The 121,827-nt window shown below is 49.7% G+C and overlaps 3 protein-coding genes and 1 non-coding gene across 17 annotated transcripts; 3 read left to right on the top strand and 1 right to left on the bottom strand.

The window, feature by feature from the left end:
- Positions 1-3,160: 3,160 nt before the first annotated feature.
- Positions 3,161-25,464, top strand: LOC135272006 (obscurin-like). The gene is given in 20 exon segments (XM_064370135.1): positions 3,161-3,312; positions 13,122-13,309; positions 13,526-13,792; positions 16,392-16,445; positions 17,175-17,414; positions 17,869-18,090; positions 18,710-18,723; positions 19,038-19,326; positions 19,433-19,532; positions 20,309-20,406; positions 20,660-20,926; positions 21,191-21,457; positions 21,548-21,652; positions 21,655-21,825; positions 22,388-22,536; positions 22,539-22,664; positions 23,382-23,588; positions 23,700-23,784; positions 24,068-24,340; positions 24,707-25,464. Coding segments are annotated over 20 exon segments (4,032 nt in total).
- Positions 25,465-25,650: 186 nt separating this feature from the next.
- On the top strand, positions 25,651-64,357 carry LOC135272005 (obscurin-like). Its single transcript, XM_064370134.1, is given in 47 exon segments — positions 25,651-25,760; positions 25,850-26,163; positions 26,705-26,920; positions 26,923-26,994; positions 27,132-27,413; positions 28,125-28,498; positions 30,963-31,758; positions 31,761-31,832; positions 32,939-33,217; positions 34,953-35,031; positions 35,275-35,399; positions 36,507-36,573; positions 36,575-36,702; positions 37,386-37,418; positions 37,660-37,758; positions 37,921-38,139; positions 38,639-38,699; positions 39,029-39,099; positions 39,856-39,936; positions 39,939-39,971; positions 40,092-40,228; positions 40,763-40,963; positions 41,161-41,243; positions 41,708-41,881; positions 42,669-42,825; positions 43,172-43,294; positions 43,381-43,545; positions 43,715-43,876; positions 44,030-44,207; positions 44,730-44,843; positions 48,895-49,062; positions 49,448-49,452; positions 49,454-49,551; positions 49,902-50,031; positions 52,141-52,267; positions 57,273-57,452; positions 60,495-60,591; positions 60,946-61,064; positions 61,244-61,249; positions 61,531-61,643; positions 61,845-62,013; positions 62,237-62,318; positions 62,393-62,410; positions 62,412-62,591; positions 63,253-63,313; positions 63,733-63,813; positions 64,064-64,357. Coding segments are annotated over 47 exon segments (6,933 nt in total).
- Positions 64,358-65,597: 1,240 nt separating this feature from the next.
- LOC110567215 (fibrous sheath-interacting protein 2-like) lies at positions 65,598-113,760 on the bottom strand. Of its 14 annotated transcripts, none has more exons than XM_064370169.1 (8): positions 113,322-113,760; positions 111,734-111,833; positions 102,496-102,692; positions 100,950-101,049; positions 96,041-96,098; positions 95,750-95,819; positions 92,497-92,533; positions 65,598-66,251 (listed from the first exon to the last, which is right to left on the bottom strand). In XM_064370169.1, the coding sequence occupies exons 1-8, from the start codon at positions 113,352-113,354 to the stop codon at positions 66,205-66,207; spliced, it is 642 nt and encodes a 213-aa protein (XP_064226239.1). In that variant the 5' UTR covers positions 113,355-113,760; the 3' UTR covers positions 65,598-66,204. The 14 variants fall into 14 exon arrangements, 10 of the variants coding, with proteins under 10 accessions (XP_064226239.1, XP_064226243.1, XP_064226246.1 ...); XM_064370176.1 differs by lacking the exons at positions 65,598-66,251; positions 95,750-95,819 and adding exons at positions 68,007-70,969; positions 72,195-72,229; XM_064370168.1 differs by lacking the exon at positions 65,598-66,251 and adding an exon at positions 88,119-88,690.
- On the top strand, positions 87,192-87,298 carry LOC135272052 (U6 spliceosomal RNA). Its single transcript, XR_010340158.1, has one exon. It is a non-coding gene; the product is annotated as a U6 spliceosomal RNA (small nuclear RNA).
- Positions 113,761-121,827: the final 8,067 nt, after the last annotated feature.

The following is a 121,827-nucleotide window of genomic DNA, read 5'->3' as shown; positions in this document are numbered from 1 at the left end:
CTTTGTCCTTTTGTGCCCTGTCTCTTTATTTCTCAGATCATGTGCCTCAGCACAGTGATGGGGACACCCCATGAACCAGTGGGGCTCTGGCCCTACAGTTAAACAAATGCTTTGGATATGCATTTTGGTATAAGAAATATTAATAATTAGTATTACCCGTGTGCCATGAGAGTAACTGACTAATTAGTAAACTAGACAACTCACAATACCCACCAGGAAATGCACATTGATTTCTCCTATTAAATTTTAGAGGACGTTGTTACCAGGATAGTTATTAAATTGAGATGAAAACCAAGCTGAAAATGAAACTATGTAATTGATCAGCTTACTGTTAAAGGCATATTTAGATACTCAAATAAAATAATTTATACCAGATAAACTTTTTCCATCTGCAAGGAAAGTTAGTTTAGTTTGTGGCTCCCAGGCAAAATGATCAAACTCTAAATAAAGCACCATTTGAAAGTAAGTGATAACTGTATATAATTCCATATATGCATAAAATGGCCCCTGTGATTAAAAAAAAAAGATAAATCATTGCAAGTAAGGTACCTCTTGTGGATAAAATATGAATCATGAAATCATTGGTCAATAAAGTTATTAAACCATTCTCAGAAATATTAGACAGGAATAGAAATCAAGATCCATTTGTAAAAACAAAAAGTAATAGGAAAAATTTAATAAGATGGCTAGCTAGTGCAGTGATAAAAGAATTTTTTTTTTTTAATTAGCTGAACTTGCCACTGAAATCAGCATCGTTAGATGCTCTGAAATCAGGACTGATGGTGTTTCCAGCCATTATGGCAATTTGAGCTCATAAATGAACACTTATAAACAAAACAAACTCATGTTTTATTATACAAAAAATAATCGTTTCTTGATTCAGAACCCATATACCTGATGGACTCTCTATCTTGTGTCAAGAAGCTAGGAATTCTCAACTGAGACAGTAAATAACATGTCATAGTATTACAATGCCTTACAGATTGTACATTGTATATAATGTAATTAAATATATAAAATACAATGACTTTATGGTCCCAAGCCTTATCCCTTACTAGTTGGGAGAACTTCAGCAAGTTCTCTGAATTATAGCTTATGCATCTGTAAAATGGAGCTAAGAATACCTTAGTATTGGTGGTTTTAAAATAAGTCCTCTAATCCAAGCACTTTGGAGGCCAAGGTGGGCAGATCACCTGAGGTCAGGAGTTCAAGACCAGCCTGACCAACATGGTGAAACCTCGTCTTTATATTAATTTTTAAAAAACTAATAGTAAGTCCTCAAGGCCAGGCATGGTGGCTAACGCCTGTAATCCCAGTGCTTTGGGAGGCCAAGGCAGGTGGATCACCTGAGGTCAGGGGTTCAAGACCAGCCCGACCAACATGGTGAAACCCTGTCTCTATTTAAAAAAAAAAAAAAGAAGTCTTCAAATTCTTTGACGCTCTTTCCCATCAAAAGACGGAAACTTATTCTCTTCCCTTTAAACATGGGCCAGGCTTAGTCATTCACTTGCAAGGAACTGAAGGCAAGACTGGTGCAGTGGCTCATGCCTGTAATCCCAGCACTTAGGGAGGCCGAGGAGTGCAGATCACCTGAAGTCAGGAGTTCGAGACCAGCCTGGTCAACATGGTGAAACTCCATCTCTACTAACAAAAATTAGCCGGGTATGGCAGCAGGCACCTATAATCCCAGCTACTCAGGAGGCTGAGACAGGAGAATCACTTGAACCCAGGAGGCAAAGGTTGCAGTGACCTTGGTCACACCACTGCACTCCAGCCTATGTGACAGAGTGAGACTCAATGTCAGAAAAAACAAACAAAACAAAAAAAGAAAAACATGGTCCAAAAATAAAGTGAGTTTATTTTTGGGTGTGACTATGAAACTGCTTGCTGAGACCTCAGAAAGTCTACAAGGTGTTGCTTCATAGGCCCTTTCAAGCAGACAAAAGGCCTGGCATTTTTTTTGTTTGTTTGCTTTTTCCTTCTTTATTTTTTTTCAACACACCATTGCTGGCTTGAAAGGCCTACAAATCTCAAGGGTGTCATTGGACCACAGCTTTAGGAGGAGAGAGAGAAGGGCTAGAGGAGATTTATTGGTATGGATTTTGCTTAACAGGGTTAGTTATAAATTGATTAACAAGAGGATTTTATATATATATATATATATTTAAAAGAATTAGAATTAAACTGAAAGGGACATTCAGGCCTTTGGATTCCAGACTTCTAAGAGCAGAAAGCAGTCTAAAAAGACTGTCACTCAACTGCAAACATGGGCTATTTTTTTTTTTTTTTTTTTTTTTTTTTGGAGACAGAGTTTCATTCTTATTGCCCAGGCTGGAGTGCAATGGCATCGTCTCGGCTCACCGCAACCTCCACGTCCTGGGTACAAGCAATTCTGCCTCATCCTCCCAAGTAGCTGGGATTACAGGCATGTGCCACCATGTTGGCTAATTTTGTATTTTTAGTAGAGACAAGAGTTCTCCATGTTGATAAGGCTGGTCTCGAACTCCTGACCTGAGGTGATCTGCAACATGGGTTACTTTTAATGGAAAAGGAAGAATGGCTCTCAAAGTTGGATGGAGAGCCCAGTGGTTGGAACCAAAAGCACGGTGGACAACTTCCAGATGTAGGACCGAGCCCCATCAAGAAACTGGCAACATAATCCACAGCTGGATATCAGAATCCCTGTGTGCCAGTGGTATGTGCTTCACTTTCCCGACTTTTTGAACAGAAGCATCTACAGCGATGATCCTGTGCTTGTTCCACTATTGTACAATATGTTGGATGCAGCGGGCAGAGAGGCAGCTTGTCTTGATTCACGGGTCTTCAGGTGGAGAGGAACTGTACTGCGAAGCTCTACTCCAGGAACAGCACCCAAGGAGCCCCAGCCACTCCTGTGCCTGATTTACACGTCAAGATCATGAACCTTCAGCCCAAGCCTGACACTACAAGTGATACAATGTTTAAAGGGTTTAGGGTGGAGGAGTGAGTCTATTTTGCCTGTAGGGGAAAATGCAGGTAATGTATGTCCAGTGGGTAAATTGTGATGGTTTTAAAATATGTCCACAAATTCTATGATATTCTTCTCAGCAAAAGGTAGAGGCTAATTCCCCTTCCCTTGAATCGTGGCTGGCCTCACTGACTTAATTTTAACCAATAGAATATGGCAGAAGTGATCCTGTGTGATTTCTCCAATGAGGTCACCAACGGGGACACAGCTTTTGCCTTCTTCTTCTTTCTGGAGATGTTTATCTTTGGAACCCAGCCAGCACTGCGTGAAGAGGCCAAGGAGCTCCAGGGAAAGGTCATGTGGAGGTGCTCTGGTCGTAGCCCGTGCTGAGCCCCAGCATCAACCTGCAGACCTGTAGGTAAGTGAGATTTCAGATGATGCCAGCCACCAGCCTCAAGTCACCCCTTCTCTCAGCAAGTTTTAAGTATACAATACCACATCATTAACTGGAGTTGTAGGACTTTCTCCTTAGATCAGCTGAAAGCCGAGTTCTTGTCACACCGCCATGAGCGATTAGGCTCACAGACAATCTGGAGAATGAGAAAAATGGAATTTATTAGGCAAAAAGGGAAAAAAAAAGGTAGAGGGGTGGGAGACAGGAACTCTCAGCAGAGTGAGAGTCCTGCTAGCTGGTTTTCCAGCATCGCAGATGGAATTCCAGGTTCCACCCTGGAATAGGAGAGGCCAGGCTCCTCCTCGCTGCAAACGGAGTGAACTTTAGGAGGCTCCACCCCAGTGTGCACCCTTGGGCTTTCTCAGAGCCACCATGTTGCATATCAGTACTTGTCTTATTTTAGAAAAATCAGTCATGAAAGCCCCGTAGCAAGAAGAAAAATGGTAATATATTGTAGGCTATCATTCTGTGAAATGGCTGTATATGCAAAGTTGCTCCCAAATGCTGAAGAACCAAAGAAGGTGGCCGAGAAATCCAGTGTTGGGAAAGGGTGTTTCATCAGGGAACTTACAGGCAGTAGGGTGGTCTTGGGCAGCAGCAAGACAGGTAGATCTCTGCACTGTTACTCCCCAGACCCAAGGCTGATGGGGAAGGGGTATACCTGCTCCAGCAAGACAATGAAAGGCAACTCTCCAGAACAGACAAGAAGGCTGTGTGTCATATCCGATAATTTGTGTCATATCCTTGGCTTGTGAATCTCTGCTTAACATCAAGGTTGACATGTTCTTACACTAAAGACAGCAAATAAAGTAGGAATCAGGAGACATTCATGGGCCTGGGGCTAATCAGACGTCAGGCTGACAGGTTAGCATCCGAGAGGGAGCCACGTTTGTCTCCACAGTTATAACGCCAGAATCAAATGATTACGCCTGTAAATAAGTACAGAAGAGAAACAGAGGGATTAGATGGGGGGGAGGAATGATTTTTTCTTCCATTACCCAAATTTTCTGTAATATTTTTACTTCAGTAATCCAAGGAAACGCATATATTTTAAAATTTTTATCGTACATTCCCAGTCTAAATCGAGTTACCTCTTTTCACGGACCTCCCTTCCTGCTAAGTCAGGTAAAGTGACTTGGAAGAGGAGCAGGGATAAAGCGGCATCCTATTTCTTGGAGCTTGGGGATCAACAGAGGGTTCACTCTAGAACCCAGATTGCCTACCTTCCCAGCTGATGCCCAATTCCTCGCCCTGTAACCCCCCAATACTAGTTAGTTCTCACCTATATAAACTGAGTATTAGATCCAGTGCCACATTAAATGCGCATTATTTGTGTAAGCAGAAGTCACAGCTGTCTGAGCTTAGAGGTGATATCATCCAGTAGTTGGAGGAGTTGGTCAAAATACATGGGTTGGATACCTACCTCCACCGAGTATTGGCTGAGGACTTGGCAGATGTAATTAAGGACCTCAAGATGAGATCATTCTGGATCAGGTGGGCCCTAAATCCAACAAGTGTCCTTTTAAGAGAGGAAGACATGACAGAGAGCAGGAGGTCATGTGAAGACAGAAGCAGAGATTCACAAGCCAAGGAATGCCCGGGGCCACCGGAAGCTGGAAGAAGCAATGAACACATTCTCCCTTAGAGCCCCAGAGGGAGCCCAGCCCCACCCACCCCTTGATTTGAGTTCTGGCCTCTAGAACTCTGAGAGAATAAATTTTGTTGGATCAAGTCACCCAGTTTGAGGTTGTTTGCAACAATTCTGGGAAACTAATATGATGGATGGGTCTCACAATCCTAACTGGATGAAAAAAATCCAAGTTAGAGAAAACAAGGACACCATCTCAACAGCGTTTCAGAAACATGAAACCCATAGGTTGTACTGTTTAGGAATACATGTGTATTGACAAAAGCGTAACAAAACAAATGGGAATGATGAACACCAAATTTAGAGAAGTGGAAACTGTAAAGAATCCAAAGAAATGCATACATTTTAAAGTTTTTATTGTGCATTCCCAGTCCCAACCAAGTTACATCTTTTCACTGACCTCCCTTCCTGTTAAATCAGGTAAAGTGGCTTGGAAAAGGAGCAGGGATGAAGTGGCATCCTATTTCTTGGAGCTTGGGGATCAACAGAGGGTTCACTCTAGAACCCAGATTGCCTACATTGTACTACCTATACGTTGTACTGTTTAGGAATACATGGATCGCCGGGTGCAGTGGCTCACGCCTGTAATCCCAGCACTTTGGGAGGCTGAGGTGGGTGGATCACGAGGTCAAGAGATCGAGACCATCCTGGTCAACATGGTGAAACCCCGTCTCTACTAAAAATACAAAAAATTAGCTGGGCATGGTGGCATGTGCCTGTAATCCCAGCTACTCAGGAGGCTGGGGCAGGAGAATTGCCTGAACCCAGGAGGCGGAGGTTGCTGTGAGCCGAGATCGCGCCATTGCACTCCAGCCTGGGTAACATGAGTGAAACTCCGTCTCAAAAAAAAAAAAAAAAAAAAAAAGGAATACATGAGTACTGACAAAAGCATAATGAAACCAAAGTGATGAACACCAAATTTAGAGAAGTGGAAACTGTAAAGGGAAGGAAGGGACTGCAGTGTGGGGAGTGGGAGGTCACAAAGCAAAGGCTTCACCTGTGTGGATAGTAATGCATTTCCCAAGCTGGGTGGTAGAGTGAAGGAGGATGGGTATCATAGGTTTACACCTTAGTGTATGTCTTAACTATTTCATTATAATACAATTTAAAAGGGAAGAAATGAAAAAGGACAAAAAGGAAGGTTGACAGCACCTTGAAGGTGGGGGAGCTTCTTTCTTGGATAAACATATGACCTTTCAAGGTCAGAACAGGATGATTTGGTGCATATCTAGCTCCTGATACTAAGCAGGTGAAACTCACTTTGTTAATATTTAGTGTTCTGCTGCTGCTCATAAATAATTCCAACAGTAACCTTTCATTGGAAAAACACCTGTACAGTGCCAACTCTGATTACCCCCTGTGGATACTGCTTAGCTAAAAATTAATATATCGTACTTTCTAGAATGACAGAATGTGGGCTGGAATAAGAGAAAACAGTAATTTATAAGATGGAGTTTCTTTTTTCTTTATTCTCAAGTCAACAAAATTATCGAGTCCACATTTGCAGAGTCTTTTATTGGCCTTAATCTTAGGTTGTCTATCAAAAACAATACTGCTGTGGATTAATAAACATCACAAACCCATAATAAACTGCACGGGCCCCTAGTCCTCCTAGGTAATACACGAGCTAAGCTGAAGACCATAAACGTGGGCTGTCGCGCGCTTGCTACCTCGGCGTGGCTGAGGATGCCTGCCGGCTGCACTACCTGTAATATCCACGAGGTGGCATCAACACCACGGCTGCCAGCCCGGGACCTCCACGGGCGACTGAGGCTGCACAGTTGACGTCCTCATCACCAACTGGGCGGTCCTGGTTTCAAAACCAGATCTGGTTGTTTTCTTTGAGAGCTAGGAGTTAGACAAACACTGTGATTATTTTCAATGAAAAATTATTCATGCCAATCATACAACCATAATTCGATCTCTGGTATAAGCAACCTTCTCTTTCCTTTTTAAAAATTTTTTTGAATATTAGATGGTGAAATCCTGCATTACTTTAAAAACATGCCCGGGCCAAACGACGGAGACTCTAAAAAGATCAGCGGTTGCCAGGGGTTGGGGAGGAGGGAGATGAATTGGTGGAGCATGAAGGATTTTTAAGGCAGTGAAAATACTCTGTATTATAGCATAATGAGTTCTATGTTGTTATACATTTGTCCAAACACATAGAATGTACACCACAAAGAGTGAACACCTATAATCCCAGCACTTGGGACTAAGGTAAACTGTGGACTTTGGGTAATGAGGTAACAAATGTACCCTCTGGGGGATGTTGATAATGAGGGAGGCAGTGCACACGCAGGACAGGGGTGGGGATATGGGAAATCTCTGTACCTTCTACTCAATTTTGCTGTAAACATAAAACTGCCTTAAAAAGATAAAATCTTTTAAAAATGCCTTTTCCAAAAGTGTGCTAGGTATGTCAACATTTTTAAAATAATGACAATTATGTAGCAAAAGTATGCTGAAAATCTATGTCTACAATATTCAAAGAGAAACAGTCTTCCAAATAATTAGCATTTTATAAATGATAGAACCATTTACAGCAGGAAAATCACAACTGGATCCCGCCATCTCTTCTTGTTGGGCATTATTGCTAAAATTCAGAATCAGCTGAGAAATGGCACATCAAGGCTGTGTCTTACTGCGCCAGATTTGGAAGCTCTGAACCTTGACAGCCTGACTTCCAAAGGATGATTATATGGTGGCCTTCAGAAATTTTCTCAGCAGATGCTGCCTAATTTTCTGTCTCATTTTGTGGAATCTAGGATGTCTCTTCTGTATAACGAACTTAATAATACCACTCCTACTGACCTATGGGTTACTGTGAGACTCAAATGGAATCTAGATTCTCAATAAATATTTGTTCAATAAATGATGAGAAGACTTTAAAAATTGTACTTTTATAGACTACCAAAAACACATAATCCCCCTAGGATTTTGTAACTGTGATAAAATGAGAAATATGTATTTGTTCTATCTCCAGTTACTGGCACAGAGCTTCTAAAACCCTTGGAATTTTCCAAGTGATAGGGTGAGAGGAGTGTCTTTTGTTCTTCATGATAAGCATTTCAGCCACACCTGAGTCCACCCTAATGGTAGCCCTCAGGTCCACCACACCTGAGTCCACCTTAGAGGATGGGGCTGGTTGCCAGAGGAACCCACCATGTGATTAGAGGGTTGGAACTTTCAGTCCCACTCCCAGACCTCTGGGGAGGGAAGAGGAGGGGATGGTATTGAGTTCAGTCACAAATGGCCAATGATTTAATCAATCATGACTATGTAGCAAAGTCTCCATAACCATTCTGGATGATGGGGTTCAGAGAGCTTCCGGGTTGAATATATCCATGTGCTAGGAGGGTGGTGCACCCCAGACTCTATAGGAATAGAGGTTTCTGCATTCAGGATCCTTCATGACCTCCCCCAGGTACCTCTTCATCTGGCTGTTCATTTGTTCTTCACTATATCCTTTGTAATACACTGGCAATAGTAGAGTGTTTCCCTAAATTTTGTGTGCTGGCGAGGTATTGGGAAGTGGTTGACTCCTGGGTTGGTAAGAAGACTTTACCGACAACTGTATAGGTTTGAAAAAAGAAAGAAAGTTAAAAAGAATGAACACTGCAGAAGAGTGCAGCGGGGCATCTCAGCAAGAGGACTGAGCACACCCCACAGTGGATTTTTTTTCTTAGGAGTATTTATGGACTTCAAGACGAGAGCTGAAGGGTAATTTGGGCCATATTAGCCTTGTAGATCATGATAAATGATGACATTTGTAGACATTTTGGTGCCTTCAGGTCAGCAAGTGTTGCACAGTGAGTTTCGGCATGGCATTCTGGAGATGTATAGAAATTCTAGTTACTTATAAATTTTAAGTTGAAAAAAGGACTGGAATCAGAAGCTGACTTTAGATACTAGGAAGTTTAATTACTTCGAAATTCCCCCAGATGTGGAGTTTTGCCTGTTTGATGGTCACCAGGTGGTCTTTGCTCCCTTCTAAGTTCCTCAGATAAGGAGTTTTTGTCTTCCGGGCTTGTTCAATGATCACCAGCTGAGTTTCACTCTCCTCACTGTGAGCTGCTAGGCGAATTATCAAACCTAAGCGGGACACGGAAGCCTGATTTGTAGCCAAGTCAGACAGAAGCATGAGTCACCCGGGGACCCACGACTTGCAATTGGCATCTGAAGTTGTAAGTGGGCAGTTTTGTGGGACTGGGTACTTAACCTGTGGGGTTTGTGTGAACTCCTGGCAGTTAGTGTCAGAACTGAATTAAATCATAAGATACAAAGTTGGTGTCAGAGAGTTGGAAAATTTGTTAGCTTGGAAAAAAAATGCATTTGGTGTCAGAAGTCTCATCAGAAATATTTTTTTCCTTTAGTAATTACAAATACTGTAGGAAGATTTTCAAAAATGAACGAACTGTGAATCTCCTTCCAACCATTTTGGAACGCAGTTCTCAACTCTGGGAAGGCTTTTTTTTTTTTTTAGACATAAGGTTTCTTTTTTTTTTTTTTTTTTTTTAGTTTCATTCTGTTGCTCTGGAGTGCAATGGCATGATCTCAGCTCACTGCAACCTCCGTCTCTTGAGTTCAAGCAATTCTCGTGCCTCAGCCTCTTAAGTAGTTGGAATTACAGGCACCCACCACCACACCAGCTAATTTTTGTATTTTTAGTAGAGACAGAATTTCACCATGTTGGCCAGGATGGTCTCAATCTCCTGACCTTCTGATGCACCTGCCTCAGCCTCCCAAAGTGCTGGGATTACAGGCATGAGCCACCACACTCAGCCATAGGAAGGTTTTTTTGTTTTTTTTTTTGAGATGGAGTCTAGCTCTATTGCCAAGCTGGAGGGCAGTGGCACGATCTCGGTTTACTGCAACCTCCACCTCCTAGGTTCAAGTGGTTCTCCTGCCTCGGCCTCCCAAGTAGCTGGGATTACAGAAGCTGCCACAATGCCTAGCTAATTTTTATATTTTTAGTAGTGACAGGGTTTCACCATACTGGCCAGGATGGTCTCGATTTCTTGACCTCATGATCTGCCCACCTCGGTCTCCCAGAGTGCTGGGATTACAGGTGTGAGCCACTGTGCCTGGCCAGTTTTTAAATGTCCCAGTTTTCAGGTTTTTTTTTTTTTTTTTTTTTTTTTGCCAGCCAGCAGGGGAGAAGCACCCATTGTTTTGTTGGTGTTTGGTTGGTGGTTGAAGCTCCCCTAGCGATGGTAACATGCAGCCAGGATTGACAGGGAAGTTACCATCATTGAATATTGGTTGTCATTTGGTCAGTTAGTAGAAATGCGTTACTAGTTGGAAAAAAAAAAAACTGTGTGGCTAGAAATACAGGCTGTGTCTTGATCACTTTTCTTTTTTATGACTGACTTCATACAAAACAAATACACGCTTAATGCAGGCAGAAGTGTGAAAAGCACAATCAAAGCAAATGTTACCGGAAAGGGGTCCCAATCCAGACCTCAGGAGAGGGTTGCTGGACCTCGTGCAAGAAAGAATTTGGGGTGAGTCCATAGAGTAAAGTGAAAGCAAGTTTATTAAGAAAGAAACAAAAGGGCTGGGCAGAGTGGCTCACACCTGTAATCCCAGCATGTTGGGAGGCCGAGGCAGGCCCCAATCTCTAAACATAAAGAAAAAGAAACAAAGAAAAAAATGGCTACCCCACAGGCAGAGCAGTGGCGTGGGCTGCTCAGCTGAGTATACTTACATTAATAGTTATTTCTTGATTGTATGCTAAACAAGGGGTGGATTTTATTCATGAGTTTTCCAGGAAAGGGATGGGCAATTCACTGAAGTGAGGGTTCCTCCCACTTTTAGACCATATGGGGTAACTTCCTGACATTGCCATGCATTTGTAAACTGTCAGGGCGCTGGTGGGAGTGTCTCTCAGCATGCTAATGCATCATAATTAGCATATAATGAGCAGTGAGGATGACCAGAGGTCACTTTCAATCACCCTCTTGGTTTTAGGGGTGTTTGGCCACCTTCTTTGCCACAACCTGTTTATCAGCAGGGTCTTTGTGACCTGAATCTTGTGGTGACCTTCTGTCTCATCCTGTGACTAAGAATGCCTTAACCTCCTAGGAATGCAGCCCAGTAGGTCTCAGGCTTATTTTACTCAGCCCCTATTCAAGATGGAGTCACTCTGGTTCAAACATCTCTGACAAAAGCACTCCAAATCTGTAACAGCTGTTAACACATAGGTATGTGTCCTTGCAGGGATTTTTTTCTTGTGCATAAGAATGTATTTCTAAAATAAAAATGGAATCCTGCATGTCTTCTAGCCAGCTTTGTTCACTCAGGAACACAATGTGGATGGACATTTCCCCATGCCAATATTTTTTTTTCTATGACACCGTTTTTAAATTAATTAATTAATTTAGAGACAACTCCGTTGCCCGAGCTGGAGTGCATTGGGGCTATCTCAGCTCATTGCAACTTTCACCTCCCCGGCTCAAGCAATTCTCTTGCCTCAGTCTGGGATTACAGGATTACAGCTGGAATTACAGGAGCCCACCATCGTGCCTGGCTAATTTTTGTATTTTCAATAGAGACAGGGTTTCACCATGTTGGCCAGGCTGGTCTCAAACTCCTGACAAGTGATCTGCCTGCCTTGGCCTCCCAAAGTACTAGAATTACAGGAGTGAGCCACCATGCATGCTGACCTTATCACACAGTTTTTAATAGATATTTTGCAGCTATTGGATGCATAGTTTCTTTACTCTCTTATTTAATATTAAGCTGTTTTCAATTATTCTATGATTAAAACATTATTAATTCCTTCTGTGCACTTTTTTTTTGCATACAGTTCTGATAATTATTTTTTCTTTATTCTTTTCTTTTCTTTCTTTCTTTTTTTTTTTTTTTTGAGACAAGGTCTCCCTCTCATAGCCAAGGCTGGAATGCAGTGGCATAATCTTAGCTCACCGCAGCCTCACCTTTCCAAGCTCAGTTGATGCTCCCACCTCAGCCTCCCAATTATTCAGGACTACGGGCCTGTGAAACCATGCTGAGCTTTTTTTTTTTTTTTTTCCTTTTAGTAGAGACAGGGTTTTGCCATGTTGCCCAGGCTATTCTGAACTCCTGGGCTCAAGTGATGCTCCTGCCTCGAGCACCAAAAGTGCTAGGATTACAGGCATGAGCCACCACACCCAGCCATTACCCCTTTTTAAATATTTACTCCTGACCAGTTTGGACAGGATTCTAGATGAGTCAGCGACAGGAAACTGAGCTTCTTGAAGGTGCTCATCAACGAACTACCTCCTCATTTCAGCAGTGCCTCCAGAAAAGCTGGCATTCCTAGCCAATACTATCGGGTAGGGTGGTTCAAAATTAGCCAGATATTCACTAAACAAGGATTCTCAAGTTTTGATGTGCATACAAATCACCAGGGAATCTGGTCAAAAATGCAGATTCAGTCCCAGCGTCTCTGGAGTGGGGCGTGAGATTCTACACTGTTTAACCAGTTTGCAGGGCATGCTGGGACTCTGGTCAGTGGACCACACCTGAGGAGCACAGACCACGGCTCTATCACATGAGGCTGAGTACACCTGTGTTTCATCTTTGAGCTTCCCAACTGTATAAAAAAAATGACTTCCAAAAATAAAGGGTCAGGGTCCAATGGAATATCTACTTTGATAGGTGTTTATCAAGCCAGTTCATTTGATCCTTGCTTTTGAAAGAAGAAAAGTTTTGCCCTTTTAGTCCTCTCTAATTTCCAGGTGACCACAGGCAGCTTTCCTTTTAACCGGGCATGGTGTGTGCTGTGGGCACGGTGGAGCTCCTGGAAGGGGGCATGCTGGGCATGGGTGTGGGGCCAGCCAATAGCTGGGTGGCTCACGTCATTCTCTGAGATTGAGGGGCTGCTCTGCTGAGCTGGAGAGGCCAGGGGGACCTCCTAGGGGAACCATGGCTTGGCGTGGTCCTGTGAGGTCCGGGTGCAGGCAGGTGGATCCGGGGGTGATGGGTCCTGGAGTCAAGGTTGGAGGCTATGCTCTCCCTGCCCAGTGTGCTCCAAGGGGCACAGCCAGGGATGTTGCCATGAACCAGGGGCTGTGTCTGCTCTGAAGCCACCAGGCCAGTGTGGGGGCACCAATGGGGATGACCAGGCAGAAGCTGAGATGCCAGGCAGGGGCTGATGTGGTCTGTGAGGGCATGATGGCCACACTGGTTGTCCGTGGAGCCTTGCTCAAGGACGTGGGCGAGTATGCATGTGAGGTGGAGGCTTCCAAGAGCACAGCCAGACTCCGAGTGGAAGGTAAATGCCACAGGAGCCCCATGCACGGCCCTGGAGTGGCCTCGCTCCCCTGGCAGGGCAGGGGGCCACCCCTGGAGCCCAGGCTACTCTGTCCCAGCTGGAAGGGCTCACCCAGGTCCCAGAGCTTCTGTAGCCAGGCCTGGATGATAACGGGGCCAGTATGGGGTCTGCGCGGGCCTCACACCCCATGTATTCTGCTTCCATCTCCCTGTCCAGAAAAAGCAAACAGCTTCACAGAGGAGCTGGCCGACCTGCAGGTGGAGGAGAAAGGCACAGCTGTGTTCACGTGGAAGATGGAGCACCCCACAGCCACCGTGACCTGGCACAATGGCCCCGCGGAGCTTCGGGCCTCAGGGAAGCACCAGCTCAGCCAGGAGGGCCTGACCCTGTGGCTCACCATCCGCACCCTGGAGAAGGCAGACAGCGACACCTACACCTGCGACATCAGCCATGCCCAGACCCAGGCCCAGCTCCTGGTGCAAGGTGAGGCAGCCGAGTGTGCATGGCCCAGGCTTTGAATGGCACTGGAGACTTGGCAGTGGACAGGCCCAGCTTCAGTTTCCTATCACGAGGGTAGTGGGGTGCTCCCTGGCTGGCCACCGAGGCTCCAGCATGGCTGTGAACGAGCTGCCAGCTCTCACTTCCATGTGTGTTTATTCAGTCACTTTGTGTTTCTCCCTGGGTGGCCGCTGAGGCTCCAGCATGGCTGTGAATGAGCTGCCAGCCCTCACTTCCACGTGTGTTTATTCGGTCACCGTGTGTTTCTCTCATGCGCACAGGTGCCTGGCCCATGTGTGAGCTCTGCATGTATCTGCACATACAGCCTGTCACCCTTGTCCCAGAGGGACAGCCTGACTCAGCCATGCCAGGCAACCTCAGGTGCCCCCAGGGAAGAACTGACGGTCATAAGTGTTGTCATTGAGAGTTACACTGGCATCTTAGTCTTTCTCTTGTTGCTTATAACAGAATACCTGAACTGGGTCATTTATAAAGGAAAGTAATTTACTTCTTACATCTCTGGAGACTGGGAAGTCCAAGGTCAAGGGCCACATCTGGTGAGGGTCCTCTTGCTTCAGGGACTCTCTGCAGAGTCCCCAGGAGGTGGCACATGGCATCCCATGGGGAGGGGGCTGAGGGTGCCAGCTCGGGCCTCTCTCTATCTTCTTGTAAAGCCACCACTCCCGTGACAGTGCTTTAACCCGTTAAGCCATTGATCCATGGATGGATTAATCCATTCCTGAGGGCAGAGCCCGCTCACCCAATCCCTTCTTAAAAGCCCCACTCTTTATGTTGCCACATTGGGATTAAGTTTCAACATGAGTGTCCAGGGGGACACTGAGATCCTAGCAGGTGGCTTTTTGATCTTACTGTTTGCCTCTGTGGTTGAGTGGCAGGCAGAGTGAGAACTGTCCTTCTCTCCATGCTGTAGATAAGAAAACTGAAGTTTTAGTGGGTCCATGGCCAGGGCAAGGTCATGGGGCACATTGGCATCAGGGCAGGCGAGGCCCAGCCCCCACACCACAGCCTCCACTTGGCTCTGGAGTCCTGGGCTGGTGTCCAGACCTGAGTTTGCAGGAGGTCCCTACTGAGGTCTGAGCACAGAGCATTCACAGGGTCCTGTATGTGAAAGGCCCCAGCCTTGATCATCAGAAGTAACACAAACCAGGAATCGTCACTGATTTTTCCTGTGCAGTGGATTTGGTGACCCTGGTGAAAGCATTCTGTTACCACAGTAGAGCACCATGATCTCAACTTGGTACCCATAGTTAATGTTTTAAAAAGCTATCAAAAGTGGCTGGGCGCAGTGGCTCATGTCTGTAATCCCAGCACTTTGGGAGGCCGAGGTGGGGAGATCATGAGGTTAGGAGTTTGAGACCATCTGGCCAACATAGTGAACCCCGTCTCTACTAAAAATACAAAAAATTAGCTGAGTGTGTTGGTATGCCCCTCTAATCCCAGCTACTCGGGAGGCTGAGGCAGGAGAATTGTGTGAACCCAGGAGGCGGCGGTTGCAGTGAGCAGAGATTGCACCACTGCACTCCAGCCTGAGCAACAGAGTGAGACTCCATCTTAAAAAAAAAAAAAAAAAGGGTTTAACATATGAGGATGTGGGCTGGCCTGGGGAGGCCAAGCCGCTTCCATGTGTGCCATCCACTGATGAGAGCTTTTGTCCATGCGCGTCACCCAGGCAGGGTCGGCTTCTGTGGAGTCATGCCTGGGGGGCACGGTGTACACAGAAGGAATCTGAATGCAGGGCCCGTCTCAATATTCATAAACGGTTGTCTCTTACCATTCCTAATTCAACAGGCAAAAAGCCTCATTTCTAGGAATTCACATTTTCCATCTTCCAATCATTTGATTTAAATTTCAACACAACTGCAGCTTTATTTTTTTGTGTGACAGTCTTCCTCTGTCACCCAGGCTGGAGTGCAATGGCGAGCCTTCTGCTCACTGCAACCTCAGCCTCCTGGGTTCAAGTGATTCTCCTGTCTCAGCCTCCTGAGTAGCTAGGATTGTAGGCACATGCCATCATGCCTGGCTAAGTTTTTTGTATTTTTAGTAGAGACGGGGTTTCACCATGTTGGCCAGGATGGTCTCAAACTCCTGACCTCATGATCCGCCTGCCTCAGCCTCCAAAGTGCTGGGATTATAGGCGTGAGCCACCGCACCTGGCATATTTTTTTTCACACTCCTGTTTCATCTGTTACTAGAAGAGTTAATTTCATGGCACAATTGTAATGACACACACAGCGGGCATTAGCAGGTTTGGGAGCCAGCTGCTTCTGGGAGCACAGCTTGGAAAGAGGGCAGGACTGCACTGGCGTGGTTCTCAGCAGGCTGTGGACTCGCCCAGAAAGCCTTGCAGAAGGACTCCCGAGGTGCAGAGAGGTAGGCTCGGGGCTCCGAGTGGCCCTCAAACAACTATCTTTGGACCGTTCAGCTCTGACCCACTTACTATTTTTGGAGTTCCATCCCTGCAAACTTGTTAAAACACAGCCACCTTGCTCTGTCATGGGGAGCATCTGCCCTGGGGAGCCCCATTGGCCGAGCCTGCCCTGGACAGTGTGGGGCCCCTGAGCAGTCTGTGCCTTTGCAGGCCAGTGGGTGCATGTCATCGAGGACCGGGAGGACGTGTGTTGTGGTCCGTGAGATCGGCACGTTTGCCGGGGGTCTCTTGACCAGCAAGAGGGTCCCAATACCTGGAAGAGAGAGTGCGCAGAAGAAAAGAATGACAGGAAAGTTTAGGGGTCTGGAGGGCTGACGAGGATTGCCCAAGTCAACGATTTATTTTGTGCACAGGGTCTCATTATATACCCTTTAGCCTGCAGTGGCTGACATCAGGTTACTTAGTGAGGTAACTACAACAAAGGAGAAGAGAAAATCACAACATTACAAGCTTAGGGTTCAAGTTAAAACTAGCAAAAGGAGAAGCATACAATCAACTGTCATAAAGATTGATCAAGAAGTCATAAAACAAACAGGTGACCTTTTCTACTTATCCGATAATCAGAAACACAGAAACAAGATCAATTTTACAACGGTCAAACCAAGGTATAAATCTTAGAGGTAACAATTTCAAATGTCATATGAATAGTCACAGGCTTCAGTGAGTACCTGGTAACGGAGTCATAAAACAAGCCCAGAGCAGAAACTTCAAGAAATAGCATGTGCAGTGAAACCACACAGCCTTCACCCAGCCAAACTGTTAGATCAGTGAACCAGAAAACTTCTGCAAAATCAAACTTCTTGCACTTCCTTCTTTCCCTTAGCTCGACTGCGTCCAGGAGGGGAGAAATGTGTCTGGGCTCAAACTCCATTATGGCGGAGACACTTAGGGGTCTCTACGCTGGAGCGATCCCCACAGACGTGGATGTGCAGGAGGGCTCCTCGGCCACCTTCCATAGCCAGATCTCCCCTGCCAACTACGAGCCTATGCACTGGTTCCTGGACAAGACACCCCTGCATATGAATGAACTCAATGAGATTGAGGCCCAGCCCAGGGGCTACCATGTGCTGATGCTGTGGCAGCCGGCACTTAAGGACTCCAGCTCCATCTACTTTGAGGCGGGTGACCAGCAGGCCTCAGCTGCCCTCAGGGTCACTGGTGGGTTGCATGCCCACATTGCCCATGTCACTCAGGGCTGCAGCCAGGTGGAGAGGCGGACATAGCTCAGCCAGTGCCTGTTGTCCCTGGGCTCACAGAGAAGGCCCCATTGGCTTTCTGTGGGGCAGGGGAGTTTGGAAGGCTGAATTGGGCTCCTTCAGAATGAATTCATCTGCGTGGTTTGCAGAACTGTGCTTGGTGTGGCTTGGGCCAGGCTGCATTCCCCCGCAGGGCAGGAGCCCCCTCACTGTGGTGAGGAGATGATGGGGTGATTGTGCGGAGCCTGCCCTGCTCTCTGCACAGCCTGTTGCATGGCCCCAGTGTGAGGGTGACTGGTGGGTGCCAAGCCAGGGTGTTGTCTGGTCTGCAGCGAGAGCCAGGGTTTCCCCATCGGCCCCTGCAGCGGCAGTGTGACAGCATCCCACATGCTCCTGCTTCTCTCTCTGCCCCCCAGAGAAGCCAAGCATCTTCTCCCAGGAGCTCACAGATGCCACGGTCACAGAGGGTGAGGACTTGACCCTGCCATGTGAGACCAGCACCCGTGACATCCCCGTGCACTGGATGAAGGACGGGAAGACCCTGCGGCCATCCACCCAGTGCCAGCTGAGCCACGAGGGCCACCGGGCCCAGCTGCTCATCACCGGGGCAACCCTGCAGGACAGTGGATGCATGCAGGGTGCATGGTGAGCCCCAGCTGCCCGAAGCCCAGCCACGGGCCAGGCACCTGCAGCTCTCTTGTCAGACAGCACCAGCTTCAGGGCAGGGTGTGTGCACCCACAAGGAGCCCAAGGCGGGAGGACCCAGACTCCCGTGCATCCCATGTGGGGTGCCCCCGGTCCCCATGTGCTTTCTGGCATTTCCTGGCACCTGGTCCACCCTGCTTGGCTCCTGCCCTAGCCTCTGCCACCCGCAGGAGCCGCCCTGCAGAACCTCTGCATTCCTGAAGGGCCATCCCTCTGCACATCTGTGTGCCCACCTCCCTTTTTATTTTTGAGTCGGAGTTTCGCTCTTGTTGCCCAGGCTGGAGTGCAATGGCATGATCTCGGTTCACTGCTACCTCTGCCTCCCAGGTTTAAGTGATTCTCCTGCCTCAGCCTCCTGAGTAGCTGGGATTACAGGCATGTGCCACCAGGCTCGGCTAATATTGTTTGTATTTTTAGTAGAGACAGGGTTTCTCCATGTTGGGCAGGCTGGTCTCAAACTCCTGTCCTCAGGTGATCCGCCCACCTCAGCCTTCCAAAGTGCTGGGATTACAAGCATGAACCATCGCACACAGCCCTAATCTCCCTTTTTAGGAGGTGCAGCCACAGTGGCTTAGGGCCCACCGTGACCTCATTTGACCTTATTTCCCTTGCCACAGCCACAGTCGGAGGTTTGGGCTAGGGCTTCCACCTGTGAATTTGGGGGCACAGGTCCCTGACACCTGCCTGTCTGTTTTCCCACTTGATTCACCCTTTCTACCCCTCACCTTCAGAGCTGACCCTTTCCAGAAGTCCTGAGGTCCCTGCCACATGCCCCACAGGAGAAGGGGGAGGTGGGCCTGCCAGCACCCTGCAGCCAATGTCCCCAGCTCTCCACCCCCTACTGGGGACCCCTCGTGGACTTCAGGGCAGGGAGGGTGAGCTGAGCCCATGCCTGTCCGCAGCCCAGCCGGTGCGGTTCCGGGAGGCCCTGAAGGACCTGGAGGTGCTGGAGGGTGGTGCTGCCACACTGTGCTGCATGCTGTCATCTGTGGCCGCACCCGTGGAGTCATGCTGTGGGGACAGCATCCTGATGCCAGGTGACAAATACAGACTAAGCCAGGAGGGTGCTGTGCTGCAGCTGGTGGTCCGGGACCTGTGGCTGCAGGACAGCGGGCCATACTCATGCTCCTTCGGGGACCAGACGACTTCTGCCACCCTCACAGTGACAGGTCAGTGTCTCTGTCCACCCTGCCCATGTGGCCCAGTGATGCCGCCTCCTCCAACACAGGGGAGCAAAGACGGTGTGCTCTCTGTGTCTGTCTGACCCTCCTGCAGCTCTGCCTGCTCAGTTTATTGGGAAACTGAGGAACAAGGAGGCCACGGAAGGGGCCACGGCCATGCTGCGGTGTGAGCTGAGCGAGGCGGCCCCCGTGGAGTAGAGGAAGGGGTCTGAGACCCTCAAAGATGGGGACAGATACAGCCTGAGGTGGGACGGGACCAAGTGTGAGCTGCAGATTCGTGGCCTGTCTGTGGCAGACACTGGGGAGTACTCGTGTGTGTGCGGGCAGACAGGACATCAGCCATGCTCACTGCCAAGGGTAATGACCTCACGTGGCTGCGTGGACTGATGTGGGTATGTGGCCTCCTCCGTGTGCAGTTGCAGGCACCACACACCTCCTTGCGGGTGCTTGTTTCCTCTGCCTCCTGCGGTTTCCTCTGTCCCCTCTGCTCATGGGTCCCAATGTTATCCTGTGCCCTGGTGTCTGTACTGAGCTCCAGCCACATGACCTTGGGTACCAGCCATCGTGGTAGGGAAGGAATTCCTGCCTCATTGCCTTCCCCCTGCCTCTCATCACCCCCTAATCAATCAACTTTCTGCCAGCCTTCATTTGAGCCCTGCAGTCTCAGCCACAGGGTCTCATGTCCTTGGAGGGAGGCCTCTGGTGCCTAGCAAGGGGAGGCTGGACCTAGAGCCCTGGGCCCTGCATGCTGGCCCTGGTTCTGTGTAGCCTTGTGGGGCAAACAGTCCCCACGGCACCTGAGGGCCTAAGGTGACCTGGTCCCTACCCTGGAGTCTGGGGGCCACGGCCCCACTCTGCGATCTGAATATATATCTGTGCCCGGGGAGGGAAGACGGAACCTATAGCCCCAGGCCCTGGCATCAGCCTGGGATCTGGGGGACTCAGCTCTGCCCTCAGGTCTGGGGCACAGGGCCTCACCCAGCAGCTCTCCAGCCAGCTCCCACCTGTGTACCAGGGAGGAGTACACACCCCTGCCCTGGGCCCTGGGGGCTGTGGCCCCGCAGGGTTGTGGGTGGGGTCCGGGGTGAGAGGCCAGCCTCCTAAGCCCTGGGCAGATCTCGCCACTCCCTGCTTTCCCACTGCTCTGCCTCCTCACTCCCGAATCGCAGACCAGTGGTCCCCACTGCCATCTGAGGCAGCACCGCCTGTGAAGCCAGGCCAGGGAGCTGGGGGGAGCCCAGGCCCTCATCTGCTGGCCTGGAGAGCGATGCCTGGTGCAGATCTGGAGCTGACCCTGCCCCCTGCCTCCTGCCTGCTGCAGCCCCACACCCCATGTTCCAGGAACCGCTGCAGAGTCTGCAGGTGGAGGAGGGCTCCAGAGCCAGCCTGCAGTGTGAGCTATCTGCGCCCACTGCTACAGTTGTCTGGAGCAAGGGTGGCCTGGAGCTGCGGGCCGACGGGCACTGGGAGCCACGGCTTCAGGGCTGCATGGTGGAGGTGGTGTTACAGGACCTGCTTTGTGAAGACACTGGCAAGTACACCTGCACCTGCAGCTCCCAGAGCACCAGCGCCACCCTCACCGTCACAGGTGGGCTTCCAGGCTGGCCTGGCCCAGGATCTAGTGCAGTTCCAGTGTTCCAGGCTGACCCTTGGGGCTGCCTTTCCACCTGGGGGTCCCAATTGAGGAGATGGCTCCACAAGGTGGGGGTCGGACCCAGCCCAAGGCCCTGCTCCTTCCCAATAGCCGCTCTCTGCAGTTCCCTTCCCCACCCTGCCCTGTATCATGCTCGCTGTGCGTTCCCCCTTATAGCCCTTCAGGGACCTGCCCTCACGCCCTGTTCCTCCCCCGCAGCGGCACCTGTGTGGTTCCTGCGAGAGCTGCAGCCCCAGGAGGTGGACGAGGGAGACATGGCACACCTGCATTGCAAGCTGAACCGGGCGGGTGCCAGTGTGGAGTGGCGCAAGGGCTCCCTGCAGCTCTTCCCTTGTGCCAAGTACTGGATGGTGCAGGACGGGGCCACTGCAGAGTTGCTGGTATGTGGTGCGGAGCAGGAGGACACGGGTGACTACACGTGCGACACGGGCCACACGCAGAGCACAGCCAGCCTCTCTGTCCATGGTGAGCTGCTCGCCAGCCCTGCCTCCCACAGCCCTTCACCCTTGGTCAGTGGCCAGGGGCGCTAAGTGTGCCTTCCTGCATTTCCCCGAGTCCCCAGGCCCAAGTTCAAGACCTGGCTGCAGAGCCTGGAGCAGCAGACGGGTGCCGTAGCCCGGCTGTGCTGTCAGCTGAGCGAAGCAGAGCGGCGGGGTGGGGCACAGTGCAATGGCTCAAGGAGGGCGTGGAGCTGCAGGTGGGTCCCAAGTATGAGATGAGGAGCCAGGGGGCCACTCGGGAGCTGTTGATCCACCAACTGGAGTCTAAGGACACGGGCGAGTATGCCTGTGTGACAGGTGGCCAGAAAACCGCTGCCTCCCTCAGGGTCACAGGTGAGCCTTGGGGCCTCCTGGAGGAGAGGGTGAGCCACTCCCTGCCATCCACCCCTCATGGTGACCTTCTGGGTGCACCTGAGCCCTTCTCTCATGCTGTCTTCCTCCTCACTCCCACACCTCCCAGCGTCCCTGTCGGGGCTCTCTGAGAGAAGCTGGGCTGCAGGGAAACAGGCTGTAGCCCCGCAAGTCCACCCGCGGCTGGTGTGTGGGTGTCCTGCTGACCGCTCCTGTTTCTCCCGCAAGCCTTGCCTCCCTGCTGTGCTAGCCAGAGTGGGGCTGCGGTATGCGAATGGACAGCCCACAACCCCTTCCCAAGGATTCCTCAGATACAACTGCCTCTTGGCCTACACCCCCGGCCCAGGTTCTGTCCCCAAAGAGCTGTCATGGCGGGATCTGTGCTTGTGAGCACATCGGGGGATGGAAACCATGTGGGACAGATGTGCTGTGGCACAGGAGTGTGAGGGTGCCCAGGAAGGCTTCCTGGAGGAGGGGGCATGGGAGCTTGTCCTGGGCTCTTTTACTTGGCTGGTAAAGGGGACCCTCTTGCCTCACCCCTCAGAGCCTGAGGTGACCATTGAGAGGGGGCTGGTTGATGCAGAGGTGCCAGCCAACGAGGATGTCCAGTTCAGCTGCGAGGTGTCCTGGGCTGGAGCCACAGACGTGCAGTGGTGCCTGCAGGGTCTGCCACTGCAAAGCCCCACACCTCTGTCACAGAGGTGACAGAGATGGCCGTGTGGGATGGCCACATCCAAACCCCGTGGCTGAAGGGCGTGACACCTGAGGACACCAGCACTGTCTCCTTCCACATGGGTGGCCCCGCTTCCTCCGCCCAGCTCATTATCAGAGGTAGCCGCAGGCAGGCCCCTCCAGTGACTGCACTGGGGATGGAGACAGACAGCAAAGGTCCCTGCCTTTGAAGCCTGGGGGCCTGGCAGGGAGGTAGACCTGTGAGCTGGCACTTCAGGGTGGCCCCAGGATGTCAGAGGAGAGTGGGCTGAGCCAGGCTGGTGGGGTAGGTGGGCGTGGGCTTCCCATACGTTGACAGTGTTGGAGTTTGGGTCTTGGCCCTCGTGGGGGCCACTGCAAACCGGGGTCACTGTAAACCGGGGCTGCAGCAAACTGGGGCCACTGCAAACCGTAGCCCACTCTCAGCCATCAGTCATCTGCACCATCTCCTCTAGTTCTCACCCGGGTCCCATTTACCCACCTGTCATCCATCCTTTCATCCATCCATTTATCCATTCACCCATCCATCCACCCATTTACTGTCCATCTTTCATGCCTCCAATCCATCAATCCATCCACAATCCTTCTATTTATCCATTGATCAGCCATCCATCCATCCACCTATTATCCATCCATTCATTCCTCCATTGATCCATTCACCCATCCACCGTCCATCAGAGCAGACTCTGCCTGCAGCTGGAGTGGGGAGCTGAGAACAGGCCCCCATGTGCTTATCTTTGTGCATTTGGGGAAGATACCCAGGGATGGATCCCCTAGGATGATGAGACTCTGCTGATTGAAGGGGTACCTCAGATGCTGAGGCTGACACCCATGCCTCCCCTGTGTCCAGCATCCTGGAGCCCCTGCAGGACATGCAGCTCAGCGAAGGCCAGGATGCCAGCTTCCAGTGCCAGCTGTCCAGAGCCTCAGGCCAGGAAGCCCGCTGGGCTTTAGGAGGTGTGCCCCTGCAGGCCAACGAGATGAACGACATCGCTGTGGAGCAGGGCACACTCCACCTGCTCACCCTGCACAAGGCGGGGCCCCCGGGACCTGCTCGTACCAGGATGGGGATGCTTCCCACTCCATTTGGGAAGGTCTTCCACCAGGCCGGTGTGTTGGGGAGGTGATGAGCCCCTGTCATTGAGGTCTGGCAAGATGGCTGGGCTCCTCCTGGAACTGTCAGCTTCCACGTGGGCATGTGTAGCTCCGAGGCCCAGCTGAAAGTCACAGGTGGGCAGTGCCCATCCACACCGGTCACTCTGCCTGTGGATGCCCAGCTTCCTGGGCACCAGAATATCCTACCCATTGGCGCTGTCCGCGGGTCGGGGGCAGAAATCTAAGACTTCCAAAAGTGATGTTGTCTTGGGGCTGGCAATTTTCCAAGTGAGTGCCCCCCGCCACGTAGCCTCTGCGGAGGGGCATTTTGTTTGGCTTTTTGTAGTTTTCAGGGCTCTCCCCGGGGACGTGGGGACCCTGGAAGTGCAGACTGGTCTGAGACTCCCTCTCCCCGCAGCCAAGAACACGGTGGTGTAGGGGCTGGAAAACATGGAGGTGCTGGAGGGCAGTGAGGCGCTGTTTGAGTGCCGACTGTTCCAGCCCGAGGTGGCCACCCACACCTGGCTGCTGGATGACGAACCTGTGCGCACCTCAGAGAATGCCGAGGTGGTCTACTTCGAGAATGGCCTGTGCCACCTGCTGCTTCTCAAAAACTTGCGGCCCCAGGACAGCTGCCGGATGACCTTCCGGGCCGGGGACATGTTGACCTCTGCGTTCCTCATGGTCCGAGGTGACTGCGCTGTGCCGGTGCGGGGCGGGCCGGATGCCTCCCACTAGAGGCTGCGGTGGGCGGGCAGGGCTGCAGAGGGCTGGGGCTGGGGGCTGCGGCTGCAGAGGGGTGTCAGGGGTGGAGGCCCTGGGGCTGTGGGGAGGGACACGAGGGGCAGGGTTCACCAGGGGTTGGCCCCTTCCACCTGAGGCCCGGAACCACCCGCTCCGCCGTGGGTAGTATAAGGCTTGTTGCCTCGCTGGGAGCACGGACGCACACCACCCCCTCCCTCGCCGGGAGTTCGGACACACCCCCTGCCCTCGCGGGGAGCTCAGACACCCCCCCCTTCCCTCGCCGGGAGCTCAGACACCCCCCCTTCCCTCGCAGGGAGCTCGGACACACCCCAGTCCCTCTCCCGGAGCTCGGACACACCCCCGTCCCTCTCCGGGAGCTCGGACACACCCCCTTCCATCGCCGGGAACTCGGACACACCCCTTTTCTCACCGGGAACTCGGACACAACCCCCTTCCCTCGCCGGGAGCTCAGACACAACCCCCACCCTCGCCGGGAACTCGGACACAACCCCCTTCCCTCGCCAGGAGCTCGGACACCCCCCCTTCCCTCGCAGGGAACTCGGACACAACCCCCTCTCCCGCAGGCAACTCAGACACACCCCGTCGCTCTCCCGGAGCTCGGACACACCCCCCTCCGTCGCTGGGAACTTGGACACACCCCCTCCCTCAGCGGGAGCTCTGACACAACCTCCTCCCTCTTCGGGAAATCGGACACAACCCCTTTCCCTCCCCGGGAGCTCGGACACCCCCCCTTCCCTCTCCGGGAGCTCGGACACAACCCCCACCCTCGCCGGGAGCTCGGACACAACCCCTCTCACTGGGAGCCCAGAAAAAAGCCCCACCAGGACCTACCGAAGACCATTTTGTCCCCTCCAGGCCCCACTCCCCGCCTCCCATTTTGTCCCCTCCGGGCTCCACTCCCCGCCTCCCATTTTGTCCCATTCGGGCCCCACTCACCTTGGGCACAACCAATCAAACGCCTCCACTCCCTATAAAACCCCACGGCTGAGAGGAGTCGGTGCGACTTCTCTGGCCTCGGCGCAGGACGCAGAACCTCACCCGGGAGCCTGAATAAAGCCTTCGCATTGGATCTTTTTGTGCTGGCCTAAATTTCTTGATTTTAAACTCGGCAAGAACAAACCTTACAGGTAGGAGCCCCGGGCCCAGGGCCCAGGAGGGGTGGCATGGTGCGTGCGTCCTGCGTCGAGATCAGAGGCACCCTGGAGTTTGGAGGGGACGTGTTGGTCTCTGGGACCCATGGGAGGCTGGGTTGAAGGCAGGAAGGATGTGGCAGGGCTGAGGGCCAAGCAGGGGTGTCCCCACGGAAGGCTGGGCTGCCCTCGCCAGAGGGTGTCGTGGGACCGCCGGTAGGGAGCTTCGGTCTCCTGGACCCCTCCCACCCACGCAGGTGTGAGGAGGCGAGGCTCTGAAGCCCAGGCACCGGCCCCCTGCTCAGGTCCTCGCCCTCACACCCCTTCCCCTGCCCAGCTGTAGGCTGGTGCCTGGAGATTCTGGAGCCGCCGAAGGGCGCGGCGGTCCCGGCCGGCAAGCAGGCCTGCTTCACCTGCATGCTCAGCGAGGCGGTGCCGGTGGGAGAGGTGTCCTGGTACATCAGTGGTGTGGTGGTGCAGCCAGACGATGCCGACTGGACGGTCACCGTCGACGGCAGTCACCGCGCCCTGCTGCTGCACGACGCCCACCCCCACCATGCCGGGGAGGTCACCTTTGCTTGCTGCAACGCCGTGACCTCTGCGTGGCTCACTGTGCGGGGTGGGTGGTGGGCGAGTTCCCTGCTCCCTCCCTTGCAGGTCAGTCTGGGGGAGTCCCAGGCTGGGTTCTGCAGCATCTGCCCACTCCACACCCTCTGGTTGGCTGCCTGCAGATAGGGGCCTGACCGTGGGAGTTTGGGAGGCTGTGCTTGGCCAGGCATAAGCATGCATGAGCCCACCACCCTGTGGGTTCCTGAGGCCAAGGTTCCCTCATCCTGCCCCATCTCCTCACTGTCCCCCACCCTCAATGCACATCTGAGCCCAGCTCTGGGCAGACCGGAGGTAGGAGGTGCTCTGGCCCCAGAGACTGCTGGGGGCTCTCCACTCTGGATGTCTCCAGGCATAGTCTCCATGTGATATGCAGGTGTGCCGCCACGGGGCCTGGGCAGCAGCCTGCACTCCCTGAGACAGGTCGGCCACTGGCACAGCAGCACGGAGCCTCAGGGTGCAACCACCTGCAGGTACTACAGAGCTCAATGGCCTCCAGAGGGGCTGTTCATGCCAACAGGGAGCCGCCCCCTGACCGTCCCCCTTTCCCGCAGGCCTCCCTGAGCCCCCAGAGGATGCTGAGGTGGTGGCTCGCAGTGGCCACGCTGTGACACTGTCTTGGGCGGCTCCCACGAGCGATGGAGGCGGTGGTCTCTGTGGCAACCGCATGGAGTTGAAGGAGGGGGCCACAGGCCAGTGGCGGCGGCTCTGCCAAGATCTGGTACCTGGACCCGAGTGTGTGGTGGATGGCCTTGCCCCCGGGGAGACCTACGCTTCTGTGTGGCAGCCATGGGCCCTGGGGGCGCCGGGGAGCCAATGCACCTGCGCCAGACTGTGCTGCTTGGTGAGTTGCTGCGCTGGGACCTGGGAGTTCACAGCCTCCACAAGCTGGAGGAGGGAGGGGGGCCTCGGGGTGGGGCCTGCGCTCTGGGTGCATCTTTGCTGATGGGGCCTGTCCTCCTCCATGGACGCTGTTCCCAGCAGAGCCACCAAAGCCTGTGCCTCCCCAGCCCTCAACTCTCAAGAGCCAGCAGGTGGCAGCTGGTGAGGATGTCTGTCTGGAGCTTGAGGTGGCCGCTGAAGCTGGCGAGGTCTTCTGGCACAAAGGGACGGAGCGCATCCAACCCAGCGGGCGCTTCAAAGTCGTCTCCCAGGGTCGGCGACAGATGCTGGTGATCAAGGGCTTCACGGCAGAAGACGAGGGTGAGCACCACTGTGGTCTGGCCCAGGGCTCTACCTGCCCCGAGGCTGCCACCTTCCAGGGTGCGTTGGCCCTGTCCTCCCAGTTCCAGGGTGGGGAGCTCTGGGTGGGGGTGCAGCTTTGCCCGCCTTCTCACAGGCTCTCTCAGGGAAGGGCTGAGGGTCCTTTTGAGGACCCCGCCACATGGGAGAGGCTGAGGCTCAGTAGGGAGATGCGGCAAACCCCACGTGCAGAGCCTTGACTGCCGAGGACAGCCTGCCTGTCCCTGAGCAGATCCTGGCTGGTGCAACGCTTGGTTCTCCTATTCTGGTCCCTTTAAGCTTCTGGGCCCTGTACACAAACATCCCCTGTATTCTGAACTCCCTGCAACTCCCGGTGCTCCAAGCCACCCCACACTCTGAGGGCCATCCCCTGCACTCTGAGCCTGGGCCCCGCTGCCTGGCAGCCAGCACTCCCATGAGTCTAGGCGCTCTATCCCAGAAGCAGGATCAGAAGGGCTCAAGTCAGCCCAATTTGCCTTTGCAGAGTCCTTTTCTGTTCCGGGCATCACATGTCCTGTACAGGGAGGTAGACTGAGGCCCCACTCCAGGTGGGAGAGCTGAGGCTCAGGGGCTCTGAGACTTGCAAAGATTGTGCCATCTGAAGTAGCCAGTGCCAGGTGGGGAGAGAGGCCTAGCAAGGCCACAGCCCAGCCACATACTGATTAGCAGCTGAGGTGGGTCTGGGGTGTTAGCTGTGTCCTAGCCCACTGACCCGTCTCCTGCCTTCCTCAGTGGTGCTGAGCCCAGCTTCTGTGGATGAGGCCCACCCGCAGCCCAGCCTGCCTCCCGAGGCAGCTCAGGAGGGCGACCTGCACCTGCTGTGGGAGGCCCTGGCTTGAAAGCGTCACATGAGCCGTGAGCCCACGCTGGACTCCATCAGCGAGCTGCCTGAGGAGGATGGTCACTCGCAGCGCCTGCCACAGGAGGCAGAGGAGGTGGCACCTGACTTCTCCAAAGGCTACTCCATGGCCGATGAGCTGGCACGCACCGGAGAAGCTGACCTCTCACACACCAGCTCTGATGATGAGTCCCGGGCAGGCACCCCTTCCCTGGTCACCTACCTCAGGAAGGCTGGGAGGCCAGGCACATCACCACTGGTCAGCAAGGTGAGCACCCCAACTTGGCCTGCAAGGAGAGGTCTGAGACCTTCACCATCCTTCCATCCCTCCATCCATCCATCCATGCATGCGCTATTCATCCATCCACAATTCATCCACCCATATATGCATCTGTTCATCTATCATTTTTTCTTCTATTCATCCACTCATCTACCATTCATCCATCTATCCATGCACCTATTTATCCATCTTTCCTTCCTTCTTTCCATGTACCCATCCATGCATCTGTCCATCCACCATCCATCCACGTGTCAATCCATTCATTCATCCATCCATTCATCCTTCCATTCATCCATCTGCCATCCATCCATTCATGCATCCATCTACCATTCATCCATCTATCCATGTACCCATTTATCCACCTTTCCTTCCTTCCTTCCATGTACCCATCCATGTATCTGTCCATCCACCATCCATCCATGTATCAATCCATTCATCCATCCATCCATCTTTCCTTTCATCCATCTGCCATTCATCCATTCATCCATCTGCCATCCATCCATTCATGCATCCATCTACCATTCATCTATCTATCCATGCACCCATTTATCCATCTTTCCTTCCTTCCTTCCATGTACCCATCCATGCATCTGTCCATCCACCATCCATCCGTTCGTGCATCCATCTACCATTCATTCACCTATCTGTGCATTCATCCATTCTTCCTTCCACCCACCATCTACCATTCATCCATCTATGCATCCTTCCATTCATCCGTCTGCCATCCATCCGTTCATGCATCCATCTTTCCATCCTTTCCTCCTTCTACCATCCATCCATTCATACATCTGTTCTTCTTTCCTTTCATCTGTTTATTCATCGTCCGTCTACCATCATCCATCCATTCATCCATCCTTCCATCCACCCGTCCACCACCGATCCATTCATGCTTCTGTCTTTGCTTCCTTTCATCTATTCGTCATCCATCCATCCACCTACCATTCATCCACTTATTTCTGCATCCATCCATCCTTCCATCCACCCATCCATATTCATTCTGTGCATCCATCCATCTGCCATCCATCCATTCATGCATTCATCTGCCCATCCTTCCATCCTTCTACCATCCATCCAATCATACATTTGTCTTTCTTTCCTTTCATCTGTTTATTCATTATCCATCTACCATCCATCCATCCATTCATCCATCCATCTGCCACCAATCCATTCATGCTTCTGTCTTTTCTTCCTTTCATCTGTTAATCATCCATCCATCCTTCCATCCACCCATACGTGAGCCATCCATCAATGCATGCATTTATTCTCTTCTGTCCATCCACCATCCATCCTTCAATCCATGCATCTATTTTTCCTTTCATTTATCCATTTATGTTTCCATTCTTCCTTTTATTCATTCATCCATTCATGCATTCATTCTTTTTTCCTTTCATCCACCCATCTATTTATGTGTCCATCTCCCTTTACTTTCATCTATTCATTCACCTGCCATCTGTTCATCCATATGTTCATCTTTCCTTTCTTCCATCTATCCATTCACCATCTATCCGTCCATGCACACATTCTTCCTTCCATCTAGTCATTCATCCACCCATCTGCCATCTATGTACTCATCCATCCATCATGTATTCATCGTCCTACTGTCTGTCCATTCATCATCTGTCCATCATCCTTCCATGTGTTCATCCATGCATGTATCCATTCATCATCCATCTACCGTCCTTCCACTTGTCCATCCTTGTATGCATCCATCCTTCCTTCTTTTCATCTATTCATGCATCGTTCTCTCTGACTTGCATCTGTCTACCCACTATCCATTCATGTATCCACCCAGCATACTTCCATTCATCCATCCATCTGCTATCCATGTGCCACTCCTGTGCCTGTTGACCTGTTTATTGATTTATCTGTCAGCCTGTTTACCCACCCATACAACCATGCAACTCCATTCATCTGCTGTTTATTATCCATCCGCCATTCGTCCATGATCTATTCCTGTACTTGTTCACCTGCTTGTCTGTTTATCTGCCAGCCTGTTTACCCACCCATCCACCCATACCACCGTCTGTCTAACCATTCACTCATCTGCCAGCCACCTACCCACCCATCCATGCACACACCTGTTCTCCCATTCAACCCTCCGTTCATCGGTGTATCTCTCCATCCACCCAGCACCCACCCAGCCATATACCCACCTGACTGTTAAAATTTTTGTCTGAAGAGTTGGAACTGGCCTCTTCATGGTGATCTTCACAACCCTGTTCATCCCCGTCTGGGTGACCGTGTAAAGCGATTTCCAGGAAGTGGGTTTGCCTTTTGGGTGGTGCTGTCGGACATCTAGGTCAGTCGAAGCTAGTGTGGGTCCAGTTGGTAGGAGGAAAAAGGGCATACTGGAGCGAGACCTGGAGCTGTCCCCGCCATGTGTCCCGTGCTAGTCCTGCCCTGTTTCTGGCCTCAGTTTCCCTATCCATGACATCAGGCTCTGTGCCCACAGGTCGGGGCCCCAGCAGCGCCCTCTGCGAAGCTACAGGAGCAGCAGGAACCACTGGCTGCTGTGCGCCCACCACTGGGAGACCTGAGCACCAAAGACCTGGGTGATCCCTCAGTGGACAAGGCAGCTGTGAAGATCCAGGCCACCTTTAAGGGCTACAAGGTTTGGCAAGAGATGAAGCAGCAGGAAGGGCCCGTGTTCTCCCACACATCTGGGGACACTGAGGCACAGGTGGGGGATGCCCTGCGGCTGGAGTGTGTCATGTCCAGCAAGGCAGATGTGCGAGCCCGCTGGCTGAAGCACGGTGTGGAGCTGTTCGATGGGCAGCACCATCACATCGACCAGCTTGGGGATGGTACCTGCTCTCTGCTGATTACTGGCCTAGGCCGTGCTGATGCTGGCCACTACACCTGCCAGGTGAGCAACAAGTTTGGCCAGGTAGCCCACAGTGCCTGAGTGGTGGTCAGTGGGACAGAGAGTGAGGCCGAGAGCTCCTCTGGGGGTGAGCTGGACAATACCTTCTGCCGGGCTGCCCGGCGGCTGCACCGGCTCTTCCGCACCAAGAGCTCGGCCGAGGTTTCAGGTGAGGAGCTCTTCCTGAGTGCAGATGAGGGCCCTGCAGAGCCAGAGGAGCCTGCAGACCGGCAGACATACCACAAAGACGAGCATTTCATCCGCATCCGTTTTTAGGTACTTACCGAGGCCTGCCAGGTGGTAACGTGCTTCCAGGAGATGTTTGCCATGCTAGGCATCAGAGTGGAGATCAACCTTGTAGAGCAGAGGCCCCGGAGGGTGGAGATGACATCAGCAAGGAGGCCCCTGCACCTGGGGTGCCTCCAGAGCCATCGCCCAGCCTGCTGACTTCTGATGCTGGTGAGTCTGCATGAGCTTCAGTCTGGGGTCCAGAGCCAGGGTGAGGAGGCAGGGGGAGGCAGGGGAGAAGGAATAAGGCAAGTTGTGTCCAGAGTCTGCTGCAAGCTCAAGGGGTTACCTGTGCCCACCGTTGGGCTCTTTGCAGGTGCAGCCCTCTGGGGTGTGAACAGCTCTGACTTTGAGGTTAAATAGAGGTTAAAATCTATTTGAACTCCAACCCCGTCTCTTATTAGCTGTGTGCTTTGGGAGAAGCTGTTTAGCATCTCTGTGCCTCAGCTTTCACATGTGTGAAATGACAGTTGTTCCTTGGTATACACAGAGGATGGATTTCAGAACCCTCATGGGTACCGAAATCCACACATATTCGAGTCCCCAGATGAGCCCTGCAGAACCTGTATACATGAAAATCAGCCCTCCCTATACAGGGTTTTGCATCCCACAAGTGCTGTATATTTTAATCCACATTTGGTTGAAAAAAATCCATATATAAGTGGACCCAAGCAGTTCAAGGGCCTGTTGTTCAAAGGTCATGTGTACTCACTCTAGAATTTTATTTTTTAAATGAGACTGAAATGTAACCTGTATAAAATGCTGCATTCCTCATGGTCCAGTCTGCATACCATTTCCCATTCAAGCATCTAGGAGTAATTGAAAAGCCATTTCCCTATTTACTTGTATCTCTCTAGGAATGTTAAAGAGGGTATGATGAATATCCCACAGTGTTATTTCTTGAAACTTCTCTCCAATTTTGAGCCTCCCCCTTGCTTTGAATCCCTCACCTGCTCCTCCTGGACTTACAGACCACACAGTCTTTATCTTTGCTTTACCTCCCTTTTCCTCCCTGTTTCCAGCCCCTTCTCCCTTTTGCCTCAAAGTAACTTGGGAAGCAAGCTGGCAAACAGAATTCTTAGAGAACAAGGAAGAGAGAGAGGCTTAGCAGGCAAAGACACCATTCTGTTTAGCTGTCAGGGTCTTCAAATGCTCCCGTGTGAATGATTGCTCTGTACGCCCTGTGTGTCAAACCTTTCCTCTGGTGGTGACTCGCTTGTATGTGGCAGCTGGACATGATCACTGTTCCCTGGGGCTAACTCACCCATCTTTCCCAGCCCCGGTGTTCCTGACCGAGTTGCAGAACCAAGAAGTGCAGGATGGGTATCCTGTGAGCTTTGACTGCATGGTGACAGGTCAACCCATGCCCAGTGTGCACTGGTTCAAGGATGGGAAGTTGTTGGAGGAGAATGACCACTACATGATTAATGAAGACCAGCAGGGTGGCCCTCAGCTCATCATCACAGCCGTGGTGCCAGCAGACATGGGCCTCTACCACTGCCTGGCTGAGAACAGCATGGGGGTCTCCTCCACCAAGGCCGAGCTCTGTGTGGACTGTGAGTGCTACTGTCTGATTTGGTGTCTCCAGGTTGGTGGTGTAGGGGCTCCTGAGTTCGGCTTGAGGATGGTTGAGAGAGCATTCATCTCAGGCCAGGCAGGATTTGGGGCCTCAGTGTCTTGTGGCTGTTGGAAAGCTCTCTGGGAGCTCAGGCATCATTATGCCTTTACCTCCTCATAGCTGAGCTCCCACATATGAATGACAATATGCGATGTTGGTTTTTCCATTCCTGGGTTACCTCACTTGGAATAATAGTTGTCAGTCTCATCCAGGTCACTGCAAATGCTGTTCATTCCTTCCTTGGTATGGTTATGTGGTATTCCATCGTGTGGATACACACCACAGTTTCTTTATCCACTCGTTGCTTGATGGACATTTGGGCTGGTTCCACAATTTTGCAGTTGTGAACTGTGCTGCTATAAACATTCGTGTGCAGGGATCTTTTTTGAGTAATGACTGGTGTTCCTCTGGGTAGATTCTCAGTAGTGGGATTGCTGGAACAAATCGTAGTTCTACCTTTAGTTCTTTAAGGAATCTCCACACCGTTCCATAGCGGCTGCACCGGTTTACATTCCCACCAGCAGTGCAGACGTGTTCCCTGATCACTGATCCATACCAACATCACTGGTTTTTGATGATGGCCATCCTTGCAGGAGTGAGGTGGTATCACATTGTGGTTTTGCTTTGCATTTCCCTGATGATTAGTGATGTTGAGACATAGAATATATTTTAAAAACCCAAGTAGAACTTGGTTTTTCTCTATCTAGAGATGGTAGAACTTCCAATGGATAGGATTCATAGCAGGTTAGAGAAGAAGAGTAGAAATTTATTATAGAAGAAAAACTATATCATGCAAGGGCATGAGGGAAGGCAGGAGCAGGCCCTCTCTGGGGTCCCTTCTATAAGAGCGGTAATCCCACTGATGGGCGCCCCACCCCTATCCACCTCCCAAGGGCCCACCTCTTCATCCATGGGGGGCTGATATTTCAGCATATGGTCTTTGGGGGCTACCCAAACATTTATTCCATAAGTGAGGGTAAGTCCAGCCCCAGTCACTCCATCTTGACTAGAAACACAAGTCCCAGCTGCTGATTTTGAGGACTGTGTCTCTTTTATTATAAGTTCTGGGGTACACGTGCAGAACATGCAGGTTTGTTACATAGGTATACACGTGCCATGGTGGTTTACTGCACCCATCGCCCCATCACCTACATTAGGTATTTCTCCTAATGCTCTCTCCCCTCTAGCCCCCACCCCCGACAGGTCCCGGTGTGTGATGTTCCCCTCCCTGTGTCCATGTGTTCTCATTGTTCAGCTCCCACTTATGAGTGAGGACATGTGGTGTTTGGTTTTCCATTCCTGTGTTAGTTTGCTGAGAATGGTTTGAGGCCTGTATCTCTTCATCCCCTTGTTCCCTAGTAGGATGGAACTGGAAGGTTCTACCACTATCACTGTTTCTTCTGAGGCCTCTGGATCATCCAGTATTTAGTTTGCTGTGTCAAAGAGGCTTGTAGTTGGTTAGAGGCCTTGAGGAATGTGGCTGGTAACAGCCCGGGGTGGAGAGGCAGCAATGCCGCTGTTCCCCCCGTGACGTCCCAGCTCCAAAGTCTAAGTGGCTCCCAGGCAGGGCTGTGTAGTCAGGACATCTGAGGGCTGATGCTGTCCTGGTGCCAGAGCTTGTGCTGGGGCAGGTGGGGTGGCAGGCGCTGCTCTAGCTCCCTTTCCTCCCCCAGTGACAAGCACAGACTACGAAACTGCAGTAGATGCCACGGAGACCTCGTCCTACTTCAGTGCCCAGGGCTACCTGTCCAGGTAGGGGCTGCAGAGGTGGGCTGTGCCCCAGACTGACCTTGCAGGGCCTCTCAGGGAGTGACGGTGCTGGGTGAGGGCCGGGCTTGGGCTGACAGGATGCACAACTGGAGGCTTTCTCCACGCCCCGGTGGTCTCTGTCCACTGAGTGAGCAAACAGGGGCTTCCAATGTCATCCATGCCGGATCCCCTCCGCTCCCCTCCTGCCCTGCTTCACGGCTACCACCTTTTCTGTCCTCATGCCAGCCGGGAGCAGGAGGGGACAGAGTCCACCAGTGATGAAGGCCAGCTGCCCCAGGTGCTAGAGGAGCTGAGAGACCTCCAGGCGGCCTCTGGCACATGCCTGGCCAAGTTCCAGCTCAAGGTGAAAGGTGAGAGGAAAAGGCAGTGGGGACACGGCCATGGCGGGATGGAGGTCAAGGAGCTGTCCCCCGTCAGCCACAAGTGAAAGGAGACCCGGGCAGTGGGGTCAGGTGGTCACTCATCCCTGCTGTATAGGGTCCAGCCCTGGAGGGTTCTGTGAGCCCCTCCCTGTTGGTGCAGAGACACGAAACTGTGGAAATAAAAGACACAGACACAGAGATAAAGGCAGTTTGGGCCCAGGGTCCACTGCCAACCAAAGCACGGAGACCTGCAGTGGCCCCGAGTGCCTGGGTGCTCTTTTATTGAGTACAAAGCAGGGGGCAGGTAGGCAGCGTGAGGTAATGGCGGTCGGTGTTGGGGTCAGGTAAATCATGTGTCTTGGAGATAGGGGGCCCAGGACTTTCACGTAGCCGAGGCGAGAAAACCTCATGCATCCTTGTCTTCTGAGAAAAAGAGAAACCAGGTGCAGAAGCGGGGTGTGAGAGTGGACAGGGAACGTGACTGCTGAAGCACAGCCTCACATAGAGACAGTTGAGCCCCTGGAGGTCTGTGGGCTCCTGACAGTCACCAGCCCTTGCCACAAGAGCGTGGAGGAGCGGAGTTTTCTCCTAACTTCCCCAGGAAGGAGACGTCTCGGCCATTTGGACATCTCCTCCCCTAGCTGGCTAAGCAGCGGACGCTTTCCCAGTGCTGGCGCTGCCGCACAGCTGAGGCACCCTCCAGCAGCCCTTATGCGGGTGTGACAGACGGCTTAGAGCACCTTGCCTAAGGGTCACTTTGTTCACAATGTCACCTCAGTTCCATGCCTCGTAACCCGATAGTCATTAGTAAAATTAAAGGTTATATTGAGTATATATCTTTATAAGTAACTATAAAATTATATATGGTTATGTAAAGGAATAACTGTGTGCCTACATTTCTAAATTAATATTTATTTGGGAACAGGCTGCGGCTTCAGACCTTTACGATGGTACTTGCAGGGTCCCCTCCACCACATGCTGCCTGGGTGCGGGAGGCCAATGCTGCGTCACTGGTGTTGGGTCTGTCTCCCATCTGGAGGGCACAGTGCCCATGGGTGGTAGCCCAGGCTGACCACTCCCCCTCCAGTGGCCCAGGCTACCCAGCTCCCAGGTTACACTGGTTGAAAGACGGCCAGCCCCTGACCGCATCCGACCACATCCACGACTGACAAGAAGACTCTGCACACCCTGGAGGTCATCTCGGTCACCTGGAAGGATACTGGCCAGTACGCAGCCTACATCGGCAATGCCACGGGTGCCGCCTACTCGTCTGCACGGCTGCTGGTCCAAGGTGGGTGCTCCTGGGTCCCGGGCAGAGCCTTGGGCACTGGCCAGCATCCTGGCCAGGGCTGACACCCTGCAACCCTGCCACCTCAGGCCCTCAGTGGGGGTCAGTGGCCATCACCCCTTCGTACAGAGTGGCACGGGTGGCCACAAGTCGGCCCTGCAGGGAGCGGGTGTGCAGCCCTCTGTCCTGACCGATGGGCAGGCTGGAGGTTGAAACTGACCCAGAAAAGTGAGTCAGCCCTGTGGCTCTAGGTAGACCCGCACACAGCCAGAGCCAGTGGTAGCATGGGACTAGAGATCCCTACTTCCTTATCGTTCAAAAAGTTGTAAGCACTGAGTGATCATTCCAAGGTTCACCCAAACCCATCCTGCCACTGCTGTGGCTTTCCCCTGCGGCCCCGGGTGGGAGTCCCCTGCTGCTCTGAGCAGTGGCATTCTGTGGCATCTATGGCAGGGTGAGGGTGGGTGGTGGTCCACACGGCCTGTTGCCTCTGTCACCTGAACGTGGGGTTCCAGAGCTCCATGGCCTGGCATTCAGGCGGGGGTTAGGACGTTTGCCTGGGGGCAGTGCTGCCCTCACATTCCCTCACCACGGTGAGTGGAACTGCTGGGTATCCGCACAGTGCTGGGTAGGAGCCACGGTGGGGCCCCTGGGTGCCGGCTGTCTGACTCCAGTGTCTCTTTCAGGCCCCGATGAACCTGAAGAGAAGCCTGCATCAGGTAAGGCAGCCCCAGGCGGGCAGGGAGCATCCAGGTGGCTGTGGGCGCTGAGGGCCTGAGCCCAGTGCTGGCTGAAGTGGAGATGTGAGTGGCCACGGGCTGGCTCAGGGAGAGAGCAGCATGGTGCTGTCCAGGTGCTGTCTGTGGAGAGCCACCTGGGGGCCTGCAGGCACTGTCGGGGGCCAGGAGGCAGGCGGTGGGGGCCGTGCCAAGTCTCCAGCAGCTGCCCTGTGCCCTCCAGATGTGTGTGAGCAGCTGGTGCCTCCCCAAATCCTGGAGAGGTTCACCCCCAAGAAAGTGAAGAAAGGCTCCAGCATCACCTTCTCTGTGAAGGTAGAAGGTAGGGCACTTCCCACCCTCGGCCGTGGGAAGATCACCCCTGGGATGGGACAGAAGTGCCCCCTTCCACTCACATCTCCCCCAGGGGGCCACAGGAAGGGCTCCACCTCCAGAGGCCCCGCTCCTGATGGGGTACACCTCCCACCCTTTCACCCGCCCTCAGGATGCCCGGCACCCACCGTGCACTGGGTCAGGGAGGCAGCTGAGAGGGGCGTGCTGTGGATTGTTCCCAACACTCTGGGCTACACCGTGGCCAGCTCAGCACAGCAGCACAGCCTGGTCCTGCTGGACATGGGCCGGGAGCACCAGGGCACCTACACGTGCATCGCCAGCAATGCTGCCGGCCAGGCCGTCTGCTCCACCAGCCTGCACATCTCTGGTCATGAGTGGGGAGTGGGGGGCGGAGGGCTGGGGCATGGGAGGAAGGCCCTGGGTGGCTTTGGGGTCTCCTCAGGGCACATGGCTCATCACCACCATCTGGGCCAGGACCCTGTGGGACCCCCTTTTTCCTCTTCTCATTCTCCTACAGCACCACAGAGACCCTAAGACGGGTCAAGCCCTGGTGGTGCTGGTGGGTTTCAGCCTCAGAGTCCTCTCTGGGCCCAGGCCCTTGTGGGTTCCGCACCACCAGGTTCAGGGACTTTTCCTGAAGCCCCCGTGTCCTATTCCTTGCTCAGCCCCTCGGAGGACAGGAGAACGCATTCCCCTCCCATCACTGTTGGGGTGACCTCAGGCCAAGAGTGGGTTGGGGAGGTGGGTTGGGGAGGTGGGCTCGGGCACAGCCCCTGCTCAGGGCTTTGGAGGGACCCAGTCCAAACCCAGAATCAGATGTGCTGGGGTCAGAAGCCCCATCCCGATGGCTCACCCGGTCCTCCTGACAGTGTGTAAGGCAGAGGAGCAGGAGAAAGTGAAGGAAGCGCTGATTTCCACTTTCCTGCAGGGGTGAGTGAGGGCTGTCCCTGGAGGCTAGTCCAGTCTGGGTCAGGGAGGGCACTGTAGGAGTGGGGGACAGGACAGTGCTGCCCCTGGGGAGGCCACCTGTCCCCAAGCATGTCCTGGCTCTGCCCCATGCAGGCCATGTGGCTTGGCTAGTTCTCTTCCTTCTCTGTGCCTCAGTTTCTCCCTTGCAAAATGAGGGCTTCCCTGGGGCCTCTCTGGCATGGAGCCCCTTTCCCTGCAGCCTCCAGACCCTCTTTTTGTCAGGAGCTCAAAGGACGGAGGGTGGTGGGGTCCAGCTCAGGCCCCTCAGGACACTCCTTTCACCCATTTAGGACCACACAAGCCGTCTCAGCACAGGGGTTGGAACCTGCGGGTTTGGCTGACCTTGCGGGGCAGAGGAAAGGTATGATCAGGGTGGGTGCGTGCCTGCGAGGGGCCAGGGTGGCTGAGCCCCTGATGGTAGGGACAGGGAGGAGGCTGCCCAGGGGTGGCTGAGCCCCTGATGCTGAGGGGCAGGGAGGAGGCTGCATGGGGGTGGCTCCAGGCCTCAGAGGCCCCTCCTGGGCAGTGTAGCTCCAGGACACCTGCTCATTTAGCCAGGACCAACCCATGTTCTTGTGGCCTAGACTTGAGGCATGGTTAGTGTTGGAGCCACGTCTGATCCCTGTGGATCCGGGAGCCTGTGGGGTCCCTGGGCCAGCCCTGGACACGAGCTCACATCCAGAGGGCTGTATAGACACCTGGGTGCCAGGCACTGAGAACAGTGCAGCACAGCCCCGCTTTGGCCCCACAGCTCCTCCTGCAGCCTCATGCGCCGGTCTAGCCTCTGCCAGCTCTGTCCCCAGCACCCCTCATCTACTGTCCCCTGGTGTTTCCTGCTGTGCCCTGTCTCTGGACATTGTCAGCCCCTTGGTCATGCCTTGGCTTGATGCTCATGAGCCAGAGTGACTCCTCATCCTGGTGGGTTCCCACCGGCCCCTGCCCTGCCAGCCACAGTCTCATCATCTCCCTGCTAGACATCAGCACCATGCCAGGGAGACCTCGGCCCTTTGTTCACCATTGGCTCCCAGGGCCCAGAACCGGCCTGCAGCATGGGGTGCCTTGTTGCACATCTGAGGGGCATGCAGTTGCCTGAGCAGAGCATTTTTACCCCCAAGAGAGCCTCTGGCTGCCAAGGAGGCCCTGGGCCACCTATCCCTCACCAAGGTGGGCACAGAGGAGTTCCTGCAGAAACTGATCTCCCCACCAAGATGGTATCGGCCAAGATCACACAGGGTGAGGGGCAGCGGCCCGCGTGCCAGGTCTCTGGGGTGTGTCCATGGTGGGTGTTTGGCCTGCCCCTGAGCCCTGGAGACCCAGAAGCAGGCCAGGATGACATAATCCTTGCACCCCCAGCCAAGCTACAGGTGCCCGGAGGCGACAGCGACGAGTCCAAGACGCCATCTGCGTTCCCCCGGCACGGCCGATCGTGGCCGTCCTCAGGCGTCCGGGGGTCTTCCTCGGAGTCAGAGGACGGGGATGCCCGAGGCGAGGTAGGTGGCTGGAACCCTCTGGGAGCAGGGCAGGGAGAGGCTCTGACCCTCCTGAAGAGAGGTGCAGGGTGGAGGGTGCTCAGGAGGCAGGACTCCCATCAGACTCCAGGGAGGGGGACCCACAGGGTGCACAGGAGGCAGGAACTGGTAAGAACAGGGCCTTCTCTGCACGGGCCCCAGCAGAGACTTGCCTTCTGGGAGGGGCGTTTGTTTGGTTCATTCATTCTCTCCTTCATTCCTTCAGCGGAGAATGTGTGTCAGGCCTCCAGTGTCCCAGGCACTCTGTTAGGGCTAGGGATGGACTGAGAGTGGGGAGATGGTGAACAGGTAATGGAATGTAGGCAGCCCAGGCCTGGAGCCCCCGGGGCTGTGGTGACCTGTGGGGTCGGGGTCGGGCAGGGGAGGCCTCCCACACCCCTGCTGTTCTGCTTGTGCACACTGACTCTGGGGAGCCTGGCCCTGGGGCTGGGGATCTTGGCAGGCCTGGCTGGCACTTCCGGGGTCCCACCACCTCAGCACCCCCACCCCTCTCAGATCTTTGATATCTACATGGTCACTGATGACTACCTGCCCCTGGGGGCCGAGCAGGATGCCACTGTGCTGCGGGAAGGCCAGTATGTGGAGGTCCTGGATGCCACCCACCCGCTGCGCTGGCTGGTCTGTACCAAGCCCACCAAGTCCAGCCCCTTGCGGCAGGGCTGGGTGTCACCAGCCTACCTGGACAAGAGGCTCAAGGTACTGGATGCCCAGGCAGGAGGGTCCTCAGGGGGTCTCGGGGGTCCTGGGAGGGTCATCCAAATGCCCAGGCAGGAGGGTCCTCGGGGGTCCCGGAGGCCCCGGGAGGGTCATCCCAATTTGAGAGGCAAGAGCCAGTCCCCACAAGGCAAGGCCAGAGCTCAGCACCCCAACCACAAACTCCTCTCCCTTACCAGCTGTTGCCTGAGTAGGGGGCCGCCGAGGCCCCCGAGTTCCCTGGGGAGGCGGTGTCTGAAGGCGAGTACAAGACGAGGCTGAGGTGAGCGGCTGCCGGGCCCTAGGCGGCGGCGCTGGCGTCCCACCAGCTGGACCATCTCCCAAAGCAGCTCTGGGTCCAGGCCCCAGCACTGGAGGTCTTGGGGTCATGGTCACGCTGATTCCTCTGCAGGGGCCTCTGAAACACTGCTCCTGTGTGAGCCTGTTGGGGATGGGTGGGGGCTGAGGACTGTGGAGCAGGCCCAGAGCTGCCTGGGTTCCCACAGCTGCCCTCCCGGCCTCTCGCTGGTGGCACCCAGCTGAGTGGCTTCCTGGTGTTGGGGCCTGCCTTGTTAGAGAGGGAGCCTCTCTGCACCTGCTCTCCCACTTCCTGCAAGCAGGCGACAGACTGCAGGTGGCAGGAGGCGCTCCAATCTAGCAGCTGAGGGAGCCCGGCCTCATGGCCCGCAGTCCCTGTGCAGGAGGCAGGAGCTCCAGGGTCCCTCACAGTGGCCCCCTCCCGCCCAGCTCTGTGATCCAGGAGCTGCTGAGCTCCGAACAGGCCTTTGTGGAGGAGCTGCAGTTCCTGCAGAGTCACCACCTGTAGCACCTGGAGTGCCACCCCCATGTGCCCACGGCTGTGGCCAGCCAGAAAGCAGTCATCTTCTGCAACGTACAGGACATCAGCCACTTCCACAGCAGGTGGGTGGGGGCACACACACACACAGACACACACACACACACACAGCGTCCATGCGCAGATGCTCTGTGGGGCCAGGCCTCCTGCAGGTGGGTTGGAGCCAAAGAGGGAGAAAACCTGTGCTGACTTGATTTACCCCTTGGCGCACCTTCCCTCGAAATCCAGACGTGTGTACCTGGCTTACTCATGGGAAGGCCTGTGGCTTACCCACTGCTGATATGTGCATGCATACCCTCACACATGTACACACATGAACACATACATGTGTACATGTACCGTCTTTAACAGCACACACCCATGTGCATGACACGTGCACATCTGTAGATGCACACACATGAACACACCCACATACACGTGCACATCACCTATGTGCACACACGGGCATGCCTGTGTACATTATACACATGGACTCGTGTACATCTCCATGCTTTATGCACACCTATGCACATGCACTTTTGCACACTCTTTCATCTGCACACTTGTGTATACATGCACAAAGCACACAGTGTCTCCTTCCCCCACCACCTGCCTGTGTGTGCAGCCACATGCATGTTCATACACATGTGCATGCCTCCACAGATGTGTGCATACGATATTCATGTGTGCTTTTGTACATGGCACACAAGCACTTCCTTGCATGCCCACACCTGTCTGCACACACACTCTCAGGTCCCAGGAGCCACAGGGCCGCAGCCCTTGTGCAGGGGCCAGCTTCCTCCCAGAGGTGAGGGCTCAGGGCCGGGCCATGGGGCACGGGCTGAGTCCTGATGCCATTCCCCTCCATGGCAGCTTCCTGCAGGAGCTGCGGCAGTGTGACACGGACGACGACGTGGCCATGTGCTTCATTAAGAACCAGGCGGCCTTTGAGCAGTACCTGGAGTTCCTGGTAGGGCGCGTGCAGGCTGAGTCAGTGGTCGTCAGCACAGCCATCCCGGAGTTCTACAAGGTGCCCTGCCTGAGCTCATGGGCTCCCTCTGAAGGCTCAGTAAGCCCAGCCATCCTCCAAGGCTCATCCTGGCCTGCGTGCATCAGAGCCTCTGCCCACAGCCTCCCTGTGGCCCCCTTGGGCCTCCGTTCTGAAATGGGGGCAGAGCTGCATCTGCAGCCCTGTGCTCCTGGGCAGGCCGCTTCAGCAGCGGCGTCCTGTGCTTGTCGCCTGTCAAGAGGTGATGACAGCTGTCACTCAGGGTGCAGGGCTATGACCCACCCTCCAGCTCTCAGGGACTCAGCCATCAGGGGGCCTCCCATTCCTGCCCTAAAATCCCATTCCTGGTTCCCACAGAAATATGCAGAGGAGACCCTGTCGGGAGGAGACCCTGTCGGCAGGAGACCCCTCTCGGCCCCCGCCGCCGCCCCTGCAGCACTACCTGGAGCAGCTGGTGGAACTCGTGCAGCGCTACCAGGCCTTGCTGAAGGTGGGCCCTGCCTCCCCTGCCCAGGCTGGGTCTCTTGAGGTCCAGCTATGGGGCAGCCTGAGCCCCGACCTCCGTCCCAGCCCCAGGAGCTGATCCGAAGCAAGGCGTGGAACAGACAGAACCGTGTGCTGCTGGAGCAGGCCTACGCCGTGGTGTCCGCCTTGCCGCAGCGCGCCAAGCACAAGCTGCACGTGTCCCTCATGGAGAACTACCCCGGCACCCTGGAGGCCCCAGGCGAGCCCGTCTGCCAGGTCGGGGAGTGGCCGGGGCGCAGGCGATGTTGGTGGGTGTGGGGTGCTGCCAGGAGGTGGGGGCGCGTGCATGAGTCGGGCAGGGCACTGGGCCCTTGGGTGGCTCTGGGGTCTGCACGCTGGGTGTCCTGGCTGGCCACAGGCTGACCGCAGCCCACACCCTCCCCAGGGCCACTTCATTGTGTGGGAGGGTGCGCCGGGGCGGGGGCGCATGCCCTGGAAGGGCCACAACTGCCACGTGTTCCTCTTCCGCAACCACCTGGTGATCTGCAAGCCCCGGCAGGACTCCCGCACCGACACCTTCAGCTATGTGTTCTGGAACATGATGAAGGTCTGCAGGTGCCGGGTGGGGTCCCCGTCCCTCGGCTCTGCGGTGACGCCGCTGGTCCGGGGTGGCCTGAGTGTTTCCTTGCCAGGGCCCACATCTGTCAGGGACTGTCCAGCCACGTCCCCTCCCTGTGCTGACGCCCTCCCCAACCCGCAGCTGAGCAGCATCCACCTGAACGACCAGTTGGAGGGGGACGACTGTGCCTTCGAGGTGTGGCAGGAGCGGGAGGACTCGGTGCCCAAGTACCTGCTGCAGGCCCGGACGGCCATTATCAAGAACTCGTGAGTGAAGGAGATCTGTGGCATCCAGCAGCGTCTGGCCCTGCCTGTGCGGTGTGAGCGTCCACCTCCCCGCGGGGGCGGGGGACTTAGCCGGGATGAGGCACCCGAGCCTGTTCCTGCAGCCACACAGGTCCTTGCCCAGGTGGGTGTGAGGGGTGGGCTCGGTCCCAGGACAGACAGCTCAGCCAGCTTGTGGCGTGTAACAGCTACAGCCTCACGGGGAGCCCTGGGGCTGGGTGTTGAGTCGGCCCTGACCCGAGGTGGGGGACACTGTGGGAGCCCCAAGCACAGGACACCCACCCAGATTGTGTCAGGGGCCGTGAAGGGTCTGGCAGCCAGGGTGTGAACAGAATTTTTCCCCAGGCCCGCCCTAGTCTCTGTTAAACACACACCTGCCTCATGCACCTGACTCCAGATGGGGACCTTGGATGAGGGATGACAAGGGACAGTCCCCAAGTGGCCACACTGTTGGATGTGGGGCTTGTGGCACAGGGCAGGTGACCTGCCAGGTGCACCTGGGGGTGCAACAGCCCTACATCCCCCCGCAGAGCACTGAGGGCTGTGTGTGCCCTCAGGGCCCCCAGACTTTGAAGAGGAGCTGGCCGACTGCACCGCCGAGCTGGGCGAGATGGTCAAGCTGGCCTGCAGCGTCACAGGCACACCCAAGCCCATCGTCAGCTGGTACAAAGGTAAACCCAGAGCCGGGGGCCACAGCCTTCCTGTCCCAGATGCTGGCCCTGCCAGCCGAAAGAAATGGGCTGTGAGGGCTAGGGGCCCAGTGTGGGGTTTGGCCAGGTGTCTGGGGCATGAAGGACGGGCCTCATACATCCACTTGCCACCCACTTTCCAGCATGGCAGGGACCCAGAGATGCAGAGGCATGGAGAGGTGGGAGTCGGGGGATCTCGAGGAGGACTCGGCTCTGCAAAGCTGTTAGTCGCACGGTCAGGTCTGACTGTGGCCAGAGGGCCCAGTTAAAATAGCGGCTGGGAGAGCCGCCTAGGGAAAGATCCGGGAGGCACTACACACGGGCTTCGGGGTGTCCCTTCCAGGGGCGTCATCTCTCTCAGCGACAGCACATGACACACATGGGGTGGAGCCAACCAGTGGTTTCCCCAGCCCTGGTGTCCAGGGTTTTGCAGACTCAGCCATGGAATCGTGGCTCCCTGCTCTGTTGCGAGCCTTGGGCTCCAGCCCTTTGGGAGGCCAAGCTAGTGCTGCATGGGCCAGGGACCCCGGGAATCTCAGAAATCCATGGTCAGCATAGATGGTCCCATGTGGGAACAGCCGTTCTTACCAGCCAGGACATCCCAAGAGCCCGAGGTTACCTCCCAGGAGTGGGGGCCTCTCTCTGGGCAGCATCCATCCTCCCCTGGGCTGGAGCTGTGTCGGGTTTGAGCAGCGGAGGGACACAGTTTGGCTCTGTCATCTATCACCTTGGCTGTAATGTCAGGAACCTGCTGGGGAGGGCCGAGAGGGGACCTGGGATACCAGCCTGGGAGCCACCCTGGGAGCTGGGGGACTGGGCTCGGGTGGCTGTGGACTCCAGGGGTGTGTTGAAGGCCGAGCTGGCCCATTTGTCGATGGGGTGACTGGCCATGTGGAGAGAGCTTGATGTCCAGATGTGCGCACCTTGGGTCTGGACATCTGCCGGTGTGGGGGTTCCATTGACAAAGGGTGGCATGCAGATGGGCTGGGTGGGAGGAGGAAGCGCCAGGTCTGGGAGGACCCTGCAGAGTCAATGCCTGTGGGGATGCAGGCGGAGGGGCCGAAGGGCAGTTGGAGAAGTGCAAGTAGGCTCAGGAGAGGGTGTGGCCAGAGAGGGTGTGGCCAGAGACCACAAATGGTCAGACTCGCAGATCATCTGACCTGCCAGCTGATGCAGAGTGCGTGTGGAGGGGTGAGGCCCTAGCACCCAGGCTTGAGAGCTCCCACTTGAGTCTGCAGACGCGAGAAGAGGCGAGCCCAGGGATAGGAGCGGCCAGGGAGGTGGGGGCCCAGGAAGCCAGCCAGGGGTAGGGGTGCCCAGGGCTGCTGGGGTCGCCAGAACTGTGGAATCTCCCATTCTACCCCTCATGCATGTGCAGGTTGGCCTGTCACGATTTACACACGTACACATTACACACACTTGTGCACACACTTAGAGACACACGGTACATCTCATGCATATGTGCATACATGCCACACATACACATTACACATGCATGTATATTAACACTATACATGTACTATACATAGATACACATCACACAGATACTACACATACGTGCATGGTATACAATACATATATGCAAATGCCACACACATGAATATGTATGCAGGTACACACATGTACATGCCATGTACACATGCATCATGTATGGTGCACACTACCTGCGCCTATGCAACAACAGATATATACATAGATACATGCAAACATCACTGTGCACATACATGGCTACAGGCACACTACACACAAGTACATTACATATGTACACACTTCACACACAGCTACACATGTACACACACTGCACACATATATAAGTATACATATTAGAGACCACATCTGTGCACACATGGATACTGCACACATATACATATGTACACAGCCACACACCATAACACACATGCATGTTCATAAACACTATACACTTGGCCCACCCCAAAATAGTCACCAGCCCTTGCAGGGTCAGGTGTGTGGTTTCCACCAAAGTCCTGTGGCATGCTGAGGGCTGATTTTCAAAAATGGTGTGTCTGGTGGCCATGTTGGGGACAGAACAAGTCCAAAACCCCAAGGGGTGCCTCCCATTGCCAGAGACCCCAGTGGGCAGAATGATGACTCTCAGAAACCCAGAGTGCATGGGAGTCGTGGTGTGGAGCCCGAAGGCAGAGCGTGTGCTGCAGCCTGTCTGCTCTCAGCCCACTCAAACCTGGCTGGCTGGGGGGACCAAGACTTGTTACCAGCACTGCCTTAGGGTCTCACATCATTACCCACACCCCGGTTTCCGTGAGGAGGTGTTGGAGCCGGGTGTTAGCCACATGCAGGGGGTGCCCCATGGGAGAGAAACCCTGACTGTTAGGAGGCACAGAGCACTTTTGATGGGGCTGCTGGTACATCAGCCCATGCTGTGCTCTGGAGACAGCAGAAGACTTCCTACCTGGGATGCAGAAATGACGTCTCCTGGGAAAGGAGTGGAAGGCTTTCCCTCTGTTGCCCTGTGCCCTGCGAGGCAGCCAGCGAGCCAGGCATCTCCAGCTCCACGCTCCTTCCTCTTTCCCCTCCACTGTTGGCGTTGTGCTCCGTTCTAAACCTGGCTGTGCGTTTGCTCAGAGGTTGAATGTGCAATCTGAATTCCAGGCAGAAGTGTTTTCTCGAAGCAAGATGAGGACAGAGCTGCCAGTGGAGCCCATGGGATGGGCTTGGCCCGTGGGATGGGCTCAGCGGGGATGGGACGAGATGCGCTGAGGGCGTCAGCACAGCTGCTTCCTGGAGTTGCCGTCAAGAGGTGCGGAGATCTGAGGTGGTGGCTACAGGGTTTTTGAAAAAAATTAAAGTTATTTCTGAGCCAGGCAGGGTGGCTCATGCCTGTAGTCCCAGCTATGTAGGAGGCTGAGGTGGGAGGACCACTTAGCCCAGTTTAAGACCAGCATGGGCAACATAGTGAGACCCTGTCTCTAAAAAAAATTAAAAACTTAGCCGGGCGTGGCAGTGCACCTGAGGCTGCAGTGAGCCATGATTGCCCCACTGCACTCCAACCTGGACAACAGAGCAAGACCCCGTCTCTAAGAACATATATGTTAAAGTTCTATACAAATCAGAAGTCAGTGCTGGTCATGCCCTGTGTGACTTAAGCAATCTGTGGCACACACCCGGCCCTGTTGGAATGTGAATTGATGCCGTTTTATCTATTTGGACATTACACGTGGGAAGGAGTTCTCCGCACTGAGAGGCCTTGCCTTCCCGTCCCTCGCCCGGGAAGGAAGCATGCGTTGGCCGGAGAGGTGTGGTCAGTGCGTGTTCACAGCAGGGTGATTTACCTCACATTCTTCAGATATTTGTATTAGAAGGCCATGCACTTGGAGGCACGAGGATGGGGCTAGTGGAGTGGGCGTGAGGCTTAGGCCCCTGCTGCCCTGGGGAGACTGTGGGCCACTGTGTTCCCTGCAGGGGCAGGTGCAGGGAGAGGAAGCGTGGAGGGGATGTGGGCAGTTATTCTGAGAAGGGGCTGAAGCCCCTAGGCTGGGCAGGAAGGGGTGAAGAGGGGTCAAGTGCATGAGCTGGGGTGACCAAGGGCTCAGCTGCCCCTAGGGGATGGCCTCTGTGGTGCTCAGGTCCCTCAGCCTGGCCCCTGCCTTGAGCTAGTGGCCAAGGTGGACAGAAAGAGAGAGTAAGAGACAGAGACAGAAAGGCAAAATGCACAGACAGAAAGAGAGAAAGGGAGACAGAACAAGGAGACAGACAGAAAGTAGAAATAGACAGAGACAGAGGCAAAGAGAGGTTGAGCCTGAGATGGAGACACAAAGAAAAATTGAGACAGAAACGCAGTGCTAAGGGGAGCTCGAGTCAGCCTCTGCATCCAGGGTTGCAGGTCAGCCTGGAGGCTGGACCCGACCGGGAACCTGGCCCTGAGCCACAGCTGTGGGCCCACCATCCCCTCCCCACCCATGATTGCAGCCCCCAGGCCAGGCCCAGCGTCTCGGCCCTGATGGGGTGAGCCCTCGGGGTCCCCACCTGGGTGATGGCTCCTGCTCATCCTTTCCAGATGGGAAGCCAGTGGAGGTGGACCCCCACCACATCCTCATCGAGGACCCCGACGGCTCATGTGCCCTCATCCTGGACAGCTTGACTGGTGTGGACTCCAGCCGGTTCATGTGCTTTGCGGCCAGTGCTGCTGGCACCGGCAGTAGCCTGGGCAAGATCCTGGTACAGGGTGAGCCCGGAGGCCTGCCCAGGGGAGGAGCCACCCTGACAGCCCACCACCGCAGGCCCGGCTGCAGCGGGGATTGCTGGGAGCTCATAGAGGATATTGGCAGGCGGGGACCTGCAGCCCTTTGCTGGCATCACCCTCAGCGTCATCAGGGCAGCTCTCTGTGTGTGACTGTGTCTGTATCTCCCTGTCTGTGTGTCTCTGTCCTTTGATCTCTGTGTCTGTACGTCATTTTCTGTTTCTCCATCTCTGTCTTTATCTGTCTCTATCTCTGTATTTCTCTGTCTCTCCATCTCTGTATCTTTATCTCTGCGTCTGTTTCTCCACCTCTGTCTCTGTCTCTCTGTATGTCTTTCTGTCTCTGTCTCTCCCCTCCACAACCCCACAGTCCCACCCACGCTTCATGAACAAGGTCCAGGCCTCGCCCTTTGTGGAGAGAGAGGATGCTCAGTTCACCTGCACCATTGAAGGTGTGCTGCACCCGCAGATCAGGTGGGGCCCAGGCCTGCCTGGGGATGGGTGTGGGGGCTGGCTTCTGCCTGGGGCATGGGGCATGGACAGCGTGTTCCCAGGTCAGGGGTGGGCTGGACATGGCCACCAGTCTTCAGCTGAGAATGGTCTTTGGGGACTCTGGATCATTCTGGATGTGGGCCCCTCAGCCAGGAGGACACGGCCAGGCTGGGTCTTGGCTTCTGGAAGGGTGGGCTAAGGACCCTGGGGGTCTGGGGGGCAGCACAGTGTGGTCCTGAGCACAGGGAGCACAGCCGGGGGTGGCCCTCAGACAGTACATAGGCAGAGGGTGACCGGAGCCCTGCCTCATGTGCCCTCTGGGTGGATTCCAGGTGGTACAAGGACGGGGCCCGGCTGACCCCTGGCAGCAAGATCCAGATGCTCAGTGATCCCCGCAGCAGCCTGCTGGTGCTGGTGATCCGGGCAGCCAGCGAGGAGGACCTGGGGCTCTATGAGTGTGAGGTGAGCGGTGCAGGAAGGGGCCCTGCCCTGGGGCCCAGGCTCTCCTTTCCGGCCATCCTCTGGGATCTCATCGTGGAGGGGCTGAAGAACCCAGGAACTGTCCTTAAGGTGAGGGCCTCTCAGCAGAGGCCAGGGAACACCATATCCACTGCTACACACTGATGATAGGCCAGAGGCCACCAGGCCACCACTGTCATCCCCTTATCACAGGTGGGGGGCCATCAGGCCACTGTCACCCACCATCACAGGTGGGAGGCCATGAGGCCACTTGTCACCACCATCACAGGCTGCTGGCCACCAGGCCACTGTCATCCCCCAGTCATAGGCCAGAGACCACCAGACCACTGTCACTCCACATCACAGGCCAGAGGCCACCAGGCCACTATCAACCCCCATCAGAGGCCAGAGGCCACCAGGCCACTGTCACCCATCACAGGTAGAAAGCCACCAGGCCACTGTCACCCCATCACAAGCAGAGGCTACTAGGCCACTGTCACCCCCATCACAAGCAGAGGGCAACCAGGCCACTGTCGCCCCCCATCACAGGCCAGAGACCACCAGGCCACTGTCACCTTCCATCATGGGCCAGAGACCACCAGGCCACTGTCACCCCCCATTACAGGCCAGAGGCCACCAGGCCAGTCACCCCCCATTACAGGCCAGAGACCACCAGGCCACTGTCACTCCCTATCACAGACCAGAGGCCATCAGGCCACTGTCACCCTCCATCACAGACCAGAAGCCACCAGGCCACTGTCACTCCCCATCACAGACCAGAGTCCACCAGGCCACTGTCACCTCCCATCTCAGGCCAGAGGCCACCAGGCCACTGTCGCCCCCCATCAAAGGCCAGAGGCCACCAGGCCACTGTCACTCCCCATCACAGACCAGAGGCCACCAGGCCACTGTCACCCCCCATCACAAGCAGGTGGCTATCGGGCCACTGTCACCCATCACAGGCCAGAGGTCACCAGGCCACTGTCACCCCATCACAGTCTGGGGGCCACCAGGCCACTGTCACTGTCATCCCTGGCCACACCACTGCTCCATGCCCTGGCCTTATTCTTCCTCTGCCCTGAAGCCTCTCCTCTGCTCCCATGTCAATCTGGATGCCTTGTTCCCTGCTTCCCTGGCCATTTCAAGGATGCCACTTGGTTTTTGCCTTTAGGGGGCCTGGTGTGTCCTCATGAATTTTGTCGTTCATGTCAAATGGAGTGTCAGTAATCCCATGCAGCCTGGCCCTGCTCAGGTGTCTTTTCCCTGTGGAGACGTCCAGCCTGTGGGTGGACAGAGCTGCCTTCTGCTCCAGCCCCTGTTTCTGCAGGGCCCAGTCCTCCAGTCCGTCAAGGCCTGTGGTGGTCAGGGTGGCTGTGTACCAACTGCGGGTGCCCCGGGCTCCAGACTCTTCCCGGGGCACTTGTCTGGCCACCACCCTCCCGTGTGGTGCTCTCGCTCTTGAAGCAGAGACCTGGCTCTTGACTTGCACTGCCTAGTACCATCACTACTGGCCATACATGGGGATTTACATTTAAATTTAAATCAGCTCAAGTTAAATCCAAAGCTGGGTGCTGTGGCTCACGCCAGCAATCCCAACAATTTGGGCGGCCAAGGCAGGAGAATCACTTGAGTCCAGGAGTTTGAGACCAGCCTGGGCAACATATTGAAACCCTGTCTCTTAAAAAAATAAAAATAAAATAAACCATTAAAAAATGAGCCAAGCACAGTGGTGCACACCTGTGGTCCCAGCTACTCGGAAGTTGAGGTGGGAAGATCCCTTGAGCCCAGGAGATGAAGGCTACAGGGAGCTGACATCATGCCACTGCACTCCAGTCTGGGCCACAGAACGAGACCCATCTCTAAAAACTACATAGAATTAAGTTAGAGAGTCTGTGCCCCAGTCTGCATCCCAGGGCAGACGGAGAGCATCCTCATCACTGCAGAGGCCCTGGGGACGTGTGAGTCCCCCAGGGATGCTGTGGCTGGCCAGGGCCCTTCCCCTTGGGGGAGACACACCAGGGTGGGGGCTGCCCATGCTCCCAGCATGGCCCCAGGGAGAGGGCCCTGCCCATGGGGAGCCCTGGGCTCTGAGCCAGCCCTCTGTCCTTGCAGCTGGTAAACCAGCTGGTCTCTGCAAGGGCCAGGGCGGAGCTGTGCATTCAGAGCCCTGCACTGCAGGCCCGGGAGCAGCACCACAGGGAGCAGCACCACCGGGAGCAGCTCGTGGCTGCCGTGGAAGGTAAGTCCCACCCCTGCCTTCACCACCACGGCTCAGACCCAGGCAGGACCCTCACGGGCCTGGCCGTGTCCTGGGGCATGAGATTCTCACCCTTCCCAGTCAGGATCTGCTACCTGGAGGACTCTGGAGGAGGAGCTGGGCTGGCATCTTGGGGTAGGGAGAGCCACAGATGGGAGATGAGGAGGCTGCTGTGGGCCAGGTGCAGGTCCCAGGTCCCAGCCTCTGGCTGGAGGCAGCACCTGTGTGGGCTGGTGGAGGGCGGGCCCTGAGCGCAGAGCCCTGGTGGAGGTAGACAGGCCAATCTGGGTGGACGTCATTCCCAAAGCCCTGCTGCCATCCTGGGGAGGGGAAGCGTGTGCATGGAGTCCAGGCCTACACCCAGGGCAGCTCACCAGCAGTGGGCAGATTGCAGCAGGAACAGTAGGAAGGACGTCTCTGTGGAGGCCGGGCAGCTGGGCCCCAGCTTGGCTCCCAGGAGAAGGGGCAGGTATCAGGGACCTGACCCCTCCAGCTCAGGGTAGGGCTGGCTGTGGAGGCACCTGGCCTGGTCTGGGGCTGCTCCAGGGTCCTGGGAGGGCCTTGGGCTGCAGAATGACCTCACCAGGGATGGAAGATGAGGGATGGAGGGTGTGGGGGATCAGCAGGGATGGAGTGGGGGGGAGAGGTGGGGCACATCACTTCACTCCTCCCGGATGCTTTGTTCAGGGCAGGGGCAGCCAGGGTGGGAAGGGGGTCATTGGGCATCTGTCATGGGCTCCCAGTTGGAGCTGCCCCTCTAGACAGGTGATGAGCCTCCCATCCCTGGGGAAATGCAAGCGGGGGGACACCTGGCAGAGCCGCAGCTCCCACTGTGGATGGGTTGGAACGCATGTCCTCCAAGTCGTAAGCACTGGCTACTCCATCCCAGCTCAACTGTCTCTCGGGGCACAGTGTCTGAAAGCCAGGTGCCCATCTGGGTCCCACAGAGTTTGGCCATCTTTGACACCTTCCGTGAACCTCAGGGAGACCCTCCCTTGCCGGGCAGGGGTCCTTGTTCCTCAGCCCCCACTGCGAGTGCCCCACGTCTGACATGTCTCTGGGGCCCCGTGACCTCCATCAGCCCCACAACCTGGTGGCCACAGCACCTCACAGAACCGCTTCTGCAGCCACCGCACTCCAGCCTCTCACAAGTCCCATGTCTTGCGGCCACGGAAGTGCCAGCAGGGACACGTGGGGCTGCCTCTTGCTGGTGGCAGGAGTGTCCTTTGCAGTCGTAACAAGTCTCTCTCTGGGTCTGGAGGAGGGGTGGCAGGGAGAGAGGCCACCCGTGCTGGACAGGGCGGCGGCACCTCAGCGCGAAGAACCTAGAGCTGGTGCCAATGCCTCCCTGCTTCTAACCCCTGCCTGCTGCTTCCTTTTTAACCTGGCAGCTCTGCAGCCTGAACGGGCCCTGCCAGGCCTGTGGGGCGGGCACTGCCCCCTCGCTCATGAACCACGCTGCGCACAGCTGCACCCCTCCCATAGTTGCAAATACCCAGGTCCACAGCCGATCAGGTGGCAGTTTAGGTCCACGAGTGGTGGTGCCCGGAGTGTATGGGCCCAGAGCGCCAGGCTTCAGCCCCAAGTGCAGGGAGGATGATGGGGGAGGCCCTGGGTTTTCCATCACTCTGTGAAGTTCCCATCACTGGCCAGCAGGTGGCGGACACACCAGCTTTCTCTGGGGTCAGGTTAGTCCAGGCACACAGAGCCTTGGCTGAGCACAGGGGCTCACGCCTGTAATCCCAGCACTTTGGGAGGCCAGGGCGAGCAGATCACAAGGTCGGGAGTTTGATACCAGCCTGACGACATGGTGAAACCCCGTCTCTACTAAAAATACAAAAATTAGCCAGGTGTGGCGGTGCATGCCTGTAATCCCACCTACTCAGGAGGCTGAGGCAGGAGAATCTCTTGAACTCGGGAGGCGGAGGTTACAGTGAGCCGAGATCATATCATTACACTCCAGCCTGGGGGACAAGAGTGAGACTCCGTCTCAAAAAAAACCACACGCAGCGTTTTGGTTGGATCGCATTCTCTCCTCCCATGAGCGCTTTCTCTTCCTGTGAAATACACACCTACACATATGGATACACGTGCACGCACACACAGAAATGCACAGCACCTGTGGCTCCCACCAGATGTGGGTAGTCCCTGGCGTACATGTGCCCCTCCTCTGAGATGGGCATAAAGCCTTTCTCCACATGGCAGTCTAGCAAAGCACACAGTGCCCCACCCTGCCCCAGAGCTGTGAGGCTGTGTGCTCCAGGCCACGTCACTTGACTCTTCTGGGCCTCCTGCTAGGGGTGGTGAGGAGGGTCACGGAGATGCAAGGCTGGTGGTGGCCCGTGGCCTGCCCACTAGCCAGCTGGCCAGGGCTGGGAGGCACCATCTTTGTGCCCAGATGATTCTGCCCGGGAGCTGCAGGGGAAGAGTTCTTGAGGTGACTGGGAGGAGGAGCTGCCTGATCCCAGATGTGTCCCATCCCATCACCGGAACCGCAGGCCCCATCCTGCTGGCTCTGGGGAGGGAAGCAGCCAGGAAAAGCAGGAGAGACTGGGGTGTGTGGACCAAGGTTTCTCCTGTAGGGAGATTGGGCTGCCCGCCCACTTGGAGCTCAGGACTCTGTGCAGCATTCCTGGGGCTGTTCTTGGCAGGACTTGTGTGGCCTCGTGCCACAGAGCTCAGATGTGCCACTTTCAGGACTCCAGAGTCCCTCCCCCTGAGGATTTTTTGTAACAGAGGCCCTGAATGTCTCAGCCTCAGTGTGGCTGCTGGCTCCCTGTGCAGCCACAGGCCATTGCTTTCCCTTCCAGGACTCGGCTTCTATGTCTGAGAAGTGGGATTGTAGGTCTGACAATTTCACAGGGCTACCTCTGGACATGGGTCGAAGGAGAAGCTGGGATTTCTGTGCAGGGAGCATAGGTAGGGCCCTCATTCTCCCCACAGCCCCTGCAAAACCCTCGTGAGGGACAGAGAGTCCCGCCTTCATGAGGGGAGGCACTGTCCTCAGTCCTCATTCTGCAGCCACTCAGAGCAGGCATTGTCACCTCCACATCAGAGACCAGGGAACTGGGGCTCTGAGCAGACAGCCTGGCCAGGGACAGCTTAGCTGGTGACTCCACTGTTGTGCCACTCAGGTAGCTCAGCCCCCAGCCCTGGCTGGTCTGTAACCCTCACCATTCTGACTGCTTTCTTTGTAGTCACTGAGCAAGAGACTAAAGTCCCCAAGAAAACCGTCATCATGTAAGTGCAGGCATGTTTCTAGCCTTCCTCTGACTGCTATGCCTCCTGCATGCCACTGACCTGCCTGCCTCATGCCCGTGTGGCCCAGCCACCTGCTTGCCGCCCGCTTGCTCACATAACATTCATCCTCTGACTGCCAGCACCGTGCAGGTACCCACAGTCACTCCACACATCACCGCCCTGTCCCCAGGCCCTCAGCACCCTATGCCAGCACTGTTCATGTACCCACAGACACTCCACACTTCACCACCTTTCCCAGGCCCTTAGCGCTCTCCATGGTCCCACCTCTCCTGCAGTCTTGGCCACTGAGACCCTTGGGTGGGTGCCTTCCAGCTCTGTGGGCCTCCTGGCCTTCTCTGCAGGGTGGACACGGGGTCTTGTGTGTGGGCAGAAGCCTTTGTCTCTCGGCAATAATAAAGTGGCTTCCTGCATACCTCTCTGACTCTCCTTGCCTCTCCACTGCACGGTCCTGGGTCTCCTCCACTTGCAGCCCTAGAGGGAGCCCCTACCCTCACCAGCCCTCTACTGTAAGGTCCCTGGCTGGCCACTGCCTTTGGGGTCCCCGCCCATTCTAGGGTCCCCAAGCGGACCTGCAGCAGCTGCTTCCCATCAGGGGCCATGCAGCCACCCACAGGGACATGAGGCATGGTCAGAACAGCTAATCACAGTCCTTCCTGGCACGCTGGGCACCAGGCAGGCCTTCCCCAGGCCTGGGCAGCCAGGGCAGTTGTCATGGCAGACGCAGGGATGCGGTGACCCCATGGGATTTGGGCTCTCAGCATCAGGGGTCAACTTCGTTGTCTCTGGCTGGACAATTCCAGCACGAATAGAGGACGACCCCAAGCCCTCCAGCCCTGGGGCCGGCCAAGGGTTCCTGCCGACCGCCTTGAAGTGGGGAGGGTGGGGAGGAGGGTGCCCTGGTCCTGTAGAAAGCAGCCCACATCTCCTCTCCAGGCTGTTGACTGGGGGTGCAGCAGGGGCTTCAGTACACAAATGAGGAGGGAGGGTTAGGGCAGGTGACCTACTGGACCCACGTGCGAGGTGCCTGGGGGCTGGTGGCCAGGTCAGGTCGGGGGAGGCTGCTGAGGGGGAGCTGCCAGTGGGGCCATGCCCAGCAGGGCTCTGGAGGACTCTCTGACTGCCAGCAAGGGGCCAGGTTGGGTGGCCGAGGCAGGGTGGTAGGCAGAGAGGAGCGCAGATTTGGGTGACAGGTGGAGGACAGAAAGCTGTCTGACAGGTGAGTGCTGGCAGAGGCTGCCCTGGGAGGGAGGGACCATCCCCAGAGAGAGGGCTGTGCCATGCTGCCGGGACACCCACCAAACCCAAGCTTCCTCTAGTCTCGGCTTGGCATCAGACTGTGCCCAGGTTCAAGGAGAGGCCAGCTCTGGTCGGGGAGTTGTGATCAGTGGCAGAGCCAGGGCCAGGGGCAGGTATCCAGGCCTGGCGGCTTCCCGGAGGTGGTGACACTCGCCCGAAGGCACCTGGGGAGGACGGGCCTGAGCTTGCAGGGGCTCTAGGAAGAGGAAGCGCCTGCTGCAGCGTGGGTCTGCAGTTCCTTCCCCTCTCTGTCCCAGGCCTCCACCTCCAGGAGCCTCCTGAGGGGTGTGGGTCGGGGGTGGAGTCCAGTGTCGGTCCAGCTGGGCAGTCTCGAGGTTGGGGACGAGGCTCCTGGAGCCCCCTCTGCAGGCTACAGCCATCCCGGACCCCTGGGCCTCAGCCCCTCTGCACTCATCTGCCACTTCTACAGACACCACCCTGGAGAATGTGGACCAGGAGGTCACATCCATCCTGGAGAGACCGCTGGGCTCCAAGGTGCCAGGGCCTTCCACAGAGGACCTCACTGGCCCCAGCCCCTGCCCCGGGATGGCACCTGCACTCCAGGAAGCTGGCTTCCAGCCCCCAGTCACCGGAACTTCAGAGGCACCCGGCGAGGCCCAGACAGATGCCGACCGCAAAGACCCCCAAGGGCTGACCCCCACCCTGACTACACCACGAGGGCTGCCCATCCCATGGGCATGAGATGCCAGGCCCCAGTGACCCTGACTTGGAACCCCAGTGGCTCCATGCACTGGGGGTTCCTGGGCAAAGCCTACTTCTTGCTTGGCCTCAGTTTACCCATCTGAATCAATGCACAGAATCGGTTCTGGAAGGTTCCTCCTGCTCTTAGTCTGTTCCAGAAACCAGAGGCTTCCCATGGTTGGCCTGTGGTAGCCAATTCAGGTGCCCCGGGCTCCTCAGTGGACAGGATGAGGGGGAGGGGTGTGAGAAAGGAGAGGAGGAGAGAGGGGAGAAGTAAGAGGGAGAGGAGGGGGGAACAGAGGGTCAAAGGAGCAGATGGAGGAAGGGGGTCAGAAGCAGCCAGTGCCCCAGACAGACCAGACCAGACTGGCTGCTAGAGAGCCTGCTCTGTGTGTCACCTAAGCCGTTTCCCAAGGTGTCTGGAGCCTGTTATCACCCTCGCCCCTTCCCTCAGGTGTCTGGGGTCTCTGTTATCACCCACGCCCCTTCCCCCAGGTGTCTGGGGTCTCTGTTATCACCCACGCCCCTTCCCCCAGGTGTCCGGGGTCTCTGTTATCACCCATGCCCCTTCCCCCGGTGTCCGGGGTCTCTGTTATCAGCCACGCCCCTTCCCCCAGGTGTCTGGGGTCTCTGTTATCACCCACGCCCCTTCCCTCTGGTGTCTGGAGTCTCTGTTATCACCCAAGCCACCTCCCCCAGGTGTCGGGGGTCTCCTGTTATGATCACCCCGGCCCCTTCCCCCAGGTGTCGCGGGTCTCTGTTATGGAGCACTTTAATGGCTGCTGCTTTTTTTTGTCTTTGGGACGGAGTCTCGTTCTGTCACCCAGGCTGGAGTGCAGTGTGCAGGGTTGCGACCACAGCTCACTGCAGCCTCAACCTCCTGGGTTTAAGTGATTCTGTCACCTCAGCCTCCCAAGTAGCTGGGACTACAGGTGTGTGCCCCCATGCCTGGCTAGTTTTTTTATTTTGGGGTAGAGATGGGGTCTTGCTGTGTTGCCCAGGCTGCTCTCAAACTCCTGGGCTCAAGCCATTCTCCTGCCTCAGCTTCCCAAAGTACTGGGATTACAGGTGTGAGCCTGGCCCAGCCCTGGCCTCGCTCCAGCCTGGTCCTCAGGTCCCCGATCAAGGACCTTTTCTTAAAGGGACAGATGGTGCATCTGGGGAAACTGAGGCCTGGGTTGTGGGAGCTCATCCCAGGCCCTGCTGCTCACTGCAAGTGGAGCCAGGTGTTCCAACCCTGCCTACAGGAGCACCCAGTTCTCCCAGCTGGAGGTCTGCGCCAGCGTGGGCGCAGCCAGGCAGGGAGCCATGAGGCCGGAGGCAGGATGGTGGCTAGGCTCCTCCCTGACCCCACCCCATCCAGCGTCTCTGCATCCTGCCTGTGTGTGCTTCTCGGTCCATGCCCTTCTCCTCCCCATCTGGTCCAGCCCCTGCCTTGGTCACCTTCACACAAAGGACCATCCCAGCCCTGTGTACCGTGTCCCACCCGCTCTGGTCACCCCACCCATCTTGCAGGGCCTTACCTCATGCACCCTCCCCGGCCACCCCTACCTGGTCCCATCACCTTGGAGAAAGGCCATCTGGCTAGAGCCAAGCAGGGTGACACCTCCAGGGTGCAGTGCCCTCCCCCAGGACTGCACGGGGCAGCCCCTGCCATGGTCTCATGCTTCATGCCCTGAGCACACTCCACTCAGCGCTTCCAACAGTCTCACAGTCCACACGCTGCCACTGTGACCTCCCCAGGGCCAGGGGGCACAGGGTTTGGCGCAAGCAGGCCACCCTCCCCCAGTGAGATGAGAGGGCCGGCCCCTTGGGTCTACTTCCCCCCAGCAGGCACGGAAGCCCCCAGGCCTTCAGCAGGCACAGGCTCCTCCCTCCAGCTGCCTGGGCACTGCGGGGTGTCCTGCTAGGTCCCACCTTGGTGAACATTTGCTCAGTGTGCCCATGTTGGGGCTGGATGGACACAGGGCCTGGCCAGATGCAAGGGCTGGCCCAGGAGAAGGGGCATGGCATCCCTCTCACCCTGGGAAGTGGTCACTTCTCGTTCTCCTGGCCTGTCATCCTTCCCCCCACAAAGATTGAGGACTGGTGTCTGCAGGGGAGGGACAGGCAGGCCAAGGCTGGGGAGGGGGTCTGGGAGGACCGGCTGTGGTCCTCACTCTCCCTCTGCCGCTTGGGTGCCAGGGGCACAGGGTCTGAGCAGACAACCCCACCCGGGTGCTGCTTGGACTGTTCCAGCAGATCGCAGGCTCCCTCCCAGGCCTGACGCTCGTTCACTCTGCCCGATGCCACTGAAGAGTCGGCACGAGTTGGCCTGCTCTGCCCACAACCCCACCTGCCCTGCTCATGGCAGGCACCCTTCCCACTTGCCGGCCTGCCCAAAGCTCACGTGTACCCAACTCCTATAGCCTCCTGCTCTGCCTGCGCCACCACCCGGGGCTATCCCCAGCCCCAGTCCTCTACCCAGTCTGCCCTGGGGGCCTCCTGACCTCTCCCTGGTGGCTGGGTGGAGCGGCATTGAGGGCCCTCCCTGTGGCCTCTGGGCAGCCCCATGGGGCGATGCCCTGACCCTCTGGGTCCTGCCCACCATCTCTTGTTCACTAGGAACTGTTAAATGCCCCTGCACCCATGGTGCTGAGAGACAGCCGCCTTCCCTGCCTGGCTGTCAGGGAGTGTTCTGGAAGACAGAGACCACGGCATCCGGCTGTCAGCCCAGCGGGTGGGCAGGGGCCTTGGGGCTGGTGGTGCCAGCCCAGAAGTGGAGGGTGCCTGGCACGTGGGCTCTGCAGGGTGGCAACTGCACATGCTTGAGCTGTGGGCTGGGGACTGGGGTTGGGGCTCAGGGCTCCTGGAGCCCAACCCTCTGCCTGGGCTCACCGAGCCTGGGATCGTGAGGAGCTGCTACAGGCACCACCCGGGCTCCCTCTCATGAGGCCTTGTCTCCCAGCAGCTGAGCCCCTGAGGATGTCTCAGCTCCTCCTCCATGAAGTCCCAGAGCAGGAGCCGGAGGCCCGAGCCAGAGCCCAGGAGCAGACTGTGCCCATCCAGTAACCTCCCCAGACTGCTGGGTCCTGCAGCAGGGGCCAACCCCCAGGGGACATCCCGGGGCAGGCAGGGAGGGCACGTGAGCTGAGGTACCGGAGTGGCCTCCCGGCCCTCACCACACTCCCTACCAGCAGCCACCTCACGCCAGGCAGGGTAGGAAGGAGAGGCCATGCTGGGAACAAGAGGTGAGAGGTGTGGGGGCTGGGCCCCCGTCTGTACGTCTCATCCCAGAGAGGCTCTGCTGCAGCCCTTCCGAGTGTTGGTGGTTAGCAGGGAAACCCCCATCCCATCGGAAGGCCTGGCTGCTCAGAACAGGTGAGAGCCTGGCAGAGCCTCACTCCATTTCCTAACCCCAGGATGGAGGGTGCAGCCTGGCCCGGGGCAGGCACCGGGGAGCTGCTCTGGGACGTCCACAGCCATGTGGTCACAAAGCTCACGCAGAGGACCTACACGTACTGGGCCATGGACATGCACTGCACGTATGGGGTCGGGCCCAGAGGGTTATGAGTGTGATTCCTGTGACTCTGCCCAGTGCTGGGGGCATTTGCACATCTAGGGAGGCCACCCAGCATGTCCTGGCCTGCCCCAGCCTGGGAGCCCCACATTCCACCTCACTGTGTTCCCTCAGAGGGGCCGGGACCCTCTGCCGCGGAGAGGCAAGTGGCGGTGAACTTGGTGTCCTTAGGCCCCTGTCGCTGAGCACGCAGCAGAGTCAGTGAGATCTGCCGGCCCTGCCAGCTCCTCCTGATCACCTGGCTCACCGAGGCCAGAGTGGGAGAGGCAGTGGTTCCATGGAAGCAGCACCCCTGACTGTCAGAAGCCTGGGCGGTCAGAATGGGGTGCTGCCGCCCACAGTGTATCTCAGGGCCACTGACCACCCAGGCATGGTGAGCTGTGGCTGGCACCCAGGGGTCTCCACAGTTCCCTCCCTGCCCTTCCAGGGCCCCCATCCATGCAGGTGACCATCGAGGATGTGCAGGTGCAGATAGGCAGCATGGCCCAATTCCAGGCTGTCATTGAGGGCGACCCACAGCCCACAGTGATCTGGTACAAGGTAAGAGCATCTCCGGGTGGGTGAGATTTGGGGATGGTCCTGGGAGCTGGAGAGCCCGTGGGAGGGATTGCAGTCCACACTATGCACTTCCCTGACATCCCGTCCAGAGTGGACATGCATCGGAAGCACTCTCAGTGAAGAGTGGGGGGCAGTGTCCCCCAGGGTGGGCCGATGGCAGCCCTGCCAGTCCTGTGCCTCCAGGACAGTGTCCAGCTGGTGGACAGCACCTGGCTTAGCCAGCAACAGGAAGGCACCACATACTCCCTGGTGCTGAGGGATGTGGCCTCGAAGGACGCTGGCATCTACACGTGCCTGGCCCAAAACACCAGCGGCCAGGTGCTCTGCAAGGCAGAGCTGTTGGTGCTCAGGGGTGAGTTGGCCGACCCCTCCCGCACCCCAGGCTTTGTAGCTGGGCTGGCCGGGTACAGGACTCTGCTCCACAGGGCAACCTCCCTTCCCATGGGTGGTTCCTGGGTGGGGGTGGTCCCACAGTCTTGGGCCCAGGGAGCCCCTCCCATCAACACCACAGTACTGGGCTCCATGGGGATCCGGGTGGTCATCTTTGCCCATCCCAGCCACTTCTCACTCCTTAGGGGACAGTGAGCCGGACTGAGAGAAGCAAAGCCTGTGGAGGAGGCTGCACTCCTTCTATGAGGTCAAGGAGGAGGTCAGAAGGTAGTGCCCGGCCCCCTTTCCCCTGGACTGCTGATGGCCTGGGCCGCCAGGTTCCCTCACTCCCTCCTTCCTAGGGGCGTGTTTGGCTTCATGAAGAGTGCAGCACAAAGGAAACAAGGTCTCCTGTGCTGCCAAGTTCATCCCCCTGCGGAGCGGAACTCAGGCCCAGGTGTACAGGGAGCGAGACATCCTGGCCACGCTGAGCCACCCGCTGGTCACAGGGCTGCTGGACCAGTTTGAGACGCGCAAGACCCTCATCCTCGTTCTGGAGCTGTATCCTGCCCTCAGCCCCTGGGAGGGCTTGAGCAGGGCAGGCCGGGGCTCGGAGGAGCCATGTGCACGGCATCCCCTGCCTGGCTGGGAATTTGGGGGGAGTCTTCTGTTCCATGGGGCAGTGACTGGAGTCCCCTGGGGGTGCCGGTGGCAGCTGGCCCTGATAACCTGACACCCCCAGCAGGGATGGCGGGGGCTCTCTCCCACTCTGCAGATGGCCTCTTACAGAGAAAGGAGCCACCTGTCTAGGCCACTCTGGGGTTCACCCTGCCACCCATGGAGCCTGGTCTTGGGGTCACCTCTGGTGCTCTTGACAGGCTGTCAGCTAGACACATCCCCCCTGCCCCGAGTTGGCATCCTCTTCAAGGGGAGAGGGTGCTGATGGGCTCTGTGCAGAATGGACAGGATGTCCCCTCCCACCGTGCCACTGCAGTGAGTGGCCTCTGTCCCCAGGGTCAGCCTGCAGCCCCCCCTCCTCAGGACTGGGTGTCATCTGGTGCTCAGAGGGGTCCTGCCCCACCCTCCTCAACCCTGAGTATCACCACACTGCCCCCAGAGATCAGACGTGCCCGCAGTCCTGGCCTCCTCATTGTGAGTGTGGGTGTCCAGGGGCAGGCAGGTTTCAGCCCCACAAGTGTGGTTTTCCTTGACGGGATCCCAGGTGCTCGTCCGAGGAGCTGCTGGACCGCCTGTTCAGGAAGGGCGTGGTGACAGAGGCCGAGGTGACTGGGCAGCCACCCACCACTGCCCCAGCCACACACCTTGCCCCAGCCCCTGCTCAGACAGCAGTCCTTGTAGACACAGCCCCAGCCATAGCCTTCCCCGGCTTAGAGGCTTCTGGGGCTCCCTAGGGCCTCTGGGGCTCTTGACCCCTCGGTTGGACTCAACGGGCCCCAGGACCCCACCTCACCTGGCCAGCTGACCAGCCCGGCCCTCCCCTCCCCTGCTGAGGGTCATGAGTCCACCGTATCCTCCCTGCCTTTGAGGGATCCCCTGGCTTAGGGGCACACAGGGCCCAGGAGGGCTTTGCACATCAGCCGCCGAAGCCAGGAGGCAGCTGGGCGTGAAGTGGAAAGGGAGGCTGGGGCGGGGCTCCTGCCTGAACAGCAGCCCCACATGAAGACTTTAAAATCTGTCACAGGTCAAGATCTACATCCAGCAGCTGGCAGAGGGGCTCCACTACCTGCACAGCCATGGCATCCTCCACCTGGACATAAGGCTCGTGTGTCCCCACCCCTGCACTCCCGGCCTCACTGAGGGCTTGCTTGTCTCCACAGATGGGGAGCTCACCACCTCCTGGCAGCCCTTTCAAGTGGGGCGTGGCTCTTGTGGAGCAGAGGCTGTCCTCAAATGGCTGCGCTGGGTGCACCCCACCCTGCCTCCCAGGCCTCCGAGTGTCCCCACCAGGCCCAGCAGCCCCAGGAGTCACCCCCTTAGGGCACAGCCCTCACCCATGCCCAACTCTCCCACAGACCCCCAACATCCTGATGCTGCATTCTGCCCGGGAAGACATTAAAATCTGCGACTTCGGCTTCACACAGAGCATCACCCCAGCAGAGCCACAGTTCAGCCAGTATGGCTCCCCTGAGTTCGTCTCCCCCAAGATCATCCAGCAGACCCCTGTGAGCGAGGCCTCCAACATCTGGTGAGTTGGGAGCGTGGCTGCAGCTTCTCTGGGAAGTCAGTTCCCATGGCCAGCTGGGCCCTCCCCTCCACCCCGGGGAGGCAGCAGGCAGTCTACTGGTCAGCCAGGGGGTCCTCCCTGAACCCATCTCCTCCTCCAGCCCTGGGCTCTCCCCTTCCCTGTGTGTGTGGCTGCGGGCCTGGGGTGACAGTGTGTGGTTCTGTCTTGCAGGGCCAACTGCTAATGGGGACAGGGCTTCCTTTTGGGGTGATGGAAGTGTTTTGAAATTAAATGGAAGTGGTGGCTGCACAACACTGAATGTACTAAATGCCACTGAATTGTGCACTTTAAATGGGAGAATTGTAGGGTTTGTGAATTTCTTTTTTTGTTTTTTGAGATGGAGCCTTGCTCTATTGCCCAGGCTGGAGTTCAATGGCAAGATCTCGGCTCACCGCAACCTCCGCTTCCCAGGTTCAAGCGATTCTCCTGCCTCGGCCTCCTGAATGGCTGGGATTATTGGCATGCGCCGCTATGCCTGGCTAATTTAATTTTTGTGTTGTTAGTAGAGATAGGGTTTCGCCATGTTGGCCAGGCTGGTCTCAAACTCCTGACATCATGATCTACTTCCTTGGCCTCCCAAAGTACTGGGATTACTGGTGTGAGCCACCGTGCCTGGCCATGTGAATTTCACATATATATGTGTGTGTGTGTGTGTGTGTGTGCGTGTATATATATATACACACTTGTGGGTTTTTGCTTGATTTTTTTTCAATGGAGTCTCACTCTGTCATCCAGGTTAGAGTACAGTGGCACAATCTCAGCTAACTGCAACCCTCACCTCCCAGGTTCAAGTGATTGTCCTGCCTCAGCCTCCCCAGTAGCTGGGATTACAGGCTCCTGCTACCACACCCGGCTAATTCTTGTATTTTTTGTAGAGACAGGGTTTCACCATGTTGACCAGGCTTGTCTCAAACTCCTGACCTCAAGTGATCCACCCCCCTCAGCCTCTCAAAGTGCTGGGATTACAGGCATGAGCCACCGTACCCGGCCTGTTTCTCTTTTTAAGTACAGTATCTCGCTCTGTTACCCAGGCTGGAGTACAATGGTGCAGTCAGAGCTCACTGCAGCTTCCACCTCCTGGGATCAAGCAATCCTTTTGCCTCAGTCTTCCACATAGCTGGGACCACAGGCACAGACCACCATGCCCAGCTAAATTTAAAACCATTTTTTTTATATATAAAGAAAACTCCTGGGCTCCAGTGATCCTCCTGCCTTGGCCTCCCAAAGTGTTGAGATTATAGGTGTGAGCCACAGATTCAGCTTTTTTTTTTTTTTTTTCAGTGTAATTCAGGCTGAATCCAGTGGCTCACACCTGTAATCCCAATACTTTGGAAGGCCGAGGCAGAAGGATCACTTGAGCCTGAGTTCAAGATCAGCCTGGGCAGCATGGTGAAACTCTGTCTCTACACAAAAATGTTTTAAAGAATTGGCCAGCCATGTTGGTACACATCTGTAGTTCCAGCTACTTGGGAGCTTGAGGCAGGAGGATCGCCTGAGCCCAGGGAGGTCAAGGCTCTGCAGCAAGCCATGATCGGGGCCACCAACCTGAGGGCAGAATGAAACTCCATCTCAAAAAACAAAACAAACAAAACCCAGAGGCAGTGCAGGCAGCAACATAGCAAGACCCCTCCTCTAAAGAAAAAAAAAAAAGGAAGGAGTTTGAGGCCTCAGTAACCTGTGATCCTACCAGAGCAACATCAGGTCTCATAAAAAAGGGTGGGGCATGAGGGTGGGGAGAGGGGGTGTGGATGCATTCCTGATGTTACCTTTGCCTCCAGCTCCAACATGATTGGTCCCGGCTCAGTACTGACAGATGTTATGTATCTTGGCGTTCCGCTCACCTCCCCCAGACCTGGCCCTGGACATGGTCAGGGCCCCCCATCGAGGCCCCCAGGGTTGGGGTGTAGCAGTGGCACTGCAGGGTGTCCTTTATGTCAACGCTTTGCGCTCTGTGGATGTGTGAGCAGAGGAGGCCCCTAGAACGCAAGGCCACCACATTATAAGGAAGTGATTTTTTTTCTTTTTCTTATTTTACAATGACTCTATTGCTTCTTATTTTTTAAATGACACATGAAAAGGAAAAACTTGATACTTAGGAGTTACACATACATTCAGAAGGAAGAGAAAAGTACAGTGAAGGGCCGAGTGTGCACACCTGGAATCCCAGCACTTCGGGAGGCCGAGGTGGGAGGATTGCTGGAGCCCAGGAGTTCGAAACCAGCCTGGGCAACAGAGCGAGACCCAATCTCTACATAAGTTTTCTTTTCTTTTGTTTTTCTTTTTATTTATTTATTACTTTTTTTTCCTGAGATGGAGTCTTGCTCTTGCTGCCCAGTCTGGAGTGCAATGGCACAATCTCAGCTCACTGCAACCTCCACCTCCCAGGTTCCAGTGATTCTCTTGCCTCAGCCTCCCAAGTACCTGGGATTACAGGTGCACTTCACCACACCTGGCTGATTGTTGTATTTTTATAGAGATCGGGTTTCACCATGTTGGCCAGGCTGGTTTTGAACTCCTGACTTCTGGGGATCCACCCACCTCTGCCTCCCAAAGTGCTGGGATTACAGGTGTGAGCCACCACACCTGGCCTTTTTTTTTTTTTTTTCAAGACAGAGTCTTACTCTGTTGGCCAGACTGGAGTGCAGTGGTGCAATCTTGGCTCACTGCAACCTCCACCTCCCGGGTTCAAATGATTGTTGTGCTTCAGCCTCCCCAGGCTGGAATTACAGGTACACACCACCACACCCAGCTAATTCTTTTGTATTTTTAGTAGAGATGGGGTTTTTCCATGTTGCCTAGGCTGGTCTCAAATTTCTGTCCTCAAGCAGTCCTGCCTCAGCCTCCCAAAGCACTGGGATTACAGCGGGAGCCACCACAGCCATCCTGTTTCCACTTCTGGAGGTAGTGAATCGTGCTGTTGTGAATGTGTCTGTCCAAGGGTTTGCTTAAACACTTGTTTTCATTTCTCTGAATCTGTCTAGGAGTGAGAATGCTGGGTCATTAGTAACTCTATGTTGATTTTTTGGGGAACACTCATCTACTATTTATCTCAAATTGTGGCCAGTGTTGAGAACTAGAGAGTTTTACATATGAGGTCACGTTTCTGACTTCTCTTAGAAATATTCGAAGCTGGCATGGTTGCTCACCAGTGATCCCAGCACTCTAGATCTGAGTGCTGAGGTAGGAGGACACTTGAGGCCAGGAGTTTCAGACCAGCCTGTGCAACATAGGGAGACACCATCTCTACAAAAAATTTTAAAAATTAGCCAGGCATGGTGATGCATGCCTGTAATCCTAGCTCCTCAGGAGGCTGAGGCCTGAGGATCACTTGAGCCCAGGAGGTGAAGACTGTAGTGAGCTGCAATTGTGCCACTGCATTCCAGTCCAGGCAACAGAGCAAGACCTTGTCTCCAAAAAAAAAAGGAAAAAGCCTGTAATCCCAGCACTTTGAGAGGCTGAGGCGGGTGGATCATGAGGTCAAGAGATCGAGACCATCCTGGCCAACATGTTGAAACCCTGTTTCTACTAAAAATACAAAAATTAGCTAGGCGTGGTGGTGTGCACCTGTAGTCTCAGCTACTCAGGTGGCTGAGGCAGGAGAATTGCTTGATCCCGGGAGGTGGAGGTTGCAGTGAGCTGAGATCGTGCCACTGCACTCCAGCCTGGCGCCTGACGACAGAGTGAGACTCTGTCTCAAAAAAAAAAAAAAAAAAAAAAAGAAGTCTCACTCTGTCGCCCAGGCTGGAGTGCAGTGGCGTGATCTCGGCTCACTGTGCCTACTGAATTTAAGCGATTCTCATACCTCAGCCTTCTGAGTAGCTGGGAGGGACTACAGGTGTGCGCCATCACACTCAGCTACTTTTTGTATTTTACAAAACTACTGTACTATATTGGCCAGTCTGGTCACTATATTAGTTTCACTATATTGGCCAGGTCTTGAACTCCTGACCTCAGGTAATCTGCCTGCCCCAGCCTCCCAAAGTGCTAGGATTACAGGTGTGAGCCACCACATCCAGAACGCAGGGTTAGGACCGCCCCCCTTTGTGAAACCAGCTGCATAGCAGCTGCTTTGTGTCTCTTCGGACTAATTCAATAAGCCCATACTCTGGCCCAGAGTTTGGAGGAATGAAGAATTTAGAGGCGACTTCGACACAGCCTATCGAGGGCTCCCAGCTTAATGGAAGACAGATGCACATTCAGTAATCTCAACTTTTGGTGGCCAAGCTCAGAACAACACTAGCTGGAGACGGTCTGGGGAAATCCAGAGACAGCCTGGATTGAGTTCCACTGCGTTTGGAAGAGAGGTTCCACAGCCCACATACTTTGCACCTTAGCTAAGGTCCACCCCTCCACCCGTGTGGTAGATCCCATCGCCTCTTGTTTGCTTAAGGACATAGATTTAGTAATCCCCCCTTCATCTCTTTCCCCTCTGATGACCGCATTATCCCATCATCATCTGTACTGCTATTTCTCCCATCTCAAAGGCAAACAAAAACCGACCCTCTCTAGATCCCTCACTGTTTCCCTGCTCCCCTTTACAGCAAAAGTGCTGCCTTCTCACAGTCTCCAACTCCCCTCTCCTCCCATTCTCTCTTGAACTCACTGCAGTTAGGTTTTTACCTCTCAGACAATCCTTTGAAATAACTTTCTTTGTTTAGTTTATTATTTTTTTCTGTCAGAGTCTCGCTCTGTTGCCTGGCCTGAAGTGCAATGGTGTAATCTCAGCTCACTGCAACCTCTGCCTCCCAGATTCAAGTGATTCTCATGCCTCAGCCTCCTGAGTAGCTGGGATTATAGGCGCGCACTACCACGCTGGACTAATTTTTGTATTTTTAGTAGAGATGGGGTTTTGCCATGTTGGTGAGGCTGGTCTCGAACTCCTGACTTCAGGTGATCCTCCCGTCTCACCCTCCCAAAATGCTGGGATTACAGGCAGGAGCCACCGCGCCCACCCAGAAATAACTTTAAGGTCACCAAGAGGAATGGCCAATTTTCAATTCTTGTTTTACATCTGCATCTTATTTGACACAGTTGACCATTTCCTCTTCCTTCAAACACTTTCTTTATATATATAATATATATTTCATATAAATATTTAAATATATATATTGAGACAGAGTTTCACTCCTGTTGCCCAGGTTGGAGTGCAGTGGCTCACTCTCGGCTCACTGCAACCTTTGCCTCCTGGGTTCAAGCAATTCTCCTGCCTCAGCCTCCTGAGTAGCTGGGATTACAGGCTCCCACTACCATACTCAGCTATTTTTTTTCTTTTATTTTTATTTTTAGTAGAGACAGGGTTTCACCATGTTGGTCAGGTTGGTCAGGCTGGTCTTGAATTCCTGGCCTCAGGTGATTTTGAGGAAAGTCACCTCAGAGTAAATGGTCAACTGTATCAAATAAGATGCAGATGTAAAACAAGAATTGAAAATTGGCCACTGCGCCTGGCCCCTTCAAACACTTTCTTCATTTGGCTTCCAGGACATCAGCCCACCTGACTTTCTTCCCCGATCATTGGCATCTCCTCAGTGTTCTTTGCTGTTTTCTCACCACCTTCTTGTTGCCGGAATGGGACATTCCCTGGGAGAGGGTTCAGCCCTTGGTGTTCTCCTTTTTGATGTATTTTATTTCATTTTATCTTATTTTATTTTACTTTTTTGGGATGGAGTCTTACTCTGTTGCTCAGGCTGGAGTGCAGTGGTATGATCTGGGCTTACTGCAACCTCTGCCTCCTGGGTTCAAGTGATTCTCCTGCCTCAGCCTCCTGAGTATCTGGGATTACAGGCACCCACCACCATACTTGGCTAATTTTGTATTTTTAGTAGAGATGAGGTTTCACCAGGTTGGCTACGTTGGTCTTGAACTCCTGGCCTCAGGTGATCCACCTGCCTCAGCCTCCTAAAGTGCCGGATTACAGGCTCAAGCCACCATGCCCAGATGATTTTATTTTTAAGACAGGCTCTTACTCTGTCATCATATTGTGCTAACCTACCCTGTGTTAGGCTGACAGACTCCATCTTGTTGAGAGCCAGACAGACTCCATCTTAACCTCCAACTGACCGCTCACACCATTTCTCCCTTGAGTGCATACCTGAGTCACGCTGTGCTTAGAACTATAGACATATAACCATTGTAACCATATCCTGTTTGGCAAGCCCACTTGCTATTGTGAATACCCCCTTGATTGATTGTATGCAAGTACTGAAAAGCCCCCTTGGTAACCAGCAATCATGGGAACCTCCTGCCTCCTAGTTACCAGCCTCTTTATCTAACTTGCTTGTTCTGCTTCTGTAAGTTCTGCTTCAGCTATGCTCCCCCTCCCCTTTCTTAAGCAAGGAATAAAAAGGAATCAAGCCTCTTCCTCGGGGCCAAGAGATTTTGAGCAGGAGCTGACTCTCAGTCCAGGGCAATAAAGGACCCTCAGTTGGAACTCAGAGTGTGTCTCTTTCCTTGCAACTCACTCAGTTGTAACAATATTAGTCTGTTTTCACACTGCTGATAAAGACATACCTGAGACTTGGCAATTTACAAAAGCAAGAGTTTTACTGGATTCACAGTTCCATGTGTTCAGGGAGGCCTCACAATCACGAAGGAAGGCGAAAGGCATGTCTCACATGGCGGCAGACAAGAGAAGAGAGCTTGTGCAGGGTAACTCCCGTTTTTAAAACCATCAGATCTGGTGAGACCCGTTCGCTATCTTGAGAACAGCATGGGAAATACCTGTCCCCCATGATTCAATCATCTCCCACCAGGTCCCTCCCATAACATGTGGGAATTAATGGGAGCTACAAGATGAGATTTGGGTGAGGACACAGAGCCAAACCATATCAGTTGCCCAGGCTGAAGGGCAGGGGCATGACCATGGCTCACTGCACAGGCTGAAGGGCAGTGGCACAATCATGGCTCACTGCACGGGCTGAAGGGCAGTGGCACGATCATGGCTCACTGCAGCCTGGACCTCCTGGACTCAAGTGATCCTCCTGCTTCAATCTCCTGAGTATCTGGGACTACAGTCATGCACCAACAAGCCCAGCTATTATTGTTATTTTCTTAAATAGAGATGAGGTCTCTCTGTGTTGCTTTACTTTTAATTTTTCCATAGCAATGCCTCACTATGTTGCCCAGGCTGGTCTCGGACTCCTGGCCTCTAGTGATCCACCCACCTTGGCCTCCCAAAGTGCTGAGATTACAGGCATGAGCTATCTTACAAATATCATAATTTTATTTTTTTAAATTAAGATGAGGTTTCACCATGTTTTTCAGGCTGGTCTTGAACTCCTGACCTCAGGTGATCTGCCCGTCTTGGCCTCCAAAGTGCTTGGATTACAGGTGTGAGCCACCACGCCTGGCCCAAATCTCATAATTTTAAATGCCATTTATATATTCTGATGGCTTTCAAATTTTCTCTCCAACCCACACATTTTCCCTGAACATGAGGCTCATTTTGTCTGTTTGGATGTTTAATAGGTATATTAAACTTAACATGTCCCAAAACAAACTCCTAATTTATCCACCTCAACTTCTGCAAATTTTCCCACATTCGTAAATGGAAACCTCATTATTTCAGTTGCTCAAGCCAAAAACCTAGGAGTCATCCTTGCTTTCTCACTTTCCTTCATACTCCCAAACTAATCCCATCAGCAAATCCATTTGGCTCTGCCTTTCAAACAAAACTAGAATCTAGTGACTTCTCCCCACTTCCACTGCTATTATGTAGATACAAGCTACCATAATCAATCTCATGGTTAATTGTAAGAGCCTCTTAACAAATATTTCTGCATCCACTCTTGCCTTCCTTAAGTCTAGTCTTCATTTGTCCTAAAAATAACCTTTTAAAAGACACAAGTCACTGGGAATGCAAAATGGTGCAGCTGGTATGGAATACAGTATGGCATTTCCTCAAAAAAATTAAGCAGAATTACCATATGATCCAGCACTTCCACTTCTGAGTATATACCTGAAAGAATAGAAAGCAAGTACTCAAACAGATATTTGGTGTTTTGTTTGTTTGTTTTGAGATAGAGTTTTGTTCTTGTCGCCTATGCTGGGGTGCAGTGGCAAAATCCTGGTTCACTGCAACCTCCGCCTGCCAGGTTTAAGCAATTCTCCTGCCTCAGCCTCCTAAGTAGCTGGGATTACAGGTGCCCACCACCACACCCAGCTAATATTCGTATTTTTATTAGAGATGGGGTTTCACCATGTTAGCCAGACTGGTCTTGAACTCCTGACCTCAAGCAATCCACCCATCTCAGCCTCCCAAAGTGCTGGGATTATAGGTGTGAGCCACCATGCCTGGCCCCAGCTAATTTTTTTGTATTTTTAGTAGAAATGGAGTTTCACCATTTTGGCCAGGCTAGTCTCAAACTCCTGACCCCAGATGATCCGCCCGCCTTGGAACTCCCAAAGTTCTGGGATTACAGATTTGAGCCACCTCACCCAGCCAATTTTTTGTATTTTTAGTGGAGATGGGGTTTCACTGTTTGGGCCAGGCTGGTCTCAAACTCCTGACCTCTCAGATTATCCACCCACCTCAGAACTCCCAAAGTCCTGGGATTACAGGCGTGAGCCACCATGGTGTCCTCAAATAGATATTTGTACACCCATGTTCATAGCAGCGTCATTCACAATAGCCAAAAGATGAGAGTATCCCAAGTGTTCGTCAAGAGAAGAATGACTTTGGGAGGCCGAGGTGGGTGGATCATGAGGTCAAGAGATCGAGACCATACTGGTCAACATGGTGAAACCCTGTCTCTACTAAAAATACAAAAAAAATTAGCTGGATGTGTGGCGCATGCCTGTAGTCCCAGCTACTTGGGAGGTGAGGCAGGAGAATTGCTTGAACACGGGAGGTGGAGGTTGCGGTGAGCCGAGATCACGCCATTGCACTCCAGCCTGGGTAACAAGAGCGAAACTCCATCTCAAAAAAAGGAAAAAAAAAAAAAGAGAAGAATGAATAAACAAAATGTGATATATACTTACAATGGAATATTATTCAGCCTTATAAAGGAAGAAAATTCTGACATATGCTACAATGTGGATGAACCTTGAAAATATGCTAAGCAAAATAAGCCAGTCACAAAAGAAAAAAAATGTTGTACAATTCCATTTATATGAGACATCTAGAATTGTTAAATTCATAGAGACAGGCCCATCGTGGTGGCTCACACTTGTAATCTCAGCACTTTGGGAGGCCGAGGTGGGTGGATCACCTGAGGTCAGGAGCTCAAGACCAGCCTGGCTAACATGGTAAAACCCTGTCTTTATTAAAAAATAATAATAAATTAAATTAAAAAAAATTCACAGAGACAGAGGTAGAATGGTAGTTTGTAGGGGGACAGGGAAGGGGGGATGGGGGCTGTTGTTTAATGGGTATAGTTTTGGTTGAGAATATGAACAGGTTCTGGAGATAGATGATGATGGTTACACAACAATGTGAATATACTTAATGCTATTGAAACGTGCACTTAAAAATTGTTAAAATGGTAAATTTTACCACAATAAAAAAATATATACGTCAGGCTGGGCTAGTGGCTCACACCTGTAACCCTAGCACTTTGGGATGCTAAGGAGGGAGGATTGCTTCAGGCCAGGAATTCAAGAACAGTTTGGGCAACCTAAGGAGACCCCATCTCTACAAAAAAAGAAAAATTAACTGGGCATGGTGGCATGTGCCTGTGGTTCCAGCTACTTGGGAGGCTGAGGTGGGGGGATCACTTGAGCCTGAGAGGTTGAGGCTGCAGTAAGCCGTGATCATGCCATTACACTACTGCCTGTGCAATGGAGTGAAACTTCGTCTTTAAAACAAAGAAAATGTAAAAGCGAGGTGACTCACACCTGTAATCCCAGCACTTTGGGAGGTCGAGGCGGACGGATCACGAGGTCGGGAGTTCAAGACCAGCCTGGCCAACATGGTGAAAACTTGTCCCTACTAAAAATGCAAAAATTAGCTGGGCGTGGGGGTGGGCACCTGTCATCTGAGTGCAAAGGTTGCAGTGAGCCAAGATCATGCCACTGCACTCCAGCCTGGGCAACAGAGTGAGACTCCATCTCAAAAACAAACAAAAAAGGAAAATATACATACACATATATACATATATATGTATATGTGTGTGTACGTGTGTATATTTATATATGGCAGATTGCAGCCTTCCTCTGCCCAGAGTTCTGTAATGGCCTCTTATTTCACTCAGAGAAGAAGCCAGTAAGTCCTCATAGTCTCCTTTAAGGCCTCACATTACTAGCCCCCTTAGTCACTCTGCTCTAGACACATTGGTTACGTTGATATTCCCTGAAAATTCCTGGTACTCTCCTGACGTGGAGCCTTTCTTTTTTTGCTGTTGTTTTGAGATGGAGTCTCACTCTGTTGCCCAGGCTGGAGTGCAGTGACGTGATCCTGGCTCACTGCAACCTCCACCTCCCAGGTTCAAGCAAATCTCTGCCTCAGCCTCCCAAGTAGCTATGATTACAGGCGCCTGCAACTATGCCTAGCTAATTTTTGCATTTTTAGTAAAGATGGGGTTTCACCATCTTGGCCAGGCTGGTCTTGAACTCCTGACCTCATGATCCACCCGCTTCAGCCTCCCAAAGTGCTGGGATTGAAGGCATGAGCCGCCGCACACAGTGGACTTGGGGCCTTTCAACTTGCTGTTTCTTTTGTTTAGATGGCACTTACCTCCAGATATTTATGTGCTTCTGACTTTCATCCCATTCAGATCTTTACTCAGATATAATCTTCTTACTCATCCTGACCACATTATTTAAAATCAGAAGTTGCATAACCAGCATCCCCACTTCTCTTCTCTGATATATTATATTTTGTTTAAAAATCGTTTGCCTCCTTCCGACTAGAAGTGCAACCTTCATGAAGGCAGGATTTTTGTCTGTCTTGTTCACCTGTCTACGGCTAGCATCTACGACAGTGTTTGGTACATAGGAGACACTCAATATTTGTTCAATGAATGAAAGAATAAATGTAAGTAGAGGGAGGATAAAGACAGGACTAATTTGGAGCAATGTGGAGTAGCTAAAAAGAAAAAGGAAAAGCGAGGATGGAGGTGAGGTTGTAAAGGTCATCAACATCTCGATTCTTGAGAGCCTTGAATGCAAGACTTAAAATTCATGGATAGAGGAGAGTCACCAGAGGTTTTGAATCAGGCAATGACTTGTGTTGTGAAGATGATGTGATCAAATGATTGAATGCTACTGTTAACAGGTCTAACAGTGCCATTGGTTAAATAGGTGAGCACTTCAGACAGTGTACTTTCCCAAAAGCTCAATGAGGTAGAAACTATTTTTAATCTACACTTTTATATTTTTTTTGAGACGGAGTCTCACTCTGTTGCCCAGGATGGAGTGTAGTGGTGCGATCTCAGCTCACTGCAACCTCCAGCTCCTGGGATCAAGCGATTCTCCCTGGCTCAGCCTCCCAAGTAGCTGTGATTACAGGTGCCTGCCACCACGCCCAGCTAATTTTTTGTATTTTCTTTTCTTTTTTTTTTTTTTCTTGAGACAGAGTTTTGCTTGTGTTGCACAGGCTGGAGTGCAATGGCACAGCTCACCGCAGCTGCCACCTCCTGGGTTCAAGCGATTCTCCTGCCCTGGCCTCCCGAGTAGCTGGAATTACAGATGCGTGCCACCACGTCCAGCTAATTTTGTATTTTTAGTAGAGACGGGGTTTCTTCATGTTTGTCAGGCTGGTCTCGAACTCTCGACCTCAGGTGATCTGCCTGCCTCAGCCTCCCAAAGTGCTGGGATTACAGGCATGAGCCACTGTGCCCAGCCTGCAACCTCCACCTCCTGGGTTCAGGCAATTCTCCTGCCTCAGCCTCCTGAGTAGCTGGGATTATAGGCACGCGCCACCATGCCCAAGTAATTTTTTGTATTTTTAGTAGAGACGGGCTTTCACCATGTTGACGAGGATGCTCTCGATCTCTTCACCTCATGATCCACCCGCCTTAGCCTCAAAAATTGCTGGGATTGCAGGCGTCAGCCACCGAAGCCCGGAAATTTTTCTTTTTTTTTTTAGACGGAGTTTCGCTCTTGTTACCCAGGCTGCAGTGCAATGACGCGATCTCGGCTCACGGCAACCTCCGCCTACTGGGTTCAGGCAATTCTCCTGCCTCAGCCTCCCGAGTCGCTGGAAGTACAGGCTTGAGCCACTACCCGGATGATTTTTTTTGAGACGGAGTTTTGCTCGTTTTACCCAGGCTGGAGTGCAGTGGCACGATTTCAGCTCACCGCAACCTCCGCCTCCTGGGTTCAGGCAATTTTCCTGCCTCAGTCTCCTTAGTAGCTGGAATTACAGGCTTGAGCCACCGTACCCGGATGACTTTTTTTTTTTTTTTTTTTTTGAGACGGAGTTTTGCTCGTGTTAACCAGGCTGCAGTGCAATGGTGTGATCTCGCCTCAACGCAACCTCCCCTTCCTGGGTTCAAACAATTCTCCTGCCTCAGCCTTCCGAGTAGGTGGAATTACAAGCGTGAGCCACTGTACCGAGGAGATTTTTTTTTTCTTTTTTTGAGAATGAGTTTCGCTCTTGTTACCCAGTCTGGAGTGCAATGGTGTGATCTCGCCTCAACGCAAACTCCGCCTCCTGGGTTCAAGCAATCCTCCTGCCTCAGCCTCTCAAGTAGCTGGACTTACAGGCGCGAGCCACCGCGCTAGGAAGATTTTTTTTTTTTTTTTTTTTTTTTTTTTTTTTTTTTGAGACGGAGTTTCGCTCTTGTTACCCAGGCCGCAGTGCAATGGCGTGATCTCGGCTCACCGGAACCTCCGCCTCCTGGGTTGAGGCAATTCTCCTGCCTCAGCCTCCCGAGTAGCTGGAATTTCAGGCGTGAGCCATGGCACCCGGAAGTTTTTTTTTTTTTTTTCCTTTTTTGAGACGGAGTTTCGGTCTTGTTATGCAGGCTGCAGTGCAATGGCGCGATCTCGGCTCACCAGAAACTCTGCCTCCTGCGTTCAAGCAATTCTCCTGCCTCACCCTCCCGTGTAGCTGGAATTACAGGCGTGAGCCTCCGCGCCAGGAAGATTTTTTATTTATTTATTTATTTTTGAGAAGCAGTTTCGCTCTTGGTACCCAGGCTGGAGTGCAATGGCGCGATCTCGCCTCAACGCAAACTCCGCTATCTGGGTTCAAGTAATTCTCCTGCCTCAGCCTCCCGAGTAGCTGGAATTACAGGCACGAGCCACCGCGCCAGGAAGTTTTTTTTTTGTTTTTTTTTGAGACGGAGTTTTGCTCTTGTTGCCCAGGCTGGAGTGCAATGGTACGATCTCGGCTCACCGCAACCTCCGCCTCCTGGGTTCAAGCAATTTTCCTGCCTCAGCCTCCTGAGTAGCTGGGATTATAGGCACGCGCCACCATGCCCAGCTAATTTTTTGTATTTTTAGTAGAGACGGGCTTTCACCATGTTTGCCATTATCGTCTCGATCTCTTGACCTCGTAATCCACCCGCCTTAACCTCCAAAAATGCTGGAATTACCGGCGTTAGCCACCGCGCCAGGAAGATTTTTCTTCTTCTTCTTCTTTTTTTTTTTTGATACGCAGTTTCACTCTTGTTACCCAGGCTGCAGTGCAATGGCGCGATCTCGGCTCACCGCAACCTCCAACTCCTGAGTTCAAACAATTCTCCTACCTCAGCCCCCCGAGTAACTGGAATTACAGGCGTCAGCCACCGCGCCCAGAAGATTTTTTTTTTCTTTTTTGAGAAGGAGTTTCGCTCTTGTTAACCAGGCTGGAGTGCAATGGCACCATCTCGGGTCACCGCAACCTCCGCCTCATGGGTTCAGGGAATTCTCCTGCCTCAGCCTCCTAAGTAGCTGGGGTTATAGGCACGCGCCACCATGCCCAGCTAATTTTTTGTATTTTTAGTAGAGACGGGCTTTCACCATGTTTACCAGGATGGTCTTGATCTCTTGACCTCGTAATCCACCCGCCTTAGCCTCAAAAAGTGCTGGGATTGCAGTCGTGAGCCACCGCGCCGGGAAGATATGTTTTTCTTTTTTTTGTGAGACGGAGTTTCGCTCTTCTAACCCAGGCTGAAGTGCAATGGCGCGATCTCCTCTCACTGTAACGTCCGCCTCCTGGGTTCAAACAATTCTCCTGACTCAGCGTACCCAGTAGCTGGAATTACAGGCGTGACCCACCGCGCCAGGAAGATTTTTTTTTTTTTTTTTTTTGAGACGCAGTTTCGCTCCTGTTACCCAGGCTGGAGTGCAATGGCAAGGATCTCGCCTCAACGCAATCTCTGCCTCTTGGGTTCAAGGAATTCTCCTGCCACAGCCTCCCGAGTAGCTGGAATTACAGGCCTGAGACACGGCGCCAGAATGATTTTTTTTTTTTTTTTTTTTTGAGAGGGAGTTTCGCTCTTGTTACCCAGGCTGCAGTGCAATGGCGCGATCTCGGCTCACCGCAGCCTCCGCCTCCTGAGTTAAAGCAATTCTCCTGCCTCAGCCTCCCGTGTAGCTGGAATTACAGGCGTGAGCCAGGGTGACAGGAAGATTTCTTTTCTTTTTTTTTTTTTTTGAGACGCAGTTTCGCTCTTGGTACCCAGGCTGGAGTGTAATGGCATGATCTCGCCTCAAGGCAAACTCCGCCTTCTAGATTCAGGGAATTCACCTGCCTCAGCGTCTTCCCAAGGAGCTCGAATTACAGGCGTGAGCCACCCCGCCTGGATGACTTTTTTTTTTTTTTTTTTGAGAAGGCGTTTCCTTCTTGTAACCCAGGCTGGAGTGCAATGGCAGGATCTCAGCTCACCGCAACCACCGCCTCCTGAGTTCAGGCAATTCTCCTGCCTCAGCCTCCTGAGTAGCTGGGATTATAGGCACGTGCCACCATGCCCAGCTAATTTTTTGTATTTTTAGTAGAGACGGGCTTTCACCATGTTCAACAGGATGGTCTCGATCTCGTGACCTCGTAATCCACACGACTTAGCCTCCAAAAGTGCTGGGATTGCAGTCGTGAGCCATCGCGCCAGGAAGATATGTTTTTCTTTTTTTTTTTTTTTTTTTGAGACGGAGTTTCTCTCTTTTTACCCAGGCTGGAGTGCAGTGGCGCCATCTCGGCTCACCGCAACCTACGCCTCCTGGGTTCAAGATATTCTCCTTCCTCACCCTCTCGTGTAGCCAGAATTACAGGCGTGAGCCACTGCGCCAGGAAGACTTTTTTTCTTTTCTTTTTTTTTTTTTTTTTGAGACCCAGTTTTACTCTTGTTACCCAGGCTGGAGTGCAACCGCGGGATATCGCCTCAACGCAAACTCCTCTCTCCTGGATTTAAGCAATTCTCCTTCCTCAGCCTCCCGAGTAGCTGGAATTACAGGCGTGAGCTGTAATTTACCCAGGCTGCACCAGGAAGATTTTTTTGTGTGTTTCTTTTTTTTTTTTGAGAGGCAGTTTCGCTCTTGTTACACAGGCTGGAGTGCAATTCCAGGATCTCCCCTCAACCCAAACTCCGCCTCCTGGGTTCAAGCAATTCTCCTGTCTCAGCATCCCGAGTATGTGGAATTACAGGCGTGAGCCACTGCGCCCGGATGATTTTCTTTTTTTTAATATGGGGTTTCACCATGATGACCAGGCTGATATTTAACTATTGACCTCAGGTGATCCACCCAGTTTGGCCTCCCAAAGTGCTGGGATCGTTGGCGTGAGTCACCGCGCCCGGAAGTTTTTTTTTTTTTTTTGAGACGGAGTTTAGCTCTTTTCACCCAGGCTGCTGTGCAATGGCACGATCTCCGCTCACGGCAAACTCCGCCTCCTGGGTTCAAATAATTCTCTGGCCTCAGCCTTCTAAGTAGCTGGAATTACAAGCCTGAGCCACCGCGCCCCAAAGATTTTTTTTTCTTCTTTTTGTCAAGGAATTTCGCGCTTGTTACCCACGCTGCAGTGCAATGGCACAATCTCGGCTCACTGCAACCTCCGCCTCCTGGGTTCAGGCAATTCTCCTGCCTCAGCCTCTTTAGTAGATGGGATTACAGGCATGCGCCACCGTACCCAGCTACTTTTTTGTATTCTTAGTAGAGACGGGGTTTCACCTTACACTTCGCCGGAAAGATTTTTTTTTTTTTTTTGAGATGGAGTTTCGCTCTTGTTACCCAGGCTGCAGTGCAATGGCGCGATCTCGGCTCACCGCAACCTACGCCTCCTGGGTTCAAGCAATTCTCCTGCCTCAGCCTCCCGAGTACCTGGAATTACAGGGGTGAGCCACCGAGCCAGGAAGATTTTTTTTTTTTTTTTTTTTGAGACGCAGTTTCTCCCTGTTACACAGGCTGGAGTGCAATGGCAGGATCTCGCCTCAACCCAAACTCCGCCTCCTTGGTTGAAGAAATTCTCCTGCCTCAGCCTCCCGAGTTGATGGAATTGCTGGCGTGAGCCATTGCGCCCGGATGGTTTTTTTTGTTGTTTTTTTTTTTTGTTGTTGTTGTTTGTTTATTTCTTGTTTTTTTTTTTTGTTTTTTGAGACGGAGTTTCCCTCTTCTTACCCAGGCTGCAGTGCAATGGCGCGATCTCGGCTCACCGCAACCTCCGTCTCCTGGATTCAGGCAATTCTCCTGCCTCAGCCTGCTGAGTAGCTGGGATTCTAGGCATGCGCCACCATGTCCAGCTAATTTTATGTATTTTTAGTAGATATGGGCTTTCACCATGTTGACCAGGATGGTCTCGATATCTTGACCCCGTGATCCACCCGCCTTAGCCTCCAAAATTGCTGGGATTGCAGGCGTGAGCCAGGGTGCCAGGAAGATTTTTTTTTTTTTTGAGACGGAGTTTCGCTCTTATTACCCAGGCTGCAGTGCAATGGCGGGATCTTGGCTAACCGCAACCTCCGCCTCCTGGGTTCAAACATTTCTACTGCCTCATCCTTCAGAGTAGCTGGAATTACAGGCCTGAGCCACTGTATCCAGAAGATTTTTTTTTTCTTTTTTTTGAGAAGGAGTTTCGCTCTTGATACCCAAGCTAGAGTGCAGTGGCACCTTCTCGGATCACCGCAACCTCCGCCTCCTGGGTTCAGGCAATTCTCCTGCCTCAGCTTCCTGAGTAGATGGGATTACAGACACGCGCCACCATGCCCAGCTAATTTTTTGTATTTTTAGTAGAGACGGGGTTTCACCATGTTGACCAGGATGTTCTCGATCTCTTGACGTCGTGATCCACCCGCCTTAGACTCAAACAGTGCTGGGATTACAGGCGTCAGCCACCGCGCCAGGGAGACTTTTTTTTTTTTTTTTTCCCCCGAGACGGAGTTTCGCTCTTGTTATCCAGGCTGAAGTGCAATGGCGCGATCTCGGCTCACCGCAACCTCCGACTCCTGGGTTCAGGAAATTCTCCTGCCTCAGCCTCCGGAGTAGCTGGAATTACAGGCGGGAGCCCCTGTGCCTGGATGATTTTTTCTTTTTTCTTTTTTTTTTTTTGAGACGGAATTTCGCTCTTATTACCCAGGCTGGAGTGCAATGGCACCATCTCGGCTCACCACAACCTCTGCCTCCTGGGTTCAGGCAATTCTCCTGCCTCAGCCTCCTGAGTAGCTGGGATTATAGTCACGCACCACCATGCCCAGCTATTTTTTTCTATTTTTAGTAGACACGGGCTTTCAGCATGTTTACCAGGATGGTCTCGATCTCTTGATCTTGTGATCCTCCCGCCTCAGCCTCCCAAAGTGCTGGGATTACATGCGTGAGCCACAGCACGCGGCAGATTTTCTTTTTTTTTTTTTTTAATAAGATGGGGTTTCACCATGACGACCAGGCTGATATTTAACTATTGACCTCAGGTGATCCAACCACTTTGGCCTTCCAAAGTGTTGGGATTGCAGGCGTGAGCCACAGCGCCCGGAAGACTTTTTTTTTTTTTTTTTTTTTTTTTTGAGACGCAGTTTAGCTCTTGTTACACAGGCTGGAGTGTAATGCCACGATTTCACCTCAGCGCAAACTCCGCCTCCTGGGTTCAAGCAATTCTCCTGCCTCAGCCTCTGGAGTAGCTGGAATTACAGGGGTGAGCCACCGCGCCAGGAAGATTTTTTTTTTTTTTTGAGACGGAGTTTCGCTCTTGTTACCCAGGCTGGAGTGCAGTGGCATGATCTCGGCTCACCGCAACCCCTGCCTCAAGGGTTCAGGCAATTCTCCTGCTTCAGCCTCCTGAGTAGATGGAATTACAGGCACGCGCCTCGATGCCCAGCTAAGTTTTTGTATTCTTAGTAGAGACGGGGTTTCACTATGTTGACCAGGATGTTCTCCATCTCTTGACGTCCTGATCCACCCACCTTAGCCTAGTAAAGTGCTAGGATTTCAGGCGTCAGCCACCGCGCCCTGAAGATTTTATTTTTATTTATTTATTTATTTGATACGCAGTTTCACTCTTCTTACCCAGGCTGGAGTGCAATGGCAGGATTTCTATTCCTCAACGCAAACTCCGACTCCTGGGTTCAAGCAATTCTCCTGCCTCAGCCTGCCCCGTAGGTGGAATTACAGGCCTGAGCCACTGCGCCGGGATGATTTTTTTTTTTTTTTTTTTGAGACAGAGTTTCGCTCTTGTTACCCAGGCTGGAGTGCAATGGAACGATCTCCGTTCAACCCAACCTCCGCCTCCTGGGTTTAGGCAATTCTCCTGCCTCAGCCTCCTGAGTAGCTGGGATTATAGGCACGCGCCACCATGCCCAGCTAATTTTTTGTAATTTTAGTAAAGACGTGCTTTCACCATGTTAACCAGAATTGTCTCGATCTCTTGACCTCTTGATCCGCCCGCCTTATCCTCCAAAAGTGCTGGGATTTGCAGGCGTGAGCCAACACACCGGAAGTTTTTTTTTTTTTTTTTCCGAGACGGAGTGTCGCTCTTGTTACCCAGACTGGAGTGCAATGGCGCGATCTCGGCTCACCGCAACCTCCGCCTCCTGGGTCCAAGCAATTCTCCTGCCTCAGCCTCCTGAGCAGCTATAATTACAGGCGTGAGCCACCACGCCCGGATGATTTTTTTTTTTTTTTTTGAGACGGAGTTTCGCTCTTCTTACCCAGGCTGGAGGGCAATGACACGATCTCGGCTCACCGGAACCTCTGCCTCCTGGGTTCAGGCAATTCTCCTGCCTCAGCCTCCTGAGTAGCTGGGATTATAGGCACGCGCCAACATGCCCAGCTAATGTTTTCTATTTTTAGTAGTGACGGGCTTTCATCATGTTGACCAGGATGTTCTCGATCTCTTGACGTCGAGATCCACACGCCTTAGTCTAAAAAAGTGTTGGGATTACAGGCGTCAGCCACCACGCACGGAAGATTTTTTTTTTTTTTTTTGACACCGAGTTTTGCTCGTTACCCAGGCTGCAGTGCAATGGCGCGATCTCAGCTCACCGCAACCTCAGCCTCCTGGGTTCAAGCAATTCTGCTAACTCAGCCTCCCCTGTAGCTGGAATTACAGGCGTGAGCCACCGCGCCTGGAAGATTTTTTTTTTTTCTTTTTTTGAGAAGGAGTTTTGCTCTTGTTACCGAGGCTGGAGTGCAATGGAACGATCTCGGCTCAACCCAACTTCCGCCTCCTGGGTTAAGGCAATTCTCCTGCCTCAGCCTCCTGAGTAGCTGGGATTACAGGCACGCGCCACCATGCCCAGCAAATTTTTTGTATTTTTAGTAGAGACGGGCTTTCACCATGTTGACCAGGATGTTCTCAATCTCTTGAAGTCGTGATCCACCCGCCTCAGCCTCCCAAAGTGCTGGGATTACAGGCGTGAGCCACCGCGCCCAGAAGATATTTTTTTGTTTGTTTTTTTGAGACGGAGTTTCGCTCTTGTTACCCAGGCTGGAATGCAATGGCGCGATCTCCGCTCACCACAACGTCCGCCTCCTGGGTTCCACCAATTCTTTTGCCTCAGCCTACCGAGTAGCTGGAATTACAGGCGTGAGCCACCGAGACAGGAAGATTTTTTTTTTTTTTTTTTTGAGACGCAGTTTCGCTGTTGTTCCCAGGCTGGAGTGCAATGGCACGATCTCGACTCACCGCAACCTCCGCCTCCTGGGTCCAAGCAATTCTCCTGCCTCAGCCTCCCGGGTAGCTAGAATTACAGGCGAGAGACACGGCGCCGGGATGATTTTTTTTTTTTTTTTTTTGAGACCCAGTTTCCCTCTTGTTAACCAGGCTGGAGTGCAATGGCGTGATCTCGCCTCACCGCAACCTCCGCCTCCTGGGTCCAAGCAATTCTCCTGCCTCAGCCTCCCGTGTAGCTGGAATTACAGGTGTGAGCCACCGCGCCAGGAAGAATTTTTTTCTTTTTTTTTGAAACGCAGTTTCGCTCTTGTTACCCAGGCTGGAGTGCAATGGCAGGGTCTCGCCTCAACGGAAACGCCGCCTCCTGCGTTCAAGGAATTCTCCTGCCTCAGCCTCCCGTGTAGCTGGAATTACAGGCGAGAGACACCGCGCGGGGATGAATTTTTTTTTTTTTTTGGAGACCGAGTTTCGCTCTTGTTACCCAGGCTGCAGTGCAATGTCGCGATGTCGGCTCACCGCAAAATCTGCCTCCTGGGTTCAAACAATTCTCCTGCCTCAGCCTCCTGTGTAGTTGGAATTACAGGTCAGAGACACCGCGCCGGGATGATTTTTTTTTTTTTTTTGAGACCGAGTTTTGCTCTTGTTTCCCAGGCTGCAGTGCAATGGCGCAAACTCGGCCCACCGCAACCTCAGCCTCCTGGGTTCAAGCAATATTCCTGCTTCAGCGCCCCGGGTAGCTGGAATTACAGGCGTGAACCACCGTGCCAGGAAGATTCTTTTTTTTTTTTAGATGCTGTTTCGCTCTTGTTACCCAGGCTGGAGTGCAATGGCGCGATATAGCCTCAAGGCAAACTCCGCTTCCTGGGTTCAAGCAATTCTCCTGCCTCAGCCTCCCGAGTATCTGGAATTACAGGAGTGAGCCACCGTGCCCAGATAATTTTTTTTCTTTTGAGACGGAGTTTCGCTCTTGTTACCCAGGCTGGAGTACAATGGCACGATCTCGGCTCACAGCAACCTCCTCCTCCTGGGTTCAGGCAATTCTCCTGCCCCAGCCTCCTGAGTAGCTGGGATTACAGGCAAGCGCCACCATGTCCAGCTAATTTTTTGTATTTTTAGTAGAGACGGGCTTTCACCATGTTGACCAGGATGGTCTTGATCTCTTGACCTCGTGATCCACCCACCTCAGCCTCCCAAAGTGTTGGGAATACAGGCGTGAGCCAGCGCACCCGGCAGAATTTCTCTTTTTTAATAAGATGGGGTTTCACCAGGACGGCCAGACTTATCTTTAACTATTGCCCTCAGGTGATCTGACCACTTCGGCCACCCAAAGTGCTAGGATTACTGGCTTGAGCCCCGGCATCCAGTCGAATATCTCTGATTTTTAAAAATAAAGTTGGCCGGGCATGGTGACTCATGCCGTTTATCCAAGCACTTTGGAGACCAAGGTGGGCGGAACACCTGAGGTTGTGGGATCAAGACCAGCCTGACCAACACGGTGAAACCCCGTCTTTAAAGAATAATAATAAATAAATTAAAAAATAAATAAAGTTAAGGCTGGGTGTGACGGCTCACGCCCATTATACATGGACTTTGGAAGACTGAGGTGAGTGGAACACCTGAGGTCCGCAGTTCGAAAGTAGCCTGGCCAACATGATGAAACCCATCTCTTCTAAAAATACAAAAAAGTTTGTTGAGCATGGTGGCGAGGACCTGTAATCTCAGCTCCTCAGGAGGCTGAGGGAAGAGAATCATTTGAACTGGGGAGGCAGAGTTTGCAGTGAGCCAAGATCCTGAAACCGTACTGCAGCCTAGGCAACAAGAACAAAACTCTGTCTCCAAAGTAAATAAAAAAAGAAATAATTAAATAATAAAGTTTACACTGGGCACAGTGGCTCACCCCTGAAATCCCAGCATTTTGGGAGACCGAGAAAGGAACATCGTTTGAGGCTAGGAATTTGAAACCAGCCAGGTGACAGAACAAGATCCCATCTCAAGGAAATTTTAGCTGGGTGTGGTGCTGTGCACCTGTAGTCCTAGCTACTCAGGAAGCTGAGGTGGGAAGATTGCTTAAGACCTAGAAGTGGGAGGCTGCAGTAAGCTACCATTGCACCACTGCACTCCAGTCTGAGGGACAGAGCAAGATCATTTCCGTAAAAAAAAAAATAAACAAATATAATCTTCCTTTTTTTGAGACAGACTCTTGCTCTGTCACCCAGGCTGGAGTGCAGTGGCATGATCTCGGCTCACTGCAAACTCCGCCGTCCGGGTTCAAGCGATCCTCCTGCCTCACCCTCCTGAGTAGCTGGGATTACAGACGCACACCATCATATCTGGCTAATTTTTGTATTTTAGGAGAGACAGGCTTTCACCATGTTGGTCAGGCTGGCCTTGAACGGCTGACCTCGTGATCCACCTGTCTCTGCCTCCCAAAGTGTTGGGATTACAGGCATGACACACTGCGCCGGGCCAGAATCTGACTTTTTGAGAAGGTTTGTAGATTAGAAGATTTACAGGGCTGGGCATGGAGGCTCTTGCCTATAATCCCAGCACTTTGTGAGGCACAGGCGGGTGGATCACCTGATGTCAGGGGTTCAAACCGGCCGGACAACGTGGTGAAAACTGGTCTCTAATAAAAATAAAAAATTGGCCAGGCCTAGTGACTCAGGCCTGTAATCCAAACTCTTTGGAGGTCAAGGCAGGCGAATCACCTGAGGTCGGGAGTTCAAGACCAGCCTGACCAACATGGTGAAACCTCGTCTTTAAAAAAAAAAAAAAAAAACACACAAAAATTTAGTTGGTCACGGTGGCCCACACGTGTAATCCTGGCACTTTGGAATACTGTGGTGGAAGGATCATGAGGCCAGAGGTTCAAGACTAGCCTTAACAACATAGTGAAACCCATTCTTTGTAAAATAATAATAATAATAATAAAATAAAATAAATTAAAAAATTACCTGGGTATGTGCTGGCTTCTGCAGCACATACACTAAGGTTGGAATGATACAGAGAAGATTAGCATGGCCCCTGCGCAAGGATGACATGCAAATTCATGAAGCGTTCCATATTTTCTTTGTTGTTCTTAAAAATCAAATAAAAATAAATTTAAATTTTAAGTTAAAAAAAAAGAAAATTAGCTGGACACGGTGGTGGACACCTGTAAACCCAGCTACTTGGGAGCCTGAGACAGGAGAATTGCTTCAACCAAGGCGGCAGAGTTGCAATGAGCCAAGATCAGAGCATTGCGCTCCGGCCTGGGTGAAAAGAGGGAAACTGTATCTCATGAAAAGGCCGGTCAGGGGAGATTTATCCAGAACTTCGTTTTGACAATTGTAGACAATGATCTCTCTAATTTATTATTATTATTTTTTTTTCAGAAGGTGCTTTACTCTTATTACCCAGGCTGGAGTGGAGTGGCGCGATCTCGGCACACCGTACCCTCCACCTCCTGGGTTCAAGCAACTCTCCTGCCTCAGCCTCCAGAGTAGCTGGAATTACAGGCGTGACTCACCGCGCCCGGAAGATTTTTTTTTTTTTTTTTTGAGAAGGGTTTCGCTCTTGTTACCCAGGCTGCAGTGCAATGGCGCGATCTCGGCTCTCCGCAACCACCGCCTCCTGGGTTCAAATAATTCTCCTGCCTCAGCCTTTTGAGTATATGGAATTATAGGCGTGAACCATCGCGCCCGGATGATTTCTTTCTTTTTCTTTTTTTTTTTTTGAGACGAAGTTTCCCTCTTGTTACCAATGCTGGAGTGCAATGGCACGATCTCCCCTAAATGGAAACTCCGCCTCCTGGGTTCAAGCAATTCTCCTGCCTCAGCCTCCGGAGTAGCTGGAAATACAGGCATGAGACACCGCGCCCGGAAGATTTTTTTTTTCTTTTTCTGAGAAGGAGTTTCGCTCTTGTTACCCAGGCTGGAGTGCAATAGCGTGATCTCGGCTCACCACAACCTCTGCCTCCTGGGTTCAGGCAATTCTACTGCCTCAGTCTCCTGAGTAGCTGGGATTATAGGCACGCACCACCATGGCCAGCTAATTTTTTCTATTTTTAATACAGACAGGCTTTCAGCATGTTGACCAGGATGGTCTCGATCTCTTGACCTCGTGATCCACCCGCCTCGGCCTCCCAAAGTGCTGGGATTACAGGCTTGAGCCACCGCGCCCGGCCCAGAACCTCACTTTTACAAGAATAAGGAGAAATCACAGGACATCACAGACATTCCCCCTTTCAGCTACAGCAGGCGGCGAAGAGGGTCAAAGCCTCAAAGCAAGGGGCGGACAAGCCAAGCTTGCAACAGCAAAAGTGAGATGCAGAGACCACAACAGATGAAGTCCACGCCCAGAAGCCACGAGCTGGAAAGGCCATGCCAAGGGACCAAGACATATTACCTTTTAGGAATGTGGTTTCCGCTCTTCTTCTGCACCGAGGAGTGTCCAGGAGAGCCGCGTCCCAGGCCCCAGCCACTGCGGGGATGGTGCCATTGGCTCATGTGGGTCCCGAAAGCCACGTACCCAATGCCAAGCCGGCCAAAAGCGCAAGTCCGCCACCCTCAGTGCTATTAACAGGATAAGACCCGAGACCGAAAGAGACTCGGAAGCCAGCCACGCAGAGCTCCGGCATCTCGCTATTAGGCATATCGGTTGTGAGGGCCTAGCCGCGCAGGCTTACTGAGAGGCTTGATTTATACACAAGACTTTGGTGGCTACAGCGCCCTCTTTAGCCAGAGGCCGGTAGCACAGGTCAATGAGGGTGTGTATGTACCCTTCAGAATTCAAACAGTGTGGCACAGGGAAGTCCCTCTGTCCCTGCCCCGTACCTCCTCTCAGCACCCCTCCCTGTCCTTGTGTACTCTTCTAGATATTTACAAGTGCTTACACTCACATTTCGCAGACTGTGTATAAATATTTACTTTCACACATACGTATATCCTTTTTGTTTTTAGTTTCTCAAAATGTTATTTCGCTATGGGTTTTGCAAAGCGTGCTCTATTTTTATACAAAAGGAGAAACTAAACATATTCTACAATTTATTTCGAACACTGATTTTCCCAAAACAGAGATATAGACCAAGGGAACAGAACAGAGGCCTCGGAGGCGACGCCACACATCTACAACCATCTGATCTTTGACAAACCTCACAAAAACAAGCAATGGGGAAAGGAGTCCCTGTTTAATAAATGGTCTTGGGAAAACTGGCTAGCCATGTGCAGAAAGCAGAAAGCAGAAACTGGACCCCTCCCTGACACCTTACACTAAGATTAACTCCAGATGGATTAAAGACTTAAACATAAGGCCTAACACCATAAAAACCCAAGAAGAAAACCTAGGCAAAACCATTCAGGACATAAGCATAGGCAAGGACTTCATGACCAACACACCAAAAGCATTGGCAACAAAAGCCAAAATAGACAAATGGGACCTAATCAAACTTCACAGCTTCTGCACAGCAAGAGAAATAGTCATTAGAGTGAATCGGCAACCAACAGAATGGGAAACAATTTTTGCAATCTACCCATCTGACAGAGGGCTGATATCCAGAATCTACAAAGAACTAAAACAGATTTACAAGACAAAAACAAACAAGCCCATTCAAAAGTGGGCGAAATCTCTACGAAATCGTTCTACTATAAGGACACATGCACAGAAATGGCAAAATCTCACTGAAGTTTCAAATGTCGAATGCTTCAAATAAACAACACTGCACCAAAGAAGTACATTTGAAAATGAAGGCTCCCCAAATAGTCTCATCTGGGGATGCTCCCCAAATAGTCTCATCTATCGACATGCAGAAGCTTCTAAAATTTTTCAATATTTTTATTAAAAGACACTTTATAAAAGGCAAATAAAAAGCTTAAGCAACTAATTGATAAGAAAAACTAAATGTGCTAATTTTTGTCTTAGTTACTATCCTGATCCAAAGGTGAAAAGAAAGTTATCCTGAATTATAATATTTGGTTCTTCACAAGTTGCCTAGAAATGAAGTAAGCAGGGATGAAAACAAAGTCATGTAACAATTTACTCTATGTTTTGAAGACAGCAGGTAACATCGAATTTTTATATCAAGCAATGTATAGGTGGAATACCAATATGGTTTATGGAAGAAAATAGTTAAAAAAAAAAAAAAAAAAAAAAAAAGATTAGAAATTTAGAATTTCAGATGAATTTCTAGTTTGTTTATTCTGCACTACACTGAAGTATTTTTTTGTGAGTGTTTAAGATTTATTTTATTCACAGTCTCTCAGAAGTTTCTTTTTCTCTTGGCATTTATTATCAGGATAAATGATTTTTTGTTTAAAAAAATTACCAAATTGTTGTATAGGCACATAGCGTGCAAATATTTTGGAAAGAAAATGTATAATCTTTATGATCCAGCTGATTTTTAAGATCATTAAATATTTGTAATAAAATATTTCTCAAAACAGATGCAGCCAAAATATTTGGTTGCTTTCAGAAGCATCTGTCTAACTGAGATATGGGGAAGGAGCACAAATCATTCTCTCTTCCAGTCCCTGCTGAAAGGGTGAGCCTGTAGTCTATATATATATAGCAATGACTAAAGTTAATTATTAAGAATTATTTGATAGGTAAAAATAAAAGCTCATGCTTTATATAGATTGATGAACTTTTTACCTAACAAACAAGTGTAAATACAAATTGCCTTAGATAGGAAAGCTGAGAACAGATAATAAAGTAAGGTAACATATTAATTTAGATAGAACATAAAAGCCAAGCTAGATTTGGGAATCAAAGAGTAGGGAGGGCTGAGCCAGATTAAGAAAGTTAGACTATTACTGAGCTGGAACTAAGAACCAGGTTTGAATAACCATTTCCTTAGTGACCAATGGTGCTGTCATAGATTTGTACTGGACCATGGGTAGAAACAAATGCATCTGTAGAGTTCTATAAACCTCTACTTACCAACTGCAAATGTATTTTGTGCTTACAAAACTCTTACTTATAATAAAGTAGTACTCTGTTTTCAAATTGTTAAAACTCTTAAAGCATACAGGCTGTAAACACAAGTAATTGGCAGCAAAGCTTAGAAGGCTGACATGTAAATCTTTGTGTAAATAAGATTCCTGTAACTAGGCTGCTCACACCCAAAATATTGTCTAAATTACTCTGAAGTGATTCATATTTCAGAGAAATATTCAAAGAAAAGTTAACATGTATATGCCACACTCCCTCACGGCCCATTTCAAAGCATTTGAGGAGCATCTGAGGAAAGGCCATTTTATTCAGCTGTAATCCCCAAATATACCCCCAATATTTTTAACTTATTGTATAAGCAATGGGTTAGTGGTTATGACACATATTTTAAGATGACAGTCTGTTATAAAATACTTGTCTTAAATAAATACACTCTAAATCAAATATTTAAGAATAAAACCTAAATATTTACAGAGAAGATAATTATTCTAAATCAACTACAACACATATAAATTATAAACTAAGACATTCAATATATGTCATTTTTCTTATTACAAGAGATGATAAACAATAACCTACATTATTACTCTTAGGCTAGTTGTGGCAAAGCGATTCCAACCTTAATATATAAAAGAGGCATCTATTTCTAAAGTTTTCTTTGTAGTGAAATATGACAGATGAAATCCCAGTTTTCACTTTCTTTCTGTTACAACATTAAACTGAAAAATATTCCCTTGGGTCAAAGCTTTCGTATTTGCTGCATATTCTATGAATTGAGCAAGTGGCCATGTTAAATAGTGTGCCAGAATATGTATTGTTCCACAAGTGCTTTCTCTTTCCTGTGTGTTCAGTCTAGATCCAAATTAGGTCTCATAAAAATATACTACCTTATCTTTGCCTGTTCCAAGTCTCAGCTGATAGGTGATGAGGTCCCTTTTCACAAAACTGCTAAAGACAGATCCAAGCATCTCAACTCATCTACTACTGAGTTCACCAACAAGATCTGGAAGGGCATATCGATATAGCTTCCCATGATAGAATAGGCTTGTGCTATTTCATTCTCTTCCTGTGATGGCTAGATCCCTTAATATTTTACCATTCTATACCCATGAGACCTCATCTTGAAGGCCTAATATTATTTTTGATAACAACTTTGGACCACAGAAAAGTATAAGAATTAACTGAAAAGGAACTTCAAAGAAGAAAAAAGAACGAAGAAGAAGACCAACAAATATCAATGGATGACTCCTAGTTTTCTAGTTAACACAATATATTCTATTATGATGTATCAGAAGGTAAGACTAATATGTTGTTTTGTCAGTGGATTTTATGATACATACTTTTTCTTGAAAGGAATTCTGCAGCGAGTTCTTTTTCCTGTAGAGAAAGGTTGATCATTTGTTTATTATAGAGTCAAGAATTTATAAAACTTTTTTCTAAAATTTCTGATCATTGAATCATTTTGTTGTATCTAAGAGTTTTTCTATAGAAATTCAAAATGAAGAATATACCATTTTTTCCAATCCTTCTATTTTACTTTTTCCCTAGATTGGCCTCTAGTTTTAGAAATGTACTTTATTACTCATGGGAACAGACTTATAGCTACAGCATAAACAATGTACCTCTCTGATCTTTGTTCTTTTAACACACCTTAGCCATGCCCACTTTGGTTTCTCTGAAAAAGGATATAGGATTTGCAGGGAGGGGGCAGTTGAGTTTCTTCTGACTGTTAAAAGGTCTGATAGAGCAGCAAGGCATCTGACCAGAACTTTCTGATTGTCATTTATTTACTCTTTGAAATGCTATAGTTCTACCATTCCCTCCCCATATTCCATGGCAGGAAGAAAATAGTGAATGATTATTCAATAACTATGGGTTAAAATCATGGATATCTAGCTATATTTAATACCAGTTTAGATGCATTCCTTTTCTGTTTATGACAATATTCTATTATGTGTTATTACATTTACCATCACACACTAATGAAATAAAAATATTCTGAATTCCAAAAAAAAGTATAGCTCAATCATAAACATAATAGAAAATAAAATAAATATTTATTAAAACAAGTTCTAAAACTGAAGTCTGATTTATTTTCTTACACTTTTGCTGATTTGAACTGTTTCTTTTTTCTTTCTACTTTCTTAAGTACACTCCTTTTAGGCCTGTACTCCACATGATTAAATTTACATTTTCCCCAAAGTTTATAATTCAATTTTAAGAAATAGGCAGACTGAAAACTACGTCCTATATTTTGGCAGGAAAAAAAAACTTCACTGGGTCCAGTTCATAAAATGGGTTTTGTGACAACAGTCTATCCTTAGACTAGTACCTTTTTGCAGTATGCAACTAGGAGCATGGAAGCTGATGTCAGTGATATGTTCTCTATCATTTGCCCTCATTTGTTTTTCTAGGATCTGGTTTCTTAGGTCAACCCAACTTTCCACAGGTTTTTCTCTTAGATATTCTGCAACCTAATGCATTCAGATTCATTTTTCTGTTTTCTTCATGTTATATCGTTGGCATAAAACATAACTCAAGGAGTTCTATGTATTCATTGATACCAGTTCCCAATAGACTTTCTGCTCCAAAAGCATGCAACACAGAACCAAAGTACAAAGGCCTACATGTAAATTTAATCTGAAAACTGAAAAAGCTTTATTAATGACTATTAGAAAACAATTTTATTAACCGGATAAAGCATGGCATCAGCAGAAATGGCAGAGTAAGTATCTCAGATATTCATTCCTCCAAAAAAAATAATGAGTAAATGACAAAAGAAAAATGACCAGAATTATAGTTTCTGGAACTCTAGAGAATTAATCAAAGACTTGCAGCGTTCCAGAGAGCACTTATTTAGGAAAAACAGTGAGCCTAGGTAATAGCAATAGGTTTTGGTGTTTTAATTTGTCTTATTTTTATCCCCTCGCTTCAGCTTCATAATATCCTTCAAAGATAATACCCTGAAATCATAGAAACATGGTTTTATCTTGGTACCTGCCTAAGATCTAGCATTATAGTTTGGTATATAGAACCACATAGTAGGTTCTCAATAAATGTTTGATAAATAAATCCCCACCTAAAGTCTTTTGGATTGTGCCTACTTCTCTCTAATGGCAAATGAAGCCTTTGTGCATGCCACTAATGGACTTTGATAACTGATTCTGAGTTTCTTTCTTTCAATCTTTCCTATATAACATTGTCAAACTTACTCATTATGTATGCTAATTTGACCATTATACTTGCACTAAAAACCATCAGACTGTTAGCCAATAAATAAACTACAAGTTTTAACCACAGTCTTCAGGATAATAGATTTATTGCTGTCTTCACTCTGTTACTCCTTATACCTTCCCTGTAATACACGCTTACTCATCACCTAAGTGCAATGCTGAATTATTGCAACTTTACTCCCACCGCTGTTATATTTTCTTTATTTTCATTCCTTTGGTACTGAATTTTCATCTCTATTTTATAAATCTTTTGTAACATTAAACAACTGAACAGAAACAAGAAAACTAAGCAATAAGTGAGAGAAGAGAAAGAAATGATGGAATAGATGTGAGACTTCCACAGCAAACTCCTATAAAACTCGGAGTTAAACCTGAACAAGAGGAGTGTGACATATGTGTCTTTACTCTTTATTTGGATCTCTGTGTATGCTTTTGGAGAAGAGGTAAGAAGCTCCAGGTAAGATAAAGAGTTTTTTATTTTTCACCAAGCTAAGATTTATAAGGAAAGAATATCCAAAACGCTTGCTATGGAATATTCAAGTGATTTTTGTAGTTCTACATTCCTGTGTTGAAGAAGATAAAAATGCACTTTTTACAACTATATTATGAGCCTCTTATAACCTTTTCTGTAAAGAGGTATGTATTTATATTTCCAGTAAATAAAAATGTATGCATCCAATAAATAAAATAAGCAATGTTATTTTACATGTAGTCTACATACGGTCATCAAGTTTTATTGCTTTGAACTAGACAAGTCAGTGTCCTTCCTTCTGCATCTCTTACTGTGTTATGTATCATATGAATACTCAATAAGTCAAACAAACTGGTATTTATCTGTCTTAAGGTAAAAATTATTATTTCAAGAAGGCTGGTCTGAACATGTCAAGGTCATTTGCCATCACTCACAACTTAATTTACTCAATCATCTTCATGGGAATTTGGGGTTTGTAAAGTCTTTCCTAGACTTCATTTGTCTTGCTGATTTTTTAAAAATATTGTGGCATGGGTGTAAAATAACTCATTGCTATTACTTAGATTCATGTTTTCCTCTCTCTCTTTTCTTGAGTTGAGAAAAACAGATATAAACATCAACAAAATAGGTGGTCACTAAGGTTTGAGGAGTGAAAAGTCCCTGGGCTTAACAAATATCTCTTCTACTATTCTACTATTAGAGATTATTATTTTGTATTAATCTGCAAAATACCCTTTAGGGTGGGGGATAACTGATTAAGTCATTAATACTATAGAGTAAACTATATTACCAGTATTAGAAAGCCAATAGTCTCAAAAAGCATAAGGAATGGTAGCTATTTCAAAGAAAAGAAAGGCAAAGAAATAAATACAGATTATGAGAAATTACCTGAAGAAAGCTATGATGAAGATACACTTCAAAGTGGCATGGAGACCCTGACAATAGGTGGATTATAGAACTACAGAGGAGATATGGAGATAAAGAAAGGGAAGGACAAAGATTCAGTTTGTCTACAACTTAAGCTAGTGCTGAAAGTCTGCAAAAGACTATAAATTTCACTAAATCCAAGTAGAACTACAAAAATTGAGGATTCCATGTAATCATTTGCTTATGAGCAGCACTCTTATGTAATCATTAAAATTTTTATTTATGATTACACATAATTCCTTAGATACTTACATATTGGTGATAAGAGGAGAAGAAACTATTCCCAGGTCTGTAGCCTGAGCCTGAGGTCCTATTTATCAGAAAAAGAAAATTATATAGTTTGTATCCGTCCTCAGCAACTTGCTAATGTTAATCCTCTAGTAGGTATTTATTTTCTGTTGTTACTACCTTGTTTATAAGCTTTCAGAGACTCTCCACAGTGAAGTCCAAAATTCTTAGCAAGAACCTGTACTATAAGATCTGATGTCCTTTTCTACCTCTCTAGTGTCTTCTCTGACTAGTCTTTCATATATATGCTATGGTCCAGAGACAGAATATATCGCCGTTCCCTAAATATATCATGTTTCTCATGCCTCTCTGGCCAATGGTTTTGCAATTTCTTTTAGCTCTCATTCAGCTTATGTCAACTCTTGAAAGTCTTCCTTGAAAACTACCTGAATAAATACCTTTCCCAGTGCTCTCAAAGCACTCTAAACATGTTTATATTATAAAACTCATCATGCTATGGATTAGTTATGTTAATTCTTGTGTACACCTGATTATTATATAAAATAAAATAATTGATGTGTGATCAATTTTATTTTATTTTATTTTTTAAATGTTTTCATTATACTTTTAAGTTCTGGGGTACATGTGCAGACTGTGCAGGTTTGTTACATAGCTATACACATGCCATGTTGGTGGTTTGCTACATCCATTGCCCCATCATCTACATTAGGTATTTCTCCTAATGCTATACCTCCCCAATTCTCCAACCCCCTGCTATTCCTCCCCTAGCCCCCCACTCCCAAGACCCTGGTCTGTGATGTTCCTCTTCCTGTGCCTATGTGTTCTCATTGTTCAACACCCACTTATGTGTGAGAACATGCAGTGTTTGGTTTTCTGTTCTTGTGTCAGTTTGCTGAGAATGATGGTTTCTGGTTTCATCCATGTCCCTACAAAGGACATGAACTCAGCAATTTTAGAGAGAAATGGACTGAGATTAAGAGTGTACATATCTGAAAGTTAAATGTGAAGATAAAACTATTTTTAATACAAAAAAACTCTTCTGTGGTTTCCAGCAATATGCTAAACAAGTGTCTTTCATTTTGCCTAGAATTCAGTATAGAGCATTAAAGTCATACTGCTAAAAAATAGCTAAACTTTCAAAGAGATAGTAGAACTTTCTGAAGGTAAAACAATTGTGAGAACACAAATCTATAGTGATAAACAAATGCTGAAGCTGATACCTGCTCTAGGGACATTGGCCACATCTGGAAATGTATTGTCTGGTCAGAGCATTTAAAACAAGACTTTGGGCCCCCAAAAGATGGGGAATTAAAACTAACAGCTCCTAAAAACATGCAGATGCTTCTTGACTTAAAATGGGGTTGACATCACAATAAACGTTAACATCATAAGTTAAAAATATGTTAAGCTGGAAATGCATTGAATACACCTAATCTGCTGAACATAACAGCTTAGGTTAGCCTACTTTAAATTTGTTCTGAACACTTACATTAGCTTACAGTTGGACAAAATCAGCTAACACAAAGCCTACATTATAATAAAGTGTTGAGTATCTTATGTAATTTATTGAATGCTATACTGAAAGGGGAAAAACAGAATGGTTGTATGGGTACTTAAAATACAGTGTCTATTGCATGTTTATTGCTTTCACACATCCTAACATTGAAAAATCATAAGTCTAACCACTGTAAGTCAGGGACCATCTGTATAGGATTCCAAAGAGCTACATTGTCAATTAGTCATCTACAAGAAAAAAAAAAAAAATCATACCAGAGAGGAAGCAGACAAATTATGCCTTCGCTTGTGGCCATGGATGGAGAAGGAGGAGGAGAAGATAAAAGCATTTCCTAAGAACTCATAATCACAGATACTGTTTTCTATACCCTCGAGTTTCAAATCCACAGAAACTATTGCCCTTCAAACTGCATATGAGAATTTAAGAGCCCTGTAGCAAAGAAATTAAGGAGGAAGTTTAAACTTTTCCACAAAAAAGCTCCAGACTCAAGAGACTTCTCCTCTGAATTGTGCTAAATATTTAAGCAAGAAATTATGCTAATTCTACACAACCCTTCCAAAAAATTAAAGAAGAGTGAACATTTTCTATCTCATACATTTACATCAGAATCACTTGATACAAAATATCATTACAGATATTATAATAAATTACAAATTTTTCCAATTCCCCCATGAACAAATATGCAAGAATCATAAAACAAATTATAAATATCATGTATAATATGTAATATAATATTATCCTGACCATTACATTAATAATATAGTAATCATCATATAATTAAAAATAATATAATAAATACAATATGGTATTCTAATGAATATGTATCACATTTCCTTATGTTTTGGAACAATATTAAGAGGTACACAATCACCAATGCTGTTCAACATTGTACTGAAGGTCCTAGACAGAGAGAAATAAATGAAAAGTGAATCCCAACTAAATAGCAGCAAGCTATTTTGTAGAAATTGACAAGTTTTTAAAATTTGTATAGAAAGCAAAGGCTCTAGAATAATGAAGTCAACTTGGCATAACAACAAACATTGGATAACTCAAACCACTGAATTTTAAAACTTATTTTAAAGCCACAATAATAAAGAAAATGAAGTATTTGCATAAATACAGATAAATGCATCAATCTGTGATCACTTTATATTTTCAAAGTTGCCAAAGCACCTAGATTCATACAAGATAAGTTAGAATCCTCCTGTTTTCCCAGGTAGCAAGAAGAGCTATCAAACACCACTAGAATCATGCCAGAAATACCACTAGAGCTATAATTAAGGAGCTTTCATTGGCCAGAGGTGTTACAACATGAAGACAATGAGAAGACCTTAATGATGATCCACTTTTACTTAACAAACAGTAAATACATTTTCTCTTCCTTATGACTTTCTCAATTTAACAATATTTTTTCTCTAGTTTACTTTATTGTAAGATTATAGTATATAATATATATAACACACACAACATATGTTACTCCACAGTTTATCTTATCAGTAAGGTCAGAGATGAGCTGTTAGTAAGTTTCTGGGCAGCCAAAAATTAAATGTAAGTTTTTTACTGTGCAGGAGGTCAGTGCTCCAACTCTCAGCCCTTAATGTTCAAATGACAACTGTACTTCTGGTTGTTCTATACATAATCACCAAAACATGGAAACAACACCAAATTTCAAATTTCTTTCAGTTCAAGGATGAATAAACAAACTCTGAGGGATCCATGCAACGGAAAGGAACAAACTATTGACACATGCAATAACTTGGATGAATTTCAGGGGTATTATGCTGAGTAAAAGAAGCCATTTTCATGAAGTCAAATGATGTAAAATTCTATTTACATAACATTCTCCAACAGAAAAATATATCCATGAGAACACAGCACTATTTGATAATAATCCCAGAGGTAACATAACTAATAATCCCAGAGGTAATTTGGGATTATTAGTTGGGAGAAGGAGGGTGTGACTGCAAATAAACAGGGTGAGGGAGATTTTTGGAATATTGGACTGTTCTATATGTGATTGTGATCGAGGTTACACAAATCTATACATGTGATTGTACACGTAATTGCACAAAATATTCCATTTTGCTTTAGGATGATTTAAAAAAACAAAATAAATGCCTTGAGATATTTTCTGAGAATGAAAAAATACAGAGACAAGATAAGGAGCTGCAGCAGGAAATTCACTTTGAACTCTGCCTGGAGAATCACCAGCTGCAAAAGTGTGTGGGGCAAATTTCTCGTAAGAGTATAGAGGATGTGACACTGTTCTGAGTTCACACTCATGACGCTATGATGAAATGGAAACCAGAAAGACCTGATTATGGTGCATGGGAAATAGGGGCACCTCTAAAAATGTATGACGTGTGATGTCACTATTGTGTATTTCTGAAATTCGCAAGAAGACTACAATGACACATATACCCTTCACTGAGACTGGAGAGTAGCTATACATAACCGCTCACACCCAAGGCTGATATGAATCACATTACTTTACATTTCATCTTTCAATAAAGTTAAAAGTTAGGTAAGTACTGAACTTTAGATGCTGATAAATGCTTGCTGAAACAGTCAGAGCTTCATTCAATAGGTAATAGTTTTAACGGTGGAGGAAGAAACCATCAGAACAGAGTTTTAAGCATAACAAGCAACAGTACAAAATGGATCTGAGGCAGGTAAAAAAAAGTCAACAAAGGCTAGTTGCTAATCTACTGCAGTGACACAGGAAAGCTCTGACCTCGAAATGGGTTTCATGGGATACTATGATGAAGCTGCATGGAAAATAATCAGCTTCTTTCCTGATCATACACAATCAAAGATAGTTAAATCAAGTCTACAGTTCTGCATTCTGGCCATGAAATTGTAGCTAATATCAGAAGAGAAAAAACCATTGTAATTTCATAATGTTATAAATAAAGGAAACTGGTAGAGACTGGGCATAGCAAAGCCATTTCTCCTTGTAAACTTACTTCATTTTTTCTCTCTTCATTTATTTGTTCCTTCTTTTTTTCCCTAATTCTCTACCTTCACCCTTTCTTACTGGTTGGCAGTATAATAGAACACAATGTTGCTATATAAGAGCAGTTATCTTAGGTACAAGTTTGTATCATTTCAGTAGTTATTTTAAATATAGGGAGGTTGGTTGGAACTACAGTACAGGCAAGCCTGTCCCCTGAGCCAACTGATGAGATTGTTATAATTTGTTATAATTGTTACATATGTGCCTACTTTTCAACTTGAACTGTAATACAGAAATGCCTAGAACAGTGTCTGGCACAAAAGGAGTAACAAGTGTAAATACACAGAGGATTACAAAAGGATATTTAGGTAGATAAGCATTTCCTACTTAGCTACATCATCTTTTAATGTTCTCACATTCACCATGTGTTCCATCTTTACCTTCATGCTTCAACGTCTTTTTCCCCGTTTTGTTTCTTTCGACACCGGTAGCTTGTATTTTTTGTAAATCAGCCCCTTTTTTTTTAAGAACGTGTTGTTTCTGCAATATTAAAGAAAATGTATTGGTTAATATTAACTTGTCATTAGAAATGTAAAACAATTTATTTAAAATGTCACAATATATTAAAAATGGATTATCAGTCCTGTCTTGACTTGTAATGTTACAAAAATAAGAGAATAACAAAGGGTAAATTTCCCTTGTGATCAAACACAAAGAATACATTTAATACACAAGCAATTTGCCTTTCTACACATCGTCAGAGGACTAATCCAGTTTCTGATCAGATAGAGTATCATATCCATGGCTGCCCTGGTGAGCTAAAGTAATTTCTCAATCATCTTCAATTGGAAGATTCCTGAGGGCTTACCCAAATATCATTCAGGTCTACCAGACATAAACATAATATAGAACATTAAATGTGATTACCCTTTGTGAATATCTTGGCTACTGTTGAATGTACTAGAAAGAAGATAAATGCATATAGAAAAAAAAAAAAAAAAAACCCAGAGCCGGGCACGGTGGCTCACGCCTGTAATCCCAGCACTTTGGGAGGCCGAGGCGGGTGGATCATGAGGTCAAGAGATCGAGACCATCCTGGTCAACATGGGGAAACCCTGTCTCTACTAAAAATAAAAAAAATTAGCTGGGCATGGTGGTGCATGTCTGTAATCCCAGCTACTCAGGAGGCTGAGGCAGGAGAATTGCCTGAACCCAGGAGGCAGAGGATGCGGTGAGCCGAGATCACGCCATTGCACTCCAGCCTGGGTAACAAGAGCAAAACTTTTAGCAAGAAATAGATTAGCACATGTAAAACAACTACCCAAGACTACAGTAAAGACCTTCCTAAAGGACTGGGGAAAACAGTCACTGGAACCTACCTAGGTGTAAAAAATATGCCTATTTCCACTAGAAATATTTCACTGTAAAGCTACACTGGAAAAATTTCATAAGTCATAAGGCTTTGAGTAGAGAACTAAGATGGGTTTTAACTCAGTAGCAGGGAACAACTAGCCCCAGATTAAACATGGCTCTGGCCCCACCAGCAAATCATAAAAGGCAAGACCTGTATAATCAAATTGTTTCCAAATAAATTATCTACATCCAAAAATTCTAAATAATATTTATAAGGACTTAAAAATATTCAGTATACAAAGTAAAAGTTATGTCTGGCATCCAATAAAAGAACACTAGGTATAAAGAAGCAGGGGAGTATGACTTATAAAATAAGTAGATCAATACTTCCACTCCAACCAAAGACACAGAAGAATTACACAGTCAGGCAGGGTTCAGGGCCTCCTGAAGTCCTCCCACTTCCCGGGTCACCAGTTCCCCTGGCGTCCCACACCTTCCAGTTGTGGCTGGTACAGTCTGAGTCATTGCCACCAGCCCCAGGCGTGACAAGAGGGCGGCCTCCTGAAGTGGGACAGTTGGGATCCTTGAGACCCTTGCTAGAGTGTTGATCCCTGCCCCCACTCCCCACCATACCTGCAGCCCCCGGAGGAAGATGCCACCTGGCTTGCAGTGAGTCCCGTGTTGGCACTGTTGTGCATCTGCCCTCAGGAGGATGGCATCTGCCTTGGTGATGGTGACATGGGCAGGCTTGAAGCAGGTGCGGAGGTACGGCTCCAGGGTCGGCAAGGGCCCCATCGCTCTCCTTCTCTTGCCTGTGGTTGCCCCTCTGTCTAGAACCGACCAGATCAGGATATTATGAGAAAAGCAAATTATAACCCAACCTCTCTCAAGAACCTAGATGTTAAAATCCTGAATAAATTGTTAGTAAATTTAATCTACACATGTATAAGAAGAAAAACACATGATAGATAAAATTGATTTAATCAAGGGTGTGTGGTTGTTTTAACAATAAAATATCATAGTCTTAACAGACACATAAAACATATTTTTAAATGTCCACTTTCACCACTAATAAGAAAGTTTTACATGTTAGAAATAGAAAGATGCTTTCTTAACCTGACATTATTATCTACCAAAAGATCACAGTGCCTATCATATGAAATGAGAAATTACTTAAACACATTTTTCATTAAGAAAGAAGAAAGGCCAGGCACAGTGGCTAGTGCCTGTAATCCCTGCACTTTGGGAGGCTGAGGTGGGGAGATCACCAGAGGTCAGGAGTTCGAGACCAGCCTGAGCAACATGGCGAAAACCTGTCTCTACTAAAAATACAGAAATTAGCCAGGCATACTGGAGGGTGCCTGTAATCCCAATTGCTCAGGAGGCTGAGGCAGGAGAATTGCTTCAACCTGGAAGGCAGATGTTGCAATGAGCTGAGGAGAATTGCTTCAACCTGGAAGGCAGAGGTTGCAATGAGCTGAGGACCATGCCATTGCACTCCAGCCTGTGTGCCAGAGTGAGGCTGTGTCTCAAAAAATAAAAAAAACTTGCATCCCTCAGACAGAAATCAGACTTTTTTTTTTTTTTTTTGCATATCCATGAAACACTTAAAAATGTCCTATATCATATCACATACTTAGCTATAAAGAAAATTTAACAACATAAATGAAAAGAGATTTAAAGCCGAGGCTTTTTGATACTAATTCAAATAAATTAAAAATATATAATATAAATGTTACCAAAATCAACAATGTCAATGACTAGAGATTTAATTTTCTGGTACTAATTCAAATAAATTAAAAATAAAACTGTTATCAAAGTTAGAAATGCAAGAAACATGCACCAATGTAACTATTACATTGAAAGGGATTCTTTTTTAATTATACTTTAAATTCCGGGGTACATGTGCAGACCTTGCAGGATTGTTACATAGGTATACATATGCCATGGTGGTTTGCTGCATTCATCCCCTGTCACCTACATTAGGTATTTCTCCTAATGTTATCCCTCCCCAATTCCCCCACCACCTGCTATCCCTCCCCCTAGTACCCCCCAGCCCCACAATAGGCCTCACTGTGTGATGTTCCCCTCCCTGTGTCCCTGTGTCCATGTGTTCTCATTGTTCAACACCCACTTATGAGTGAGAACATGCAGTGTTTGGTTTTCTGTTTCTGTATCAGTTTGCTGAGAATGATGGTTTCCAGCTTCATCCATGTCCCTGCAAAGGACATGAACTTATCCTTTTTTATGGCTGCATAGTATTCCATGGTGTCTATGTGCCACATTTTCTTTATCCAGTCTATCACTGACGGGCATTTGGGTTGGTTCCAAGTCTTCACTATTGTAAAGAGTGCTGCAATGAACATACGTGTGCGTGTGTCTTTATAATAGATTGATTTATAATCTTTTGGCTATATACCCAGTAATGGGATTGCTGGGTCAAATATTTCTAGTTCTAGATCCTTGAGGAATTGCCACACTGTCTTCCACAATAGTTGAACTAATTTACACTCCCACCAACAGTGTAAAAGTGTTCCTATATCTCCACATTCTAGCATCTGTTGTCTCCAGATTTTTTAATGATGGCCATTCTAACTGGCATGAGGTGGTATCTCAATGTGATTTTGATTTGCATTTCTCTAATGACCAGAGATGATGAGTATTTTTTTTATATGTTTGTTGGTTACATAAATGTCTTCTTTTGAGAAGTGTCTGTTCATGTCCTTCACCCACTTTTTGATGGGGTTATTTTTTCTCGTAAATTTGTTTAAGTTCTCTGTAGATTCTGGATATTGGGTCTTTGTCATATGGGTAGATTGCAAAAATTTTTTCCCATTGTGTTGGTGGCCGGTTCACTCTAAGGATTATTTCTTTTGCTGTGCTCTGCACAGCAAAAGTTTAATTAGATCCCATTTGTCTATTTTGGCTTTTGTTGCCATTGCTTTTAGTGTTTCAGTCATGAAGTCCTTGCCCATGCCTAAATCCAGGATGGATTTAAACATAAGACCTAACACTGTAAAAACCGTGGAAGAAAACATTGACAGGGATTCTAAGAGGGAAAGTAAAAAATACACAGAAACCAATGAAAAGCAGGACAACTAACATCAAAATGTTCAGTGTTGAATTGTACATTCAGAGTAAAATATAGAGCAGGAAGGCTGTTATTATTTTAAAATAATTTTTTATATTTTCTTATTTAATATTTGAGGGGGAGTCTTACTCTGTTGCCCAGGCTGGAGTGCCCTGGCCATGATCATGGTTCACTGCAACCTCTGCCTCCCAAGTTCAAGTGATTTTCCCATCTCAGCCTTTCAAGCAGCTAGGACCAGAGATGTGTGCCACCATGCCTGGTTAAGTTTTTGTATTTTTGGTAGAGACAGGGTTTTATCATTTTGCCCAGGTTGGTTTCAAACTGCTGAGCACAAGCAACGCACCTGTGTTGGCCTCCCAATGTTCTAGGTTTACAGGCATGAACCACTGGAGCTGGCACAACAGAATTTTTAAATATAACCATAACCCAGCAAGGTTACGTGGCCCACACCTGTAATCCCAGGACTTTGGGTGGCTGACGCAGGCGGATCACCTGAGGTCAGGAGTTCAAGACCAACCTGGCCAACAGCAAAACTCTATCTCTACTAAAAATACAAAAATTAGCTGGGTGTGGTGGCACACACCTATAATCCCAGCTCCTCAGGAGGCTGAGGCAGGAGAATCCCTTGAGCCCAGGAGGTTGCAGTGAGCTGAGATCTTGTCACTGTACTCTAGCCTGGGAGACAGAATGAGACTTTCATCTCAAACAAACTAACTAACTAACTTACTAAAAACCCACAGAAACAAAACACAAAAATTCCACAATTTTGGAAAATATAGTTTACAGATGGTGTGGGTAAAGCAGTATTTCTGGTTCTAGATCCTTGAGGAATCACCACACTGTCTTCCACAATGCTTTAAATGTTTTGATAGAATTTACTCGTGAAGTCTTCTGGTCCTTGGCAATTTTTGTTGTTGTTGTTGTTGTTGTTGTTGTTGTTGTTGTTGAAAACGTTTTGATTACAGATTCAGTCTCCTTTTTCATTATTGAACTGTTCAGAGGGTCTGAACAGTTTTGGTAGGTTTTATGATTCCAGTAATCCATTCAATTCTTTTAGTTCATCCAATTTGTTAGTATATAACTGTTTATAAGAGTTCCTTATTATCCTTCTTATTTTTGAAAGATATATTAATATGTACCTTTTTGTTTGTGATTCATCTTTTCTTCTTAGTCTAGCCAAGGGTTTGCCCATTTTATTTTTTTCAATCAATTCTTAGTTTTGTTATTTTTCTTATTGCTTTCTAAGTTTTCTATTTTATTTATTTATGACAATATTTATTTCTTTTCTTCTTATGACTTCAGACTTACTTTCTTCTTTTTCTAGCTACTTGAGGTGTAAAGTTAGATGAATTGAGATCTTCTTATTTAATGCTATGTGTTTATTGCTATAAACTACTCTTATAGATCTGTCTTTGTTGCATTCCACAGATTGGGGTATGTTGTGGGTTTTGTTTGTTTTGCCTGGAGACAATTTTAAAATTCCCTTTTGGTTTCCTCTTTGACCTAATGGTTTCTAACGAATGTGTTGTTTAGTTTTAATTTATTGGTGATTTTAAGTTTTCTGCTTTTCTTCTGTTATTGATTTTAAGTTTAGTTCCATTGTGGTTGGAAAATATAAATGTAATTATTTTGATCTTAAATTTTTTTTTTTTCTTTTTTTTTTCTGAGACGGAGTTTTGCTCTTGTTACCCAGGCTGGAGTGCAATGGTGCGATCTTGGCTCACTGCAACCTCTGCCTCCTGGGTTCAGGAATTCTCCTGCCTCAGCCTCCCGAGTAGCTGGGATTACAGGCACGTGCCACCAGGCCCAGCTAATTTTTTGTATTTTTAGTAGACACGGGGTTTCACCATGTTGACCAGGATGGTCTCGATCTCTTGACCGCGTGATCCACCTGCCTCAGCCTCCCAAAGTGCTGGGATTACAGGCGTGAGCCACCGCGCCCGGCCTGATCTTAAATTTTTTGGGATTTTTTTTGTAACCCAGCGTATGATCTCTTCCACAGAGTGTTTCATGTATGTTTGAGCAGAATGCGTGGCATTCTTCAGTTAAGTGCTAATTTCTGTGCATGTCTGTTAGATCAATTTGGTGTACAGAAGTAAAATTATTTCTATTTGCAGATGACATAATCACATACATAGAAAACCTTAAGACTCACTTAAAAAAAATGTTAGAATGAATGAGTTCAGTAAAGTGGCAGGATACAAAATCACCACTAAAAAATCAATTGATTTTCAGTGACCAAACTACCCAAAGACAAAACTAAGAAAGAAATACCAGCCCACTTACAAAAACAATAAAATACTTAGAAATAAACTTAATTAAAGGGATACAAGACTTGTACAGCAAAAATTAGAACCCATTGGTGACTGAAGTTTTAAAAGACAGATAAATGGAAAAACATCTCAGGCTCATGAATTAGAAAAATTACATTGTTAAAATTTTTGTACTACACAAAGTGACCTACAAATTCATTGCAATCCTAATAATATTCTTGATAACATTCTTTACAAAAATATTTTTTAAATCCTAAATTCATACAGAACCACAAAAGATCCTGAAAAGGCAAAACAATCTTGAGCAAGAACAAAGGTATGCAATTAGGCATAACATTTTCTGATTCAAAATAGTGTATGCTACAAAACCACAATGACTAAAACAGTATGATACTGACATGAAAACAGACCTATAGTCCAACAAAATAGAATATAAAACCCAGAAATAAATTTACATATCTGTGGTTAACAGATCTTTGAAAAGGATGCCAAAGAAACCCAATGGGTATTTTAAACTAAATCGTTTCAAATGTTCTCACCACAAAAAAATAAATAAATATTTGAGGTGAGATACAGATATAGATACATAGATGCTAATTAGCCTTATTTGATCATTCCACAATATACACATGCAATGAAACATTCCATTATGCCATATAAACATAGAAAGTAACCATTTCTTTCTTTTTTTCCTTTTTTTTGAGATCGAGTCTTGCTCTGTCACCCAAGCTGGAGTGCAGTGGTGTGATCTTGTCTCACTGTAACCTCCTGAGTTCAAGCAATTCTCCTGCCTTAGCCTCTTGAGTAGCTGGGCTTACAAGTGTACACCACCATGCCTGGCTGATTTTTGTATTTTTAGTAAAGATGGGGTTTTACCATGTTGGCCAGGCTGGTCTCAAACTCTTGATTTCAAGTGATCTGCCCATATTAGCCTCCCAAGTGCTAGGATTACAGGCAGGAGCCACTATCCATCCAGAAAATAACTATTTTTAGCAAACCAAATCCAGCAGCATATCAAAAAACTAATCCACCACAATCAAGTAGGTGTTATTTCTGTGATGCAAGATTGGTTTAGCATATACAAATCAATCAATGTTATTCATCACATAAACAGAACTAAAGACAAAAAAACACATAATCATCTCAATAGACACAGAAAAGACTTTTGGTAAAATTCAACATCCCTTCATATTAAAAACTCCCAAGAAACTAGGTATCAAAGGAATATACATCAAAATAATGAGCCATTTATAATAAACCACAGCCATTATCATACTGAATAGGCAAAAGCTAGAAGCATTCTTCTTGAAAACTGGCACAGTTAAGGTTGGGCCTCTCTTACCACTCGTCTTTAACATCGTATTTGAATTCCTGGCCAGAGCAATCAAGCAATCAAAAATAAATAAATAAATAAATAAATAAATGAATAAAGAAATGGCATCCAAATAGGAAAAGAGGAAGCCAAACTATTCCTGTTTGCAGATGACATGATTCCATATCTAGAAAATCCCACAGTCTCAGCTCAAATCTACTTATACTATTAAACAACTTCAGAAAATTTTAGGATACAAAATCAATGTACAAAAATTACTAGCATTCTTAACACCGAAAACAGTCAAGCTGGGAGCCAAATCAGGAATGCAGTGTCATTCACAACAGTCACAAAATGAATGAAATACTTAAGAAAAGCCACTAAACAGGGAGATGCAAGATCTGTGCACTGAGAATTACAAAACGCTGCTTAAAGAAATCAGAGATGACATAAACACATAGAAAAAGATTGTATGATCATAGATAGGACAAATCAATATTGTTAAAATGACTATGCTGCCCAAAGCAATTTACAGATAAAATGCCATTCCTATCAAACCACCAATAGCATTCTTCACAGAACAAGGTAACATTGTTTTAAATTTTATATGGAACCAAAAAAAGAACCTGAATAGCCAAGGCAATCCTAAACAAAAAGAACAAAGCAAGAGGCATCAAGCTACCTGACTTCAAACTATACTATAGGTCTGAGGTAACCAAAATAGCATGGTACTAGCATAAAAATAGACACACAGGCCTACAATCATCTGATCTTTGACAAAGCTGACAAAAACAAGCAATGGGGAAAGGATAACCTATTCAATAAATAGTTCTAGAATAACTGGCTAGCCATATGCAGAAGATTGAAACTGGATCCCTCCTTATACCATATATAAAAATCAACACAAGATGGATTAAAAACTTAAATGTAAAACCCAAACTATAGAAACCTTGGAAGACAACATACGTAATACCATTCTGGACATAGGAACTGGCAAAGGTTTCGTGATGAAGATGCCAAAAGCAATTGCAACAAGGGCGAAAATTAACAAATGAGATCTAATTAAAGAGCTTCTGCACAGCAAATGAAACTAGTAACAGAGTAAACAGACAACCTACAAAATAGGGAAAATATTTGCAAACTATGCATCTGACAAGAGTTTAATAGCCAGCATCTGTAAGTAACCTAAACAAACTTACAAGAAAAAAACCACAAACAACCCCATTAAAAAGAAGGCAAAGGATATGAACAGACACTTTTCAAAAGAAGATAAACATCCAGTTAGCAGCATATTTTTCAAAAGCCCAATATTACTGATTATTAGATACATTCAAATCAAAACCACAGTGAAGATACCATCTTGTACCTGTCAGGATGGTTAGTATTAAAATGAAAAAATAATAGATGCTGACAAGTTATCAGAGAAAAGGTAGCACTTATACATTGTTGGTGGGAGTGTAAATCAGTTCAACCACTGTGGAATGTAGTGTGATGATTCCTCAAAGAGCTGAAAACAGAACCACCATTTAACCCAGCAATCCCATTACTGACTATATAACCAAAGGAACATACGTAATTCTATCATAAAGACACATGCATGTGTATGTTCACTGCAGCACATTACTGACAAGAGCAAAGACATGGAATCAACCTAAATAGCCATAAATGGTAGACTAGGTTTTTAAAAATAGGGTGCATATTTTAAAACACCATGGAATACTATGCAGCCGTGGAAAAGAATTAGATCATGTCCTTTGCATGAACATGGATGGAGCTGGAGGCCATTGTCCTTAGCAAACTAACACAGGAACAGAAATCCCAATCCTCATCTTCTCACTTATAAGTGGGAGCTGAATGATGAGAACACCATGGACACAAAGAGGGGAACAACAACACTGAGGCTTACCTGGGGGTAGAGGGTGGGAGGAGGGAGAGGATCAGAAAAAATGATGATTGGGTACTAGTACTAGGCTTAGTACCAGGGTGATGAAATACAAACCCTCAAGACATAAGTTTATCTGTTAAACAAACCTGCACATGTGTCACTGAACCTAAAATAAAATAAAAATTTCTTAATAAAGAAAATAACTATTTGCCAATTAAAAATAAAAGAAAACAATATAAATATAGAAAATAACTATTTTCCAATTAATAATAACACAAAAAAGAAACAATAGGGAAAGATAATTTTTTCCATAAATGTTGTTGGGAAAACCGTATGTCCACAGCCAGAAGAATTAAATCGGATCCTTACTTCACATCATATATAAAAAAAAGCAACAAAAAATGAATTAAAGATATAAATGTAAGGCCTTAAGGCATAAAACTGTAAGAGAAAACATACAAAGCTTCTTGATGTTGATCTAGGCAATATGTTTGGATATGGCACTAAAAGCACAGGCAATAAAAGCAAAAATAGAAAAATGAGATTGTGTTAAAAAGTTTTGCATTGCTGTAAAACAATCCACAGAGTGAGAAAGCAACCCTCAGAATTGTGTAAAATATTTATAAACCATATGTCTAATGAGGTGTTGCTATCCAAAGTAAGAAACTGAAACAACTCAACGGTGAAAAAACAACAACAGGGCTGGGCGCGGTGGCTCACGCCTGTAATCCCAGCACTTTGGGAGGCCTAGGTGGGTGGATCACGAGGTCAAGAGATCGAGACCATCCTTGTCAACATGGTGAAACCACGTCTCTACCAAAAGTACAAAAAATTAGCTGGGCATGGTGGCGCGTGCCTGTAATCCCAGCTACTCAGGTGGCTGAGGCAGGAGAATTGCCTGAACCCAGGAGGCGGAGGTTACGGTGAGCCGAGATCACGCCATTGCACTCCAGCCTGGGCAACAAGAGCAAAACTCCATCTCAAAAAAAAAAACAAAAACAAACAAACAAACAAAAAAACCAAAAAAACAAACGATATTACAAATAATGAGCAAAATACATGAACAAACCTAAACAAATTTATCAAACAAAGGCATGCAAATAACAAAAAAGTATATGAAAGAATGCTCAACATGACTAATCTCAGGGAAATACAATCAAAACCACAATAAAATACCACTTCACACCTCTTAGAATGCCTGAGTGTAAATACACAGAGGATTACAAAAGGATATTTAGGTAGATAAGCATTTCCTACTTAGCTACATCATCTTTTAATGTTCTCACATTCACCATGTGTTCCATCTTTACCTTCATGCTTCAACGTCTTTTTCCCCGTTTTGTTTCTTTCGACACCGGTAGCTTGTATTTTTTGTAAATCAGCCCCTTTTTTTTTAAGAACGTGTTGTTTCTGCAATATTAAAGAAAATGTATTGGTTAATATTAACTTGTCATTAGAAATGTAAAACAATTTATTTAAAATGTCACAATATATTAAAAATGGATTATCAGTCCTGTCTTGACTTGTAATGTTACAAAAATAAGAGAATAACAAAGGGTAAATTTCCCTTGTGATCAAACACAAAGAATACATTTAATACACAAGCAATTTGCCTTTCTACACATCGTCAGAGTACTAATCCAGTTTCTGATCAGATAGAGTATCATAACCATGGCTGCCCTGGTGAGCTAAAGTAATTTCTCAATCATCTTCAATTGGAAGATTCCTGAGGGCTTACCCAAATATCATTCAGGTCTACCAGACATAAACATAATATAGTACATTAAATGTGATTACCCTTTGTGAATATCTTGGCTACTGTTGAATGTACTAGAAAGAAGATAAATGCATATAGAAAAAAAAAAAAAAACCCAGAGCCGGGCACGGTGGCTCACGCCTGTAATCCCAGCACTTTGGGAGGCCGAGGCGGGTGGATCATGAGGTCAAGAGATCGAGACCATCCTGGTCAACATGGGGAAACCCTGTCTCTACTAAAAATAAAAAAAATTAGCTGGGCATGGTGGTGCATGTCTGTAATCCCAGCTACTCAGGAGGCTGAGGCAGGAGAATTGCCTGAACCCAGGAGGCAGAGGATGCGGTGAGCCGAGATCACGCCATTGCACTCCAGCCTGGGTAACAAGAGCAAAACTTTTAGCAAGAAATAGATTAGCACATGTAAAACAACTACCCAAGACTACAGTAAAGACCTTCCTAAAGGACTGGGGAAAACAGTCACTGGAACCTACCTAGGTGTAAAGAATATGCCTATTCCCACTAGAAATATTTCACTGTAAAGCTACACTGGAAAAACTTCATAAGTCATAAGGCTTTGAGTAGAGAACTAAGATGGGTTTTAACTCAGTAGCAGGGAACAACTAGCCCCAGATTAAACATGGCTCTGGCCCCACCAGCAAATCATAAAAGGCAAGACCTGTATAATCAAATTGTTTCCAAATAAATTATCTACATCCAAAAATTCTAAATAATATTTATAAGGACATAAAAATATTCAGTATACAAAGTAAAATTTATATCTGGCATCCAATAAAAGAACACTAGGTATAAAGAAACAGGGGAGTATGACTTATAAAATAAGTAGATCAATACTTCCACTCCAACGAAAGACACAGAAGAATCACACAGTCAGGCAGGGTTCAGGGCCTCCTGAAGTCCTCCCACTTCCCGGGCCACCAGTTCCCCTGGCGTCCCGCACCTGCCAGTTGCGGCCGGTACAGTCTGAGTCACCGCCACTGCCCCCGGGTGCCACAACAGGGCAGCCTCCTGAAGCGGGACAGTTGGGAGCATCGCGACCCTCGCTTGAGTGGCAATCCCTGCCCCCGTTCCCCACCATGCCTGTGGCCACCAGAGAAAAATGCCGCCTGGCTTGCGGCCACTCACGTCTTTGCACTCGCACTGCTGTTTGTGCTCCATGGTCGGCACAAGCCCCTCCACTCTCCTCCTCTCGCACGCGATTGCCCCTCTGTCTGGACCCAACCAGGAACAGCCAGGGCCTCAGGATGCACTGCAGCCTCCAACCCCCCCTCTATCTGGACCCAACCAGGTACAGCCAGGGCCTCACGACTGACTGCAGCCTCTACCCCCTGCAGTCCACAAAGGCAGCGGCCTCACAAAAGCAGCGGCCTCACAAAGGCAGTGGCCTCCTGAGGGGAGGGGCGTGGCCGCCTGAGGGGGAGGGGCGTGGCTCACGCTGGGCTGTGTCTAGACTCCTAAGATGCAAAAACTGTGAGATCCTAAATGTTTGTGGTTTGGGTGGCTAGGTTTTAGAACGCCATGGCGGTCGCTTCCACGCCCACGCCAGCCACCGCCGACTTCGCAGCCGCCCGGCCCACCGCTCCGCCCCAGTAGCCTCGGCCTTTGCCCTGGTCGGCGGCCAGCTGCGCTGAGGAGACCGGGCAGGGGGCGATGCCGCCTCCAGGGCCGCCGCCGCCAACCGCTGCCAACCGCCGCCGCCGCCCCGCCCAGCCCTTCGCCGCCACCGCCCCCACCGCCGCCCAGCCTTTCGCCCCCGCCGCCCCCGCCCCCGCCCCCGCCGCCCCCGCCCCCGCCGCCGCGCCGCGTCGCCCCGCGCCGCCCCGCCCTTCGCCGCCGCCGCCCTTCGCCGCCGCCGCCCCGCCCGCCGTTCCGCCCTCCTCCACCGCCCCACCCAGCCCTTCGCTGCCTCCGCCCCCGCCACCGCCCACCCTCCGCCGCTGCGGCCCTGGGCCGCCCTCCGCCGCCGCCGCCCCGCCCTCCGCCGCCCCGCCCCGCCCCGCCCTCCGCCGCCCCGCCCCGCCCTCCGCCGCCCCGCCCCGACCTCCGCCGCCCCGCCCTCCGCCGCTGCCGCTCTGGGCCGCCCACCGCCTCCGCCGCCCCGCCCAGCCCAGCCCAACCCTTCGCCCCCACTGCCGCCCCGCCCTTCGCCGCCGCCCCGCCCTCCGCCGCTGCCGCCCTGGGCCGCCCTCCACCGCTGCTCCCGCCGCCGCCCCGCCGCCGCCCCGCCGCCGCCCCGCCCTCCGCCGCCGCCCCGCCCTCCGCCGCCGCCCCGCCCTCCGCCACCGCCCCGCCCTCCGCCGCTGCCGCTCCGGGCCGCCCGCCGCCGCCGCCGCCGCCGCCGCCGCCGCCGCCTCCGGCGCGGCCCCGCCCAGCCCTTCGCCTCCGCCGCCGCCGCCGCCCCCCCGCCCTCCGCCGCTGCCGCCCTGGGCCGCCCGCCGCCGCCGCCCCGCCCAGCCCTCCGCCGTCGCTGCCCCGCCCTCCGCCGCCGCCGCCCCGCCCTCCGCCGCCGCCTCCGCCGCGGCCCCGCCCAGCCCTTCCGCCGCCGCCGCCGTCGCCGCCCCCCCGCCCTCCGCCGCTGCCGCCCTGGGCCGATATATTGGAACTCTAACACATTGTTGGTAAGAATGCGAAATGACAAAAAAGCAATATGGCAGTTTCTCAAAAATGTGAAAATAGAATTACCATTTGGTCCAGCAATTCTACTCCTGGGTATGTATCCAAAAGAACTAAAGCAGACACTGAAGTAGATGTCTGTACACCAATGTCCACAGCAGCATTGCTCACAATAGCCAGACTGTAAAAGCAAACCAAATGTTCATCAGCAAGTAAGCAAAATGTGGTATGTAAATACAATGGAATATTATTCATCCTTAAAAAGAAAGAACTTTTGACACATACTAACACATGAATGAACCTTGAAGACATTATGCTAAGTGAAATAAGTCATACTTGAAAGAACAAATATTATAGTATTTCATTTATATGAGGTACCCAGGAGTAGTAAAATTGATAGAGACAGAAAGAACAATGTTATTTGCTAGGGACTGGGAGTGGGGAGAATGGGGAGATATATTTAATGGGTACAGAGTTTCAACTGGGGAAGATGAAAAAGTTCTGGTGATGAAAGATGATAATGGTTATGTAATGTAAATGTACATAATATTCCTAAATTGTACACCTAAAACTTGTTACAATAAAAATTTTATGTTATGTATATTTTACTACCCCACTGTGACATAGAAGAAAATGTACAACCTACTTTAAAGCCAAAAATAGGACAAAGACATTATATATATATATATGCCTATTTTCCTAAAGAAAAAAAAAACACTGCAGTAAAATATATACCCAGAAAAAAAAATCTAAGATCAATCCATTAATTGTGGTTATTTCTGGGTTGAAATTGTGGGTGACAGACCTTCAGTTTCTACTTTATACACTATGTTACTACTTAAATGCCTTAAAATAAGTATACATTGCTTCTTGTGTTAAGAAGCAATCAATATCTCAGACATTTCTTTATAGTAATAAAAAAATACTAAAAAAAGAAGCAATCAATAAACATATTTTCATTTTGAAAAGTAAGTGCAAAGCCTGAAATGAAGTACAGAAATTTCTGTGTGGGCTGGCCAGAGCAGGTTGAAGATGGCTATCACTTGCCAAGTTTAGGATGCTGTGCTTCTAATTTAAGATGAATATATCATATGCCAGGACCCCAACAAGGTGTTTTCTGGCTTCATGTTAATTCTGGAAAGGTAATTACTCCCACAACCTGGCAACCTACCCTCTGGGGATTTTTCTGGACAGAGCATGTTTTTCAATACAAAAGCAAAAATGATGGGGAAGTTGGAACTTCAGGAGACTAAGCTTAGAAGTAACCTTTTGTGGCTGGGCTATTTTAACCCTTCTTCATTCATCCCACACATTGCACACCACAAGTTTGTCTAACCAGGAAACCCGACCCAAGAAAATCAGGCCACAGGTGGAAAGTGAGAGGTGGCATTTGGCTGGGAGAAAGGATGTTATTGTTGGTGAATCACATCCGTGGGAGCTTAAGGGGTAGCTAGGGCCCTTCCTTAGTCTTGATTTTGTCACTGATGGAACATAAAGGTCACACTGAAGTCAAGGATGAGAATCTGCAGACCGTGTTGAGGAAAATGACTACGTATGCAGAAAACAAAAAATATTCTTTAATGATGCCATGGCTTTTAGTGAATGGGAAAAGGACTATGAAGAGTAGGGTCAGGTGTAGGATTGGAGAGAATATGGGGAAGAAGATGAAAATGGGTCCTTATTTGTAAGTCAGACACACCTAATACTAGTTTTAGGTCTGCCTTGATTAGATCTGGGGTTATGTGCAAATCATTTAATATCCTTGAATTCCATTTTCCTCTGTAAAATGAGGAAGTTGTACCTGGTGACTTTCAAGGTGTATCTTAGTATAGTGGCAACAGCTTAATTGGACTTCAGCTCTCAGCTGTGCTTCTTACTACCTGCATGTCCAGCTTAGTCCTCCTGCATAGCAAGGTAGGCTAAGTCTGGAGCTGGTTCACTACACGTGAGGTGCTCACACCAGTGCCGTTCACACCACCGTGAACGTAAGTGTGCCCTACCCATCATGTTGCTTTCTTAGTGTCAGTAAAAATTATGTTTGTTTATATATATAGTCTACCCAAATTGTGATTAGTCATGATTATATGGACCTACCTGAGTGTGCACAAGGCTTTTGAAGTCATTCTTATTCCTCAGCTAATTGAGGCACAGAAAAGTTAATGAACTTGTCCAAAGTTACACAGCCACTAAATATAGGAGCTGGGATCTGAACTCAGATTGTGTATTGTCAGATTCTTTGCTCCTAACTATTGTGCTACACTGCTGCTTTTGAATTAAAATGTCTCAAGAGCACCTCATCCATTTTTTTCTGTGTGACAGAAATCAAAGGTAATATAACACAAAACACTTTTTAGCTGCCTTGAAATTTGTGCTACTCCAGACCTTTCTGCAAAGTGTTCAAACGTCCGCCACGTTCGAATCATTCTAGCTGGAAGTTTGCATTTAAGAAGCACCTACTTGAGCTACAGCACACATTTGATATGCATTTTTGAAAATGTGGGAGTTCTCAAAACATTCTAAATTACCTACCTAAGGAAACAAGACCAGAGAAAATGGACGAGGCATGCTGATTAATATTTGAACATAAACAATTATAAGGAAAACCTACAGAGAATGTGGGCTGAGAGAATTCCTTGCCCCATACAATGTGTTTCTAAGCCAGGGGGGGTTGCCTTCCTCCATATTTCCTGTGTGCCCTTCTCATGGCTTTCCTGCTGCACCAACCAAAAGTCTAATTAGCCCTCATCACAGCAACTCCATGATTGGCTTCCCCCTCACATACTCGACCAAAGCTGGTTGCTGTTGATTCCTCGTTGTTTCCACTTCTTTGCTCCAGAGCCATCCGTGATTCCTCTTTCTCTGCTGATATTTAAGTTTGGCGCTCAAGGTTTCTGTGATCTAGTTCTAAGCCACAGTCTCTATATGCTGCCCCACCTATGTTTGTCCTTTACCTATTCTTTGTTTCAGCAAATCTTGCCCATCCCGTGTTCGTTGAACATGTTCTCTATCTTTTATGCTTTTGCATATACTATCCTTTTTTGCTAGGATGTCCCCCTCTTCATCCTACATTCTCAATTTCCACTTTTTTCCCAAATCTTACACCAGTATTATCTCTTAGGTGGCCCTTTACACATGGACTGATTCTGATTCTATCACTGATTGCATCTCTCAATCTCTGAACCCCAGTCCACAAGGCTGGTTTCTCTGTTACAGCTCTTTCCATTTTGTTCAGTCCCCAAAGTAGAAAGTTTAGGCATGTGAGTGCCTCACTTACTCCGTCTAGCACTGCTCTCTTACCCATCCAAGACAGAAACAGAACATGCTGAGTGTCTGGGTGAACTGGATATAGGACCCAGAAATTTTGATGTTCCTATTTCTGCATCAGGAATATGTATTCAACATTCGTTCCACACATATTTATTGAGTACCAAGAGGTGTGCCAGAACTTGGAGATTCATTCAGAGTAAAAGCCAAAGCCTTACAATGGCTTACAAAGCCCTATGCAACCTTTTATTTTGCTCTGATCCATCCAGCCACACTGGCGGCCTTTTGGTGTCTTGAACATGCATGATGTAGTCCCACCTCTGTGTTTTGTAACTGCCCCTCCCTCCTGCCCATGATTATCTTTCTCTAGTACCAGCCACCTCATCCTTCACCTACTTCAAGGTTTTGCTTACATGCCCCTTCTGTAATGAGGCCTCCTCTTACCATACAAGGTAAAATTGCGATCACCCCCGATCCCGACATTTCCTGTCTTCCCTTTGATTTACCCTCCTCCCTGATGCCTATTGTCTTCTGAGTTACTCTATGTTTTGTCTATTTATTTATGGATTCTGCTGCTAGAACATTAGCTGAAGCCCTTAGGCTTAGAAAAATACCTTACACAAGGCCGGGCGCGGTGGCTCAAGCCTGTAATCCCAGCACTTTGGGAGGCCGAGGCGGGTGGATCACGAGGTCAAGAGATCGAGACCATCCTGGTCAACATGGTGAAACCCCATCTCTACTAATACAAAAAATTAGCTGGGCATGGTGGTGCACACCTGTAGTCCCAGCTACTCAGGAGGCTGAGGCAGGAGAATTGCCTGAACCCAGGAGGCGGAGGTTGCGGTGAACCGAGATCGCGCCATTGCACTCCAGCCTGGGTATCAAGAGCGAAACTCCGTCTCAAAAAAAAAAAAAAAAGAAAAAGAAAAATACCTTACACATAATAGGAGTCCTATAAATATTTGTTGAATAAATTAATGATTACAAAGTCAGAAAAGACATGATCAGTCTTCACATCCTCTTCTTCCTCGTGGACCACTGAGAGGATGTGGTCGACTCAACAGCCAATAGTAGAAGTGTTTGTGTAGGGAAATAGGGGCAGCCAATATAGACTAGGACAGTCACAGAAAAATGAGCAAGTCATTGTCCCTGCCTTAAGGAGTCATAATTTTCTAGGTGAACAAATGATAATTAATAAATGGCGGCCAGGCACAGTGGCTCACGCCTGTAATCCCAGCACTTTGAGAGGCCGAGGTGGGCGGATCACCTGAGGTCAGGAGTTCAAGACCAGCCTGGCCAACATGTCAAAACCCTGTCTCTACTTAAATAAAATACAAAAATTAGCCGGGCGTGGTGGTGGGCACCTCTAATTTCAGCTACTTGGGAGGCTGAGGTGGGAGAATCGCTTGAACCCAGGAGGTGGAGATTGCAGTGCAAGAGGTGGAGATTGCAGTGAGCTGAAATCGTGCCACTGCACTTGAACCTGGATGATAGAGCGAGACTCCATCTCAAAAAATAAAAATAAATAAATAAATAAATAGCAAGCGATGTGAAAATGACCTTGTCCAAGGATAAAATAAACTCTCTCTTTAGGTACATCTTATCCTCCCCACTAGTCTATAAACTCCTTGAGGACTTGGTTCACAACGAATGCATCATTTTGTCTCCATGTGCTCCCTTCTCATCTCCTAGTTACAATGCCTGGAGGGAGGGAGCATGAAAGAAGATGCTTGATGGATGAATGAATGGATTCTAAAACAATATGCAAGCACGTTATCCCGCTCCCCCTTAAGCATCATAAATATCCGTGGTGATTTGGCTGTGAGATGACTATATTTTTCTGTTTATCCATTTGGCTGGCATAGTAAGAAGGGATTTCACAGTCATTCACTCACTGATATATGGTGTGATAAAAGCAGGCGTCTGCATGTGAGCAGCAGTTCTCCATAAAGCTATTCTGAGAAAAACAGGTCCAGTAAACTGAGCTCACACCCATTACTGGAGATGTCTCCAAATTTATTACTGGAAGTAGTATTATGGGGAGAATTGACACAGCCTTATCCTGGTCCATTTCATCAATGATTTGGAAGACATGAGATTATCTAAGCCATGGAAACTGTGTTGCCTTCATCCACCCACTGGAAAACTTGATGTGGGCTCCTGGATGGTGAGGGGATATTGTTTCTTTTAGAATGACATTCTTGTTTTAGAGAAAAAAAATAGGTGATAAAGCTGGGGCTCAGAGAGAAGAAGTGATTTGTCTATAGTTAGAGAGCTGCAGCAAGGTTGAGCCTGAATTAGATCCCGCATCTGCATTCTGAAGAGTCCAGGATTTTGCTTTACTAATCTGCATCTAGTTGCAAACTTTTCAAAATAGTTTTGTGCCCAAAGCAAACTCAAGACACACACTTGGTAATATTTTATCTGGTTGTCTCATTTAAAATGAAACATGGCTTCTTCACAAAAAGTTTCCAGCTACATAATGCTTGGGGTAAATGTCCCCATAAAGATAAAAATGGTGATGATCTTAGTAGAAGTATCAGAAAGGACACTGTGCTCTCCATTCACACACACACACACACACACACACACACACGTGTCTAATAATGCTATCTTAAATCACAGTGGAGACAGAAGTCAGGCCGTTACAAAGGACGCTAATAATCACAGAATATCATCCTCACAAAAGACAAAAGTCAAGGACATTTAGTCTAAATCACCATCTGATACATACTTGTCATTGCTTGCATATCACAATGACAGAAACTAATACCCCCAGAAGCTTTAAGTTTTAATACTGATATTACTAGAACAGCTATTTTTCAGTATTTAGTTCTTCTCTAACAAGAAGCTAGAACAAAAATAATAATAAAAGTCCAGAAAAAAAACAATTAAGTCGGGAGAAAACTTAGTGGCAGTATGATATACAAATCAACTTATTTTTCTATCCAGCACATATAACGTACCTGCCAGTGAGTGACCTGTCCCGAGTGCTAGGGATGCCAAGGTGAGTAAGACCTGGCCTCTGTCCTTATCTGCCAAGGTGATTTGGAATTGTGGTTCTGAGAGTACTAGTAGCCAAAGTAAATACGGAAGTTTGACTCACCCACTTAGTGTCTATAGGGCGTGTAGAATTGTGAGGAGGAAGGGGACCATGATTCAGGGCAAGAGAGACACCCAAGAGTCATGGCTGGGTCCTCAGATGCCTGGTCTGGACACCTAATCTTAAACTCCCACAAAACATTTTTGAGATTATTTGGCTAGCCAAGATCAGGACCTAGAGTATAAGTTCCCCCCAATCAAGGATTATTCCTGATTCATTCTTGTCTCTCCAATAATTAGCTAGAACTTGATACTTAGATGCTACTGAGCACATGTATCCTGAATTATCGAAAGTGGTGATGGAATAATTACACAGAGAATTAGGAGTCAATATATGTGGTTTAGACTCCAAGTGCCAATAAACTCCAGACTCAAGAAATTAGTGATGGATGGAATATCAAGAGAGATGCCTTGAGAGGAGCACGGTTTCTGCTGGATGTTGATTCATGATAACCCTTCTCATATGTTTGGTTAATTTATAAGGCATTTCTGTATTCACAATTTCAGTCTAGCTCACAATAAACTATGAAGTTGGCAGAGCTTATTTATTACCCCCACTGTAATGGGGGCAACCGACTCTTGAAAGAATTCACTCACAGATGTGTCTCACTACAGTATTATTCGTGCTTTACATAGGCATTTGGTCACGATT

This window comes from Aotus nancymaae, unplaced genomic scaffold, assembly GCF_030222135.1.
Source record: "Aotus nancymaae isolate 86718 unplaced genomic scaffold, 86718_ANA_hifiasm-v0.15.2.pri h1tg000102l, whole genome shotgun sequence".
Lineage (NCBI taxonomy): Eukaryota > Metazoa > Chordata > Mammalia > Primates > Aotidae > Aotus > Aotus nancymaae.
Note: the sequence above shows the minus strand (reverse complement) of the source record. Positions and strands in the feature narration are given on the sequence as shown.

What these genes read in the sequence shown, in the direction of transcription:
- LOC110567215 (XM_064370168.1), bottom strand. Translation starts at nt 113,354, where the DNA reads ATGGAGCACAAACAGCAGTGCGAGTGCAAAGAC. An exon ending in TCTTCCTCCGGGGGCTGCAG is followed by an intron (nt 101,050 to 102,495) that starts GTATGGTGGGGA and finishes TTAATATTGCAG; the next exon opens with AAACAACACGTTCTTAAAAA. An exon ending in TTCATCATAGCTTTCTTCAG is followed by an intron (nt 92,534 to 95,749) that starts GTAATTTCTCAT and finishes CTTTCTCTACAG; the next exon opens with GAAAAAGAACTCGCTGCAGA.